This window comes from Hemibagrus wyckioides, linkage group LG06, assembly GCF_019097595.1.
Source record: "Hemibagrus wyckioides isolate EC202008001 linkage group LG06, SWU_Hwy_1.0, whole genome shotgun sequence".
NCBI lineage: Eukaryota > Metazoa > Chordata > Actinopteri > Siluriformes > Bagridae > Hemibagrus > Hemibagrus wyckioides.
The window spans coordinates 16,738,880-16,883,058 of record NC_080715.1 but is presented as its reverse complement, the minus strand read 5'-3'; the positions used below and the strand labels follow the sequence as shown (position 1 = coordinate 16,883,058).

The 144,179-nt window shown below is 38.7% G+C and overlaps 6 protein-coding genes across 9 annotated transcripts in view; 2 read left to right on the top strand and 4 right to left on the bottom strand.

Annotated features, from left to right (window-relative positions):
- Nucleotides 1–10,572, bottom strand: part of itga6a (integrin, alpha 6a) — a 16,913-nt gene extending 6,341 nt beyond the window's left edge. For both annotated transcript variants that reach the window (XM_058391546.1, XM_058391548.1), the window contains exons 1-12: nt 10,287–10,572; nt 5,431–5,558; nt 5,054–5,133; nt 4,665–4,926; nt 4,047–4,178; nt 3,212–3,425; nt 1,680–1,873; nt 1,046–1,140; nt 638–765; nt 462–551; nt 256–317; nt 1–61 (exon numbers count right to left, since the gene is read on the bottom strand). The exon at nt 1–61 is cut by the window's left edge and continues 109 nt beyond it. In XM_058391546.1, coding sequence (XP_058247529.1) covers nt 1–61; nt 256–317; nt 462–551; nt 638–765; nt 1,046–1,140; nt 1,680–1,873; nt 3,212–3,425; nt 4,047–4,178; nt 4,665–4,926; nt 5,054–5,133; nt 5,431–5,558; nt 10,287–10,471 — 1,631 coding nt within the window. In that variant the 5' untranslated portion in view covers nt 10,472–10,572. The remainder of the gene's footprint in view (nt 62–255; nt 318–461; nt 552–637; nt 766–1,045; nt 1,141–1,679; nt 1,874–3,211; nt 3,426–4,046; nt 4,179–4,664; nt 4,927–5,053; nt 5,134–5,430; nt 5,559–10,286) is intronic.
- Nucleotides 10,573–28,302: 17,730 nt separating this feature from the next.
- On the top strand, nt 28,303–29,845 carry dlx2a (distal-less homeobox 2a). The gene is made up of 3 exons (XM_058391086.1): nt 28,303–28,820; nt 28,995–29,179; nt 29,504–29,845. Exons 1-3 carry the CDS (start codon nt 28,502–28,504, stop codon nt 29,831–29,833), a joined length of 834 nt encoding a protein of 277 aa, XP_058247069.1. The 5' UTR covers nt 28,303–28,501; the 3' UTR covers nt 29,834–29,845.
- Nucleotides 29,846–35,262: 5,417 nt separating this feature from the next.
- dlx1a (distal-less homeobox 1a) lies at nt 35,263–38,884 on the bottom strand. The gene is made up of 3 exons (XM_058393026.1): nt 37,917–38,884; nt 37,441–37,640; nt 35,263–36,954 (listed from the first exon to the last, which is right to left on the bottom strand). Exons 1-3 carry the CDS (start codon nt 38,227–38,229, stop codon nt 36,703–36,705), a joined length of 765 nt encoding a protein of 254 aa, XP_058249009.1. The 5' UTR covers nt 38,230–38,884; the 3' UTR covers nt 35,263–36,702.
- Nucleotides 38,885–67,313: 28,429 nt separating this feature from the next.
- On the bottom strand, nt 67,314–83,185 carry hat1 (histone acetyltransferase 1). Its single transcript, XM_058393428.1, has 11 exons — nt 83,108–83,185; nt 81,603–81,674; nt 80,119–80,194; nt 79,806–79,926; nt 76,082–76,261; nt 75,672–75,793; nt 74,571–74,675; nt 73,831–73,937; nt 72,663–72,814; nt 71,614–71,730; nt 67,314–67,805 (listed from the first exon to the last, which is right to left on the bottom strand). The coding sequence occupies exons 1-11, from the start codon at nt 83,112–83,114 to the stop codon at nt 67,638–67,640; spliced, it is 1,227 nt and encodes a 408-aa protein (XP_058249411.1). The 5' UTR covers nt 83,115–83,185; the 3' UTR covers nt 67,314–67,637.
- Nucleotides 83,186–88,735: 5,550 nt separating this feature from the next.
- LOC131353984 (electrogenic aspartate/glutamate antiporter SLC25A12, mitochondrial-like) lies at nt 88,736–111,750 on the top strand. The gene is made up of 18 exons (XM_058391163.1): nt 88,736–88,828; nt 89,591–89,644; nt 92,395–92,540; nt 93,220–93,335; nt 93,575–93,714; nt 94,747–94,893; nt 95,249–95,387; nt 96,445–96,538; nt 97,386–97,470; nt 98,772–98,850; nt 101,181–101,339; nt 103,365–103,417; nt 103,637–103,717; nt 106,964–107,104; nt 110,337–110,475; nt 110,699–110,857; nt 111,001–111,091; nt 111,172–111,750. Exons 1-18 carry the CDS (start codon nt 88,817–88,819, stop codon nt 111,377–111,379), a joined length of 2,043 nt encoding a protein of 680 aa, XP_058247146.1. The 5' UTR covers nt 88,736–88,816; the 3' UTR covers nt 111,380–111,750.
- A 170-nt stretch (nt 111,751–111,920) lies between these two features.
- On the bottom strand, nt 111,921–143,054 carry dync1i2a (dynein, cytoplasmic 1, intermediate chain 2a). Of its 3 annotated transcripts, none has more exons than XM_058392510.1 (17): nt 142,930–143,054; nt 140,605–140,716; nt 138,342–138,456; nt 135,009–135,099; nt 133,611–133,664; nt 133,062–133,177; nt 126,144–126,230; nt 123,891–124,053; nt 123,683–123,782; nt 121,987–122,112; nt 118,986–119,132; nt 118,498–118,611; nt 117,751–117,884; nt 116,045–116,189; nt 115,226–115,366; nt 114,987–115,112; nt 111,921–113,148 (listed from the first exon to the last, which is right to left on the bottom strand). In XM_058392510.1, the coding sequence occupies exons 2-17, from the start codon at nt 140,710–140,712 to the stop codon at nt 113,035–113,037; spliced, it is 1,881 nt and encodes a 626-aa protein (XP_058248493.1). In that variant the 5' UTR covers nt 140,713–140,716; nt 142,930–143,054; the 3' UTR covers nt 111,921–113,034. The 3 variants fall into 3 exon arrangements, with proteins under 3 accessions (XP_058248493.1, XP_058248494.1, XP_058248495.1); XM_058392511.1 differs by lacking the exon at nt 142,930–143,054 and adding an exon at nt 142,822–142,840; XM_058392512.1 differs by lacking the exon at nt 133,611–133,664.
- Between the last annotated feature and the right edge of the window lie 1,125 nt (nt 143,055–144,179).

Sequence of the window (144,179 nt, the reverse complement as noted above, 5' to 3'; positions counted from 1 at the left end):
ACTCTAGAGTGCAACCCCTGCTTTCTGCGTTGCGACTCTGTCTCGAGCATGTACGAAATGGCTGCATGCACATACACATAACATCTGTGCATTAGCATTGCGTCAGCTCATGATGCACTTTAGCAGTGCATGAAATTAAGATATTTGGACATCAATAAACATTTCCAGTTTGTGAAGAATGGTGAATGTTTAATACACTGGTTGAGGATATATCAGCAGTTACACTGGAATTATAAGTAGAAGTCTCTGACTTACTCAGTTTGGGGCTGTAAGTCGCAGGATTTGCTTTATAGGTAAAACAGACTTCAACGTTCAAACTGTAAATAATAAATTATATAAATGCTAATTACAAAGAAACTTAAACAGTAACAGAAATCGCTAAAATGGAATAAGGAAAACGTGTTTCTTCATATTATGTACACTTGTAATCTAATATCATAAGTAACAGTTGAGTATCTCACCAAATACTATTTCCACACGTTTTCTTTGTCAGGTCAATTTCCTTCGGTGTAACCTTGATTTCTTTCTTTATGTTGATGACTGCTTTGGCCCTGAATTAAATCAAATTTGATTCAGTTTCAGTTTTGATAGTGAGAAGAAGTCAGTAAGCAATTATTTGTGAAAAATATAGTCATACCTGTACACAAACACAGCATCAGACAAAGAGCCAACGGCAAGATCTGGATAGGAATTGTAGTCCAAGTCCATGTTCCCAGCCAATGAATAGCCAAACATGTTTATACCATGAGGTTTACCTTCCAGAATCTGTGATGTGTAATAAGACATGTTAGTGCAGTATTAAAACTATATTTACTGTATTTAGATAAAATTGAAAAAAAAAAAATGGTGGTACACATGTTGATACAAAATTTTCCAAAACTGCTCAAGATTGTCCAACTCTCTGTTCTTTATCATAGTAATGATGTTTTGCTCTGATGGGTGATGTTCATTATGAAAGCCCACACACAGCAGAATAGAGAGAGGCAGTAGAATCATGGGGCAGAGATTCAGGGAAGAGAAGCAAGAGAGGAAAATAACTCTTCACCTGAGCTGGTTTGGTGTTAATGCCATAATCTGATCCATGATAGATATACACTCTACCAGAGCCTGCATCTGCATAAGGAGCGCCAACTGCAATATCTGGCAGAGACAAGGGAAAATTAGTTGTGACAAAAAAATAGAGTCAAAACATACACATAGTAACACAGTAGCAACAAAACATGTGTAAACATAATACATAATGATATAATGCAGGGGCATAAATGAAATAACAGCAGTATAGCCACTGTCTTACTTATTTGCTTTTTTGTTAAATGACAGCATATTTTTTATCTGTTCATTAGCCTTAAATTATGTGATGCACATGGTAATTATATTCTAATATAGAATAATAATATATTACAACAAATGCATTAATATAAACCTGTGATTTGCCTTAAAGCAGGCGTTATTGTCAGAACTGTACGGTTTTAGATAATGAATCTGAACCAAACAGTTTCAAGGTCACAAAAATAGCAACTTTCTTAAAATTAAACTTGAACTTTCTAAAACTTTCTTATTTTCTTAATACAAAATCTCTCATGCTTTGCAATACACATGTAAATGCAGCAATACTATATATGTATACATCTACACATGAACATCACCCAAATATATCCATGAGCCTGAAATGCTCCCACCTTCATAGGAATCCAGATTGATGTCACCAATATTCTCCACTGCCAGTCCAAACATTGAGTCTTTAGTTCCATTGAGGCGGGTGGGGACGACAGAGCTCCACTTTCCAGCCTTGTTGATGTAGACATACACGGCTCCTCCCACCTCACCATCTTTCTGAAAGAACTGAGGAGCTCCCACCACAATGTCCTGCCATCTGGAGTAAAATTTACACATAAACATACACACACACACAGGATGACATTACACCAATACACAGCAATTATGTATGAATGTACTAGTGCAACCTGTCATGTCTATGACTGCTTTCACATTTAGCAGTATGTAGTCTATTTGAATTGAATCCTGCTTTGTTTGCTTCTGGCTATATGTTGTTTGGGCAGTTGTGAACACAGTAATCACAGTCATGTGCAGAGAAAAACAAGCTATCTTAGGACACTACTAAGGAAACTGTGGGTTGATTTCAGTAAAAGCATGATTCAACAAAGCTTGAGGATGTGAACCATATGAATCAATCACTGAAAGATTTTTGTGTGTACTAGGTTTCCATATCCTATTTTGATTTTTGCTTTCTGGTTCCGTTAAAGCTAGCTTTGTAGGATTTCTTGCCCGATTTTGCAATCTTCTACCAAAATCGCACATCAAAAAAGAATTCTTTGTTCATGAGGCAGTTTTAGAACACATAATTTAGTGTCAGTGTCAACCACCAAAACTTTCAGAGGTGGAGGAAAGTTTTATTACGCTCTCTGACTGTGTCTAGTGCTGTGTAAATCTTCTAAAATCTATTGAAAGGAGGAAGGCATACTATGAGTAAAAACGCGTGGGTCAGCTGCAAATGATGCAAAACATGGGATTTAACAGAAAAATGTTGTGGTGAATTGTAGCAGCTGGAACACTCTTTCTTTGAATGTTCTTTAAATAACTCCAAATGCTGCTTCTTTTTCTTTCCCTTTTTCTCTAGACATAACATTTCACTGTTGACGTGATTCTGTTTCAGCAAGCTATTTTCTACACAAGCCTGATCACACTGATGGATGATGTAAAAAGAAGATGCTAATTTATTTATCATATATCTTTATCATATAATCTGATGTTATCACACATACTGTTATAGAATTAAGTCAAGATTAGCAGTATAATTGGGAGCATAATGCATAGTGTGACAAGTACTAATCTTGCAGGACTGATGAAATAGCATCGTCTTGAACAAGCTTGAATTTGTGCAATGTGGAAATACTTGCTTCAATAATTTATCCTGGTCAGAATCACTAGCTGTGAGGTGCGAATACACCCTAGATGCAAAATCCTACTCCAGCTCAGGATTATTTTGGAGACCCGGAAGTTGTAAAGTGGTATCTCTACCTGCTGCACCACAATCCACCCAAGGTGAAAACAACTCACCAAATAGAAAACAACCCAAAGATGTCAATAGGTGAGAAAGAGAACATTTCTTTTTAGCAATTTTATTATGTTGCAGTCTTGAACGCATAAGATCTTCTTGTTTTAAACAATTCCATCTGAGTATGGGTCATACCCGTCTCCATTGAGATCCACAACTGCTACATCGTATCCGAATGAAGAAGCAAGTCCAGGTCCTTCTAGCACATACTCAGGAGACAGCATTGTGGACACCTCTCCCTCTTTCCTCAGCAGCACCACTGCCCCACTGTGATTAGCTCTTGGAGCTCCAGACACCACAATCAGTTTGCCCTTCTCAGTAATGTTGTGGCCAGAATCCAAAGAGAAACCTTGGGAGAAAAATTCAAGATATTTCGAAGAACTTCTACAGTACATCTTGTACTTTCTGATAATATAAATAACACAGTACAGAAATTATGAATAACTGCTGGCCTGATAATATCACTGCCTCTTAAAATAGAGCTTCATATAGTATAATGCATAAGAGTGATAGAATGTGCAAAAGTGGCAACATGAAAAAAAGCATCTTTCAGGCTGTTAGAGTACCTGCAATAAAGTTAATTGGTTGAAATAATGAGCGCTCATTCCATGGTGTTCCATAGAACTACCTAATGCTGTATGTAATAATGCAGTACCAGAGAATTTGCAATTTCAGAGAATTAATAACTGCAATATTCACAAATGTAATGATAATAATGGTTAGGATTTCATCTTGGGTGAATGATTACACTCTGGGGTCTGAGGAAGAGTTTCTAACATGAACTTGATGAATTAAATCAAACATACTGTATATGGTTGCAGGATTCGTTTTTGTGAGAAATATCAGAAAATTAATTAATTATAATACATATTTTGGTAGATTTTGAGGACTTAATGCACACTACATAATTAAAGACACAAATATAATGTACTAAGACAAGTAATGCTTAGCAAGCACGGTTCAAACTCACCTAAGTAACTGTTAGCTGGTACAGGCACCAGCTCTGGATCCAAACGGCTTTCATCCCCAACCTCATATGGGCCGTCATCATAAAAGCCCATTTCCAGGAGAGTGTTGTTTTTCTGCTCCACTCGCACAATTCCTGTGAGTATGAGGTATAAACATGAGAGGAAATTAGTTCAGAGCTGGAAGGTGTGAAGACCAAATAAAACCAAAACCTCTGTTCTCAAAAAATGAGGATATGTTCAACCCAATTACTGAACAAACATATGGATGTTTGTCTCACATGCGCTCGTGTTTTAAAATGTATTCAAGGATATTAGCACTTACATTTTGAATTATTTAACTAAAATAATAATAGATTTACTGTAAAACTTAGTGACAGTGGTTAAAATTTTATTTTATTACTTCATAAGTTGAACATAGCATAATATGCAGGCAACCCATCTGGAGTAAATTCTCTTGCCTTGTGCCCAGCGTCATGAGACCTCAGAAAAGAAACTAAGAATGTCACTATGTCGCTCACTCACAAACTGCTCCATGAAAACAGAACCCAAAATTGGAAGATCTAACAGTTCATTTAATCTTCATTTTAAACCGTGCTAACTCCTTCAATAAACACCTATACCTTTCCAGTTATAAGCTCCTGGTGCTCCAAAGATGACGTAGTGATAGTCATTGGTGAACGCTGCAGAAAGACCTTGCTGACAGGCACCAAACCTCTCGTGGCCCCTGGAACGACCTTCACAGAATTTCCAGTTTCCACCATCTTCATCTGACAGGCCATCAATGCTGAAATCCTGACTGAGTACGTAGCAGCGCCCAGTAATATCCCGTGACTCCTGCGGTGTGTTCACAAACAGACGTCGCTGGTACCGGTGAGCGCAGGTCTGTCAAAGAAATGGAGAAGACAAACCTACTTATACCTTATATCTTCCAACATACAACTTACATATGTTTTATTTACAATAGGAACTGGGTGAAATGATATAGTATTATTGTGACAGTGAGGCTTACCACAATCTTTCCCCCTGGTCCCTGACTCTGTACAGTCACCCCCATCCACTGATTCTCTTTACTCTCCACACGAAGATCAGCTAATAACATAATATTAAAAACGTGATTTTTACTGTCAAACAATGTGATGCGTTACACAGAGGTTCCGTTACTTTGTGGTCTGTATGTATATATGGGTGTGTTTTTCCTGTTTCAGCTAGTAGTTTGAAAGATGATAAAATTAGTATGCATAAACAGAATGTAATTTAAAACATCACACCAGCTGTCTTATGTATTAGTTTAATAACCATTTTCATGTAACAGCTTATATTTAAAATTTAAGGGTCACACTGTCATTTTTTTTTGAAAAGGTGTCAATTCAAAATTGCACAACTAACCATCATTGTCGAACTCAATCCGATTGCAGTCATCCGTATGAGTGGTAATGTCACAGCTGTACAAACCCCCAGTGATGTTCGCACCCTGATTCGATAAAGCTTTGGCCCTGGGAGCTCCGATCAGAAGTCTATAAAAATGCATAAAAGATATTAACAAATCATTTGCATTGTGATATTTACTAATATGTTATGAAAAGCATATATGTTAATGCTAAATAGACAATAGATACGTCATATATATATATATATATATATATGTATATATATATATATACTATATATATATATATATATATATACAGATATATGTCCCAGATTTTCTTTTCATGCAAAGCGCTACTCTGCCACTCTGCCTAAAGATTACTATGTGAGCAGTGATCCATGTTTAAACAGTAATATATTTATACCAATATTTGTATTAGGAAAAGCGAAAGGTTACTGTGTGATGATAAGGATGGATGACAGATTACATTAGCACCAGCTGTCTGTCTCCTACCCCCTTCAAGCAGATGGGCAGGGTTAATAATTTATATACTTCCCAGTCATCACACTGGGATAAAACTGGCACAGCACACAAATGAAGTAATGCTTCTCTTCCTCTGTATGCTCTAACTTCCTTGTACAAAGAAAGAACAGATCAGACACACACTTCTTCACACATTCAAAAGGCATCTGTTCAGGCAAACAGGCAAACGGCTCACATCAGCAAGCTCAGCTTGAATGTCAGGCGCAGTGACAACATTTTACCAGTGACCCTCTGGTGTGTAGGCCCACAGTTCAACTTAACACATAACTCATTATAAATACAGAGTGACTTATTCTAACAAAACTTTTCTGGTAAGGCCACTGGCAAGACAGACCTTTATAAAAGCACAGCATGAAGCAAGCAACATAGGGAACAAACAACGAGAGGAAAAGTACCTATAGGCTCACTTTTTCCAGGCGAGTCTCTGTAGACCAGAGCACAGAAAACGAACTCATAAGCAAATGAGACTTGTGGAAAGAAAGAAAGTGTTCAAAATGAGCCCAGAGTTAGAGCTACTGTTAAAAGATATTATACAAGAGACCTTTAGGGTAACTATGGATATTTTTGCACAAGGAAAATAAGACAGTGAAATGTTATTCACTTCACAGAACTTCAGTATATGTATACTGCCTTTGAGAAATATATAAATTTACATTGAGATTCCAAGCTGTTACTTTGAAAACATTACAATACAAGTTTAATTTGTGTTGTATATAACAATGTACATTTTGTTTCGGTTTACTTCTGTTTATTTCCAGGGAAAAAAAGAAAGCTGTTGGTTTCCCAAAAGAGAGAGCATGTACTACTCCAACTCTTAGAAACAGTTGTTGAATTTAGCATGTTACTGAGGGACAACATTGGCATTTACTCGGCAGTTACTCGCAAACTTAGGTCTCAACGCACTGGAAACAGGCCAGTCATTATAGTGGAGGGAAATCTCCTCTTTTTATCTGTGAACTCAGAGCCCCCTAATCTGCTTCTGCAGCATGTGTTCATTCAGATGAGTGGGCAGCTAAGCTGTGGGAACCACAGAATGCTACACAGGATCGTTACTGGGCCACTCAGACTTAAGCATGAATGAGGGACTTCATGCTGCTCAAAGGATTACCGTTATTGTCCACCATTTTCCATATAGACTCTTTCCTTGCCAAGTCTTGGTCTAGTCCATAGACCCTTACTCTCTTATTCTAGGCCTCTCTCTCAACCATAAAAAGGCTGGTTATTAAAGCAATCACTCCACAAATGCACCAACTGATTTTAGAATTTCCATATCATAATTTTAAAAGCTAAAAGTTATATAAATGTACCAATGTAGAGATTTTATTAGACAAGCAAACCACAACCCTACATCCAAACACACCCAGATATTTATGGCCACATGAGCTTTGCTGAGAAATTAATATTTCACTCAGACATGCTTTTTAAAAACATTTAACATGATACCTGAAAGATGCCAATACATCCAAGCACACTGCTCATTTATAACCATTAATTCCTTAGTCTAGTAACTTATAGAGAGCAGCTGAAACATAATGCATACTGGCATCTCTAACCACATAACCCACTGAAACAAATGTCACTGTAATCCTGCTTGAAATTGCATCGTTCTAATGCAGTGATTTACTGCAATATCCAGAATAACTGCCAAAAGACTTTACCTTTGGCTACATTAGATTTATAATAACTATTGTTGTAACAGCTGGGCCATATCGTCCACAGCTGTATCCTCCGTTTTTTGGGTTGGGGGTCTCCACGAATGTCAGAACAAATGATCAACTTTGGCTACAATAGGTTGGTAATATGCATGTGTGCTGGCTACTACGTGAATTGTTATAATGAATTTCTCTGTTGATATCTTATATGTTGAATTGTGTGTTCTTTTGTGTTTGCACTTCTTTTGTTCTTGCACTTCACACTGTACACAGCTGTTTTCTCAAAGCCAGATGGTCTGCAGCAGCTGGTTAAACCATATCACTTTCCCCAATTACAATTCTCTATTACTTTACTAAAACCAACATTTTACCATAAGCACAAGTTCATTGCATTCATTTCCAAAAACAGTTTTTAACTATCTTTAGACTGTAGATGAAATTCATTCTGAATTCCTGTGTTAATAAAAGCCAAAATTATAACAGCTGGCTGATAAACAGCTGTCATCAGTTGTCACTGAGCTCAAGCCAGACAGCTCTTAGTGAAATGAATGAATGCTACATTTATAGTTCACTATTTTGTCACAGAAAGCTTACTGACACTTAATATCTTATAATCGTAAAGGAAGCTGCTTTTGGTCAAGCTAGTTAAGTTTTTTAAAGACTCCTTTATAGCAGTAAACAATCCAACTGTCCAACAGTAAACAGCTGCAGTCCAAGAATGCCAATACAAAAAATAACAGCAGCTGTTCAGGCTTGCAAATTTCAGAAGAATCATCCAAATCACAATATAGGTATATTCCAAAACAAAAAATGTGACCATGTAAAAATTGTACATCTCCTAAGATGTAAGTCCTAGAAAAACCTAGATATGCCTGGAATTTAAAAATAAATCAAATTTCACTCTTGTGTGTCTCTATGCCTCAGATTAGACTGTTCATCTAAAAAATGTGCCATACAACCATACATGACACAGTCATGTATTATTAAGAGCTAATGATGTCACAGTTAATGTGTTAAAAAGCTTGCTTCTGGCTATCTATTGATCCCGTTACACTGGAACCAAGATGTTGGTGAAACATTACCACAGTGTAAGTATACATTCACTCTTAACAAAATACAACCTAAAGAACATATGAGTAAATAGAAAAAAAGGCTAAATGTTCGTTTTTTATGGTGTAGATGGCTGTGTAAAGCTATAGAAAGAAGACAGGCTGTTGGACAAAAGTAGCTGTGAAATCTGGCCCACATTGTGAATGAGACCCAGAGATACAGTTACAGCATGCTTGTTCACACAATGCGCTGATCCTCTAAAGCCTGTGCATTCCACTCCACTGGACTACATATTTCACTCCTACACACAGTACCAACCCAACCTCTACACCCTGCACATCTACAGTAACAAACACACATCCAACTTATTAATTATCAACTGATCAGTATTTTTTGTTGTTTTGTTGACTTTGTTGTTTGTTCCTTGTATCTTTAGTCTTCCTATACATCTTAAAAACATATGTTGTAAGATAAACAAGATGTCAAGATAAATGATGCAAGATAAATGATGTCAAACTAATATTTTCTTTTAATATTTCCCCAAATACTCTGCTGTAGACTCCTTTGCATGTCATCCTTTGCTGTCATGCCTCCCTCCTTGTCTCTATTTTTCATGACTTTGGAAAAATCAGGAGACAGCTGAGGAATTCCATTAAACCAATGAATATAATGAACTCTGCTCGAGAGACAACCATTAAGGAAACCCGATTCCTGGTTCAGTATGACCTGCTGTTCATTCAAAGCCAATCAGTTCAGATATTAAATAGTATACATTTTAGATCGTATATTCACAATTCAGTTGAGAGGAATATCATCATCCATCTTAATAATTCACAAAAAAGAACTCTAATTGATTTGATTTAAAAGTAATATGATGTCTTTCTTAAACACACACACAAACAGGTCCATGATGAATCTCTGTGACCTTCTTAAGTTCAAAGGTTATAGTTAAAGTGTTAATGTATACACGTGGGTGTTTGTCTATTTACCCAAATCCCACCCAAATGCAATATGTCCTGGGTGGCCCTCTGTCCTTTCACATTTGTGTACCAACTCTCACCAAGTCAGTAGATGGACCACCATGCAAGCACCACATCCAGAAGTCTGAACCAACACTAGAGCCTAAACTTGTAAAAGTTGTTTATGAAGTGTGTAGTTAGGATGTAATTGGCTAAGTCTGAATGAAGAACAATAAAAGACACTAAGATTGTGTCATATTTCCCATCACACATTTATCAAGCCTGTTCATCTCTACCATATCATTGCACTCTGCAAAAAAAATGAGGAAAATCAGTGGAGCAGGAGAATGCTGGTTGGACCAGGGTGACTTCTACAGGCTGTTCTCCGTTCATTCATACAACGAGACGTCTTCGAGTCCCCTCCATGGCCTAGTCTAACAAACTACTTTCAATATACAGGAATGCAGTGAATTTTCAGTACATTTCCACGACTTCCAGACTAAGTCAGCCTTAAACACGGCTCAGAAAGCGAGCGTAAAGCAGGTGCATTGATGGCGCGCACTACAGGGATCAGCAGTGTGTCCCTCGCCTCTTGCTTATATATTTTTAAAAAGCTTATTTACACACACCGTGTCTTTAGTTTAATGAATGACTATCATCACTACTCACATTCTCTTATCCACTGGTTGTAGCTGCCGGTGCAGTGCGAGAGAGAAACCAAAGAGGCTGCCGGGGTCCCCGTTCTTCCTCAACACGTTTTTTGTGTCCAAGTTAAATGCGCTTGTACCGGCCCATAGTAGCAAAAGGGGAAAAATCCGCACATTGAGAGAAATCCACAGTCCAGAAATCTCCATGGTGTTCGTATGCGCACAGTGGGGAATTATGTGCGCTCTGTTCCTGTGGAGCGCACTAAGCTTTATGCACCGCTTCTATACTGACAAGTTTAGTGAGAAAGCTCCTCCTCAGTCATGGTCCCAAACCCCCATCCCCCTTCTCTTTATTCACTCAAAACTCTGTACAGCTCCCTGAGCGCAGCCCCTCAAGCTGAATTAACATATGATGTGCTTAGCTGGACTGGACAATTAAAATAACATTTAGGTGTGACTATAACAATTAAACATGCTCTTTGTTTCTATTTTAGTAGACCTCAATAACCATTTTTCTTAAATAAAAACCAACAACAACAAAAAAACATCAGATAAGTTCAGTTCATTCCATAATGTTAAATTTAAACTTAAAGGTTTAACTGGATATTATATTTTGTTAAGACATCATTGCGATTTTAAATTGGACTTTGAACATGTCACATAACATGCTCAGTCAGAATACTAAAAATAACATGCCTACATATTGTCTTTCCCACCTTTCAGTTCTGTCTCTCCTACGTAGACATTTAGGGCAATATCAGCATTAACCTGGGTCACAGATGGCAGGCAGTCAACTGTGAAGCTAATCAACTAGGCACATAAACCACAAACCCCACACACAAAGTGCACTGCAAGCGTATATGGACTCTGGCCACCTGCTTTAAGTCACACCATTGCACTTTAAACAACTTAAAACTGTGGGCTGCCTAAAACTGGACAACAGTCAGGTTGCATTTTAATTGGAACAGATTATAAGTCAAACCAGTTATACTGGTTGAAACCCATGTCTGTGAATTATTGACGCATGTACTTTTAAACATGATGGCTTTACATCACATAGCATTACAGTTATTATTTCCTCATTATAGATACAATGGTTAATCCCTTATAAAAATAAAAGCAGTCCACCGTCATTGATCAATACTTAATCGAATCCTTTATAGATAAAGCATGTCATTATGAATTTAACAGTGAAAAAGTGTAGTCTAATCTATTTCAGTGTTTACAGGCAATTTGGACTGATATATTAGTGATGAAAAAGTCCTTAAGCCTTGAATAAATATGGCATTGCCTACTGGTGGCCAACCAAACCCAGTGGTGCAAAGTTTTTGATGCACTACCTAATAACACACGAATCAAAATGACAACATTATTTATGTATATATTACAAATAAGCTATGATGTCATAGACACAGTACATATGCTGTAATGAAACATTTAAAAATGTGCATCATGTGCACTATGATTTCATCTGTAAAAAGAAATATAAAAACAGATACAACTTTAGTTAATGTATGAAGAAGTCAATATAACACAATACAGATATTGTTCATGGAGGTTACTGCAGTGTTCTCCAACAATGAATATATGGCATATCTTCTAACACTTTATTGCCATGCATTTCAGAGATTGAGAGGTCTTTGTAACTACAGAATGCTGGGTTCATGATTGCTCATCTTCCCTTGCTGCCCACACTCTTATCACATTGTGCATCGGTGAATGACAGTGTTGTGTGCACTCTGCTGACTCAATATGTGGGCACAGAGATGAGAAAAATGGAAGTGACTGAGATGATAAGAGATTAGGCCTACAGTCGCTATCAAATAAGTACATAAAACACTGTAATGTGAGTCTTAGTATGAATCTGAGCCTTGCATGCAGTTAAAGGGCTAAAATTAAACTGGTGATTGTTGGTGGTGAAGTTTAAGTGAAACAGGGCCTTTTTTTTGTTAATGCTAAAAGGGTATGACACATTTGTGTGGCCTTCACTGTCTGCAGCTTCTATACTAGCAGGGTGACAGGCATTACACTTTACAATTACCACAAAGAGCCATTATGTCATTGTGATGGCCATAGCTAAGGCATTTACATTTCTGTAGATAGGAGAAGACAGATGTTTGTTGAGTACAGAGTCTCTAGGTTACTGAATAACAAAAGGTGACAGTGACTGACAAAATGCACACATGACATTTTAGTTCTGACACTAGGGGACTTTGCAGACAATAAAGATACCAACAATCAATAGCTGTCATGCTGTTAGAAATATTGATATTTCTTGGAATAGTTCTTCTAATGTTTTTGTTGTAATTCTAAAGCTAGAGTACATGGCAGGCTATTCGGCTAAATCACATAAAACTTCAAAAGTTATGGCACAGAAGAAACTATTAAAGTTTGTAAGCTACTTCAACTCTACAGCTTCCTGTCATGGTCTAATTTTCATTTGATTTGTTAATTATGTTGTAACTTATGAGCGTTTCTCCAAAGAACCTTTAAATGGTTATAAAAAAAAGACTTTACATCTGGAAAATGATAAATTGCTTAATGCTATATTGGCTCACTTCTATTGATCACGGCCAAGGGACATTTTCCTAGCATGCTTAAACAAGCTCTACTATATATATGATGTAGATGTGTTAACCATTTACCAACAGCAAAAACAAATCCTGGGTGGTGAGGTAATATGAGAAATAAGAGAGACCACTCAGATTCTTTTAAAAGGGAAGTAACTTGAGAGACAGACAGAGAGAAAGAGAAAGGCAGAGAGAGAGAGAGAGAGAGAGAGAGAGATTACAAAAAGACCACTCCAGGTGCAACCCCACAGATGCAAACATGTTTTAAGCTTTGCTAAGCATCTATTCATTCTATTTAACTTACATGCTGCTGCATCATTCCAATAGACTATTAAGAAATTTTATGACGTCATGCTTTTATTTATTACAGTCCAATTAGAATATACATTAAAATCATAGGAGTGAATTTCATACCTGTTTTTCACCCCAATATTATCTGTATGAAATGTATCATATGAGTTTAGTCTTAATGTAAAACAAAAAAAAAAATCAATCAGTGTGTCAACTAGATGAGAAGGAACACATACAGTATACAACACACTAAAGCCATCCAGGCTAAGAATCTGAAAACCTAGTTTAAATATTAATTATTCTACTAGCTAACCATCCACACTGCGGTGTCATAGTAGCCATGAAGTGTTTTTATGACCTCTATGCAAAGGTCATACTTGTAACCAAAAAGGGTCTCCCCTCAGGGACAAGTGAAAAACACTAAAATGCTTCTATCATGTCCGCTCTTGGTTGCTTCAGTACTATATGATGCCTGGAAATCCTGGAATCTAAACTCTCATGTTTTGCATGAGTGGCTGCATAAAAAGTGCTGTTTAAACCCCACCAAGTAGCACATCTGTCCGTGTTGTGACAGGACAGGCTCTTTTGTGCAACACGAAGCGCTGTAAATCTAGCCAGCTCTCTCTTCACAAAAGCCCTGCTCCTTTTTTACGAGTGAGAGTAGGGGGGAGAACTGCCCTGTGAACAATGAGGATGTCAGGCCACTTGGACACCAGTGCATGCTTTCTGACTGAGCTCCTGAACACTATAGTGAAGATGCTAACATGGTGTAGCTATACCTTTAGTAGTATTCCACAGCATTAAGTTTTTGTAATAATAAACAAAGATTAATAGACACAAAGACTTGACCGTTTGTGATACCTGTAATTCTTTCTTAAAAGAGTAAATAAAGTTTTGTCTAATTATGATAAGCTATGGCAACGAAACCCTGAATCTAAGGGGCATTGCTCATGGGGCACAGAGGTAAAGTGACAGTGCTGATAGACCACATATCATGAGGCGTAGGTAATATACTTGCTAAATTAGCAAACATAAATCATAAATTAGAGACATACCACAACACAAAATTTTCCCTGGGAAGAAAAAAACAGGATTTAGGAAATTATATTATGGGTATAGATTATATATAATTAATAAAAAAAATTATATATGATTATTTTGTAAATCCTAATTCATGTAATCATACCTCTGATACATAACTGACCATGTTTCCATAACATTATAACAGAAAATGCTCCTTTCTTGTTGCTATAGCTAATATTTCTTAGCAAGTTTACATGCACTGTTGTTCCTATTTAAGCTGTAAACTTACGCTGCATATAAACATGAGCTCCACTCAGCTGAATCTACACATGGGGTATTCGCATGGAGGTAAACAAACATTAACTCATGTCTTTTTTGATTTGTGCTGCTCTCCCAGGGTCTGTCTGTTTGGCTAGAGTTTTGGGATTACTAACGAGTTTGTACGGAGGAAATGGTAACTCAGGAGGTAAATAGCCCATTACTCACTGTTGCCAATAAATAGTCACTTTGTGATCAATTACATTTAGCTAAATAGACTAGTTGCCAATCACTGTCTAATTAAATTGTAAAAATGTTACACAGTTACTTTTAACCCACTGCGCATGGGTTTCTAAAACATAAATGATGATATTTTATGTGCAAAACATTGCTTCCAGTTCATTTCTACACAAAAGTAAGGCAAGCATTTTAGACTGCTATGTGCAGTGATAGAGGTGGATTTATGGAGCTCTGTGCTGCATGAGTACTTCTGTATAAATGTGAATGTTTAGGGCAGCAGGGGAACAGCACTCCTCAGCAGGGCAGTTCGCAGCTGATTTCAAACACAATAGAAGTAATATCCTTCACTTTCTCTACCTCCACCTCCCCCACATACTCTCCCTACACAATGAATAGACAAAGTGCTAGTGGAACACATCATTAAAAACACAGTTCATTGATGTATTTTTGAGAATCCAGGCATACCATAACACTGTGCTGTTATCACGTGTTTTCAAATGAAGCTATCGGATAGTATCTATTATGGTATACTATTTGAATTACTAATTCAAAGGATAAAATAACATAGAAGTGGTGTACAAGCAAGTGCAAAACTTTATTCTCTGCAGAGAGACATCTGTCACATTCACATTCAGAAATTAGCACAGAGAGAGGCCTCAAGTGGAACAATGATCACATTTATCACACATTCAGTCTCTCTCTCACACACACACACACACACACACACTAATGTTGCCTTGAGCATATAGATCATACACAGAATCATAGAAAAAATTAATTTCCATTGCAGTAGTCACGATTCATTCATTTGCATCAATGTTTAAGGGAATTATAATGCACATTCTTATAAAATATCGTCTCATGATATGACAAATAACCAAACAAAATTTTCTTTCATGTCATACAAAGCAAATACAGCTATTTGAAAAATGTGTATACTGTAATACATATGGCAGCAAAACATTTAGAATGCTAAGTCAGCAGTTAGAGTGACTAGTATCCACAACTACCTGCTCTGATCTGATCTGTTCAATAAAGCAGAGTTCAGAGTTTGTTTGTTTTTTACTGCACTGTCAGCGGGATGAAAACTTACAAATAAGTTTCAAATATACTTGCAAACTTGCAAATATACAAATAACATGTTTTTACTATTTTTTATAGATATACAGCTCTATTTCCAGAGTTGTATATGTATTTCCAGGCAAATATATTTAACATCCAGTTTACCTCTAATCTTTGTACTGTCACTTTATTCTATTATACTGCATATAATTTTGTAATGATTCAATGCAACTGACAAAAGGTCTGAAAAAATGCACTTATGTAACTGGGACATATCAGTTCAACATGCTTTGTATGTTCTGTTACCACATACATATTTTCAGAAATCCATCATGAATGGGAAAAAAGTCACATTCACTGCTTTAGGAGTTCACAGTATCTTCTACTAATGAATGCAATTAGATATGATACATCAGCTAGATGTTGATACTGTAAGTACTCATAGAGTATATAAATACTCTAAGAATCTTGAATGCTATTGGTTTGGACTGACTGCAAACCTTTATTATTAACAATATACAGGATGTACACAGAACAAGACAGACACTGCCTCCCGCCACAGACACACACACACTCACACACACACACTCACACTCACACACACACTCACACACATACACACACACACACACACCTCCTCCACTATACATGAGCAAACCTCATTCATTATGAAGAGAAGCACCACTCAACTGTATACAGTATATATACACATTCATTCATTCATTCATTGTCTCCCGCTTATCCATAGCTGGGGGCAGCAGTCTAAGCACGGATGCCAGACTTCCCTCTCCCTAGCCACTTCCTCCAGCTCTTCCGGGGGAATTCCAAGGCATTCCCAGGTCAGCCGAGAGACATAGTCCCTCTAGCGTGTCCTGAGTCTTCCCCGGGGTCTCTTCCCTGTGGGGCATGCCCAGAACACCTCCCCTGGGAGACGTCCAGGAGGCATCCGAAACAGATGCCCAAGCCACCTCAACTGGCCCCTTTCGATGTGGAGGAGCAGCGACAGAGCTCCTTACCCTATCTCTAAGGGAACGCCCCGCCACCTTACAAAGGAAACTCATTTCGGCCGCCTGTATCCGGGATCTTGTCCTTTCGGTCATGACCCAAAGCTCATGACCATAAGTAAGAGTAGGAATGTAGAGTGACTGGTAAATCACTCTTCACTCTTCACTCTTCAATCAAATCTTCACCACAACAGACCAATACATAGACCGCATTACTGCTGCTGCTTCACTAATCCGTCTGTCAATCTCACACTCCATCCTTCCCTCACTTGTAAACAAAACCTCGAGATGCTTAAACTCCTCCACTTGAGGGAGGAACACTCCTCCAACCTGGAGGGGACAAACCACCTTTTTCCAGTTGAGAACCATGGCCACGGATTTGTAGGTGCTGATCCTCATCCCAGCCGCTTCGCACTCAGGTGCGAACTGCCCCAGTGCACGCTGTAAGTCCTGGCTCGAAGGAGCCAACAGGACAACATCATCTGCAAAGAGCAGAGATGAAATCCTATGGTCCCCAAACCGGACTCCCTCCACCACCTGGCTGCGCCTAGAAATTCTGTCCATAAAAATAATGAACAGAACTGGTAACAAAGGACAGCCCTGCCAGAGTCCAACATGCACTGGGAACAGATCTGAATTACAGCTGGCAATGAGAACCAAGCTCCTGCTCCGGTCATACAGAGACCGAACAGCCCTTAACAGAGGGCCACGGACCCCATACTCCCAGAGCACCTCCCACAGAATGGCACGAGGGACACGGTCGAATGCCTTCTCCAAGTCCACAAAACATATGTGGACTGGTTGGGCAAACTTGTTCCTCCTGAATCCGAGGTTCGACTAAAGGTCGGACTCTCCTCTCCAGTACCCTGGAATAGACTTTCCCTGGGAGGCTGAGGAGTGTGATCCCCCTGTAGTTGGAACACACCCTCCGATCCCCCTTCTTAAAAAGAGGGACTGCCACCCCGGTCGCTCAGTCCAGAGGCACTGTCCTTGACTGCCACGCTATGTTGCAGAGACGTGTTAGCCAAGACAGCCCCACAACATTCAGAGACTTAAGGTACTCAGGGCGAATCTCATCCACTCCCGGCGCCTTGCCACCAAGGAGCTGCTGGACTACCTCAGTGACTTCAGCTTGGGTAACGGATGAATCTACCTCTGAGTTCTCAGCCTCTGCTTCCTCTATGGAAGGCGTGTTAGTAGGATTGAGGAGATCCTCGAAGTATTCCTTCCAGCTTCCGACAATATCCCCAGTCATGGTCAGCAACTCTCCACCCGCACCATACACAGTGTTGGCAGAGAGCTGCTTACCCCTTCTGAGGCACCAGACGGTCTGCCAGAATTTTTGCTTCCACAACCACCCAGGCTGCAGCTCGCTTGGCCTGCCGGTACTCATCAGCTGCTTCCGGGGTCCCACGAGCCAACTTGACACTTGACAGCATCCCTTACTTCCAGTGTCCACCACTGGGTTCGGGAATTGCTGCCATGACAGGCACCAGAGACCTTACGGCCACAGCTCCTGATACCTGCATCAACAATGGAGGAGGAGAACATAGTCCATTCAGACTCAATGTCCCCAACCTCCTTCGGAATCTTGTCGAAACTCTCCTGGAGGAGAGATATGAAAACCTCGCTAACAGAGGGTTCAGCCAGATGTTCCCAACAGACCCCCACAATACGTTTGGGTCTGCCAAGTCTGTCCAGCATCCTCCTCACCACCAGGTGGTGATCAGTTGACAGCTCAGCCCCTCTCTTCACCTGAGTGTCCAAGACATATGGCCGAAGGTCAGATGACACGACCACAAAGTCGATCATCGACCTCCGGCCTAAGGTGTCCTGGTACCACATGTACTGATGGGCACCCTTATGCTTGAACATGGTGTTCGTTATGGACAAACTGAGACTAGCACAGAAGTCCAATAACAGAACACCACATTAGTTCAGATCGGGGGGGCAGTTCCTCCCAGTCATACCCCACCAGGTAACACTGTTGTTGCCCACATGGGCGTTGAAGTCCCCCAGTATAACTATGGAGTCCCCAGTCGGGGCACCTTCCAGCACCCCTCATAGGGTCTCCAAGAAGGTTGGGTACTCCACATTGCTGTTCAGCCCATAAGCTGAAACAACAGTGAGACCCCTATCCCCCACCCGAAGGCACAGGGAAACCACCCTCTCGTTTACTGGGAAAAACTCCAACACATGGCAGCTGAGCTGGGGGGCTATAAGCAAGCCAACCCCAGCCCGCCGCCTCTCATCATGAGGCACTCCAGAGTAGTAGAGGGTCCAACCTCTCTCAAGGAGTTGGGTTCTAGAGCCCAGGCTATGCATGGAGGTGAGCCTGACTATCTCTAGCCGGTACCGCCCAGCCTCCATCACCAGCTCAGGCTCCTTTCCCCCCAGTGAGGTGACATTCCATGTCCCAAGAGCCAGATTCTTTAACCAAGGTTTGGGTCGTCTAGGCCCCTGCCCATGACTGCTACCCAAAACACATCACACCAACCCCTTCCTGTGGAAGGAGAAGGGAAGACGGGCCTACGTCGCTCATTCGGGCTGTGCCCGGCCGAGTCCCATAGGTGAAGACTCGGCCACCAGGCGCTCGCCTGCGTGCCCCAGCCCCAGGCCTGGCTCCAGGTTGGGGCCCCGGTAATGCCAATCCGGGCAACATAATGGTCCTTGCTTTCTTTTTTTCATGAGGGGATTTGAACCGCTCTTAGTCTGACCTGTCACCTAGGACCCATTTGCCTTGGTAGACCCTACTAGGAGCACTTGGCCCCCGACAACATGGCTCCTAGGCTTATTCGGGTACTCAAACCCCTCCAACACAATAAGGTGGCGGTTCAGGGAGGGGATATATGTATATATATATATATATATATATATATATATATATATATATATATATATATATATATATATATATATATATATATATACACTATATTGCCAAAAGTATTCGCTCACCCATCCAAATAATCAGAATCAGGTGTTCCAATCACTTCCATGGCCACAGGTGTATAAAATCAAGCACCTAGGCATGCAGACTGTTTTTACAAACATTTGTGAAAGAATGGGTCGCTCTCAGGAGCTCAGTGAATTCCAGCGTGGAACTGTGATAGGATGCCACCTGTGCAACAAATCCAGTCGTGAAATTTCCTCGCTCCTAAATAGTCCACAGTCAACTGTCAGCTGTATTATAAGAATGTGGAAGTGTTTGGGAACGACAGCAACTCAGCCACGAAGTGGTAGGCCATGTAAACTGACGGAGCGGGGTCAGCGGATGCTGAGGCGCATAGTGCGAAGAGGTCAACAACTTTCTGCAGAGTCAATCGCTACAGACCTCCAAACTTCATGTGGCCTTCAGATTAGCTCAAGAACAGTGCGCAGAGAGCTTCATGGAATGGATTTCCATGGCCGAGCAGCTGCATCCAAGCCATACATCACCAAGTGCAATGCAAAGCATTGGATGCAGTGGTGTAAAGCACGCCGCCACTGGACTCTAGAGCAGTGGAGACGCATTCTCTGGAGTGACGAATTGCGCTTCTCCATCTGGCAATCTGATGGACGAGTCTGGGTTTGGCGGTTGCCAGGAGAACGGTACTTGTCTGACTGCATTGTGCCAAGTGTAAAGTTTGGTGGAGGGGGGATTATGGTGTGGGGTTGTTTTTCAGAAGCTGGGCTTGGCCCCTTAGTTCCAGTGAAAGGAACTCTGAATGCTTCAGCATACCAAGACATTTTGGACAATTCCATGCTCCCAACTTTATGGGAACAGTTTGGAGCTGGCCCCTTCCTCTTCCAACATGACTGTGCACCAGTGCACAAAGCAAGGTCCATAAAGACATGGATGACAGAGTCTGGTGTGGAGGAACTTGACTGGCCTGCACAGAGTCCTGACCTCAACCCAATAGAACACCTTTGGGATGAATTAGAGCGGAGACTGAGAGCCAGGCCTTCTCGTCCAACATCAGTGTGTGACCTCACAAATGTGCTTCTGGAAGAATGGTCAAAAATTCCCATAAACACACTCCTAAACCTTGTGGACAGCCTTCCCTGAAGAGTTGAAGCTGTTATAGCTGCAAAGGGTGGACCGACGTCATTTTGAACCCTATGGATTAGGAATGGGATGTCACTTAAGTTCATATGCGAGTCAAGGCAGGTGAGCAAATACTTTTGGCAATATAGTGTATATATATATATATATATATATATATATAGAGAGAGAGAGAGAGAGAGAGAGAGAGAGAGAGAGAGAGAGAGAAGATGTCTGGGTAGTATGACAATAGTGACTTTAATAGTGACATTAATTAAAGTAGATGTTAAAGTACTGTTTTGCCACCAGGAAAACAAAAATAAGGTTAGTCAGCATTTCACACAGTGGTAAACTTTAATAAAACTGAACAGAAAATTGCTAAACAAAATCTTCATATCCCCATACCAAATAATTGTAATTCCCATTCTATATATGAGTTTATGACTGATACACATATCCATTAAGTGCAAAGCTTTAAATAAAAGCAACATTATTTACTCAAGGAAATTAGGAATTTAAAAAGTACTCAGGTGTAAAAGCTAAAATTGGACTTAAATATTTTTATTAAAAAAAGAAAATCTTGACATTATTATATTATATTCATTATCTATTCTAATGGTACCATTTTCTTAATATGCAAATTTGAAAGAATTATATGTTTTAACTGATTTGAATGCAATCTTCACAATTACTTAAAATATCCAGAGGAGAAGGGAATTGTTGGAGCCTGGTGCTGTCTGTAATATGGTTAGAGTTTACAAAGAATTAAGTTTACAAGAATTACACTTTACCAAGAAATAAACCTCCTGATGTCAAAAGATATATAAGGTATAAAATGGTATAAAGTGTATACCAAAATACAGAATATTTAGAGATAAAGAAAAGGTATACAACATATAAAATCCCCCAAAATATTAAGCAAAGGTGCAAATTAAAATGATACTATAGTAAAGTATTCCATCAGTGGTCCTCTCCAGCCTTGGCTTTCAGCATCATCAAAGCCCATTTCTGCTGACGTAGCAGAATAATAAAACCATAGCTCAATAGCCAAAGTAATTTCATGATTCCTGCCAGCTATACATTAAATATAATTTCTCTTTTATACATTGAAATTCTCTGAACTAAGAGGCCAGGCCTTATGTGGTAGAAAATGGTGCTATAAGTGATTTATAGATCACAGTGAATACTGCAGATCCATTAGTGAAATGTAATTTTCCCTGGTGAAATATTAGCAGTTAGAGTACCTAGGTATTCACTGTTCTTGCTCTGATTGATCCAGGCACAGTTCAGACACAGTTCAGCTCTGAAAGTCTGGAAAGGAATAAATGAAATCTGACGCCAGCATGATGGCAACCAGTACCCATAAACTTAAAAAGGAATTCTCCTGTCTTGCTCTCAGTGTTGCTGGGATAGTCTCTGGGTCCACCGTGACCCTAACCAGAATAAATCAGTTACTGAAAGTGAATGAGTAAGTGAGTGTCATTCACTTGGCACTATGAGAAAAAAAGCTGTTTAGAAATAAATAGCATGCAGACCTTTGAATATGCAGACCTTTTCATTCACATTCACTGGCAGCCTTCTCACAAGCCAACACCATTTATTTCCATTATTAGATGTAACATGTGATACCATTATCACACCTTATCTTCACCTGGATAAATAATACTCGCTGCTTAAACATGGACCACACCTAAAAAAAATTGTTATTTTATTATTTGCTCTTTTTCAGGCTTTCAAAAAAATTCATCAAACATGTCACAGCAAGTTAAATAGCCCATGACATTGTTACAGAAAAGTGTTGGCAATATGGCAGGTGTGTAAACACTGGTGTCCAATTGTCTGAGGATCCCATTTTGTAAACATGAGCTTCAGTTGCTACTGCTATGGGACACATCCTCTTACTCAGTCATGGCAGATGTGGTCCTAGGAAACCTGACTGATGTGGAAAGTATTGAGAAAGAATAAGAACTTAGTTTAGATTTAGGTGTAGATATTTGCAGTAGATAATCAGGATGGTCGGGGCCCCTTTAAATGTGTATTCAGTCTGTCACAATTTGGTCTTCTGTGTGCATGAATGCATGTATCGAAGACACAAGGAAAACATCCAACTGCTTTTACACAACACTGTGCACTGGTGTGTGGAACCTCACAGATGTTGATGAATGACAAGCCTGCTTAATGCAAGATAAACTCTGACAGTGTAAGACAGTTAGTTAGATGGTTACCCCAAGCTATAATCTTTTCATGTAATAATATTTGTAATATAAATAGAAATAATTAGTACCTACATTTATATTTAATATTATGTTTCATGTTACATACAACAGAATTGTTATTATTTTTTAAGTGCAACACTTAACTGGCTGTGCTAGTCTAATACTATTGCTAACATTTTGTACAACCCATTCGTCATTGTATAGGTTTGTGTGTGTGTGTGTGTGTGTAAGAGAGAGACAGAGAGAGAGAGAGAGAGAGAGAGAGAGAGAGAGAGAGAGAAACAGATGAGTGAATAGAGAATAATAGACAAGGTCACTTGTCTTTGTTATTATGGCTACAAAAAATACATGGCACCAGTTACAGTAAATATTTTTCTTCTTAGACTCTAGGAAAAGTGCATGTGAGTTCAGTGACATTAAGTATAACAATAAATTATACATAGCTATTTGAATGAAAAATCAATTATTCAGAATGAGGTTATGCCATTTGGATGATATCCCAGTGTTTATGATGCCGACCTTTCAAACTTTAAAATTCCCAAGAGCCATCAGAAATAGGTTTCTTGAATGCTTCCTCTTCATCATCACGCTTTTACTTTCCTGCTGTGATTTTGCTTTGCTTCATGATGGAAGAAACAGGAGCCATTGGACAGTCGTTAATTTTAATATTTGTCTTTGTGTCTGTAATAATGTTCAGCATGTATATTGCAGTGCTTTCAAATATTTACATCATTCTCACCTCATCAAATCTCTGAAGTATATATTATTGTACTGCATATATATTGTATAGTAACAAATGTCAAAGAAAGGTATAGTATTAGGCCTAAAGATGGTTAGAACATGCATAGTCTTTTGTCGGGTGATTATGAATTTGCAGATGTGAGAGTACCTGCTGCCTGATGTCAAAATGGTGCTAACACAGTTCTACAGTTGTGGCTCCTTTCACCCTCTGGACCTGACTGATTCACCCTGATGCTATGACTCTACACTTGTGACTCACTTTTGACTCACTTTCTGCTCTTGTGACTGGTCCCCCATGAATACCATTGGATTTGCACTTCCCAAAAAACAGTTCATGCAAGACTCACCCATGTTGTATTGGATAATCTAGATACTAAGATTTGCAGCTAGAGTATACATTTGTTGAAATGTAGAAATGTCTTATCCCACTCCAGGTGTCACCAAGAAGAGGATTTCTTTTGAATTTGGGTCTTCTCTAGGTTTCTTCCTCATGTGGTCTAGGGGTTGGGGGCTACTGTTGCCTCTGTAGCAATCGCTAAGCAGATAAATCTCAAAGGCAATTGAATTTGTTATGGTTCCATATAGTAATATCCCAGGTCACCTGTTGAGGACAGAGAGTTTGATTTTTAACAAAAAAAAAGAAACATAAGGACAATCTCCAACAGCAGGCATAATCTAAACATTATAGAGTATGTCGCCAGTGTGTTTATTCACTCGGCCTTCTCTGTTTGAAACTCTCTACCAAAAACCTTCTGTGTGTTTGACTGCAGGGTCATCACTTCAGACATCAAAACCTTTACCCATTTGATTCATATGTAAGACTAAACAACACAAATTAACTTCTTATTTTATTTAATTGCCTCTAGACACCATGGCAAATTACTTCTAGCCACCATGGTTTTTCACAGATTAGGATATTTGGGAAAAGGCAGACAGGCTGCCGCTAAATGAAACAATGCAGCACATGTGGTTGAAACTGACAGCTGTACTTCGGAAAGCAGCTGAACATTTGATGATTAGCACAGCTGAATGGTGGCACACACTGAGTCAGTGGTATTTCATGTCATCTTGCAAATAATGGTAGACTACATTGCTCTCAACAAAACAGGAATGTTCTATCACAACACCCTATCAGTAGTAAAATGCTGAAGGATTTTACCAATTCAGGAAATTCCTCTACTACTTTTAGTGTTCGGTAACCTTGTGTCTTGCCATGCCAAGCTTCTGCACTCCTCTCCATGATCAGAGGCCACAGAACAACAGTGAGCTACAGATGAGTGAAATCTAATTAGAATCAGACTGAGAACAGAAGCCAGAAAAGACATGACAGAAGTGGATAAACATATTTGTTTATACAGTTTATACAGTACTACTAAGAGTTTTAGCTGCAAGCTGCTTGTAAACTATAGAAACTGACTTTGATTGTCCCTCTTACTATTCTATTTCATATGAATAATCATTTCAGATGTTTCAGACAGCGATCCTGCTTCCACCCCATCTAAGGGCAAGACAGATGGCTAAAAGTTCAAGATATGCAGCTACTGACCCCTGTTGGCGTGCTTCTTTTACACAACATCTTTTTGAATAATGGATTTATACAACACCTTAGATTGTAATAAATACATTGCAAAAAAAATCAAGCATTCTATCTGCATCTTGCTTTATTACTGCTGTTTGAATGTGTTTCTGAGCTGTCACGTTCTGTGTGTCAAACAAAATTATTCAGGAAGCATGTAAAATACTCATCTCTTAAGTCCTCAGACATGCATTTTTAAGACTGTCAAATTCATGATTTCCCAGGTCATCTTGAACAATCTGTCACAGTCTCATTCTACCTTAAACACATGCCCACAGGAACTATCTTTTTGCCCCTGTCAGATCGTTTTTCCCTGTCAACACAGATGTTAGTAGACGAAATGTAGCTATACTCCTATCATTCCTGACCTTGGCAAATATATCGTGCACCACAAATATGTCAGGTGATATGTACATCAATATTTTGAGTGATATATGCTTTGCATCACAATATTGCTGGATTAAATAAGGAATAAATCTAAATTAAAATAATAATAATCAATCATGAGGTGGTGTGATGTAATTCAACATGGATGCTTTGTTGACACCCAGTAGAATGAGAATTCCTCTTACACCACAGGATTTTATTGAAAAGTTAATTAATGAAAGTTATGTTTTAACCAATTATAGTTACCTCTCTATTTCCTATAAACGATTGTTATAGCAGCCTTGAAAAATTGTTTCCTTACAAACCATTAATTTTATCTCTTTAATTTAACAAGTTAATAAAGACCAAAAAAAAGCAAGCTGGTCATGTTAGTAACAATTGTATACCACTGAGTTCTCTGTCCAGAAGATTATCTGTGACAAAATACATACTGACATGAACAACTCCCTGATACCCAAAACTTCTTCCATAAATGTCAATTAAACATCTCCTTACTAAGAGCATCATTATAAGGACGATAAGTTTTTCTTTGTTAATTAACACATTTAATTGTCTTATAAGTCAGACTACACAGTCTATTGTGAATGAGAAGTCAGTACAGAAACAGCCTATTAGAATATACATTTGTGGTTTACTTTCCAGCTGCAAGTATTGTCAGAGCTGCTGTTCTAGATAATTAATCAACACTTGCTGACCAGTCAGATTTGAGAATTCAACAGCTATGTGGTATAATATCTTATAAACTTATAGTAAATGCTATGTTTAATTCATTCAACGGTTTGTGACCTGTTCTGAAGTATTGGTCCATCAGCACCCAACACTTCCGTAATGCATGTGCTGCATCGCCCCCTTTCGGTCTGCTGTATTTATTGCGGGTGCCAATTAATCGCAGTAATACCTCTGCACACCAGAGGGGAAGCTAATGTGTCATTTTGACCACCACATGCAATAACTTTTTTTCCCCCTTTTTTATTGAATTCTCTCTCTCTCTCTCTCTCTCTCTCTCTATATATATATATATATATATATATATATATATATATATATATATATTTTTTTTTTTTTTTTTTTTTTTTTTTTTTGAAAATTTTCAATTTACAAAATCGAAAATAATAACTTGCATGAGAAATCATACACTCTAGGAAGTATACACATATACACCTAAATATATCTCCAGTCATATATCTATAGTCACTGGATATGTGCTTAAGCAGGATCAATATAAAAGAAACAATTTTTACAAAATGGAAACAAACAAAAAAACAAAAATTTCAAAATCCTTAGACATGAGGGGATACAAAACAAGCTTTTAAAAATGAATAGCAAGTTACTACAGGTGGTCTAAATAATAGCTATATATACAGGGAGTATGTATGTGTACCATGATTATGGAAGCTATAAATCATACAACATGCAATATAGAGAGAAGGAAAAACATCTGGTTGTATGGAAGAAACGCTCTTACTTGATCTGAAGTGTGAAAATCATACACATATTTATTGGTCTGTAATAAATCTACTGTTGTATAAACACTTCAAAGACATAATAATAAATAATAGAAACTAATAATAATAAATAAAAATAAATGTAAACATTGCATTCAAATAAATGTAAACAAACAAAAGCAAACATTGCATGGATGGATAAATAAATAAATAGATAGTCCAGCTCTTAATCTTCCATTGTATGTCTTTGTGGTTCATGTGTAGTTGGGGTTACAACTTGTGCTGTATCAGGTTACGGAAAAAAGGCTCTATCGTGGTAAATAAATTAACTGGGCTGTATACAGAATTATTAGCAGAATCAATGTTCACTTTACTAATATTCTAACATGTGTACTAACATGATATATCACTTATTCAGCTAAAAAGCTTTCCTTGGCCACCCTTATGATCAACCATTAACCTTAGTCTTAGGGGTGTTTATGCCAACAGATGTCGCAACAGGGCGAGAAGATTCGTGAGACTGAGTACTGACGTGAGGAAGTCCGTCTAAAGCATCTTAAGATCAAGTGAAAACAATGGGTTATCAGAATTTGTGAGTAAATTACAGAGGCATTTCAGTTTACTTGTCTGGGTGTTAAAAAGTAAAATGAAGTAAAAACTGAAAAATCTTAGAAAGTAGTCCAAAATAAATAAATCTTTAAAAATCAATGTTAATGAAAGTAACAAAAATGCCTATGTTTGTGCATTACGTTTGCGCATCTCATTCATTCGTTTATTTTCTTTTTATGTAATTTATCTGGCCTACGTAGGCCACTTATGCATGCATGCATGCGCGCGCACGTGTGTGTGTGTGTGCCCTAATAAAGAAAACTTGGATCAAAGTTGTTTTTTAAGCGTAAACTTGTTGAATTTTTTTCTAATTTTTTATTATGACATATTTTCAGTCAGAAAAATACAAAAAAAAAATAGCAGCAAAAGTTGACGATTTTTTAAGATCTTTAATCTACTGTTTTATTTTTCCGTGTATGGATGATTGCTTGTATACAGATATGTATGTTTGCAAGCATTAAAGCGCTAAAACTTGATTTTTGTGCAGCTCTGTACATCGCTCTGCGTTTTTCTGAAGCCTGCCTTCATTGGCTGTTCGCGGCGCGCAGGTTCGGCCTCCCACGTGACGCGCGATAAATGCCGCCTGCTGCACTCCTGAGCTGCAGACAATCACGCTCCTCGGGCAGGGAATGACAGTCTGTTCTCTAAACCTCACCGGAATGACAGCTACTACGAAAACAAATTAGTAACTGATCGTGAATTTTATTTCTGCTTTTTTTCCCACGCGGTTTCGTAAATAGATGAGTGCCTATCCATTATTTGCACGGTTTTATTTTGTTTGAGCATTAACCATGACTGGGGTGTTTGACAGTCTCAGCACAGATATGCATTCCAACCAGATTACCTCGAGCGGTTACCACAGCTTGCACAAGTCGCAGGAATCCCCGACTTTACCCGTCTCTACCGCCACGGACAGTAGCTACTACAACGGCCAGCAACCGAGTCACTGTGCAGGCTCACCTTATGGCCAGCTCGGCACTTATCCGTACCACAACAACGGTATGAGCAGCGTCCAGTACAACGCCAAGTCTTACGAGTTGGGCTTCAACAGTTCCTTCAGTACGTACAGCACATACGGCTCTAGCGCATCGCCTACTCCTACTGACGCAGGTAAAACGAGCACGAGTGTGTTCTTACACAGCAAACTACAAGCGTAAAATCATTAAAAAACTAATCACAGTCTGTTTTACTGTAGTGATCAGAAGTGGCTTTGCATGTAACCTTTCTTGTTTACCACATTACTAGTGTGTCTTGGTAGTCTAAAAATGCTTTATCTCATTGTAGAAAAAGAGGAGAACGAGCCTGAAATTCGCATGGTGAACGGGAAGCCAAAGAAGGTGCGCAAGCCGAGAACGATTTACTCGAGTTTCCAGCTCGCCGCCCTGCAGAGGCGCTTCCAGAAGACGCAGTATCTGGCGCTGCCGGAGAGAGCCGAGCTCGCCGCTTCTCTGGGCCTCACGCAAACCCAGGTGAGTGTCACTGATCACGACTGAACGAGCAAAGCATACGTGCAATTAAATAAGCATTAATTATGTTCAGTAAGATATTTATTTTTTTACAGTTTTCCTGCAATATATCCTGATATAATCACGTTGTACATGCCATTCAGTTTTACATTTACGTATGATCTTATAATAATAAAATCACGATATATTAAAATCATACTTGTTGATTTATTAAAACCTGTTGATCGTATATAGATACACCCTTACACTACTTATTTTTTTTAGCTATGTGTATTTTATATGCGTTTATTTATTCTGACCGAACCTCATCTCGCTTTATTATTCCAGGTGAAAATCTGGTTTCAGAACCGCCGCTCAAAGTTCAAGAAGTTGTGGAAGAATGGTGAAATCCCGCCCGAGCAACACGTGGCTTCCAGTGAGTCTCCGCCGTGCCATTCTCCTCCTGTTAACAGCGCCTGGGACTTTCCACCAAATCAGAGGATGAACAGTGTGAGCTCGGCTTTAGCCCCGAGCAGTGGCTCTCCCAGCACCACGGCGCCTTCCTTCCTCACCAACTACTCCTGGTACTCATCCACGAACTCAGGCGCGCACCTCCAAGCAAACGCGCTGGCACCGCACCACCACAACACAGCCGTCAGCGCTGGGACGATATTTTGACAACAACGAAAATGACTTTAAAAAAAAAAAAAAAGACTGGAGAATTTTTCGGGGAAATAGAAAAAGAGGAGAAAAACGAGAGCTTGATGTGACTAATAGGCCTCGTTTACTGAGAACTGCCGCGACTGATTATATTGGACAGAGATGTAGGCCTGCCATGTTCCTTGCTGCGTGTAATACTGTTTTTCTTTCTTCTTTTTTTTCATTATACACAATGTCGTCATCAGGCAGACGCGGAAGAATAAAAGACAATGCAATTATTTTTGTATTTATTTATTTTGTTTCTGGAGGCGGAAAATTAAAGGATAACATAATGCATTGCTAATGAACCACTAAGATCCAAAGCTATGCTCGAAAAGGCTCTTCACGCCGGAGTGAACTTTATAGCAGGATGTGTTAACGTCAGATTATGTAGCACAATTTCAAGCTGTATCGTGCCTTCAAAAAAATGACCTCACTTTCGTTTGTCCACCATGATGTATTTTAAATGTGCCCATCGATGTCCCATAATTTTGTTTGCTTTCTAAGTTGTACATAAGGTTAGTAGGAGAAACTTGTCCCTGTACTTGTATGTTTCATCGCGTCCTTCTGAGATGTTGCCATCATTATAGGCTTGTAGGTATAAGGTAGGGTTTTCGTTTTTTTTGTTGGATATATTAATGGAAAACATTATCGTTAAAGACTCAAAAGCTACTGATTTTCCCCCACTCAAAATTCACATGTAACACGTTTCTCGGAAATAGCCTACTTTTGTTTTAATTTATTTTTTATGTCGTATGCTGAATGAACTGTTCTGCCATTCAATGAAATGCGTATTTAAATAAAAATGTTTCATGTGAATTTTACGGGTTTTTTTGTTTTGCGATTTCAACTTTGAACACTGAAGAGGAAGCTGTTTCTTCTTCTGTGAACGCTTTTTGCTATAGGGCTTGTAGCGCACTGCTGAAATGTTTCAGATGTTTTCCCCTCTCTCCGGCCACGCCTCCTCCCGCTGCTCTGGCGCCAGACAAGCCTCTCAGCCTGTAATAAGTCTGGCTGAAGGCGTGATGCTTGTAAACGTTTCAGACAAAACTCACAAATTCACCTTTTGTCCCCCAACATGACAGGTATGACTACGCAGCCTACATAATGTAAAATATGAAAACCTAGATTTAGTGCTGACAAGAGGAGTAGTGAGATGGAGGTGAGGTGGAGATCATGATATGGGTTCAGCAGATGAGAAGGGTTCAAGTCACAGCATAAAACTGGTCTAAACAAAAATGAAAACACTGCACTCAATCTTCACCACCCGCCCATAATATAAGATGTGCACACTCCTTTGTAGGCCACTAAAGAGTAACAGTAACAGCGTTAAAAAAAAATGTTTTTGGTGACATTAATGCACGGTGCGTAATTTTATATTTTATAGACTGTTTAACGGGTTTACTATGATCAAAACATCTCACACGTACTGATTAGCTATATGGTTGATTGGGTATAAAATATTGGCCTAAGAAAAAACACAAAGAATATAGCGTAAGCAAATAGGGAGCGCACGACATATTTTCTCTCTACATGATCTCTTCAGCTGAATGATCAAAGCAGAAGACTCTATGTAATCAGGATGTACTTTGTCAGAGATGGCCGCATTACATATGTTCTATGTCGCCTCGGGGCTTGGAAGTGCACGAGCTCTCTGCAACCTTCTGATGTGCACCCTAGGAAACTCACAAAAGAAATTAGCCAGAAAGTTTACTCAATATGTCCAGCTTTACAAATAACAAAAAGAAGCCAGTTTGAATGGGGGTTTGTATAAGTATAGACCAATGATACTGCATGGGGTTAGGCTTTGCTAATAAAAACATTTTAGTGGGATGTTTTAAAGGGGACTAATAACGTGACATCATGCGCACAGTCACTTGTTTAAAACTATGAAGCGTGGATTTGAAGAGTCAGACGTTTGACCATCGGGACAATGGTTAACACCCATTATTATGTTAGGTTAGACTACAGTGTGCCTCTTGCACCATTCACAGACCACGACAGGAAATTAGAATAGATGATTAGAGAAGTAAAACCAAGATGTTTTAAAACTCAAACAAAGAGGGGGAAATGTCACTGTATTACAAATGAAAACAAATGTGGGCTATAAAGAAGTACCAGAGCCGCGCGTGTTCTGCATGCCGCCCTCTCTCTCCCTAAAAGATTAGTGATGATGCGGTGTTAGACACTTCCGGAATCCTGGAGACAACTTGAAAAATGCCATACCCCTTCCCTAATTTATACTCTGATCTGTAATTTCATCCACAATTGCTCCAGTTTGAGCATTCTGGCTCTCCGATCCGAAAGCCTGCAATTACTGTATAATTCTTCGCAATTTTAGATGTCCTAATATGGACTGTAATTTTTGCGCAAGACAATTTCCAGCTATTTCATGCATCAACATTGTCAAAGTTGCATGTACATAATAAATGGGAATATCAATGCATAGTTTTTAGCATAACATCTTGACTCGGCTATAATTATATCCGTTTGGAGCCTACGCAAAATTAGCCTGAATTGCGTGGTAACTGCTGCTTTAAATTTTTAAAAATTACTCATAATTTTCCCAAAGATTACCAAGATCTCGAGTGCACAATGTCATCAGCGTAATGAGGAGTAAACATTTATGCTAATAATCTGCAATTTTTTCCCCCAACAGCTATAAAGAGGGAAAATAAAGCTGGAATTTTTCAGTCTTGTTCAGTGTGCTGCTGCTAAAGCTCCCAGCCTTGCTGCTTACACCAGGCGCTTGCAGGGACCTGAAGCGTCCAGCCAGCGTAGTGACCACTGGATACTAAACACTGACACATATATGAATATACGCCTGATCTGCATACTCATTTCTCTTACAAAAGGTAAGAATAAAGCTTATCAATTCCTAACGTTTGTTGTCAGAGTTAGTTTTTCTTTATTGCTTTTTTTTTGCTCCTTTCCCAACGAGGATATAATATACAATAACGTAACTTTTTAATAATATATTAAATATTAAAAGAAAACCTGGACTTTTTCAGCCTTTTTCAGAGACTCAATCAGCTTTGAATTTTAATTTGAGACTTGCACAAATGAGAACATCTGGATAAAATATCAGTTACAAATAATTCTGTTTACTGTTGTATTGTATTATTTTAAAGGCTACATAAAACAAATCAACTGAAGTGAATAAAAAAAATTATTGTAATTTTATTTTTCTATTTTTTTTTATTTACGGTTTCTCCTGTTTATTGATTTAAAAAAATTGCGATCACAAAATATTTAATAGAAAGGATACATTACTATAACAAAAACGTGTATATATTTTTTTTCTTATGCTAAAAAAAATAATGCAACTTATTCTTTGTTTAATTTTTAAGCTAGCCTTTCTGTCATTTGTAGGACAAAATAAGGCAGCCCTTGTTCCATAATTTCACTACAGCCTTAATTATTCCAACATTGTGCTATTGCTAATTTTGTGCGCTCTTCCTATTGACAGTCCCTCGGTATACACCTGCAAGCAATTTGCCAGGCTTACTTATAAGCGAGCCGCTGTGAGGGGGGCTGTGGTGCACCTAAGTCGCTCTTTTTTTATCGCACAGCAAATTTTCTTTCAGTGCGCTATCTCCTTTGTTAACAAAAGATTCCACGTGCGAAAAAAAATTGCTCATAATTATCCTGTAGATGGGAAACTGCATTAGAATAAATAAGGGCGCAATGACTGTAATTATGTCTGGTTTGATGGGCTCGGCTCGTAATCAAGAGGAGAATATAGTGAAATAACGCTGACCCTCTCCGCTCCACAGCTGCATACCCCAGCCTCGTGCTTATAAAAAAAGAGGGAGAGGGAGAGAGAGAGAGAGAGAGAGAGAAATAAATACATCTTCCTTTCAATATATTTTATTAGGTTCGTGTCTGGATTTAGAATGTATATTTATATATAGTGTTTAATAATTAAAAAGTGCAATTTTGTTAGACATTGTGTGTCTCATTAATCAGTGAATAAATGACAATGAAAGATATTAGCTTAATCGCCTGCTTTTATATGCGTGCAAATTCGATTAAACGTTTATTCCAAAATTGTATTTCAATTATTTTCAAATATTACATTTTATTCAAAATATTATATTAACCACTAGTCATTAATAAAGCTTAACGTTAGGAAAAACGTTAAGCTTTGGGATCCGTTATCAAACATAGTATAATAATAATAATAATAATAATAATAATAATAATAATAATAATAATAATAATAATAATAATAATAATTGTTATTGTTATTGTTATAAATTATTATTATTATAAGCAAATTACTATATAAGACATACATCTAAAATGATATTATTAACATTAAATAACATTTATTATTATTATTATTATTATTGTTATTATTATTATTATTATTACTATTATTATTATTATTATTATTATTATTATTATTATTATTATTATTATTATTTAATATAACCAAATGACTATATAAAACATACATCTAAAATAATATTATTAACATTACATAACATTATAACATTTATTATTATTATTATTATTATTATTATTATCATCATCATCATCATCAACTGGAAAAGCGTGATTAATGTCTGTAACAATGATGTTGGTGTCGTTGTTGCGGTCTTAAATTTTTATGTTTTTTCCATCTGATTTGATCCTATATTGTTGACACTTAATATCTGAAACAAACATGACGATATAGCAGAGGCCCAAATAGTCTCTCCAAAATCTATCCATAAAAGAGATATAATTATGTAAAACCTCATATTCTAGGTTTTTGGGTCTCCTGAAGCTGCAGCCTGTAACTGCTCTTGACCACTATGGTTGGCCATGTGGAGCACACTGTGGCCTTTTCTGTTCAAGTTATAAAAGGGGAGAGACCATTTTTGCAGACCCCACATGAAGAAAGTCAAAATTTGTCAGAATGATTACTGCACTCTCTAGCGGGCGCGCGCACGCGCACACACACACACACACACACACACACACACCAACAAGACAAGTTTAGAAGAGTCTTAAATTGTGATCATATTCTTTTCTATATATCTTTAGATAAATATATTTCTTTTTAAATAATTAGGTCAATTAAATGATGACAATTTAAAGAAGTTCCACTATAAAATGTATACAAATCACAAACCATCTACAGTCAACATAAAAACACGACTGAACCGTGATGAAGATTTTCTATTTTTCCTAAACGATTATTTAATGTTCTCGGTGTGATACTGACTTTTCAGTAAAAAAAAAAAAAAAAAAGCGCAGTTAAACTATTCGCCACAACCAAGTGGTCTTCGGGGCCTGTCCGTAGACCCCCCCCCCAATCGACCCCCACCGGTCCTCACCGGCCACCACTATGCGCACCATCCCCCTGCTCTTTTCTGCAGGCACCTGTCTCGCGCTCAATTATTCACTTAACACATACGCGTGCTATTCACCCGCGCCCGAGGTTTGTTCCTGCGGCACAAGAGCGGAAAGGAGCTTATAGCGGCTAAACGAAAGAGAAAAGGAACAAGCACCCTTATTGTAGGAGGATTTACTGTGTTATAGAAACCAACACAGGATTAATCGGCGATTCAGTTTGAAATGAAAAGTCTAGCAAAAGACATGAAATCACCCTGATGCGGGAAACCTAGCCTATGTAATGCGACTAATGAAGATGTAGAAAGCATGCCGAATATATATATATATATATATATATTATGACATAGGCCAGTACATTTTCGTGACAAATCATGGTTGCTATGCTTCAATGACGACATTGTAAAATATCTTTTAAAGTGTGAATTTTACTGTCAAGTTTACACATTGTACACGAATTCATAATACAAACAAAAAAACCCAATAAATTAATTTAACCAATATAAAACTATTTTGCCATGTAGAACGCTAAACACATTAATTTGTAATAAACATACTCGGGTCGAAATCCTTTTCACATCATTAACAGCACAATCTAAAAAATGGCTTTTTTTTCTGTACATGATCTCTAAACACTTCTGTAGCTTTGTGTCCGCGGGGGATGCTCTTAGACAGACAAGCACTCAAGGCTTAACAAATTCATCATCTCAAATCAAAGTGAAGTGTTGCTCACTTTTAGTGCAGCCATATCTTTTAAAGAACATTCATTTTAAATAAACATACAAACGGACATAAAGGAAATCTAAATAAGTTACTTTAAATAAACACACAAAGAAGCTCCACACAGCCAAAATGACTTAAGTTAGCCTATAAAGATTTGTTCTTTGGAATCAGGAAAACCAGACTCTTCGCATGATTTTACCTTTTATACTATTCCAAATGCTCAGAGCCTGGTACAGCACAACCCATTCACCCTCCTGGTAGAAAATATAGTCTATGTAAGATATGTGTGTGTGTGTGTGTGTGGTTGGTTATTAACAACTGTCGGCTCTAAAAAGGCAGATAGTTGCTTTTAGGTAAATCATGCCAAATAAAAGCGTTTGTTCCATTTTCCTGGCAAAAAAATGCCATTCAAAAAAATTATAATTTTTTTTACTTGTTACAGCTTTGTATATTGTTTTACACTCAGTAAAATGTCAGGTAAAAAGGAAATATAAGGAGCAGCTTCATTTGACCCAACTGTCTGGGAAATCCGCTCTGAGTGAAGTAAAGGAGAAAAACTTGTTCCTCCGCCGCAGAAGCTTCTTTCTCAGTGTCTCGGCCTCCGGGCTGTTGTTGCCGGTGTGTCGGTGTGCTTGTGCGGTGTGCTCCGGTGTGATCTCAGTGTGTGATCGCAGTCTGTACTGTATGGGCTGAGGGCCGGAGAGCCGGGCGGCAGGGTCGCGTGCTCCCCTCATCCGGGTCCTCCGCGAAGGAAGAGGGGCGGGGTCCGCTAAGCACTGCCTTCACATGAGCTGCGGCTGCTGCATAGAGTCCTGGTGCGTGCTGGGGTACCAAGAGGTGTAGCTCGGGATGTACGAGCTCGGTGTGCCGACGGAGGTTTTTACGCTTGCGGATGAGTTCCATACAGGCGCTACGGAGGGCGAACCGGCGCTCAGTCCGCGGCCATTGGCCAGTGCGCTCGCGTCTATGGTTCCTCCGCCTTGCTTCATCAACTTCTTAAACTTGGATCGTTTGTTCTGAAACCAGATCTTGACCTGTAAAATGAGAGTCGTGTTAGCAAAGCGACGAAGATGTTTAAGACTGGATTTTAATTAAAGATTAAATCATAATAACACAGGACCTGTTGCGTTTTGCGTACAACATACAGGCTCCTAGACAAAAATATAGGCTACTATTAGGTTATGTAAGGCATCGATATACCATAACTGAATTATAGTAGACGTTTGAATTAACTTTTTCTTTAAAAAAACAAAAACAAAAACAAAACAATAGGTAGGCACAACGAAGAGCACTGAAAGTTGAATAAAGGTACATGTGCAAGAGAAAGTTTCAAAATCCATAACGCAACTTGTCCAGATTTGCAGTCATAATAAAGGCCTACTTTTTAAAAGTAACATTTTGACATTGGACAATTAATTTAGCCAAGCTTGAACGTGGAATTAAAATGATTTTTGCCCCTAGAATCAGATAGTCACAATGTTAAATTCTTCAATAAATGATCATGTAAGACGCGTCTTCACCTGGGTTTGTGTGAGCCCCAGAGACGCGGCCAGTTCTGCTCTCTCCGGCAGCGCCAGATACTGCGTCTGCTGAAATCTGCGGTTCAGGGCTTGCAGCTGGAGGCTGGAGTATATAGTCCGAGGTTTGCGAATTTTTTTCCCCTTTCCGTTGAAGCGAACCTCTCCTCCTTCCACCACCGTGCTTTTCTCCGTTTCTGGTGCTGCGTGAGGAAAAAGAAAAAGCGCTCATGATCAGAGTTGGAGACTCAGAGTCGCTTGTAGCGCGGCGCACATCACTGTGCTAGTTTTAGCTCCAGCCTGCAGTTTAGGTATAATTAGCGTTAATTGCATACATTGTTTATAGCATTACGCAATAAATAATTACCAAGCCTAATACCCACACATCTGGGCTACTCCAGTCCAGCATTCTCACAGTGAGCTGAAAAACAAAGGCACGATTAAGTTAGAGATGAAAGGAGGAAAAAAGCATTTCTTACCTGCATCTTCTAACCGCGTCTGCGTTAACGCCGTGCTGTTTTGGTAAGTCTGAACGCTACTGAGATATGGACTTGAGGAATGGCTACCGACTGAGTTGACATATGGATAAGCCAGCGATCTGGGGAAAGACGGAGCGGGACTGTACGAGCTGTCGTGCTGAGGATGACCGGCTGAATGTAAACAGTGCATTGAATAATGTCCGTGAGACATGGATGAAGGCGACATTTGTTGACTTGGTGGCCCAAATTCCATGAAAACGCTCTTTCCTGAGACGGGGCTGTTTAGACTCTCTGGTATTGTGGTCATTGTCATGTCTTCAGTGCGAATCTCCCTTCTCCTGCCTTTTTTGTTTTCTTCTATCTCAGTGAAGGATGGATCCCAATTTAAGCTCAACTGATTTTTTCACTTTCCATTCATAAGAAAATGTAGTTTGTCTCTGTGAAAAGTCTAGGTGTGATGCGGCGGATCTACACAAACTCGCTCAAACGTTTGAATCAGGGAATCATGAATATTTATTCAAGATGCTCTCTGATTGGTCCACCCGCTCCAAGAGTGGAGGGGATTGGAGATCTCGGGGTAGGGTCCGAGGAATATGATAACACAAGAAATAAGACAAACCTGAAAGCCAAATGTTCTATGCTTAAAAGGAAATTCAGGGGTGGGTCACTGAGAAATGTTGTTTTTTTAATCTCTCGTTTATTAAAACAAATCGCCCAAACAGAAACAAATAATTCACACATATAACAAGACATTGGTAATAAGCTGTTGAATAAAACACGTTTAACGTCCGCATTTCCTTGTTTTCTGACTAGATTTACTGAAACTAGATTTAATTAACGGCTAACGGGATGTAATCATAATAATCTATATTTTTTAAACCAAACTAAATAAGAAAGCAGCCACTGATTTAACAAATTAGTAACATAAACAAACCGAAAACATTTAACAATTACGCCTAGGCGTAAATTATTATTATTATTATTATTATTATTATTATTATTATTATTATTATTATTATTGTAGTAGTTGTTGTTGTCGTCGTAATCATCGTCGTCATTGTTGTTTATGCTATTATTTTTTTTATTTTGTAATATCCTCTTCTTCGTATTATTATTATTATTATTATTATTATTAATGTTGTTGTTGCTTTTAGCAATTATTATTAACATTATTATTAATTAAAATTGCAAAGTAACAATAAAAAACACTTGTTTCCGAATTTACTTTTAACATTGTTTTTCAACTCTGAAAGCATTACACAAATATGATTAATAATAAATGGTGTGTCGCTTTTGTCTATGCCCTTATTGTTTCAGGGACAGATGTATTACTAGCTTCATTTGATTAAATGCTAGTCTCAAGTGCTGAAGCCACAGCTGAAACCAGCTGAATTTGCATAACACTGTTGTTTAATTTTCATACGCATAATTAGCCATATATTTAACACTTCCACTGGCATGCAGATTCAAATCAGTCCGAACCCCTTAGCGACCGTGAACGCACCTGGGCTAAATTCTGCATTTCAGTGAAAATATTGCGCCCAAATAATTACAGTTTTTTTTAGTGTAACTGATAAATGATAAATGAATATTCAATAGATTAATTTGTCCTAAGTCTGAGTATTGCATTCATATTTGCACAGCCATTGCTATTCGCAGCAATGAATACTCTTTCTTTAGTGATTTCAAATAAAGAAACATTTCTGAGATTTTTCCTCGCGACCTGCATCACTACCGGCATCATTTTTCACATCAGTGGAAATCTTTTAGCGTTTGGTTTAAACGTGACAGGTTAAATAACTAGGTGCTATTTATATCTGGTGGTGGCCTGGGTCATGACCTGAATACACCAAGACCTCAAGAAAAACGAACTGATAGGAAAAGTGCAAGAAGCAGTTGGTTCCATTTTAAGTGACTATGAATGGATGCAATAAGTGTTTAGCTCCAGTAATAATAGTCATTCTTTGGAAACAGAAATCCAAAAAGCTTACCAATAAAACACTTTTCTTTATGAACAAAAATTTTTAGAGCAATGCAAAAAAAAAAAAAAAACACTGATAAAAATGCAGATATTTTTGTTTTTCAAACATTTAATATACAAGAGTGAAATGAAGGCTCCAAGCACTGTGCACTATAAACTGGTTCATCTCTGGAAAATCCCAAACTGTTTGCTTTAGAATGTTAATTGATTTTATTTTCTTTAGGCTACGAGCTCGGTTTGTCATGTCTAAGACCCAGTTCACAAACAAAGCATATGCATCATTTGGAAAACTTGCAGGAGGTCGGAGTTAGACTGAACCCACTGGGGATTTTAATATGACGCACTCGACAGGGTTAACGCAAACAGATCTCTGCCCATCTGCAGATTTATACAGGCTACCAAACAAAGCTGTAAAAAGTCTGGCAAACGAAAACGAATATATAGACATAGATATTCAATAATATGGGCAACCAACTTTGATCCTAGCCAGGTCTGCTTCTCTTGAATGAGGGTTTTAGAGCAGCTTAACCTAAACAGGTGACAAAGAAAGGCGGTATTACCCGTGCGCTCCTTCCCGATGAAAGCGGATCACAGCTTCATTGTTATAGTTCAGTGTCATTCTCTTGCAGTTGAACTCTCGGGCAGAGCTCCTTCCAAACCTTAAAGCGATATACAAATTAACTGCAGCAAAATTCCGTTACTTTCCCAAATTCCCACCGCGCGAGCAGAGCAAGGCAGTGCAGAGCGACGCACGCGCCACGCACACCAGTCCTCTGTACTGACGGTCACATTCAGCAATTTTTGTGTGATATCCCCCCCAAAATCGGCTCAGAAAATTGTCCAATTTAAAGCAATTTGTATTTGAAATTACATTCACAAACTACCTCACAAAGATTTTTTTTTTATCAATGGCAAAAATAATAACGGCATTACAACCAACAATTATCATCATTCAGAGCTGAGGGAAGATTTTTACATGTAGCGTGGCTCAGACTGATAACTGTGATTATTGCAGTCGGTTATGGGATCTAAGACTGAAATTGAGGTGTAGTCTACATATGCACCCTATTTTATTGTGGGTGACAGATGTCAGCTACAGATAATTTTACAAACAAAAGAGGAAAACATAGATCAGTACTAATATTCTTTGCAAGCAAGCAAAAAAAAGGGAAAAACATTAAAATAATGATCTAAAAAGAAAGCAAGTAAAACAATACAATAACGTGAAAGTAAAATTAGTAAGGTAAAATTCAAACAATGTCAAGGAAAAAGTTCTCGCGCAATTTCAATACACAGCCCTTGATTATGATATAAGGTACATATATTTACATGAGGACGCAGGCTGACATATTACAATCTATTCTTAAATAAAACCGTGTATAAATATACCCACAAACAATGTTTACCAAAATACATAGTCCTTAATGTTGCCCAGTGGTGTGTCTTAAGGCCAATTCAACATGGGCAATCCAGGTGCAGGTCTGTCTAATAAGAAAAAAAACCCCTACATTTAGTAAAGGATTAATCATGACCATCATTAGACTGAAGGGAAAAAATCATGTCCAAAGTTCACTTTGACTGCAAAGCCGTGACATTATCCAAATAATTTCTGCAGAAAATAAACCACTTTTAACGGTGTCTCATTAATTATAACATACAGGGGGAAAATCCCACGTGCTCGATTTTACAACCACACAAATCGGGGTTTTTTTTTTTAAAGACGCTCAAGACAAAATCATGAGGTGGAATACAGTGGAGACGAGGAAACCAGCATTCAGGAAAAGAGAGAGCCTCACGTTATTTTAAACACCTGCTATCCTGTACTTTAGAGCCCGTCGTGTGTGTGTGAGTGTGTGTGTGTGTGTTGGGTGGGTGGGGGGTTCTAGGTTAGAGACAAATACTATCTCCACTCTCAGATGGGGAAATACCTCCCTGACAAAACTCCGTTTCAGCAACAGACAGTTGAGTTATTGCCTCGTCTCCGGCATGAAATCAAGCGCAGACATCCGTCCTTTCAGTATAGAACTCGATCCGACTGTAAAGGGACTTCCGACTTGAGGGCCAGAGTAAATTTAAGTCAAAGTCTCTGATTAGTTTCTGTTATTGGTGGCACAAGATTGTCTGGGAGATTTAATTGCTTCAGTATGAAGCAGACTCACTTCCTCCCATGGCTGATCTGTGAGATGTCCATGTGATAAAGTGCTCTTGACTAATATAGACAGTAAGTCCAAAGTGTCCATTTCAGGAGACGAAGGCCTTTCACTGAGGTGAGACTCTCTACATGTATGTTTTATATCTTTAGCTACAGGAACATAATTGTAGAAGAGTATCATCTGCTCCACCTTGGTACAGAGCCCTTTCGATATTATAAGCTATATATTATTCTGAAAATCCATTAGGTGAAAATAAAATGAATGTCTATTTCAATACTTACATTAAACCAGATGCAAGGATGACTCAATCCGAATTTAGTAGCAATGGATCAGATGCTATATGAATAACTTATTTTGAGCCTGACATAATACACTGGGTTGAAAACCACAGAACAGTATGGACCAGCAAATTATTTAGACACATGGACAAAAAACCTGCTCCAGGAAAGGGGAAAATTCTGTCCTTTACTAGACACACACACAAATTGAGAAGTGAGTATCTGAAATTAGCATAGTCAGCATGGTTCTACGTCACCATTTTTTTTTACAAGCTATAACCACATAAGGACAAGACAACTCTGCTTCGTTTTGTTGGAGACTAATCCACCTATGTTGAACAGATCTCTTGGTGTAATATTCCTGAGCTTTATGTGTTTGGCTAATATAAATCTCATGCTAATATAAATAACTGCTTTTCCTTTTGTTATAATGAAGTTGTTCATTTACACTTAACGTTCTGGTGAGCTTTTAAAAATCACTGTAAACATACACACACACACACACACACACACACGTTTTGCAGGATGATATACACTGGGCATACACACATAACGAATGATAGTGGGTATAAAGAAAAGCTCTCAAATGGATTGTGCTTCTTCACATGTTTGGATTAAACAAATTGCCCATAAGTGTTGCAGTTTAAAAAAGCATTAACTCCACATTAACATAAACAGCTCAGCTGAGTGAATAACAGCCAGTCTGTCCGATTGGACATGTGGCCCGGTATTTAGCCAGAGATTTGCAATTACACCTTATTTACACACTTGCTAATATGGATCCCTTCCTATCTGTATGGCATGAAGCCCAAAAAGAAAAAAACAAAATTTGATCAGATGTAATGATCCAAATTCAGTGTATTTAATCAACCATACAGGACAGAATAGTGCTTTACTGGACCAGGTTTTACTGGATCACTATTGGATGGTTTAAGCAGGGCATACCTTCAATTTTCTGCTCCACTGAGCTCTCATAAACAGAGAGAGGAGGCAGTGTAGATGTGCTCATTCGGATTCAGAACAATTTCTCAGAGAAGGAACAAGACAAGGTGTAGTGCAACAAAACCTGTCAATCGATACAGAATGACTGAGCCTTGTTAAATGCATGTTGCTTGGACTTTGGAGTAATCGATTTAAAAGGATTGATTGTATTGACAGTGATGTAGACTATAACTAAAATTATATAGATCTATGTAAATAAACATAAAACAGTCAACCTGTTTAGAGCAATCAAATGGGATTTCAAAGTGACTAAATGATTGATTATTTCATTATGTGTGTTGTTTTATTTTTAAAATTAATCTATAAATAAATTATTGTAACAGTATAAATATTGTTTGTATTTTTTTTATTTAACCAGTCAACAATCCATATACAGATCTGTTTATGAACGTATGTGCATGCAAACACATTTAAAACAAGTTAACCAGATGTGCCTCACATATCTTCTTTTCAAAATTTTTATTTTGTGATCTATTAATTGTCCATAGCAATAAAAGATACCAACTAAAAGTCTGTTCCCCAGCAAAATACAATTTATGATGACATTCTCTGAACATAAAACATGTTACAGGAAAATGAACTAGCTAATGTGCCTGGCATTAGTGAAATAAAAAAAATTAAATGAATGGTTGCAACATCATTACAAAATGAATCAAATCTCGATAAATAATTACTCAATAAATATTGGTCAATATTTACACAACTGTAGTGTGTGCGTAGGCCATATAAATGGAGATGGATTATTGCACAGCTCTGGGCCTCTTTGGCCCATCACTGCTGTGTTCACCTCCCCAGCTGCACACACTCAGGCCACAGTGGGAGAGAGTTAAAGGGGAGCCCTACCTCATGGGTCCTCTGGGAGAGCAGACAGGAATAATTGTCTCCAGGCCCGGCCAGTGGTTCACACCTGCAAACAGAAACAGATCAGAAACACACACACAAACATAATAGACACTAACATTGACATCTCCCAGTGCTAGACAGACTTTCTGCACCCTCTGAGCTTCTGCTGACGAGTCAAGTCAGCACAGGAGCATAAGCTTTATTATTCTTTAGTTTCTTGCACAACATATTTGTGCCAACAGATATTAAGAAAATGCAAAGTCATAAATGGTCAATGTTGAATATTATATAATTTCATATTAATATAACTAATTAACTAATGTGGTTAAGATTTAGGGGTTTTTGTTTGTTTATACTGTATCCCATTTTCCTAAAGACATCTTAACAAGGACAAATATGTTTGTGAATTTTTTAATGTACAGATTGCTCTTTTATTTTCACTGTTTTTTAAACAGCTATTTATATCCTGTTATCTTATAACAACCATTTGCCAACTCCTGAAATTCTAAAAATACTTATCGTCATAAAGAAAGACTACAAAATGTATATTTGCCAACTTAAAACACTTAAAATTATGTGGAAATTAAGACATGGACAAGGTAAACAATTATTAATAATCACTCTGATGATTTAGTGATGGTTTATATCTGACTGAGCTAAAATAGCAGGTGACAGAGGTGATCAGAATAATCTCCTATCTTGTATAATAATCTCCATTTATCACTTACATGCCTGAACCCTAAATTCAATGCAGACTAGGAAAACCCAGCACGAAGTAAAGAGAGACTGTCCAGCACTACACACATATACACACACACTGTACACACCACAGACATGTCAGTGACAGCCCAGCAGCCTTTACCATTATCATAGCAGCAGGGGTCAGAGGAACCTGCCCAGCCTCCTACCTGCCCCAAAATTGCCCTCCAAAATGAGCAATTACCTGAGTTAGGTGTGACTGGTAGTAAAAAATCTGGCCCAATAGATGGTGGTTACTTAATGCATCAACAACGGCAAAATGGAATGGCTATAAAATTGTCACTTGTCGTATTTCCTTGTTGTGGCCACAGGCTAAAGGGCTGAGACAGGCAGTGATCAAATCTTCACGCTAGGCAGTAAATTAAAATCCATGAAAATCATTCCCTGGTGAAGCGAAACTCTTTTCTGGTATGCAGTGTAGCTGTGGCCTACCCATGATTTTAACCAAACCGGACTGGGGACAGAACCAAGACTGCGTGGGGGAAAAATATGACTGGCTAAACTATTTGTTTTGTCTTCTCTCTGATTCATGTTAAAACAAGGTTTTATTGCATGGCCAAAAAGAAGCATCTCTTTGTCCAATTAATGGGCTCGTAAATGAGGAAACATGCAAATTTTCCAATTAAATAATTTGCTGTGCCTGAGGATGGTGCGAGATCTTCAGCTGCGGGGGCTGCGGTGGCATGGCCTTTTCAGGCTTTGTTAAGAGGTAAAGCCTTGAACAAAGACAGAAAGAGGTCAGTCCTCAGCGACACCTGAATGCTCTCCCTCTTTTCTCTTCCCCTTGATCCCTTCAGCCAGCCTGTCATTAGCCTTAATGATGGAAAATTGTCATGTTGATGTCTCTCTCTCCCTTTCTACCCCTCTCTAGCACACGCTCTCTTCCTCTCTTCTCTCTTTTGTATAAGTAGTAGGTGGAAGCTCCATTTATTACAAAGTTCTTTTTTGCCTAAAAGCCAGGGACAGAGCATTTGTGGCATGAGGGGAAAAAAGGTGCTTGGATGCTCTTTCCATCACTGGGATAATTATCCCCACTGTGACCTTAATGATCCTTCGTGTTCAGCCTGCGTCTCCTGCACGCGCCCAGCCGCTCGGTTCCAGGCCCTCACCGGCTTCTCTCCTCTGCTCTCCTCTCCCGATGCCCTGTGTCAGGGAATATGAAAACCCCTATAATGAAACCATTTTATCTGATGGAAAAAAAAGCCTACTAGAGCTTCACTTGCTACAAAGACGACTCAATTATATGAGTAATTGTGATAATTTTCCTTCCATTCACAGCCCTTTCTGAAAGGGAAGGAAAAGGGGGAAAAACAGAGAAAAGCTGAAAGGGAAATTACATGGACAATATGGAGTGCAAAAAACGGTACACACTAAAAAAATGACTGCAAGAAAAGTGTAAGACTATAAATAAATATGTTAATGTAGGTGGGCCATACTTATGTGAATCCAAACCTCACAAACAGAAGTACGAATAAACACACACAGATGAGATAGATGTCCAGAGAGCAAATAATAATATGATAAAAGTAGATGTGCAGCTGTCTGAAAATTAAACCTCTTTCTCCTTCCTATTGACAAAGCTGAGCTCCTGCAAAAGCACCCCAGTGGTTAGAGATCATTTGGAGCCCTGTGACAGGAAAAAGGATAATTACGTCTCCAAGAGAGGCAGGCGGACTGACGCGCCCTTAAGACGCTGCCGTGAATGCAGGGGCTTGATAGAAGGCAGAAGGAATAATTTTGTGCTTTGCTTTTTCCTTTATTCTGCAGAACATGTTTTGTTGGGCGGAAGACAAGGCAGAGAGCACCTCTGAGTGCATTAAACCCTAGGTGTTCGCAAATATAAGGTTCCTCTGTCTATCAACCGCTACCTAGAAAAAAAAAACTCTTAAATGCATTAAAATGTCTCTTCCATTCTCCCTGCAGACAGCAGTGCCAGTGAGATATGCATTAGTTTCTATTTCGCAGCGGGAGTTGGATTTTCCTCACAACACCAAGGACATTCTGGATTCCTCTTGGCAAAAAAAGGGACTACAAATCTACAAAATTTGGAAATTTATCGTGTTCCAGTACACATACCGAATTTCATGATCATCCCTACCTATGTACTTTATGACATATTTTACATTTCTTTTTGCATGCATATTGTATGTAATAAAATGTATTATGTGTATAATATTCATTTGTAAAAAAAAAAAAAAAAATTCTATTTATCTATACTGTCAGTGTTATAGTGATAAAATCTATTTATGCTAGGGTCTACTAAATTCCTTTGTTTATATTGTTATATGATACAACTGTGAATTGTAGTCATCTTTGGTCTAATAAAATAATCCATTGCTGATACCCAACACAACTGTCTCTTGAATAGCACACACACACACACACACACACACACACACACATATATATATATATATATATATATATATATATATATATATATATATATATATATGAAATAATGCATAATGTTAATATATATGAAATAATGCATAATGTTCAACCATTATTAATTTCTGCTCAGAAAGATAGTAATACAGGATATTATTTATATTGTTACACCAGATATCGGATCATCAATGGCAACTGATTTATTTCTCAGTAGTCTTAACTATGATTGCACCTGGACACATAAGGCTCCAGATTTAAAGGAAAGGAAGAGTGGTTTCAAATGCCACAAACACTTTCTTCATGCCCACTTTTCTTCCTGCTCTGTCTCCCCCCCTCAAACCTTAAACTGTTCCCACATGTATGAGGTGTGACCCCCTCAGAGCACAGCAATCTGGCTAAATCTGTCCAGGCTGAGACAACCATATCACAGCCTGGCAGCACAAATACTCAGATCAGACTCACATGATGGCTCGCTGTTGGCTACCATGTCATCAGTCGCATCCCAGAGTCCCATCTCTTCTGCCCCACTGGACAGACACCCTGAGAACCCCTAAATGCCTGTGACTGGGTATCCTGCTCGAATGTACAAAGTGCCACACAATCTTACCTGCGTTGTAAGTCCAACATGTCTATCAGTCATAAACTCACCAAAAACACAGAGCTGCTGTGATTTTCAAAACAACTCAGAGGCTGAAATGTTTGTGAGGTTGTTGAATGGCACCAGGAATAAAGCTGGATGTGACACAAAAGGTGTAACACCAGAGCCTGAGAAGGAATCAAAGCAAAAATCAGAGCCAGACCTCAAACAAAAATCAGTCACTGACTATTAGCCATCAGGGGATAGGTTGACAGCCTATACAATAAAAGAATGCACCCAACTCTTCATCCAGATGCAACTCGCCAAGAGGTTTAGGTAATTATTAGTTATTTTTTTGGGAATAATTTGTAATGACCGAAACACCACAAAACCCATCAATAGAACTGAAAAAAAAAAGAAAATGAACTGCTTGGAATGAGACACATTCAAATAATAATAATAATAATAATAATAATAATAATAATAATAATAATAATAATAATAATAATAATAATAATAATAATAATAATAATTATGAAGAGACAAAATGTAATCTAAAAAATGCTTAGATGAAGCCCTAAGACACCGTACTTGGCTTAGATTCTGAAGGAGTTACATTCTAAACACATTTACATTCATTTCTGTTACAGTACAATTGAAAATGAATTCTAAATAGAAGCCATAGTGGAGTATTAGTAGCTACGTGTTAATAGTTCTGAAATGCTAACACCACAATCCTCCATGAACAAAAAGCGAGACCATGGACATAAAGTTTTGGTAATTCTGTGATTATAAGCTATTGAGCCATAATTTAATTAATTCGATGTAAAACATAGCAGAAAGTCAGTGGCATTTAAAACATTTCATCAAAAAAAATCATATAGTGCTGTAATGTAACATCCAAACGTAGATGCTAAACATGTAAACACCAGCTTAGTCACAGAGCAACTAGCTTTTAGTCATTTTAATTTCTCACTGATATGTGAACAGCTCTTTTCTACATAAGTATCATACATAAGCAAATCAAGAAAAACCTTTAAAGCAAAGTAATGCTTTGGCTCCGTAACAAGTACCTCTTCAATATGTGTAATATTACAATAACTATATAGATACTACAGAAGCTCTAACATGATATATGGTGATTTTAGCATTAATATATTTGTTTTATCAGTGCTGTGCAAATCATATGGTTCCTAGCAAGGCTTGTATCACTAATGGGAATATGATTTTGTATGAAGAAAGGGGAAAACGTTCTTTAAAAAGATTTTAAATGCAGGTTCAGTCAGCCTTCCCTCTCTGCAACCAACATCCAGTCACTATTTCATATATAAAGGATAACCTGGACCAGCAAGAAAAGGCCATTCTGATGATCTCCAGTGGTGTGAGCATTTCTGTAACCCAGCATCCCCAGCTCCAGTCAGGGGTTAAAGGGTTCCTAATGTGTCTGTGAGGCAGCAGGCTGTCAGTGGCTTTAATAAATACAGGGAGCAGTGTGAGAGAAAAGTGTAGCTGTCTCTGTAGAGTGACACAGGCAGGCCAGCAATGGCGATGGCTCCTCTCTAATGACAGAGCAAGGTAATGACAGAGCCCGCTCCCTAGCAGCGGGAACAGGAAGATCAATCTGCAGCCAGAGACGGAGGGATGGAAGAGGAGGAGGAGAGGAGAGAGGGGGGAAGACATGGCAGTGTGATTTTCTATTACACTCTTGCTCTATGTTAGCTTTGCTCTCTGCCTCTGCGTCATTTCTGTCTCACTGCTGCCACTCTTTTTCAGGCCCATGCAGTGTCTGACCAGCTTTACATTAAAAACACTACAGATCAATAGCCATTACCACTCCATGTTAGAATGATACACTGTGGATCTCTGCTGACATCCTCTCTCTCACTCTCTCTCCACCTCCCTATGTCTGTCTCGGACTCTCTCTGCAACATTGATCTCAGGGCACAATATTCCAGCTCACAGCCTGGATCGAGGGCACCTGGGGTTCAGTAGGAATTGAAAAGCACCAGAGAGCAGGCTGAGGGAACAGAGTTGAAATAAAGTGAGGCAGGGAGTTACTAGCCGGCATCCGGAGCACAAATAAACAGCATTCCACTTTCTCAATCTACTGTTTTTCCTGTGCTACTGGCCATGCAAAAGAGCCTATCAAAGCACATCAAAAAGCTCGCCCGCCAGTCTAGGCAGAATTTACATATACATGGCATCAGAGGGCTTATTTATGAGGTCTGTTTGTGAGAGAAACATTCGTATTGAGATCAGAATCGATAAGATGTCTCTTCTCAAGAGCAACTGCTGTAACTTGAGAGCCATAACAAACAAAAACATTGGTAGCAGTTTGAAAAGAGTGTGTCTAAGAAAGCTTGCCAAAGATAAAAACACAAGAAAAAATAGCAGACAACATAAAATTAGCAGCAATTTGGGCTAATTTCTGTTTAATTGTCCTTTGGGACGAGAGTTAATCTGCAGATCTCTTCATTTACCAGAAGCCTGAGTAAAAAAAATAAGCAGTGCTGAAGCAAACAAGAACCCTTTCAAAAACTAACACAAAGAGCTGATTATTGCTGAACTTACAAAATTATATCTATCAAAATCATATACATTTACAGTAGACTGATGTCAATGTTTACCAGAGGGTGCCAGGAATGCAATATAAATTTATCTAATAGCCCATCCTGGCATTGGTATAAATTGCATCTTTTCTTCTTTTATTTATTCATCTTCAATAAGTACTTGGCACATAGTGTATGGCAAGAATGTACTATGAATGGAACACCAGATTAAATCTGACTAAATCTGGTCTAACTGTTTCTACGTGAAATTCTTTTTTTGCCCCTCTATTTAAAATATCCATATGAAGAGGGCATGTGAAACTGAATTCATATCATTATTAATAATCAAAACTGTGGTGTGTTATAAATGATTTTTCCCAGGCTAAATTTGCTTGGCAGCATTTCATTTGGAAGGAAGAGAACAGAAATAAATGGGTCTTCTAAATAATGATATCCAGGGATCCACTTATAAAAAAAAGGGCATTTACATATGTCTAAATGATGCCTTTACATATATATATATATATATATATATATATATATATATATATATATATATATATATATATATATATATATATATGTGTGTGTGTGTGTGTGTGTGTGTGTGTGTGTGTGTGTATTAATAAATATTAAAATTATTATGAAATTATTATCATCTTTAACTGAGACCTCTATCATTTCTCCACTTTTCTCCAAAATCATGATAGCCTGTGTATCTCGTGCATAACAGAGAAGACCAAACTCACCCAGAGTTTTTTGCATATTGCTTTACTGCACTGAATGGGGTGTTAATCAGGAGGAGAGGGGATTCCCAGAGCCAAGCCTAGGGGAGCAGCAGCTCTGAATACCTGTCAGGTGTACAGTGACATGACATTGTTTAGCCAGGGCGAGATTGATTGTGAAAAGCCAAGGCAGTGTAGATGGGGCTGATGGGTAATGTTTCTGATTGCCTGAACACAGAGCAATGCTGTCTGCTTTATCTGATGTCATGCCAAACTGCAGAGAGATAGGGAGAGATAAAATAAAGAAGACAGCAGAAAGACAGTGTGGAATAAATCCAAGATCCATCAACTCTAGATCTCTCACTACCAAACTTTACAGTAGTCTAAGCACGAATCTTTCTAGAAAGTGGCATAAGCATAATTTGAGCATAATTTGGTGATGTTATGTGTTCAAGCTCTATATGTGAGAAATGTACTGATGACACTGAGATTCGAATGGCCTTTCAGACAATTATCCTCCCACTTCAGCAAATGGACTTGACCATGCATGTGGAATTTCTCCACTGCTGTTTCTGAGAACGTGCTCCTCTGAATGCTAGCTATGTTAAGAGCTCCTATGAATAACTGCTATACATTTAACCGGACACTTAAGTATCATTTCAAAAGAATGAGACATTACAATGACAGTTTATTTTCCATTCCACCTATAAGTATGGCATATCACCTAGAAAATCTTGCATAATATAATTATGTCCATGAGTAGATCATTATATGCAATATATTATTAAGAAGAGTTGATTTACATTAATTTGCAGTTTAAAGAAATGGACTGTCCTAACATTTAACTAAAGTTATCACCTATAGCTGAAATAGTCCATAGAGATAGCAGAGAAAAGGGTAATTTCTCTCTCTTTTTTATTCTGTCTAGCAATCCCTCTGTGGCACCAAAATCTGATTCCAGTCTTTTCCATACAGTGTGCGTGTCTGTCTGTCTCGTCGCAGTGAACACAATGGTTGTCGTCACATAGTCTGGGTCTGTAATGTGCTGAGAGTGGACAGAAAAGGAGATTGTACATGAAGATGAGACCAGGTCGACACTCACAATGCCCTCATTTAGTGAGCTGAGACTTTCAGGCTCAGTGGCCGCTGGCCTGTCTATCTTCCAGTCTTACCCCAGGAAGAAGCTGCTGCCCTGGGGACAATCAGACCATCGACGCCTACTCAGCCCTGCACATCCACTGCACATGAATGACATGGTCGAAAGCACACTATGTCTAGTGATGACTTGTATAGATACCATGAATGGAGTGACTACTATTTTTGTGTGGGCCATTTACAATGTAGCAAATACAGTAGCATAATTCATCAACTAGCTATCAACTGTCAGCTAGATGTAAGCTTCCCAGAGACTTTCTTTTCGTGTCAGCCACCTCTTAGTCTTTAGGGTAATGCCATTTCGCTTCCATAGATTGGAGGCGTTGACTAGCCCCTGTTAGTGTAAAGATATGTTATAACAGTACAGTTGTTGACAGGCCTTAATGTGTAGACAGCTGATATCACTGACTTGAACCACCCACTACTAAAGTTCCCTCCCACAACAGTATAAACACTAGCACAGTACAGCTTTTACAATCTCTTATTATGCACTGTTTTATAAAAAAAAAAACCTGCATTTTCCTTTTTATAAACAGCACCCCACATGGACTAGATCTCTCAGCTGTTTCCCCATATTAAATATTACCATTAAGAGAATAGCTTGTTTGTCAGAACTTGGCTTTGAACTTTTCACCTTACATCATTCAACATTTGACATATGGCTTAGGAATTAAATAAATACATTTACACAAAGTATTGTAGAAATACATAGTATTTATAGTATTGTATTAGTATTGTAGTTTAAAAAAGAAAAAAACATGGACAGGTGTAAGAGAATATTCAACAGCAGAAGAATGTTTTCAACAACCTATCTCTATATAATTTAGCAAATTTAAATAGAGCAGTGAAATTCTGATATAACTCCAGGCTGACGGCTAGAATCTTCATATTAAATCCTGCTCCAGTCTCAGACCTGAGACTTCAGCACCCTAAAGCACACACACACACACACATTCACACATACACACAGGTCTAAAGCACCAGTCCAGGACCTAGCAATTGCTAAGGCGATAATCACTGTAGGTAGGTGTGTGTATGTGAATATCTGTCTATGACAGCAAGAACATTTAGGGAGGGGGATGGGGAGGCAGGGGTCCATGATCTCACAGTGCAATCAGGTCTAGAGAGGAGCCCTGAGGGGCTAAGACTGCCCCACCAAACAAGACCAACAAGTCTTGTGCTTAACTCTTTACTCTCCACATACTCAGCATCTGAAAAGCACATATCAGAGCTCTTCACAGCAGGATTCCTGAATACACTCACACAGATTTTCACAAAGCCATCAAAAGACTCTCTAACAGCACACTCATATTTACACTTCTCTAAGCAGATTCCCTCTCTCCCTCATTCTCTCTCTCTCTCACACACACACACAGGTAACAGCAGGATCTCTCACTTCAGGCTAGCCATAGTGCACTCATATAGGGAGGAAGTCTCTCTTAATACATTCACACACTCGCACAGAGGGATGCCACTTCTCAGATCTCTAGTGGTCTTTACTCACATCAGGCAGCCTACAGAATCGATGATGAGAGGTGCTTTCAGATCAGGGACACAGAATTCCCCTGTCTAGTCGGCAAGGCAGTTCACTGGTGCCCCAGATTTGTGTCTTCACTGATGAGCCACATACAAAATCAAATCACTAATCACAAGAGCAACCTTGGACAAAAGTATGTATTTATTATGTATTTCCACGAATATTTGTAAAGTGATGGCTAAAAAACTCTCAAAAATAGTTCACCAGTGTCTCCTGTGATGGTTTATCAATATTCATCAATATTCCACCATCTGCATATCCCTTCCTTCTCTTTTCTTCTGAAATGAACAGAGATGATGAAACAAGGAAAACTGTTTGGTTCAAACAGGTTTAAGATTGGACACTTGATTACACAGCTGTGCCTATGGAAGAGAAATACAGGGACCACAATATGGGCCTGTGGAAGATAAATAGTGGGACTCCATCCACATATGGAAGGACTTTCCAGTGTCAGAACTTTGTACCAGTCTGAGGCAAAGCTGGTCCTATAAGATTTCTTCCACAGGAAAGGCTAAGGATTAATGATGTCGCCCTTTTTCTTTTTTTTTTTTGGCAAATTTTCAGCAACATGCTGTATATTCTTGTCTCATTAACTTCAAGTGAAAGTCAGGGAACAGTGGATTATAGCTGTAATGTACGTGATAAACAAACCTATAAGTATAAATGCATAAAAAAGTTTAAATCAATTGTTTATAAAAAGTACAATGAGTTGTTAAATTGCTGTGGCATAAGAAGAATAAAACATCAGAATATGTCATTATTAGAAATAATCTTAGACTTTCTTAATGTTTCCTTAATTGTCTACACAACCTAATGTTAGATACTGGTTTAAAACTCACACTGTAAATAACTAACTGGTGAATCAATTAAATTAAATTAAATTTCCAATAAGTCAAATGGTTGAGCGATTTGGTTGTACATTTTTAAAACTCATTTTTTATACATTATTCATTCACAAGACGTTGTTTAATGTGACTATTATTTATTTAATGTAACTATTACAGAACAATTCTTATTCTGGATAAACAATGTGTATATAGTATGTGAAATAATACAGGTGTATAAATACAATCATTCACTCATCCACCATTTTGTCCTGGTAAGGGTTACACTAGATCATGAGCTATATATGCATATACTGTTTATTTTAAAAGAAAAAGTGTAATAAATGTTTAATGATGTCTAACCTGATCTGAATAAGTGTGATTAATACTTGGTTTCAATTTAGAGCAAAGCGAGTGTGTTCATAATTTGAGTTATTACTGTTTAGCCCAGAGTGTGTATGTGGTATACACTGCTGCATTTAAAATGATTAATTTTAACCACTTCCAAAGATTGACCTAAAGTCATAACCACTGAGCCACCACTGGCCTACTTTACATCTAAAAAAAACTTTCTTTAAAGGATATCCTGAGTGTAATAAAAGATACAGTAAGGTCTGGATTCCTCTTTTGTGGTGTATGGCGGTATGATGCCAGACGTGCACAAGATGGGGATACAGCTGTTCAAGAAAGCACTGGGATTTGGTGTTGGGGTTGAGGACCTGGGGCGATCACGGTTAGGGGTGGTGAGAATGCTCAGGGTTCAGGGTTGGGTCCAAGTGCAAGCAGTGCCAGTGGGGGCTGGTGTGCTGGTGTTCTGGTGGGGGTGGTTAGTGCTGGGATATAGTGTTAGTGGTGGGAAACAAAGTTCAGCTGGGTCAGAGCTCTGGGGAAGATGTTGGTTGTGCACAAACCTGTACTATGGCCAGATGTTAAAGAATTAAAGAGGCACATGCAGGTGGGCTGCATATTGATGTTGATTTCAGAATGTTTTAAAAGTTCTAAAAGGCTGGTAGTTGGGATAAAGTTATACCTGAGAAAACATTTCAACATTTAACAACTTAATTTCACTTGCACGGTCAGGAAAAGAGCAGTAGGGTGTGGTGTTAACGGTACAAATGTCGTAACATATGATGTTATCGTGACTCATGGACAAGTCACGTACGCCAGCTAATACATTAATCAATCCCATGTTTAGTCTAGCATCCTAAAAGAAAGGAATACTAGATAATGTTTGTATTTAGTAGTTTCCAAAGAGACAAATATTACAAAATAGACTGCCTTTCATGAATCTTTTGGAGTGTTGCAAGAAAGTCATAGTCACTATGAAAAACCTGAGTATATGAACAGGGAATAGAAGCCCAGAAAGAAACCCAGGCATTGTCCTTGTTATTTTTCCATTGTTGCTGTCATGACTACAGAATTAGCACAATCTTCACAGGCCATTTCATATGGGAATTAAACACTGTATGGAGAGAAGAGGAGAAGCTATTTTGTTCACTGGTTTGCTGACCCCTGGGAACAGTAGGAGAGAATAATATGGGAATAAGAAGGAGGAACTCAACGTTGCTACTCCAGAATAAGCGTCATCTTCACAGGCCATTTCATAAGGCTACACCATCAATCATAGTAGAGCGCGGAACCTCCCCTTTGCACTTCTGAACTGTATTTTGCTTACACCACTGACATCTGATCCCAGACATAATACTCATCATACTGCATGTAGACATGAAATAATATTAGTCTACACTAAAATCCCAGAAAAAATACTACTGGATTGCTGTCTTCCAGTCAGCAACAAAAATGGAAAGAAGACAAATGTTTCAGGCCATTATTTATAATCACTGCTAGAAAGTATTTTTGTTATAATGTACTATAAAGCCATTTCCTTTTCAATGCAATATAAACTGCAGTTCTGCATATAAAATAGCAATCCACAAAGGCCAACGGCAACAAGGTTTAATGCAAAACAGAGAAAAACAGAGGATGTGATCAGGAAAGCACTTCAGCTGAAGATAAAAGGTTCAGGTCGACTAAGGAAGCTTTAGTAGTGTATGAGGAGTGACGTTTTTGCTTTGCCCCTTTGTACGCTAAGAGCATTGTTCTCTCTCACACACACAGTAATGGGAGAGGCAGTCTTGACCCCAGCTGACTGAACGCAAAGCCTTATGGGAATCTCTTTTCACATGGTTCAATTATATCTCCATGGTGCAGCGTTGAATTTGGTACTTCATATGAGGACATCCACTCTCATTCAGCTGAACACAAAATCAAGAAGCAACTCGTTGATTAAGTTGTTGGAGAACAGAGAACAACCGGAGCTGAACAACCTGAGCTGTCTCCAACTGCAGAGAACCAGAGAACAAGAAGCGCTTTGAGGGGTTTTGATGAGACCTGGAGCGGTTTCAGTCAGCCTACAGACATCAGGGGTTAACCTCCCCTTTAGCCAAGCAAAATACTCCAAGAAGCATGCAATTACAGCTTCAGTCAAAGGGCATGCGCAATTTCCAGGCCTATTTACACAGTCGTGAAGGGCCTCCCTTCAACCCCCACCTTACCCTGCCTGCAACAGAATGATCTGAGATAGCATGATTAAAACTGTAAAAAAGCACTGTATAAAAACTAAGTAAAATAAATAAATAAATAAAAGTTTTTCTACACAATTGTGTTTGGAAATTAATAAAAGTTTATACATACCTCTTAATATGTGATGGACATAGACAGATTCTGTCATTCAGAATGCATTAAAAGGTTATCAAGATCTAAGAAATAAGCCCTGAGCATTATACACAGATCAGTGTAGAGGTTCTAGCTCCACCCTGGAAGTGCTATGTGGTGAAGCCCTTCCAGATCTGTAAAGCTGCACAGCTGTTGGCCAGCACCAGGATCCAAAGGCCCTCTGTGCTTCCTCCTCTCACAGGGATGACAGCCTGGCCAGGGGGCACAACACTCTAATAATAACAACATTCAGCATGCAGAAACCAGGTCACTCCTGCCCTCCTCTGACCTCCCATCACAGCACTGATATCTGGACAAGAGCCAGTGCACAGACCCAGAGCAAGGGAATGCATATTTTCATGTGTGTGAAAAATAGAGAGAGAGAGAGAGAGAGAGAGAGAGAGAGCAATATTGTGTGCTGCAGGGAACCAGAATACTGGAGAATAGATCACTTCCTCCAGATCCTGTGGATCATTTTGGTGATTCATCCCTTTACGAATATCTTGTAACTTCTATTAATTATTCAGCAACAACAGTAAAACTAATGTGAAAGGCATGCAGTTACAAGGGTGAGGAATTAAAATTTGGGCCCCCCAACGAGTTCTGGGAGTTTAAGAGGTTAAAGAGCTGTTTATATTTCCTCATTCAGTGATTGCAGGTTTTCCTATGTAAACACAAACGCGAGCCAAAAATGTAATATAGTAAGTGCCTGAGTAAATACAGTAAACCCTGCACTAAGACACAAGATCAGAGGACGAATTGGTGTTCTACTGGCCTAAGCCGACTTACCTGTGGCCAGGATTCTTCAGTACAACTAATGCACTGATTAGACTCACACAATATTGCCAAAATATATGGACCCCTGACCATCACACTCATATGTGGATCTTCCCCAAACTTTTTTTTACAACAAAGCACACAACTGTATAGGATTTCTTTGTATACAGTAGTATTACAATTTCCCTTCACTCAAACTGAAGGTCTCAAACCTGTTACAGCATTACAACACCCCTCTGCACAAAACAACATCTATGAAGACATGGAATGCCAAGGCTGGTGTGGGCGACCTTGAGCCTGCACAGAGCCCTGACCTCAACCCCACTGATTACCTTTGGGATGAGCCAAAATCTGAGGAAAGCCCTCCCAGAAGAGTGGGGGTTATTTAACAGCAAAGGAGGACCAAATCTGGAATGGGATTTTATTTAAAAAAACACACGTGGATGTTATGGTCAGGTGTCCACAAACTTGGCCATATAGTATATGTGGTCCTTCATTTAATTATTCATATTTTTGATTGTCATCTTAGCTTTTGGTTTTAAATGACAAGAAGATGATAAAGGATTTAATAGCCATTATAAGGTATTTAAAAAGCTGACCAGCGTGCTTGAATGTATGTGTTGCTTGAAAATGTAATAAAAATGTTTTATAAAAATTCAATAGCAGTAACAAGTGCTTCAACTAGGGTTAGGTTGGGAAGAGGCATTTTGGGCTGACTCCAATTACAGGCTGTTTAAAATAATTCAAGTATAATTAACTTTATGGTACTGCAGGACATACAGGAAGAAAATAATAATGGACACTACTTTTTAACCGCATGGTGTGTGACATTGTGACATTAAAGGAATAATTCAACATTTTTCCACTTCATGTCTAACCGCTGCACCATGGTCAAGAATTCTGACATATTTCCGTGTACAGAGAAAGAATAAACCCTTAGACTTGAAATTTCACTAATTTAAAAATCACTTATAATAGAAGTACAAGGGCAAAAATATATTTTCTATATAATGCAAATTCAAAACTATAACTAGACTAGGACAATATGGTTGAAAGTAATATGGGTTTATTGCTATCAAGAGCCATTCATCCATATTGGCAAGCCTAACTACAAATTATTCCCTCTTAAACACAGTGCCTCATCTGAGAGGGTGTATTATACAGATTTAGAGATTCATTTTCAAACACATTTGTGAAGTGAGTGAAGAATTCATAAAAACATTCTACAGAAATACATTCCACTTTAATTGTTATTTACAGAATTCAACAGCTGCCCTTATACTAACAAGTTGTGGGTAAATGTTTTTTTCTTTTCTCAGTGTGTGTCATAATGATTTTCTGTAGTAATCAGATGAAAGATGTGGTAGATACAGATCTGTTATAACCTTGAAATGCCAAAACATAAATAAACAAATTGCAATTGAATTACATACCAGCCTAAAAAAAACAGCAAATGACTACATGCATAGTACAAAAAATCCCAGCAGAGAGATGAAGGTTGGGAGAGAGGAAAGGAGAGTTGGAGATAAAGATAAAGAGATGTGTGCCTGTCAAGAGCAGAATGGGCTCTTAATTACAGCACAGAGCACTGTATGGAGAGAAACATCGACAACAGCTATAATGCACTGACTGCAGCAGGAGAAAAAAGTGAACGCACTGAGATAGGCAGGTAAGAAAATGGCAGGTTGAAGACTTCCTGTCAGCAGAGAACCTGAGAATAATCACATGACCTTCTAACAGAAGCACTCAGCCCCACCTGAGAAAAAAGGGAGAACCTAAGGAATGTTGATAAAGACATTTCTAGGCAGTGATATATCTTACACACACTCCAACACACATGAATCAGATCGCAGTTTTAAATCTGTCCATCAGAAAACGAATCTGAAATCAGATCCACTTTTTTTTCGGTCTCTCTGGAATAACACTGTTGGGTTTTATAAACACTGCAGCCCTGCTCCAAGGCAGGTCCAAAAGGTTGAAGCAGTGTGGTGCACTGTTGGTTAGTCTCTCTCTCTCTCTCTCTCTCTCTCTCTCTCACACACACACACACACACACACACACACACAAGCGGGTTCTCACATACACAGTATCAAGGGAATACTCATGGCTAATTAGCTCCCTGCATCTGGGAAATGTCAGGCTGTCTCCTTTCTGCAAAAGCAACATTCTTATTTACTTACTAACCTCAAACCATTTACTGTACATTGAAACCCCTTTTACATCTGGTATTAAACTGTGTACCGGATCAGATTTTGACCAGACATATTTAAATCAGGTCATGATCTATCGGGGCCCTGCTGTGGTATTTGAGGAATCACTGTTAAAATTAGTAGAAAGTATTTGGAGGCCTGTTCCTGATAAAATACTGATATGAAAACACCTACAATGTTTTATGCTTTGTTTAAGCACTAGCTTTTAGTAAAATAACATTCTATACAATTATTATATACTAATTCTTTGACACCGTTGATGTCATTTTAATAATCACAATTTATTTACTATACAATACCACCAACGATGAAATAAAAATGTAAAAAGAAATTCCTAATAGAGGTCTACTGGACTAAAGAAAAAGGTTAGTACAACATCATACACTCATAACCCTCATCAGAGCCACATGGAAGAGATTAGTGCAGTGCATCTGATGCTGGGCTTCTTTCCAAACCAGCAAACTAACATTTTTCTGAGGTCAGTTCACATGTTACCAAAGCCTCTAGGAGTCTGTGCGCTATTTCTCATTCATTTTTTTTAACATGTAATGTCTGCATACGCTTCATAATTGTAACAAATCACAATGCAAACTATCTGTAAAGTGATCCATTGATTGCATAGGCACTGTTTTTAACTCACTGTTGTTTTTATTCTGACAGCTGCTTCATAGCATCATTATATAAAAGTTAATGGATCGGTGAGATTCTAACTATGGCATCTAGAGACATCTTCACAGTGTTATTAGCATATTATTGAATGTGTATGTGACTAAGTATGTGATTCACCATATGGCCCTATGACAAAGCGCTTCAGATTAAGGCTCACCAACAGTGCTAGATAAATCTGATTGATGTTTGGCCTAAATAAGCAGAAGGAAGGCCGGTAGAGATCCTTCACCTGACAACATCAGACAGACATCCTGTCTGCCTGCAGAGATGCTATCACTAGCTAGAAGACGGTCCCTCCTCCTGTCTTCCCAATCATTCTCTTTCTATTGTGGCAAAACTTTAGTTTGACCATGTCATTTCTTCTCTTTAGTCCACATGATTCATTAGACTGATGTTACTGGGTTAATTATGCTGAACCAGACCACTGCATGTCCCCAACCTTAGATGGACTAACAGATTAATGTCTACTTTCTGTCCAACAAACCAGATGCAAATATGCTGTATTTTCATATTTACTTAGAAATACAGAGATGAGTTTAAAAGGTAAGTTCATGGACAAATCCTGCTAGAGTTTCTTATAACACAGTTTCAGCCTATGACTACTCCCAACTATATCATGACCATGTTTGACTATTAGTTTCTTAGAAAAAAACTCATTAGCTTATACTGACTAAAATTTCATGCACTTACATGGCACGAATATACGTAGCCTCTGTCACCATTAGCAATAGCAAATGGAGCTAGAGCTCAGGATGGACTTGTTTGTATTTTCAGCGCTGCATACATACATCACATGTGACAAGAAACAACAAGCACGGCAGTGGAAGTGTTCTATCAGCATCAATCAGTACAACCAGATGCAAAGTGAACAAGTGGTTTTTACAGTACACTCACCATGCGAATCTATTGAAAACACCTCTATTGTTGGCATACAAATTGCAAATTCTGTTCCACTGTTTGTTTAATGAAAGAGAAAAAAAAATAATAAAACTCAATTTAAACTTCTAAATCATTCCTCCCTTTCATAAATGCACACCTTTCATATTTACTAGTATTTGCTGATATTTGGTCACTGTATGAAGAATTTCTTTCTGCATACTTTAGGTTCGAGCTATGAACCCCAGACCCAATTAAAAATAATTGCATTTGGTATTTTTGTGAGCTGTTAAAAATGTGTACATTACATACAGATGATTTCATTATAGAGTCAGTAACAAACAGTAAATGAGATGAAATGTTGAATTATACAGAAAAGCTGGTATTAAAAAAATAAATAAATAAAATACAGCACAAATCTGAAAAGAAATAAAAAGTCCAACGACTTGGCTGTTGTCAAGCTGAATACAAGCTGATACTGATAAGCATCAGCCAGATGAGACTGATAATTAAACAATCTATGGATATATGAGAACTCAAGTTCTTTTTGTCACATCTCACCTCAAAACGTCATTTAAATTTCATTAGAATGAAACATTACAACAAATATGTTGGGTGAACAATCAGTGACACAAAGTGACCACTGTTTTTAGTAAATACAATTCTTCTGCCTGTTTCAGTCTTTAGGCAAAAATAGATTTATGGGTTTCTTAGGTGGAAGAGAAGAAGAAAAATGTTTTGGTAATTGAGCCTTCATCTTTTTATTAACTATCCCATTTATTCCTTTAATGAAAATAGCAGAATAATGAGGCTGATGACTTAACCTAATAATAAGTAGCACACAATGGTCAAAGTCATTACGCATTCCAGTAGTGCAAAGTAACAGGAGATTGCAAAATTTGGAATTAAAAAAAAACAGTTAGAAATAATCTTTTTACATGTTCATTACCACTCGTAAGCTGTTCATATCTCAAGAGTCATTTGAACAGAGTAAAACACCTGGATTAAGTAAAGTGAAATGTGTTTATACACTGTGAAGCATTACCACCAGTCCCCAGAGAGGTCCTTTTCTACTGTCAACACATTCACACTCTCCATACCTCCCCTGCTCAAGTTTACTAGGCCACCCTATCGCTCCACCTGATCTCACCCCATTCCTCCCTCCTGAACCCAGGATCAGTCTTCTGCAATTAAAAGATGTCAAACGTGGTTTCTTTTTACGGTGTTTAGGTTCGGCTTGTCAGCACGTTAAACGGTATCTAAAGGAGGCCTCATTTAAGAGAGAAAAGGAAAGGTCTGGTTAAGTGAGCATGAGGAGGATCAGCAACGTGATAGAGCAGAAAGTGGACAATGCTTTGGGAATCTGATCAGGAGCAGTGCAAGGCCGGGGGGGAAGGGGTGTTGGTGGGGAGCACGGCTTCACTGTCTCTCCCACCCTCCTGGGAATTCTCTAAGACACCGAGATTTCAGGGGAGCTGTATCAGATTCATGGCTCTCCGAACTGTGGTTGGGACACGTTCCAAGAGGTGCCTCTGTCTCAAGGCAGAGCTACAGAGGCGCCAGCAGGTAACGAGAGGCAGAGGATTACAGAGTTTGACGAGTGAAACCAGAGATTTAAAGTTCCAGACTTGAAGCTTCCAGTCACATTCATCACGACAGAGATGAGAGGCAAAACTGTTCCTATCTGGCAGCGGTACAGTATATTCTTTTCCAACAGTATAAAAACCTAATCAATGTACTCACTCATACATATACACAAACACACACACACACACAGCACTATGCAAAACACAACACCCATGCTCACAGAGCCAAACCACAACATAACCCATATGTACCACATACAAACTACATGCATACATAAAATCAACCTCACAAACTTTAGGAATCCTGCCAAAGCTGTGAATTTGAAACCAAATTTAGACTACGGTTTGATTTAAAACCAAAGTTTACTAAAGGAAAACCGAATCTGCTACAGAGAACGAGACAGAATATGTATCATAAGATACTGACAGGTCTTTGTGCACGTATCTTAACACAGAGTTGTAAGTGTTTAGAATAGACAAATGCACCACAGATAAGGGATCATTTACAGTTGTCCCCACTATGACACTGAAACAGAGGCTAAATCTCCTGCCAGTCAGACAGGAAATAAATATACAGAAGACTTTGTAACTTAACCTCCAGCATTTGTACAAAGTTCAGACTTAACATGATGGACAGATGGCAGAGACCGCTGTTCTTTCAGAATGGTAAAGGAAAGGCCCTGAGGCCAGTCTCTGATCTCTGATAAATATTGAGCAGGTCCAGTTATGCCACACTACGCTCCCCCACTTCACTCAAGCTTAGGCGCTCCACTGTCAGAGTGATTGTAGCAGGCGAGAACCCTACAATAGATGACCAGCAATATTACAGTTTACGCAGCGCTCTGAATGAGTCCTCCCCAAAACATGGTTATTTTCCATCCCTCACTCACACCTGCTTTACAATATTTCAGCTGTTAAAAAAAGCCTGTAGAAAAGTACAGGTGTGTAGAGTAAAGATTGTCAGAGTGTACAAAACCCAAAGGGAAACTCAAACACAGATGGTTTGCTCACTTCAGCTTAGCCTCCACAAACCTCACTCTGTTGATAAAAGGAATAGAAAGTCATTCATTAATTTGTGCAGATCGAGTGCAACATTGGTCCATACCAGTGAATCTCCACTACAAAGAAATTCATCAGTAAATCTGTATGAGTTGTAGTATGTGTTATAACATAAGGGATGTCGTTATGCAAAAAAAGAAAAGAAAAAAAGAACGAACGAACAAAAGAAAAAAAGGAAAATCAAAACCATCACCTCTCCAGTTTACATAAGCAAACTCAGAACAGCAGCAAAACTCAGTCTGCAGCCACCACAAAAGCTGCACAAGCTGAGTCGATCCAAGTTATATCTCAATATCAAGATGCCTGGGAGCATTACTTATTACCTGAAGGGGAGGAACAAATGAAAATTAACCCAGTGCTTAATTTTTTTTTTTCTAACTGGAGCAGATGGTTATTCATCAGCATGATCTGCATAAGTGGCAGAACAATGGGTAAGAGGTTTTTAAATTGATAGGCATAACCATCATTAAGGAAACAATACCACATGCAATCAGTTATAAAATTAGGCAGAGATTATGCCATAAATTGATTTGGCTTAACATGCCATGTGGAATAAATGACTTAAGTTAATGATCATTAAAAAGGGAAGATGATATACAAGGTTATACTTTCATAAAGGTAATATCAGAACTGCACTTTCACCTTTGTCCTCTCGTATCATATAGAAAACCGGGAACTTCTCAGACAACCCAATGATCTCATTGTGCAAAAGTTACACAAGTTAATTAAGAGCTAATTTAAAAACGGAAGTTACGACCAGGCGGCACAGTTAGCACGTTTGCCTCACACCTCCAGCGTCCTGGGTTCGAGTCTCACTTCTGCTCACTGTGTGTGTGGAGTTTGCATGTTTGCCCTGTGCTTGGTGGGTTTCCTTCCACAGTCCAAAGACATGCTACCACTGCTGGGTCCTTGATTGAGGCCCTTAACCCTTGTAAGTTGAAAATGCCCCTATAAAGTGCTGTATATGTTCCCTTTAATGGCATTATGACTTTATTTCTAATATTGTCTGTGTGAATAGTATCAGTGCTATTTGTATATCGAATATATGTATTTTCTTAATTTATAAAAAGCTTTAGCTTGGTTTTATTAGCCATTTTTCATTGTTACTATGCGACGGAGGGCCAGACGTAAGGTTGTGTAAAGTGCCATAAATTGGATTTAATTTTTCAATTTAATATTTAAGGATGAGCGACATAAAGTTGGAATCAACGTAAAACGGGGCACTACTGTAATACTTTAAGTTTGCTATATGAACGTCAAAATAAAATACAAAACTCTTTAATGCACTATTAAATAAATACATCTGGCATGTTTGTAACAGCTCCAGGTTCCTCCCACAGTCCAAAGACATGCTTCTAGGCTAATTGGAGTCTCTAAATTGCCCATAGTGTGTGTGTGCCCTGCGATGGGTTGGCACTCCGTCCAGGATGTATCTTGCCTTGATGCCCGATGACGCCTGAGATAGGCACAGGATACCCATGACCTGAGAATAGATCGGATAAGCGGTACAGATAATGAAAGGGAAAAAAATTAAAATGTTTGTAACATGTTGAAGCGTAGTGATTAAATTCAGGTGACTTTATTATAAAGTCAGTAACAAACACTAAAGGAGACGGTTGAATTAGACAGTACAGTACGAATATTATGGTCCAAGCTCATCTAAATGACCAATTATTTCTTTCAATCCATTTTTAAAAAATATATTACAGCAGTCCTTAGAGATTAAACAGGCATAAAAGAAATAAAAGAAACAGCTTGGCTACACAGTCCACTTTTCTTCCTTGACTTTTTTGGGGTTTGGTTCAAAAATAAGTACAAACTGATTCTGAAGTCAGTCTAGGATGATAAGTGACCTAGAAGTGATCTATAGACATGTGAAAGCTCAAGCTCTTTTTGAAACATTTCCGCCCAAAAGTTCAACTGTAATTAATTTAATTAATTTCATTAGTATGAAACATGTTGGGTGGGCAATAATTGGCACAAAATGGCCTACTATCAAATGTGAACTATTTTTGTCAAAAATAATTGTGGCCAGTTTACATCTTTAGGCAAAAATGGATTAATGGGTTTCTTAAATGGAAAGGAACAGCTAAAATGCTTTGTTTAGTTCATTTAGTGCTACACTAAATTAAAAACAGAAGTTAAATCCGTCAACACGGGAATAAAACTGCTAAAAGACATGTATAAAAATTATTTATAATGAACAAATCAGTGTTGCACGAATAATTATTAAACCAGAGTGCCATAATTCCCCCTTATTTGCTGTGACTACACGCCATATACATAGCACATATCGCTCAATCAACTGAAGTCTGTAAGTCTACAGAAAAAAAGAGGACAGTCAACATGAGCAAATCTTTTAAATGACCCAAATGTATGCTAATAGTGAGTTAGTGAGGAACAAATTTGTCCTGAACAATATGTATTGAATATTACAGTCCAAATTACTAAACAAATAGTGACTAAATGAATGCAATAAATAAATGTGTGAATGTAATTACAAGTGAGTACTTGTGATTAACCAGCTGCAGTGCCTGAAAAACCTCAAACCTCCTTCCAATTTATTCCAAAAAACAGTAATCTTTTTCCCAATTGTAAAATTGTGGGAGGAAAAATATATATACATAAATACACACACTGTATATGTAGGTATGTATATGTGGGGGTTTTTTTTATACAAAATGCAATGACACTATTTTTAAAAACATTTAGAACAAAATCAGTACACAGTTGGTCAATATACAAAACATTTATTTCTTTTATAGGAAGTGCTTCAAAACCTGTTTAATTTCACATCTGAGACGGACACTGAAATACAAGGAGAAAAGGAAATTGCTTGGGAAAAAAAAAAAAAAAAAGACTTTCTCTTCTCTGGAACAAGAGAACAAATGTCATTCCAACGAGATCCATTGTTTTGGTGAGGTCTTACACAGTATACAAAGGAAGGTAGGAGTTGGCTTGTTGCCAAATGTGTGTATCCATGTTATAGTTGCGCACTCATCTAGCCCCAACTACAGTAATCTACTCCCTGACACCCCCCTCTGCTGGGCATATTCATGCCTGGGCCAGTCTTTCAAGCACTCTCCGATACTCTCCCAGAACATCCTGGTAGCTCTTCTCCAGTTCCTCATGCTGTAGCTTTGTGTCCATCTGACTGATGTGAGATGCCAGTTCCTCTGGACGCAAACACTTGTGCATCTTTGTTAGCTCACGCTGGTTCTTCTACACAAGAAACAAATGACAGTACAGTCTGGTGTAAGATGACATGACTTCCTGTGTTACCGGAGTATATATATGAGGCATCACACAAGTCAAATCCAATAGTCATTTACTAACAAAGGAAAATACACACCCATATCCACTGTTAATAAATGAAGTTAATAAAAAAAAGTTGTAAACAACCAGAGCTATTAACCAGAATGAATGAGGGCATGAGTATATAAGGATACACCCTTAAGGATACAAAGAATCTTTTGGTAACAATCCAATAAGGAGAAATGGGTATAAATGGCTGAACAGGAAAAATAAAACCTGTATAAGGGTTGGTGAGGATGTTGGGTTGTTCTTCCGTCAAAAGCTATAGGATCATTGTTAGGATACATGACATCATGGACTTCATAAAGTACCAGAATATTAAAAATGAATAAATAAATGCCAAGAAACTTGAACTGGGTCCTCTCTGGATGTTCTGGCAGAAACAATAATCCAAAACACATAAAAATGATTCAGTGAGGACAGAAAAAAGCTATCCCAGTCCCAGGAAAACCTGTGGGTTGAGCTGAAGGAGCTATGATCAAAGACCCTGGTGGATCTGAAGGGATTCTGTATGTATTCTTCTCAATCAATCTCATCAAGTACTGTAAAAAAAGATTCATGTTCTGCAGGCAAAAAGTACTGATTGCATGTTAATTAAACATGTTAATTAAACAGGACTAAAGAATTGTAATTGTCCTAAAATAAATTGACTTTAATTAAAGGTTAAATTTTATTCAGATTTTCCATGTAAGATTAAGATACGTAAACCCATCCTTAGCAAAGGTGCCAATAATTCAAGTAGATGCCTAAAATGTGCCAAAATTAAATAATCACGTTAACACTTAACACCAGTTAAACACTTTTAAAATGGAGGGAGAGAAAATAACGGGATCTATCATTTCAAATATCCCACAGACCCAGAATGATTAAAGCACACAAAAGTACAAGAATGCAGGTAATCATGTACTTTCTCTTAAGAACCCCCCCCCCAAAGTCTTACATGCACAGGCACACAGTACCATGCATTGTAGCACATGCATAACTATACACACCATTCCCACCTGTGTGCAAAATCATATACACACTCCCCTTCTCCCCCTGAGGGAAAGTGTGTGTGTGTGTGAGGAAGGGAGAAAAGGAGAGAAAGCATCTGGTCTCCAGAACCCTCCATTCTCTCGTACTAAGGAATTCCAATTTCCTTTTCAATCTCATGGTTTTTTCACTCTCTTCCATGTCCCTTGTTTTTTTTCTGTCAGAAGACTCTATGCTGGTTAACATCATGGTGAGAGGTTAGGGAGCCGTGATCCAGCAGTCCCCACTGATCCTATATTTCTGGTAAATGTTTAACACAGAGCACAGTCTAAAGATAAAGCTGACAAAAATTCTGCACTGCTGTTCACAGTAGTTACCTAACTGCTAGCTGAAAAGATCAGATCTAGAATAAACATCTCTGGTAGCACTGGGTAAAGCGGATAATCACATTTACACTAATAATATGCTTTCGGATTTAGATTATCCAGTTTCTGTGGATCTTTGTAGGGTTGTGTGTGTAGAACTAAAGCAAGGCTTTTTTTTTCTCCTGTATAACTAATAATTAGTTTTAGATATCTGGGTATGCATGCTGAATATTTTAGGGATCTTTACACAACTCAATAAGATTAATATTAAGGAATTAAGAGTTGAATGAATAATGAATTCATGCCTGGTGTGGACAAATTGTTAGCTCTGGTGCCCAGGACAAGCAAATATTCCCTGCAGCCAACTGGCAACTGCAAAATATATATAAATTAATTAGTATGTATGTTTAAATGATGCACCACAAAGCTGTAATTACAGTACAAACTTCCAAAGCTCACCGTCTGTGATCTGTCTGACTATAGAACAATATATATTACATGCACTTATTTGAATGCATGCATGACAAAAAAAAAAATCATGCAAAAATAAAGACCAGTGCAAAGCCATGATATAACACTCCTGATAGCACAATCTGTCATAAAGACTTGCTGACATTTTGTTGATGTTCTACAGGAGTATGAGGACTAGGGCTACACAGTCAGTCCCTCCCTGGAACTCCATATACTAGTTCCTTCCTGCTATTCTTTATTAATGCCCTAAATTAGGTAACTAGGTTGCTGAATGTTATTACTTTACAGTAGCTACCAATTAGATTAACAAAGCAACTAAAACAGGAGAACTCTGGTACAGCAAGCAGAAATCTATTGTACTAATGCCAGTAGTTGACTGAATTACAGTTTTCACCTTCTGTGGATTATGTGATACAAATGCTGCTAATTGTAACCCTGGAGCTGAAATGATTATCTTACAAGAATCATGGCACCAAACCCAATTTCACACCAAATACACCATGCCTTTTAGAATAAAAGCCAGAATGAATTTTTAAAAAATAGTTTAAAAGAAAAGCGATATTTAGCGACTAATCATAGCTGTTAACCGACTGTTAAATTAGAACTACAACTGGGGTATAAACGTATCAATGCTCATGAAAATATTGACCATGTATCACAATTAAATGTCTGAAGGGTTACACAGTAGGCTCATTAAAATTTAAAAAGCCCTGCTGCAATACAGAAATTGCAGTCTACAAAGAGTGAAAGGCCGGGTGAGCAAGTAACCTTCGTCATGAATAAAGGAGTGTGTGTGTGAGTGGGACAAATGATTTTAAACAGTGACGTGCACCAGGGCTAGGTGACATGACAATTTAATTTTGATATCATGATAAATCATGTCACAGTAACACTTTTCTGAGACTTTGTCATATCTTTCAAGTAAGTTTTACATTTTAAGATTTTAATATTTTTTACTGAATTTTATTTTCTGTCCTTTCATGGTTTGCAGACTTAGATTAGATACAAATCCTTATTGAGGGCCGTAAAGAGGTCATGTATAAAGGGGAGTAAAAATTGAGGAGAAAAATTCTTAGAAATCAGAAAACGCACTCTCATACATACTCCCAAGAATGGCAGCAATGCCCAAAATGGCTTAAAAGTACTATTAAATGGGTGAATTTTTAGAGGTGCTTCAAGATGTTAAGACAGTTGAGAATAAGGAAAGGTGGCAGCGATGAGATCTGAAAATTGTTCGTCCATGATCATTCAAATCCCATTATATGTACAAGGGAACACTGGCCAATGAAGTGCTGGAGGTTTCATGCCTATATTTGCGTGGCCTGGTGGCCAGTCTTCACTGATATCACATTACATAAGTAAGAGTACATAAAATAGTGTAAACCACACAACATAATGGGAGACATATCGGAGTTCAAAAGAGGACAAATTGTTGGTGTGTGTCTCACTGGAGCATCTGTAACCAGGGCAATAAGTCTTCATGGTGTATCGAGAACCATGAGAATATCAGCATACCACCACAAAGGACGAACCACATCCAACAGGAGTAACAAAAACTGTTTGTCAAGAGCTCCACAGGGTCAATATTTATGGTCAAACTGCTATAGACAAACCTTTGGTCATTTGTGCCAATGCCAGACATCAGTTTCAATTATGCCAGCAGTGGAAATATTTGGCTGTGGACAATGTGAAACATGTATTGGTCCACCTTCACTGTTTTGTCAGTGTGGAGATGCCCCAAAGAAACTTACCACCCAGAATCTTCTGTGTGAAGCATGGGGGTGAAACAGTGATGTTTTTGGCTGCAATATCATGGCACTCCTTATAAATGTACCATGGCACACTTATAAATGTTTTGGGATGTATCACAGAAAACCATGTTGTAAGGTGAAGGTGAAGACACCTACCCTGTAAGGCCCAAATAGTCTTTTCTTCACTTCTAGCCGAAACTCTCTGGCCTTCTGCTCGTCACTCATGTCTGTGTTTCTGAGACGCAGGATCTCGTACACCCGTCTGGCATGCTTCTGCATACAAAATGACAAGATGCTTTAAAAATCATGGTGAAAAGTAGTTGTTCTCCCATCCCCCTATTTCATTTGAAGCGAAAAACAAAATCATCACACAGATAGAAAGCTGTAAATTAAAAAAAAATTTGGTCGGTGTGCAGAACTGTGATCAGTTTGCACAAACACACTTAACCTATCAGATTCTTATACTGACACTTGAGCACATATAGGGTACATTCCACTGTAGTAATGGAGAATTGTGCATGAGCAGTAGATAAAACAAACGAACCAATTATGCCCCCCACCCTGTTTAATTTGCACCAAAGATCACCCATTATTTACCCAATTTTGTCAGATTTTAATGGACATTTCAATTCCATTTCATATTGTCCGTCGGTTTCTGGTATATGGGTGTATCACCATTCAAGTAGATGGCAGCCTGGTCTTGTATGACTGAAAATAATTGCCCGGGAGCATTGCCAAAATGGCCGCCGAGTGGACAGACTTTACTAGAAGGACTTCGTCATGGCACAGGCACCAGACTGTGATAATCACTCACAAACAACATGGCCAGAAAGGAAATAAAAGATAGTGGGATGTAATCGGCACAGTTAAATAGTGGCCTAAGTGCAGAGAAAAAGAAGTCATACAGGGGGCACACTGAGGTGAACTCCCACCCATTCACTAATGGCCAGCTTCCAGTGGGGTGTGTGGACGTGGGTGAGGAGAAAGGTCATTAGAAATTACAAATAGGGGGGAAAAAAATACTTTCATGTGGATCAGAAGTGAGATGGAGAGTTAATTATATTACTCAATCATCATAATTCATATTTGTCACTTTTATAGAAAAAATATACAAAGAATATACCAACTGCAGTTTGAGTACTGCATTTCAAGGCTCTGTATAAGCTGCTGTTTCTATTGAACACGAAACACCATGTAGCTCACACCTTGTTGATTTTAAGTTTCTCGCGAGCTTCAGTAGCCATTTCTTCACTGAATCCCAGGGCCAGTTTTTCGTTGGAGAAAGAAGGCAGATCCTTACACAACTTCACCAGAACAAAGTCCCGCAACTTCACATAATTGTCAGATGGGTCTTCCGCTAGAAAAATTCCACACACACAGACAAAGTTAAAATTAAGAGCAACAATTAAGCACAATCAAATGTTAAATGTTTTTCATGTTTACGCTAAGTTGTAGCTAGTTTTCTCTATACATGTCTCTTGACCAAAAACAATATTCTTATATACCCTATATGAAAAGCAGTGCTCCAAGCACAATCATAATTCCTTTTAAAATGTAGCGTGCTGGAGTACAAAGCCAAAACAACAAAAATGCCAATGCTGTGGTATGGGTGTCCCATATAGATTAAATGTTAGCGAGAGAGAGAGAGAGAGAGAGAGTGAGTGAGTTAGAGAGCTATAGAGGCAGGTAAGAGACAATGTTCGCTTTCTAACATGTGGCATAACATTAACAGTACATCGAGACAGAGGGAAACAGTACAAAAAGGAAAAAGAGCACAAAAATAGAAAAAAGAACAAACAAAGGCTCTACGAATGGTGGCTGCAGGTCTGCCGTAGTAGAGTGGAGCAGCGTATTCAGTTTGAATGAAAGCTAATCTCTCTCTCCCCACACAGCTCAATAATTATGCCATTGTGTGAGAGAGCCTGAGCAGCAGCATGTGGCCAGCACATTTCAGCTGCAAACTGCCTGCAATTTACATACATCCCTCCCACCTTGCCACACGTTGGACCAGAGAGCTCCATACACTGCCGTGGCAGAAAGGTATTTAAATTCAGCCAACAGCTACAGTTGATAAGGAGGTTCTGTTCATTCCTCTCTCATACACTTAAAGGAAGTTTTAAGAAACTACCTAAAAAGTACTTTATTCCATTTTCAAAAGGAAGAAAGAAAAAACGTGACATGAATTCTGCAACAATAACTGCACGCTATATGCACTTTTATAAAAGTCCCTGGGTCTACCAGTTATCTACCTATTATAGAAGCAAAACATGCAAACCACAGACACAATCGAGCCTCCAGTGTGCATTAGAAATATCACTCAATGTCACAGTCACACTGTACAGATTCTGTTAAGTAGTTTTCATCCCAGTATACCCGTGATATCCTGAACTTTAGGTAAGTTGCAGTAGAACCGGTGAACCGCCTCTAACAACTGGGCTCCATGACCTTCACCTTGAAATTGTGGCAGGATCAGCATCTGACTGAGATGGAGGAAAAAAAAAAAAAAAAAAAGAGAGAGAAAAATTGAGACGACGAAAAACGAGGCTGAAACACAGACAAAGCACAACCCTTCCTGGATCATACGAAGAAGAACCCAGTTCTACCCACATCAACATACAGGCCAAGATTTTAAAGTGTTCTCTGCTCATCCCATAGTGCCAGCTATTACACAATGCCCTCCCTATATCTCCCAGTGCTATTCAGCTTTCCTTGATACAATGGACATTATGATCATGATGATGACCTGATACAGATATGACAATATGTTTTGTTCAATACACACACTTCATGTCCAGACAGCGTTCTTTTCTCCAGTATAACAACTTGATATAATCTCTACCAAAAGATTATTTTTGTTCATTCACTTGGCCAACATAATGAAATGTTACTATGTTGTGCCAATCAATATATTACGCTGATTTTCAAAATGGGCTTTCTGATGGGTGCTGCTGATTTTGCCATCCTTATAATAAGCAAATGGGGATTGGCTTATAGGATATATAAGCCAGTAATTTGGGGCACTTAGGGACAAGAGAGCCAGAGATGTATAATTTTCTTTTCCCTTTTTTCAAAGAATAAAAGGGAGAGAAGGCACGTGCTTCCCTGGTAATTACCTAACACGTGGTCTGGTTTTGTCTGGGTATACGTAGTAATTATACACTGTCATGTAGCCAACCGTAGCGTAGAGAGTCTCCCCGTCCTTATTGTATTTCTCAAATCTGTACAGAGAGAGAGAGAACACAAAGGCAAGCAGGTCAATCATAGGCACGCTCCCATGCACCGGTTCTTCTAGCACTCTTTCAACTCTTCCCTCTTTCTCTACTTTGACCATCCACCCCCCCACCTTTGCTGCACACTGCTTGTTTTCTCGCTCTGGCCTCCTGTCAGTGTGAGCATGCTGGAGCAGAGAGTAGAGCAGTTGCAGTCTGTGCACCTGCTGTAAAGAGTGAATGCATTATGCACTTAATTGGTGCACTGCAACTTAGAGAACAGAGGAGCGGAGAGAGGGAGGCATCTAGCCTCTTCAAATCTCTCCAGTCCATTTGCCTATTGTCAGCTTTAATAGGTGCCAAACTAAAGAAAACACTAGCAGAGTCTCCTTTACGGCTGCTAGAGATTCCATTCACTGTTTCAAAAGACAACAGCATTCAGTTCAGCCTCTTGCTCTGCCAAAAAATAAGGACAGCAAAGAAAAGAGACAAATAACACAAAAGGAAACTCTTATGAGATGAACAGTTCACCTCTATACAAGGGGGAAATATAATTAAACAGGCTTGGTAATTGGTTGCAAGCACCACAATGAGTGGTAGTTGCCTCCGTTCGAATGTGTGTGTGTGCACGTGTGCATGTGTGTACACATATGCACCTGACCAAGAGAGAAAAGAGCATTTTCCCAACAACATGACTGTGTTCTTTAAACTTAGTAATCCTAAGGGTGTTCTCTCCAGTTCTCTTCTGAGTTCAAACTTGACAAAAAAGGATAATACTTCAAAATGCAGGCTCAAAAATATACTGTGCAAAGTTGTTGCCCTCTTTTCCCCCTTGTACAGTCCAGTCGCCTGCAAAAGACAACACTTATGATATCAAGAAACTTTAGCCACCCATTTAAGAACACATGTGTGCTGTATTGTAACTGGACCCAGGTCCGGACGACCCCACGTTTATGCGGTCAAGTGCATAAAAGTATGAAGACTCAAGAGCAGCTAAGAACTCACACAAGGAAGAAGTCCCAGTGATCATCGTCTACATCAATAAAGCTGGCGGTCTCGATGAACCACATAAGAAATGTCTGAAGTCGCTCATGGTATTCTCTGAATCCTGGACATGAGATATCTGCCTTCAAGGCAACAAAACAAATAGGAGAGATTGATGTGACATTACACAAAGAAAGATTCAACAGCAAGATAGTCATTTGTATATCCCAAGAATTATTCTTAATACTACATAAAGTGTAGTATTTACAGGAAAATATAACCACATTTTTTTTTATTATAACAAAACTGAGCCAGTGTGTACTAACAGACATGTACAAGAAATAATCACTGGCAGCAGATTAAACTGCTTTAAAGACTGTGGAACCAGCCAACTTCCCAAAGGCTTCTTGTGTAACGGCATTTGTCATTACCTTGTGTATCAGGTAAGTGAGATCAATTCCCTCTTCCACATTGTGAACTTTATAGGTGTGCAAGAGGCTGCCAAATGGTTTGAAGTTAGCCTCCTTTTCCAAGAGAGAGATAAAGTCATCTGTGTTGGAGCAAAAGCCTGGAGGAATGATCTCTCTGATCTTCCCTTCCACATCATCAGGCTGAAGACACAAGCAAAGAGATATCAGAAGGACTAGTACATGTTAGTCCTATTTCTATAATGTGTACTTTATGCAGTATATCAGGAATTAAATACTAAATTTATTGCCTAAAGGAAAGAAAATAAAACTGATTTATTCTACAGCAATATAAGCTAAGTGTAATAAATAGAGAAACTAGTATAGTTAAAGGGGCTTATATGCGGGTTTTTTTGGAATCGCATACACCAAGTTAAAAGCAAGCTGATACACAACACTTTATTTCCAGTGCTCTCTGTCCTTACATGTAACCCTACTGGAGCCACAACAGAATAAAGCCCTATTGTTCTGTCATTAGGCTATACTTCAGCCTTGATTGACATAGCACACGTGAAACTAAAAAAGAAAGAATACATATTTTTGTCGAACAAAAAAGAGAACCATTAGGCAATTAGTCCTGTCAGCTGAGTAGGCCTTCAGCCCCCCTCTCTCCAATCCTCTGTGAAAGACCACTTAATTGAATACATTTACTACTTATCTTAAACCATGAATATTTGATGAAGTCCCCCCACAATAATGCATCTCTGCTTCTCACAGGGCAATAAAATTTAATGAATTGATCTCAACCTTAACAAAAAAAAAAAAACAGGCATCTATAATAGGCTCCTCTCCTCTAAGCCTGGTGAGTGAACTCAATCAAACAAGTTTGCCCCTGCCATTCAGTGGCTCCCGGGCAGACAAAAGACCCCCCTTTGCCCTCTTTGGGATTTTTTTACTCAGCAGAATGCGCAGTGGCTTCAGCTGCGATGTTTGCATTGTATCCATTTCCATGCGGATTGACATGAGAACACTTTGTATTAAGTTGCTAAGCAGGGCCTTTGGCACCATTTAGACGCGTGATAGGCATTAGTTCTGTAGCAGGCCTCTCGCTGCTCCACATTCAAAACAGGGAAATGAAGAAGGACAAGGACAAAATGCGCAACAAAAGGCTAATGCAACACGGCGCTAATTCCTGCTCTTTCAGACATCAGCTAATATCAGCCAGGAAGCAATGCACCTGCGTCTGAGAAACACTTCACTATTGTTACCGCTCAACTGCATTTCTGACGAATAAGAGAATCGGGGAATGCACATAAAAGGCAAAGGACAAACAAGTCAGATTGTCCCTGCTCCCTTCTATACAACATTTACAAATTGCACAATCTTCTATATAAAGAGTGCATTGTTAGGTCACTATATTAACTAACTGTGCTTCTTCAGAGCTTTTTGTCTATTCAGGAATACATCATCTTTTCAGCTGAAAGCGCAACAAAGGTAAATGCCAGTGTAGGATCTAATTCTTACATAAAAGGTTTCATTTTAATTAAAGAGCATCTTGTTCTGTACCTAAAAAATAGGAATAAAGTACCTCCATGTGAGCAGCAATTTTGTTTCCCTCTCGTTGACAAACTATGTACATATTTACTGATGAGAATTACTACTATGTGGTCTATGCTATATGTGGTGTGACCTGATTAAGTACATTAGCAGGGTTGTCCCTACCATAGAAAGGCTTACATTTCTAAGTGCACCTCCTAATTGTTTTTGCGGCATGCTTTAAACGAACGAACGCAAAAATGTGTTTGTACGACATGTCAGAATGGATGCAACAACAATGGTGATCTATGCCCTGACAAAATGGAGAGGAGGTTTGATCTCAAATAGAAAGGTAAGCTGCAACAGGAACGACCTGCCAATCAACAATCAGTGTTTGGTCAAACATTTGCGTGATTGGTGTGTGACAGATGCTCATCCCTGAGCTAATCAAATAGCTGATTGTAGTTACAACCATCAAACAGCTACAAGCCATTGATAAGGTAAGCCTCACCATCAACAACAAAAAAGTACTATAATAAATGAATTATAAACTTTTTTTTTTTGTGGATGTTAACAATAGTGAGTGCAAAGAGAGAAATCATATAGCTAGCCGATTTTACAAAAAGGAACCTATTTTACAATTACAGAAATCCCAAAAGAAGCTCGGGGCGTTTTTGGAAAACACTGTCTACTCCAAAGGATTATTATGTAAAACAGGTGCTATCTGCATCAGAAACTGATGTTACATGTGAACACAGCCTCGGGTAGCTTCCTCTCCAAACACTTGGCGGTTGTGCAGCATTTCCCACGACTGTCCCTGACAGAACTAGTTATCGCCACTGTTCCTATAGTGTGAGAACCAGTCACAGACAGTGATGCAACTCCTCATCTAGAGAGTCATGTAGTGTTAGTTGCCTTGTCAGCAAACAAAATTTCCAAAGTGTTTTGTTGCAAATTTTTGCACCATATTTTCTCAGAACTTTTTTATTATTTATTTTTCTATTAATATTGTGTTTGTAGATAGATAGATAGATAGATAGATAGATAGATAGATAGATAGATAGATAGATAGATAGATAGATAGATAGATAGATAGATAGAAATGTTAAAATGTTGAAATAAATCAAGAAATTCTCGAACTATTTGGTGAAAACAAGTAAAATAAGTGCTGCCAACGTTTTCACAATTATTACAATTTCTCTCTAATTTCAAACTCCCCCAACCATTAAAACCCCACCCCTGCACCCCCCGAACCCAGAGAGCACCAAAGCGCTCTGAAACCCCAGGAAAAACCGTGCCTAAGTATTTGCTTATGTATTTTCCTATCTAACTACTACAATAGAATAAGCATTGGCAGAGATGAAACCTGAGAACATTTTTTTACAATGATCTGTAAATATGCAACCAGCATGGAAATTTGCTCATACAGGGGTGAACAGATTAAAGTGTTGTGCTAGAAATAGACACTGTAATTAAAGCAGATACTACTCATTCTGTATCCCAACAACTGCTGCATCTGGGTAACAACTAGGTGCAACTAGGGTTGGGCTATATGATGATATACTATCAATAAAATACATTTTGATCAGCTGATAAATTATGTCAAATGAAGACAATGTTTCTGTCATCAACTGCTGCCGTTTTTCCTGGCTAACCTGTTCGAGATCTCTGAGTAAACCAATGGTTTCTTTCCTTTTTATTTAATTCGATTGGTTATCCATCCATCCATCCATCCATCCGAGAGTATATACATATATACAACCCAGATTTTATAACAAGCCCTGCAAGTTGCAGTGATTATTATTTCTGGGGATTAGGAAATCATCCAGTATAAACACTTAAGACACTTAAGTGTCAAATTGTGAAACACTCTCTTTTTAAATACCCGTAGGGATTTGTGCAGTGCATGTCACAGCATTTATCATTTTTATAAACTTTCATTACCAGTGAATCTCAATTATCAAACTAGTCATAGACAACTCTGTATGAATCCCAAGCCTGATTTCTACACAGGAGATGGTCAGTATAATAATGTAATGTGCAAGAGTGAATTCCTTGCCAATAAGCAGCATTTGCCATGAATAATTTAAAGGAAAAAACTCGGGGGAAAAGTTAGCTTGGGGCTGTACAATAACATTAGCCTTTTGTATCCATACATTACATAAGATAAGAAGTTAAGAAGATAAGAAAACAAGATATATCATCAGCCTACCTCCACACAGTCAAACTGCTCAGTGACTTTGGAAGTGTACTTCACTTTAAACAGTGTGCTCAGGTTGCCAGCAGTGTAGTAAAGCTGAATCTGAAGGCCTTTGTATCCAAATGCCACTTCACTAGTGTGAAATTCAGAAACAAATTGTAAGTCAGTTCACTGTATTTGACAAGCCATAGCACTTCAATCAACAATGCTAAATTGGGTGTGCAGAATTTGATATACATCAGCCTTTGAAAGATATTCATGGCAATTAAATAAATATTTTAATATTAATACAGAAATGATATCTGTACATCTTGCAGGTACTTACTCATCACCATACAGCTGATGGCTGTACTCAGGGTGGAATGTTGTACTTTCCTCATCTATATCCTCTGGAAAACGCACTGTGGGGAAATAAAAAAAAAAAAAAAAAAAGAGAACCACACTTTATACACACACCTCATATGCACATAACTAAAGGAAACAACTTCAATAATATGGTGTACCATTTAAGTCATGGCATATCAACTCCAGGGCCAGAGCTGGTTCTTTAAAAAAAAAAAAAAAAAGTACTATTTTGATGGGATGACTCCCAGATATGCCTAAAGTATTGATGCATCTGTAGTCACTTAACATCTCCATCAATTATGACAAGAGATTTCTGTATAAATCCCCAAGACAGGGGTGTTATCAGGGTGTATTCAAGGCTGCCATAGAAAAAAATCCACATGTTCAAATTCCACCAGCTTCCAAATTTTACACAAACTGATTAGACCTTTATTATAAGCACTAGTGTGGTGCTAGTTTTAGAGTTCCTATGCAATGCAATGAGCCATTGGCACACTATATTGCCAAAAGTTTTGGGATGTCTGCCTTTACATGCACATGAACTTTAATGGCATTCCATTCTTAATCCGTAGGGTTTAATATGGAGTTGGCCTGTCCTTTGCAGCTATAACAGCTTCAACTCTTCTGGGAAGGCTTTTCACAAAGTTTAGGTGTGTTTATGGGAATTTCTGACCATTCCCCCAGAAGCATATTTGTGAGGTCAGGCAATGATGCTGAAGGAGAAGGCTTGGCTCGCAGTCTCTGCTCTAATTCATCCCAAAGGTGTTCTATCGGGTTGAGGACAGGACTGGTGTGCAGTCACATTGGAACATGAAGAGGCCATAAAGCATGAAATTGTACAAAATGTTGTGGTATGCTGAAGCATTAAGAGTTGCTTTCACTGGAACTAAGGGGAAAAGCCCAACCCCTGAAAAACAACCCAACCATAATCCCCAGACAGAGAAGCATGATTCTTCACTCCAGAGAGCACATCTCCATGCTTCCAATGCTTTGCATTGCACTTGGTGATGTAAGGCTTGGATGCAGCTGCTTGGCCATGAAAACCCATTCCATGGTGCTTGATTTTATTTCACAGGTGGCCATGGAAGTGATCGGAAGACCTGAATTCAATGATTTGGAGGGGTGTCCAAAAACTTTTGGCAATATAGTGTATGCTGCATGCTCATAACATGTATGTAGGCTATGAAATCAGAAACTTACAAAAAACTCTCAGACGTTTAACTTCTTTCATAAGGACTTGTAAATATCATCTGTATGTTATTGTTCTCTTTCAGACACTTCCTAGAATGTCTTTATACTGAATAAAAAGGGAATTATTTGCAGGACAATAATTACTCCAATCCAAATAGTGCTTGAGGCTAAAATAACTGGTGAGGTGAATCAGTTGACACTGAGCAGGTCTCCAAAACTGTTCTGAATTCTGAAATGTTCATGGCATTTGAACACAAGAGGTGAGTTATTTACCTAATTTTAAACAAATGGCTTCATTGGTGTTACATTTGTATTCAGCCAGTTTCTTCTCCATTGCATTCATATCTGAAGGACAAGCAAAAAGCAAAAATTAAATTGTCTTATTATTTTAAGGTTAGGAAGGTTAGAAAAACAATGAGCATTACTGTTGCAGGACAGCTGAGAAGTGAATGTTACCACACGCTAGCTGAAACTCTGTTACTGAATGTTACTATGTAATGTTACTATATAATGTTACTATATGTTACTATGTATTGGTACTGAATGTCGCTACGTAATGGTACTGAACGTCGCTACGTAATGGCACTGAATGTCGCTATGTAGTGGTACTGAACGTCGCTATGTAATGGCACTGAACGTCGCTATGTAGTGGTACTGAACGTCGCTATGTAATGGTACTGAACGTCGCTATGTAGTGGTACTGAACGTCGCTATGTAGTGGTACTGAATGTCGCTATGTAGTGGTACTGAATGTCGCTATGTAGTGGTACTGAATGTCGCTATGTAATGGTACTGAATGTCGCTATGTAGTGGTACTGAATGTCGCTATGTAGTGGCACTGAATGTCGCTATGTAGTGGTACTGAATGTCGCTATGTAATGGTACTGAATGTCGCTATGTAATGGTACTGAATGTCGCTATGTAGTGGTACTGAATGTCGCTATGTAGTGGTACTGAATGTCGCTATGTAGTGGTACTGAATGTCGCTATGTAGTGGTACTGAATGTCGCTATGTAATGGTACTGAATGTCGCTATGTAATGGTACTGAATGTCGCTATGTAGTGGTACTGAATGTCGCTATGTAATGGTACTGAATGTCGCTATGTAATGGTACTGAATGTCGCTATGTAATGGTACTGAATGTCGCTATGTAATGGTACTGAATGTCGCTATGTAATGGTACTGAATGTCGCTATGTAATGGTACTATGTAGTATTACTGAATGTTACTATTTATTACTATGCAATGTTACTGAATGTTAGCTAGCAACGTAACAACAGTTTACTTTGACTGCTAATAACTATCTAGCAAAGCTGTATCCCTGACACGAACTAAAGGACACTGCGCGAGCGCTGTTATAGTTCTTTAACTAAAGCAGCTAATCAGGGCAGCTATAGGAGTATGTTTTAATGCTAACCTTCAACAGTTACCTGGCTAACTAGTTAAAACAGACCACGGTGTTTAGCATTCTCTCTCTTTCCTGTTATCCTTTCCCCCTGATTCATTACATATCATTAACATATTCTACAAAAGCGAGTTCGCTACTATTTACTGTTAGATAACGAATACTGACTTAGAGCTAACCAAGTTAGTCAGCTGCGTAGCTAGCTGTCAGGTAGCTAACTAGCTAGCTCAGTGACGGTTGTTTATCATGCTAGCCAGTAAACTCGCTAAAGATTGCTTCTAACTACATCAATATCGCCAGTGTATTGGTGATACATCTAACAGAATCTATTGATTTTGACAGAAACCATGCAGTATAAAAATACACTCTTACCCGCCATTTCCGTGCACGCTTTATCACATAACCCGCGAAATGCAAAAGTACTTCCTGTTTACTCACGTGCTTCCGCCGTCAAGCGTGATTGGATATTGCTGTTTTGACGTCATTTTTTCCCGGTACGTGTGAAGCATAACGGTACTGTTTCTACAATCCGGTGCTTTTTGTGTTCCCAGTACAGATCATAGTATTCATTAAGTATAATTTTAAAAAGTATTGTTTGTAAAAGACTTATTAATTGAATACATTTAACAGTTTTTACTTTACCAGATTCTAGAGGTTTTCTCATCTCTCAGGTTATGCGTTATGTTTGAGGTATATTCATGTATAATATATACACCGAGCAGGCATAACATTATGGCCACCTGCTTATTGGTCCTCCTTTGGCTGCCAAAACTTCCCTGACCCATCATGCACTGTGTATTCTGACACCTTTCTATCAGAACCAGCATTAACTTCTTCAGTAATTTGAGCAACAGTAGCTCGTCTGTTGGATTGGATCACACGGACCAGCCTTCACTCCCCACGTGCATCAATAAGCCTTGGCCGTCCATGACCACTGTTCCTTCCTGGGACATCTTTTGATAGATACTGACCACTGCAGACCAGGGACACCCCACAATAGCTGCAGTTTTGGAGATGCTCTGATCCAGTTGTCTAGCCCTCACAATTTGGCCCTCGTCAAACTCACTCAAATCCTTACGCTTGCCCATTTTTCCTGCTTCAAACACATCAACTTTAAGGACAAAATGTGACAAAACAGGTGCCATGATGAGGAGATTAGTGTTATTTACTTCACCTGTCAGTGCTCATAAGGTTATGGCTGATCAGTGTATAATATATATTTTTTTCCTCAGTGGAATTTATTTTATCAATTGTTATAAGGGTTTTCACATGGCCTTAAACTAGTGTCAAACCAATTATGTCTGACTACTGTCACTTAAAATAAAGCGCCATCTTGTGTACTGACATCTTTCCCCTTTTTTCCCCATTTTTCTTTATTGAAAATCAGACAAGTATACAACAGGTGAACAACTTGTGGACAACTTTTAGATAAAAATAGCACCTAAAGGCAACCAAAGAATTTGATTTGTGAATGTAAAATTTGGTTAAAATAATGATCAATTTAATCAAATAAAATTGAGAGCTCACCTTTCTGTCATAGTCAGTGAAACTAAATAATGCATTTCTCCAGAGTAACAAAAATGTAGGGTTTATATGCTCAGCAATAAGCCAGTTTAATTTACTTCAGAGAGAGAGAGAGAGAGAGAGAGATGGTAAATTGTCCTACCTCTACAAGTGCGCACACACAAAAAGGGTTATGATCTGCATTATGACTATTTAAGTTGTAGTAAAGCTCATAGTTTTTTGCCTTGGGTGCCCTCTTTATCAGCTATAAAGGGAAACTTGAAGAAGTAATAACCATCATTCAAGGCCAAATTAAATATTAGAACCTCAGATATGCATGCAAAATCAAAGCAGGCATAATGGATTGTCCCTGTTCTGACCTTATAGAAGGCATGATCATCACGGCTGCAACACTTTCCAAACCTGAAGATCACACCAAATGGAGACCAGAGGTCATCACATCCACTGATATAGACCAATGGTGTGTGGTATATTACGATTAGGAAGCATACCCTATCATTTCAGATGTTAAGGGCATCAGTGTCATAGTAAAATCCATGCACTTTAATGGATATACTACTTCTGGCCAAGTCCATGAGAGGATATCAGCTGGTATAATGATAAGCAAATGCAGAAGACAAAGGTCCGAACAAACATTTGTTCCAAATTAATTAATTCCCATGGTATTATGTAGAAGACCTGTTAGTAAATGACAAGTTTTTGTTTTTTCATTTCTAAGGTGCTATAAGTTACTGTTTTTTACATGATGTAACAATTGCTAATAAATATTGTTCATATCTTAAAATCTGCTTTTTAGCTGTTCTAGTCACATTTTTTCATTATTTTTTAAATCTAATATCTTAAGTGCTGTTTTACTATGTGTCAACCATCATTATTATAAATGTGTTAATATTATTTTACTTCATAAGCTGTTTTTAACTGCTGTTTTTTACATGAAGAAATTCAAAAGTCACAATGGTTTGTTTATGCAGTGCCTTAGACTATTTTTTCTTTCTCTCAGTCTTTAACATTTATTGCATTTCATTGTATTTCAGCTCTCATAAGACAATTTCATGAATAAATATTATGCTATCAGAAAATTTAATTAATAAATAAAATCTTAAAACAACTGGTCTTTAACCTAATAGAAGTAATTCATGTTCTTGTTGTAAATGATTGCATAATATGAGGCCCATATAGCCTTAAAAATACTAAATAAATGATTTTTTTACAACTAAAATGGGATTAATAATAATAATAATAATAATAATAATAATACAATTTTAATTAAATATTAATTAATGCCTGAGAAAATACTATTCTACACAAGTCAGGTTATTTCTATACTGTGAATTGGTTTCTTTTTTTCTTTCCTACTTTTCTTTAACTCTGGTTTCTAAGCATCTATTTAATGCAGTTAATAAAGTCTTAATTTTTTTTTTTTTTTTCCAGTTTCATAGCATAATATGAGCTGCTGCTGTTCTCGGGTTAGAAAATGTAAACATTTCACCAATTACTGTACTATTAGAAATACCTGCCTGGTTTCTCTCAACCTTAGTTAGACCTTTGCTGCCATGACTCATTATACATACTGTTATAGAAAACCCACTGCTGTATTACTTATAGAGACACTATGAAGTATCTAATAATAAATGTTCGATTAAATGGTTAAATAATTAAGTAAACATTGGCCAGTGTCTTAGATATGCATTTTGCATGGATTATTTGAAGAAGAATCAAATGCTTTTTATAAAACTTAGCATGTACTCTAAAGCGAGTTCTTTGTGTTCTTTGAGGGGAATTAGGCTACATTTTTCCTATAACTCTTCTGAGGAACAGGCAAAATAAGGTCTAATGACACATTTCCTAAACCTTCAGAAACAGAATATACATATTTGTGAACAACAGCTTCCTCAAAAACCCTGTGCTGTCTGAAGAAAACTAAAAGCAGCTTTTCTTTACACTTACATCATTAATGATCAAGACAAAAGCTTTGTGCTGTATTATTTGCCCAACAATGTGAAAAGGAATAAAAGTGTCCCTATGGGATTCTAAAATACAGACCAATCTATATGCAAAAACAAAACAAAATCCATAAAGATTTCATTTTTATTATATATTACATTTTAATATACTATTATTTAGCCACAAAATTACACCATTGACCAAGCTTTTTTTTTTTTTACTTTATTTAAGTAATATGGTCTATGTTATATGCTACAAACAAAAAACCTGGGGGAAAGCTATACACATTCTAATAAATAAAAGAAATGGCCTTATGGATTTGTGTCGGCTGTTCTTATTGGTACATTCTAGAGATTTCGTGCATTACCGCTCAATATTAAATCAACAGTAAATCAACTAAGCATCAACATCAGCTGAAATTCAATGTATTATTTCTTGATTGTAAAGTCTTTTTTGTTTAATCAATGCCCGTTCACATCAAAGCAATCAGTGTGTAACAACACGTGTGCTTTCTGTGGACTCTGATGTCGGTGCTTGATGCTGAATCAATGCTTTTGATGACGAACACAAGAATGTAGATTCAGCATTCATTTTTGGATCCTCATAAGTCTGGGTGTAGAGGAAAATGCCACTGTGGATTATAGTGATGGCTGCCATGAATGAACAATGAAGCCAAGAGAAGAAGGTCAGCCCAGTCAACTGTGGTATGTCTCAGTTCAGACATGGCAGGAGACCACCTAGATATTTGAGTTGTTTCTCATATAATAACACAACACTGGCAATATTACAATTATATAACTGTAAATGACATAAATTATATAAATTAACCAGAGCCAGATATAATTCATAAAGTCTGACTGAACTGCATGAGTAATAGGTATCTCAGAGATGTTATTTAAGGTCAGAGTTGGGGATGGCAATTGGGGTAGCAAAACCTGCCACCCCTGTGGCCACACTGCTGCCAATCAGTCAACACTCAATTAGCGTCTGTTGAGATGTGAATAACAGCCTGTCAGGTACCCCAAACCCCATAATAAAAAAAGTATATGATAACCTTGTACCATAAATGACACCTAAAGTCATTACAAGAAAAAAAGACTTCTTAGAAAAAACATTTCAAAGTTGAAATAAATACCCTGGTTTGGTTGCCTTAACAATTTACCTTCACTGAAACTCACAATGACACTGGGAAGTTAATTTGACAACAACCTAAATGTTCTGTGTTATAGTGGCATAAAATATCCTACAATCTTAAAGGGTCCCTTAGTTTGCCATGAACTCTAACTTTCAGAAACATGTCAAAATCGCAACTATTTAGAAAGCTAGAAATGTTAATCATCCATGGAATTATCTAAAACAAAATTGCCATGAATGTTTTACAAATTTTCACTTAGACGACAAGATCTTTGAAATGTGTAATCATGGGTACAGTCACATAACCATGGTTTTCATGGTTTGCACAGTAACAACGGCAAATCCTTAGTGGAAATCATGGTCATACCATAGTAATCATATGAAATACAATTGTTTTGCAATGGCAAAAACACCTGTTGAACATGTAGACTATTTAAAATCTTAAATGGATATACATTTTTTCAAAACTTAATATGGATCAGCCATGGAAAGATTAAATAGATAGATAGATAGATAGATAGATAGATAGATAGATAGATAGATAGATAGATAGATAGATAGATAGAGCAACAGACAGACAGACAGACAGACAGACAGATAGATAGATAGATAGATAGATAGATAGATAGATAGATAGATAGATAGATAGATAGATAGATAGATAGATAGATAGAGCAATGGACAGACAGACAGACAGACAGACAGATAGATAGACAGACAGACAGACAGATAGATAGATAGATAGATAGATAGATAGATAGATAGATAGATAGATAGATAGATAGATAGATAGATAGATAGATAGATAGATAGAGCAACAGATAGACAGACAGACAGACAGACAGACAGATAGATAGATAGATAGATAGATAGATAGATAGACAGACAGACAGACAGACAGACAGACAGATAGATAGATAGATAGATAGATAGATAGATAGATAGATAGATAGATAGATAGATAGATAGATAGATAGATAGATAGATAGAGCAACAGATAGACAGACAGACAGACAGATAGATAGATAGATAGATAGATAGATAGATAGATAGATAGATAGATAGATAGATATGCTTTATTGATGAGGAAAATTCTTGTGTTAGACAATTACAAGACACAACACGCACAAATATAAAATGTAAAATTATATAATTAGTAGAAAGAAGAAAAAAATTTTAATTTAATGATTATCTTGCCAGGTAAAGTGTAGCTACAGTGGAGTTAGACCAGCAAACATGCTGACTCAAGATTACTTTCATTAAGGATTTAAGTTATTTATTCGCTACTGACACGTGCATCTATATTATTTTCTCTACCTAAATCTAACACGTCTTTTCACCTTCACTAAACACACGTTTTTATATCAGCTGCACACTAAACGACATCCCAGTGGAGGAATATCCCTCTCTTCAGCACACAGCCGGAGAGGTGTTGTACTCCAAGAAGCGTGCGCGAGGAAAAGTGACGTCACACCCAGCATGGCGGCCAAGGTGACTCTATCAATATTTATGCTTGTGAAAAATACTAACTATTAAAACCTGGTTTGTTCGGTTTGTGAGTTTCTAACCTTGTATATTAATACTCACGCATGTGACTTGTCTCTGTGCCGGCTGTCGAGTGTCCTCCTGTTGTTGAGCCTCTTTCAGGCTGTCCCTTTCCTAGAAGAAGAGCATGTATGTTTCATTTGTATTGGGAAATAAATCAATAAATAAACAACGTTGCATGTAAAGTGTTACTTCTTATCGCTTTCAGTGATCCAGGCTGTTTGGGCTGGAGTTTACTTCTCACATTAACATTATTTTCATGCCCAGAAGAGACACAAACTGGCTGTTTATACTCCTATAGTAATAAACCCACCGGGATACACACAGATCGACTTTTTATTTTTAACTCTTGTTTTATTTCATGTGCTGAATATCGTGTAAAGATGAACATGGGTAATAATCTGATCTGGTGTCGTATCTGGTGAAACATGACACTTGTTGCTATTGTAAAACGTCTCTAAACGTGTTTAGGGATTAATACAAATGATATTAAATATAAGTCTAATATTAATCTTGAGCTTTTGTTCTATGTTTCTTTATGTTCTGTAAAGCTGCTTTGAGACAGTGTCCACTGTTAAAAGTGCTATACAAATAAAATGAAATTGAATTGAATTGCAGGATATGATTATATACGTTATATACAACACGTATGACATAATAGTGCAAAGATCTTAATGTAGGTCTCAGTGATTTAAAATGTGTTTGCAGGTGCAGTCCACTAAACGTGCCAACCCAAATGAACTTAAAGAAATTTTCCTGAAGGTAAGAGTTTCATTCTGAATTGAGAAGTCACACAATGTATCTCATATTTTGAAAACACACATTATCATACACGTGCATGAGCTGTGCAGTTTTTAGCTGATTCGGTGATTAAAAAGAAAAGGTATCATGAAACTGCATGTTCGTCTGAGCAGCTCTGCGTACCGTTCCTGATAAATGAATCTCTGCTAGATGTTATAGGTTTGTGACAAATTAAAGGGAAATCTAACATAAAGTGGGTGGTATAGTGGGTAGCACTGCAAGTTCACAGCCCCTAGGTGTGAAAGGTGTGTGTGTGTGTTTATGTGAGTGTGTATGCGTATGTGCATGGTGTCCGGTGATCATTGTGTACAGATCTGCTGACTGTACAGTTCATAATAGATGATTTACATGATTTTCATACTCATCAGCCCATGCACTGAACCTTCATACCCTGTCTATGGAGGTATTATCACCCTGGAGAGAACAAATAGGAATGTTTTTTTTCCTTTCGGATAAAGGTGATCTGTTAGAAAAACATTGTATTGGTTTGCGGTGGACCTGAGTCGTGCCAGCAAAATGCATGTCCTGCTCAGGTGGTCATACCCTCTGGATGGGACGCCAGTCTGTCACAGGGCATAGTTGTTACATTTACATGTTTTGGCCAGGCATGCTTTTATTTAAAGTGTGTCCTAAATCATTTTCATATAAGCTTCCAACAATTGATCAAAAATAAGTGAAGGAACTTAGATAGCCACGAGTATATTTTTTACTAATGATAGCCCTAATATAAGCCCTTGTTTGAATAAACTAGTTTTAAAAACAAAAATTGCCCATTTGGAATTTGCACACTGATCTATACCTCTGTGTGTGCAAACTAGTCTTCGAGGATGTGTGCCAAAAGTTGGCTGAGGTCCAAGACCTTACAGAAAAGGTCACACACATGCTTGGACTAATTCTGTCTCTTCTCTTCACCCTGGTATCTGCCCTTTCTGGACTCCTCCCAACCTCTGACATTTATTTCAGCCTCATGTAGTCTCAGCAAGCAGTTTATTCAATGTGCATGCAAACTTCAACACAGGGTGTTTTCGCACAAGACCCTGAGCACTAAGTTTCTTGTAATTCCGTGCCTGGGCTGGTTGTGAATCTGTGATGGCACAGTAAAGCAGTTATGGGCAGCTGATGTTACTTTACACTGTCAGTAGCTAGTTATTGAAAGCACTTCGACAACTCTCAAAAAGAGTGGCTCCCGTTTTAACCTAGCAACATTTTAAAAGCCGCTCACTCTCTCACCACACATCACTGCACAGTTAACCTTGCTCGACAGTGATCAAATCTATAATTGACGGAGCTATGATTTTAATACCACCCTCGTCGCATGAAATAATTAAGTAGCTCTCAGAAATGAAGTCCGCTATAATGTGTAAAGGAGCCACTGAAAGCAAGAGTACTATTTCACTCAGTGCTGACTACGTGCTTGATTTGATGATGAAGTACTCTAGGCTTACCATGGCTGAACTTGCGCTCAATTATATGGTGAAGCTGTTAATAAATTGATTGGAATTAATGCTTTCTCCACAAGCATTAGCTGTAGAGTGTGTTTGTGTGCATGTGTGTGTGTGTGTGTGAGGGAGGGAGAAAGAGACAGAAAGAGAGAGTGTGTATATTGCTTCAAAGGGGTATCTTTTGCTATTTCCCTTTATCTTTTACCGGTATGTACTATAAAACTTTAAAACGAAAATAAGAAAGTTTCATGTATAGTTAGTTTAGTGTATGTATCACAATTTCCTGCTGCTGACATGTTCCAGTTGTGTAAATATAGCTGTCTTTTGATCTTCTTCTTGAGTAATCTATTTTGTAATGATATAAGCGCTTCATGTGTTTACTTGATCGTTACACCAAGTTCACCAAGTTCTCTGGGATTTCTTGTAATAATATTGCAGAAATCATCATCCCTTTGCACACCTAACAGGTTGTAAGACTTTCTTTCTTTCTTTCTTTCTTTCTTTCTTTCTTTCTTTCTTTCTTTCTTTCTTTCTTTCTTTCTTTCTTTCTTTCTTTCTTGCTTTCTTGCTTTCTTGCTTTCTTGCTTTCTTGCTTTCTTTCTTGCTTTCTTTCCTCCTTTCCTTCTTTCTTTCTTTTTGATTGTGTACTTTGAACTCATCAGCTTTCAATGGAATCTATGAATAAGGTGAAATTATCGATGTATTTCAGACAGAGTATACACTGGGTTTGCAAAGGCAACCATAAATCAATGACATTGACGTTCTCACAGAGAGAGAGAAACACTGTTGAAAAGCAGTTTCAGCTTAGAGCAATTACTGTTGTAATGAGGAATAAAGTGGTCATATAATAGCAGTGAGAACAGTGATACAAAGGACAGATTGCTGCTGATTTTACATCATCTTTCACTGAAGCATTTATAGAGAGAGTAAACAAATGTTGGTCTGTAGATCATTTAATTTCCTACTACTGTCAGTGCACAGGATGTATTATTATTTTAGGAGATGAAAAATGCTTGTACTTCTTTACTTTTAAACGTTCAACAAGCAACAGTTTCACCGAGTAACTTTTAACAGAGAAAGCAGGAAACTGCTCAGGTGAATGGTTTTGCAAAAAATTGTCAGGAGGAATATTAAAAAATATGCTCAAACCCGAGATTGGAGCTTTGGTTAGAAGACCTACCTCGCTAATTTGACAGCTTTATGTAACGCTTAAAGGACCTTGCACAGTCGAGTTTTCTATATATTTGTTATTATTATTTTTTCCCACAGCATGCAAGTGTGGTGGATAAGGATGGGGAGCATTACATGACTCCTGAAGACTTTGTTCAGAATTATCTAGGTCTCCATACTCAACCTAACCACAATCCCAAAACTGTGCAACTCATTGCTGGGGTTGCAGACACCACTAAGGATGGGTAAGAGTTAACGAAGTAACTCAACTTTAAGACTGATATTGATGCTTGCAGAAATAAGATTCAAAACTCTTCAGCAAATTAGCAAGTGAAATTTTGAATATCTTTTGTTTTCTTTTAGAAAAATCACATGGTGTTTAAGGAAGATTAATAATGATTTATCTCTCCTTTCAATTTTTTTTTTCCAGTGCATTTGAGGTTCCAACTCTCCTGCCAGGGTTTAATGCTTTATGACACTTTAATAGCTTATTGGAACAGCAGCAGTAGTTGGTCCAGCTATTCTCCTAGGCATAAATCCTCAGTACAAGTGTCCAGTCTGTGTGAAATGTTAGGGTTTTTTTTAAATTTTGTTTCTTGAAAACGGAAATAAATTGAAAAATGATTTAGAGCTACCTGAAGTCTCCATCATGTCTTTGCTTATATAGCTGTACAAGTTGATGTCAAAGCTGATGTAAATGACTTTCTTTTAAATAACTGCATTGAGTGGGTGATACACCATTTTATTGAATAGATGTCATGTAGTAAAAAAATTCATAGGATTTAGCAACAGTTCTGTTAGATTGTAGTATATTGTAAGTTAATATCTGATATTGATATTAATAATATTGTATGACACTTAATATTAATATTGTAAGTTGTATCTGTGTGTTTCAGCTATCTCTTTTTTTTCTCGTCCAAACAGACTGATCTCTTTCCAGGAGTTTCTGGCCTTTGAATCAGTGCTATGTGTGCCTGATTCCCTTTTCCTAGTTGCCTTTCAGTTATTTGACAAGACCGGAACTGGGGATGTATCTTTTGGTATGTAGCTGCTAGCAAATTCTGAACTTGTTAGTTCAAAGTGCCTTTATTATTCCTTATTATTCATGCACTTTATAACTGATTTTAATGACTGTTAAATCTATAACCCACTGTCCCTCTGAAAAGAAATAATAAATTCTGAATAAAATATGAAATGTCTATCACAACATAAAAACCTGGCTAATATCACTAATAGTGAAATTGAATTAACAGGAGCTGGGTGTGTTTTTGTTTTGTAGAAAATGTACAAGACATCTTCAGCCAGACTACTGTTCACGATCATATCCCCTTTAAGTGGAACTGTGAATTTATCCACCTGCACTTTGGACAGGACCTCAAAAAGCACCTCAGCTACTTAGAGTTCACCCAGTTCCTACAGGTGGGGAACACCCACCTTCCAGCCCTCACCAACATGGTCCTAGGAGTTTGTTTTCACTCTGCCATCTTGTGGCTGAAATATCTCCACATGCAATTTGTGAAGAACACAAAACCTTTAATGTATCAGTTATTTTTTTATTTTATAGACCCACACACAGGAAAACATGAGCATGTTTCTGGTACAGTGTATTTCCTTGTATCTTTGCTTGGTTCAAAGCACTTTAGATAAGCTAGGATAGCAAGCCTGTTCTAGTTGTACCTCATTAATAGGAATGTGAGAAGTCAAGCAAAAAGTGCACTTTGTTTGGAAATTTAAATTTAGGACACAGGTGATCCTTCTGTCCGTCAGACACACTGTGTTCCTGAGAGATGAAAGCAGTTAGAGATGGCTGCCGTTTTAGTTGATGGCATGTTGAGTTATGGAAATCAGAGGGGCTGGTAGTATCTGATCAGTTTTGACAGCAGTGCTGACTCCTGGTGCAACCCCCTCCTCCCGCTCTCTCTCTCCTCCAGCTCATGTGTCTGATTGCAGGCCTGTCCGGCTAAATCACAGCCCCCTGCTCCGGAAACACCTGCCTCCTCTCCAGGGCAGGCAGCACAGGATCAGACTACACCTGATGTGGTTTTCATTAAGCTCACGCACACACACATGTGCACATACACACACACACACACACACACATAGAATGTGGATGCACAGAAACGCACAGGCATGCACGCAAAGCACAAAGCTTGTTGTAATCGTCAGACAAACTACAGGTTCTGTGGTTCACAAAATGACTGAGAAACCCTGACTCATTCTGACATCATGCCACAGGCTCACGATTCCACTGGATTTATTAGTGCGAAAGATAGTAACTCTTTTTTGTCTTTTTTTGTCTATTGATGAACTTATGTAAAAGGAACATCTATCAGTTAGAAAACAGGGTCTTGACTGACATGGTTTTCTTCACCGTCATTAGTATTTGTGTAAAACCACAAAATGAAAAATATTCTCATTTTCACATATTTCTGCATTTTTTCCCTGCTGTAGGAGCTGCAGTTGGAGCATGCCCGGCAGGCCTTCGCTGTGAAAGACAAGGGGAAGAGTGGAATGATATCAGCCTTAGACTTCAGTGACATCATGTCCACCATCCGCCATCATGTGCTTACCCCATTTGTTGAGGAAAACCTTGTCTCAGTGAGTAATCAGTGTGAGCCACGGTGCATGTGATACCAAATTCTGGTCTAAAACATTAAATAACTGACTGTATTGATTGTTAATTCATTTATCTCTTTAACCTATGTCTGGGAATCAACCCCCTGGACATGTCCACAATCAGATTAATTAGTGTGTGACCGAGTACAATAAGTGAACGATTATATGTTCAGAAAAGCATTTGATATTGTAAGCAGTTTTTAAAAAAATAAGTAAGCCTTAAAAACACTTTTGTCCCGTTTGTGTAGAAAGATCTGGCTGATTCATCGTATCATTCATTATAATATATTAACATTACTGCACTTAATAAATGCTATATTGGCTCCCTGATTTGCAGGTCGTGGGAGGAGGCACTACTCACATGGTTAGCTTCTCTTTCTTTAATGCTTTCAACTCTCTCCTCAACAATATGGAGATCATTCGGAAAATCTACAGCACAATAGCCGGCACGCGCAAGGACACCCTCGTTACCAAAGGTATCTCACTGAGCTCTTTTATATTTTCCAGGAAGTTCAGAATGAGTGAGAGATAACAGATTAGAACTCTGAGACGCCATTTCCTGTTTTGTTTGTGTACTGCAGAGTTGGTGCTGGTCACAAGACAAGCCTCAAAACAGGAATGAAATGTTATTTCAGAATGATAAACGCCATACAAAAGCTTAATGCCAGTGTGTACTATTCTGTACCTGGTCTTCCCAAACTTCATGTAGCCCGTGACCCTTATTAACTGTGAAATAAATTCCAGAGACCCTTTCAGCATTGATATACAGTAATTCAGCATATATTTCAATATTATTTAAATATGTACAATAATGTTTATCTATTTATTGCCATCATTAGGTCTTATTATTCCTGGAAGTGTTATTTTTGTTTCTACTTCAGTTTGAGATTTTGAGGTTTGGATTAAATCCATTCAAGTCTAGTGTCCAGTCATTGAGACTAATAATGATAAGAATGCTAAAATAACGTTGATAACGGTTTAATGAGCTTTTTACTGCTGTAACTCAATTCCTGGCTGAGCTTCATGGGCTCTACTTTAAGTGTCACTGATTTACATTGATAAATAATGTTGTTAAATTTAACATGCTTTTATATTTTATATATAAACTCCAAAATGGCAGAAGGATATATACTCAACTGTAGACTTTACTCGACTGTGCGTACAGCTATTTGTGTAGACACAGTAATTAGGATGCGCTTGATTCTCCTCTTGTCATACTGCAAGATCTGCGTAACTCATCCATTACACATTCTTGTGTCTGACATATCAGTTTGTAAAAGGATTTGCTCTTACCAAGCACAGATTCTCTCGCCGCTAGCAGACTAGCTATGCAGACTAGGGCAGTTATACTGTTATTTTGAGCTTCCTACCTTAAAGTGTGTTTTATTGATTGTATTCTGTAATATTTATAGTAATTATTATTATATCTACCTTATCATTTTATACCAGTGTTATCAGTGGTAGCAGCACTAGCAGCAGTGGTATTAGTAGTATTAGTGTCATTTACGTGACTCTCCATCGCTCTTTCCCCAGAGGAATTTGTTAATGCTGCCAATAGATTTGGTCAGATCACTCCGATGGAGATAGACATCCTGTACCAGCTCTCTGGCCTCCACACTCATTCAGGGTAACCAAAGCTAAACATCTTTCTATGAACAAATTCAAAACATGGTAATTTTTATTATGGTAGCCACATTCATTTATCTTTTTTTTTTAAAACACTTATCATATCCCCATATTGTGTTTTTTATGCTTAATCACTATATGAAAAGAGATTTTGGTTCATTTTGTCTCTCAGATCTTCTGTATCAGATTTATTTGCCCTGAATGCAACCTGCGCAGTCGATATGGTGTTTTACATGAACGTTTGCAGTATAGTGTGCCCTGTTGGTCTTACCTATCTAACGCATTTCACAAAAACAGCCTCTGTTGAATGAATCTATAAATGCCATTAAAACATTACAGCATGGTTTATAGCTTGTAAATTTAGTGTTATTGCCTGTTTTCTGTAACAACAGTGGCTCCAGCCAGTTGATTTATTGGGAAAGAGAGCATGAGGGAGCCATAAGAATGCCTGCAGCATGTAGTGGAGAGCACTGCGTGTGTCTCTTTGGCTCTCTGAAGGAGTCTCACTCTACGTGTGTGTGTATCTGTGTGTGTTGCAGGCTCGTGTCCAGCTTTGTTTACCTGTCTGCGTGTATAAGCACGCAGTAACTTGGTGTTACGGCACTGTAAAAAGCTTATGGAAAATGTGACTTCATGCTGCTGGGAGGGATACAGCGCGTTTGGTGTTCTGGCTTCAGTGAAGTGAAGCTTTCCTGGCATCCCAATCTAACCCTTGCTGCTGTGTGTCTTTGTTTCTCTTCTGTTATCTTTCTCCTTTCCTCTCTCTTTCTTTCTGCATATATGTCTCTTTATAGCCTCTCTCACACACGTGTATGCACATTTGTCTCTCCTTGTTGTGTTGTGTGTAGAAGGCTGAGCCTGGCTGATATTGAGAGGATAGCTCCTCTGGAAGAAGGCGCTCTGCCTTATCACCTAGCTGAAGTGCAGAGGCAGGTAAGGTCCCTAGACACCTCCTCGGTTTTCTCACTTTTCTCTCTCTGGATGCAGATTGAGAGCACACTTTAATCTCTGAGCCTTTTTGCTGGGTAATAACATAACCACGTTCTTATTACACTGAAATTACACATGCTCTCTCCATAATAGAATTAGTAGGGCGATGGTTTCTTCTTTGTGATCCTGCATTATGTAAAACTAATTGGATAGAACATTATCCACAATTTCCCCCCCAGTAAAAGCTTGTCACCTCTGCACAGATACATGCATCACAAACATACCCCTCCGCACACACACACACACACAGAGACACACGCACACTGACATCTGAGAGTCTTTAATAGGTGCCTTTCTGCAGCCTGGGCTTTCTGAAGCCTCATTGTGTGAAGATCCCGAAGCAAGGTCTGTTTTGTCTAAAAGTTTGGGAAAGAGAGAGTGATGGAGAAAGCAAACGAGGCAGACAAAACATAATCAGAGAATCAGTGAAAAGACAAGAAAAAGAAGCAGTGAGATGGAGAGCATTAGTGACATGGTGGGAGTTTACCTGAGGGTGTGTCTGGAGGCCTAATCTAGTCAGTGCTGTGGTCTCTGCCTTCACTGCTGGAGGTCTGGAACAGCATACTGGGAACATGCACACTTACATGCACACACACACACACACACACACACACACATTTGTGGCGTTCTCAGGCCTCCTCGGGTGGAAGTTGGGGTAATTGCACAAGCTCCTTTGATCAGAGTGCAGCCTCATTAGCATTCTGCCCTACAGTAAAAACAGCTGTGCAGAGACACAGAGAGAGAGAGAGAGAGAGAGAGTACATAGGACAGAGAGACATAGACTCCTCATAAGTATGCAAACACACTTTTGCAACTCATGTAGATGCTTATCAGTGCCCTGAACGTTTCACAGGAATAATCATCTCCTTTGCATCATGGTGGAGAAAGCGAGACCGCCTGATAACTAGAAAGTCCTGCTTTGGGTGATAAGTTAAAGATCAGCTAATCGCCGTACTGTAAGCAATTTTATTACTTCAGAATTTTTGGAAGTAATCTTAACCATCTACAGACAGGACTCCATCTTCACATAAATAAGAGTGGGAAAAGAGGAGGGTAAGATGCAAGGCGCCTACAGCACATTCCACATCTTTCCTCTCCTGTCAACTGCTCTATAGCACTCTTCTGTCCGCACAGTATCTGGTTGGCGATAGTTTTATAAAGCTCAATTCATTCATCCCCTCCCGCCAGTCTTGCTCAGTGTTTTATTCTCCCTCTTCTACTATCCTTCTGTCTTTTTGCTGTAGCATACAGACATCTCGAGGCCGGTCTGGCTCCAGGCTGCTGAGTCTGCGTACCGCTTCACTCTGGGTTCCATCGCGGGAGGTGAGTGACGTCCAAGCTCCGCTGGCTGAGGAGTAACTTGAGATGGCCAGACTGACATATAGGGAGGCCCCAGGGCTTGTTATTGTCCCATGGATAGAGAGAGAGAGAGAGAGAGAGAGACTGATCCATGGCTCCAGGCTGTCTTTGGAGGCCTGAGTTCCGGAATGACACAAATCTTCCGGTATTGTGGTGGAATCTCAGAATAATTACCAAGAAGGAACTGATACAAGGAGACCACTGACAAAATGACACGCACACACACACGCACGCACACACAATCCCACACACATGCACGTATGCCTACACACACTCATACACACGAACACAATGGAGTTCACATGCAGGCTTGTGAGGGTTTTGAAAGGATCACACTGTCTGTTGGCAGAAATTAAGTCAGTTGGTTGCACTTATGCTGCTAATGCTTTAGATCAACAGCTTATAAAGTTAACATTATGATGGAGATAACTGTTAAACTGTGACATCAATTAGAATAAGTGATCATAACTCCTTCTCTGAAATGTCACTTCCAAATCTGACAAGTGTGTCTCTTAAGGTTACGGTGGATGAGTGCCTAAATATTATACTTCAGTTATGCAAAAAAATACAGTGAGAATAACACAGTCAAATTTTATGTTGTGTAATATGCTTTAAAAAAAAAATCTACAATAACAGTGAAGGACCGGAAACAATATTTGGTATGATCATTATTTGTCATTTTTAATGCTAGTATTTCTACACAGTTCTGCGGTTTTATGAGGAAATCAGCAGGCAGGATTTCCTACACATTTTGTAGAATGATTTGTACACAAATTTCTATCTTTTACCTGCTTCTCAAACCTCAACAAACCTTGATTTTCCTTACAGAATCAGTGCTCTATTAATGAATATGTTCTGTGTTAACCAGGGACGTTTATATTTCTTGAATATATAATGTTTTTCAACCTGTTTCCTGTGAAGCAGCCCTGTGAGAACCTGTTAGAATGTTTAACATTTCTTTCGCATTAGAAACAAATTGAATTGAGGCTCAGTTATAATTGAAGTAAAAGTGAATTTGTCGTTGAGCGGTCGATAAACATTGATGTGAAAACTGCTTTTATCAATCATTCAGCCAAAAGCATCCGTAAATTAAGCATTTAAAAATGCATATGCCTCTTGTCATTTCGGCGATGGATTTTTTCAGATGGAAGAATTTGGGTGTGTGTGGATAAAATGAAACAAACTAAGGTTCTGTAACATTCTCTAATGTTAGGTTCATCATTGAGTTTGTCGTTCTGAATGTGTGTGTTACACTTGCACATTTGTATTAACAGAAATTTTTTTTATGCTCCTACATTTTCATTCATACGCGAGGGTAGAATAAGCACAAAAAAGGTTACAAATACGGTAGATGAAATGGAGTTCTACGAACATTGTGGTGGGGTTAACTGCAAAAGGGCAGATTTCTGTAGCAGCTACCTGTCTACAGGTAGGAAGGGTAAGAAAACCTTTTCTCTCCGGGTGTTTTTTCTCTCTCACACTCCCTCTGCATATTTTAGAGACGCAGACGTTACACATGCTTTGAAGTCGAGACAAGACATGACAAGCTTTTGAGGCTGAGAGAGGCATTTATGGCAACCTGCTGCTGAGCTGACACCGCACACACAGATACACACACACACACACACATACAGCATAATGCATGCACGCAGCACATTTTCACAGCCTCCAAGCTCTCACACATGCACATATGTCAGACACAGATCCTGACCAACGCAGCCTCATACATCCTCTGACATGCGTACACATACATATCCTTCTCCCACACACGCTTTCTAATGCTCACAAGATTGAATAAACACACAGATACAAAAAGGCTGTGTGGGAACTGGAAGTTCCCACAGGCACACAGCATAGTGTATGGACTCAGTCTGAGCCTAATGACTGTTTTCTGCATGTACAGTTTATTCAGGCATCTTTAGCATGGAGAAAGGAAACACAAAACCAGGGTGGATAAATTGGAAAGTAAAAGGTCAATGCAGGTAGATTTTTTTTTTTTTTTTCATTTGCTTCATGTTTATGTGGTTTAGGATTGAACGCCAAGGATTTCATACATTGTTTGTGTTTGTACTGTGTTTTACTTGACGTTGGGACAAAATTGTTAGGAGAATATGAAAAGTGTGACATCTTGGGGACTTGATGTTCACAGAGATGTTGACAATATGCAGACCTAAACGTAAATACCAAAAGCTCTGATGTATATTTTTTTGTCTGAGTTTCATTCATACATTAATATTAAATGTTTTTCAAATTAAAAATGAGGTTGGATAGTTTCATGTGCCTTATGTTTACAGCCACGGGTGCCACGGCGGTGTACCCCATCGATCTGGTGAAGACACGAATGCAGAACCAGAGATCCACTGGCTCCTTTGTGGGAGAGCTCATGTATAAGAACAGCTTCGATTGTGCCAAAAAGGTGCTCCGGTATGAGGGATTCTTCGGTTTCTACAGAGGTACAACTTTCCACCATGATAAGACATCTTCAAAAGAGAGTATAAATGATATGCTTGTGATAATAGTCACCTGATTCAGTGTGTTAGCCGATAAACCCATTGTACCAGGGCAGAAGGTGGAGTGAAGTTTATCTCGGTTTATACTGGATTATCATGAACTGTGTACTGCGTCACTGACATGTGTGGCCCTACACAAGTTAATACCAAAGCACATAGCTTTAGTGCTTTAGTGGTTGATACAACATTGAATGGTTACTAAATAAAGAAAAGACTTGCCAAACAACTCAAATAATGCACCAGGATTATATACCAATTCAGCCAGTGCAGACACGGTTTTTTCAGAACACTGTACTGTCAAATATTGACATCTAGATTGGGATGAATCTCTGAAATAGCCATTAAAAATGTCAGACCTCAGAATCGAGTCTGTTCCCAGCTAAAGGCTTTAAAACCTGAACTCAGAGATTCATTTTAGCTAGTTAAATGTGCAGTTCTAACACAGAAAATGGGTGCCACTGGGTTGTGGAATAAAGGTCTGTCCTGTAGTGACTGCTTTGTAATGGAATTAAACCCCTGAGGCCTGTGTGTCTGGAGAAGTCAGACAGCAAAAGAGATTTGCCAGAACTAGTGCAGCAGCTTCCCACAGTCGACTAATCCAATGTAGATGTTGCTTGTCCACACCTTGAGCAAAAAAAAAAATGGCATCATAGACAGCGAGGGAGTCCAAGACTGCCATCTGCTGCTGCTTTTGACATTGCAACCTTTATTTTTCTGCTTCTGCTTCTCTACCTCCTGGTCTCTCTGCTGGCATCATGTCCTATCTGTTCACACTCTTATTTTTTCCTCCCCCCCACCATCCTTCCTGCTGTTCTCTCTCTCTCTCTGTCTATTGTTATACAGCATAGAGATAGCTAGACTGGCTGGTTGTACATGTTGGCAGTGTGCCACGTCGTCCACTCAGTCAGCATTGCCCTCAGACTGTATCATACTGGCTGACAGAGGGTTACACACACACACACTGAAGGACCTGAACAGATACATTCACAAAGTCGGCAGAGTTTTATCAGAGCAGCTGACTGAGATCTACTGAAACGGCTCTCTCAAGCCCGTCTCCGTCTTTTGCACGCACACAGACACACAGACAGTTTGCTTCTGTTCTCGGTTCTGCACACTGCTGTCATCAGCCAACAGCTGTCAAACGCTCCAAAATGTTTCCTCAAATTTTATCTTGTTTGTTTGAATGGTCGCTTGTTAGCTGTTTTATTCAGAGCAGATCTATGAATAGATGTGCAGAAGATGTTTTTAGTCTTGCTAGCTGTAATGTTTAGTTACGAGCATGGTTCTTATTTCGTATTTGTAGCACAGTGCCAAATTGAAGTCTCGAATCTGTTTGGTCAGAAAGTGTTGATTAATTTACTGTAACAGCAGCAAGGCAAGCTGCTTTATATTTCTGCTTTCTTTTTTTTTATAACATTATTGTTTCTATAGTAACAGCTTAAATAAGTGTGATATTGTGGAGGCTCCACATTTTTTATTTATTTATTTATTTGTTTGTTTATTGGCCTGCCACTACCATCGTCATTTCAGTGGACAATTGAGAATTTGTTAGTTGGTCAGTGTGATGTAATTGTTCACATGGTGAAGTGTTTCTACAGGAAAGTAGGCTTCAGGACAGAAGGCTTTGCAGTTTTTTGCTAAAATGACATTGTAATTTTTGGAGAGAAAATACGAGGGACTGACCGCTTGTTGTTTTAAGTGATAACAAGATCTAACTTGCTTCACTGATAGCTGTAAGAATAACCAGATAAAAATCTGACTTCTTGTTCTTTAATAAATTAAAACTTGTTAGCTTTGGCAAATTGCTGCTGGTGAAAGAGAAATACAAAGTCATTATTTTCATATAACAGCATGCTCTTTCGTGTTTTATTCCATGCAGGTTGTGAATGATGTAATGCATTTCTGTCAGCTGTATTTAAATCCAGCATGTAACATATTACATTTCTGTGTGTGTTCTCTCCCCTGCAGGTCTGTTACCACAGCTGATCGGAGTGGCTCCTGAGAAGGCTATCAAACTCACTGCAAGTCATTAAAGTGTCCACATCTAATCATTCTTAAGCCTTGTCTGTTCCTATGCACAGTTGTAGCACACCCAAGGTTTAATTTTATGAAGTGTAAATGAAACACACGTCCTGGTGTTTTTATTACAGCGATTATGAATAGTTTTGTATAAAGCAACAGCAGAAAGATGTACTTGTCTCTTACGCTAGCCATCACATGACTGACTGCCTGTTTTGCAGGTCAATGACTTTGTGAGGGATAAATTCACTGATAAAGATGACACCATTCCACTGGCTGCAGAAGTGCTGGCAGGAGGCTGTGTGAGTACACGAGTGTTTGTACACACCTCCTGTTGTATATCTGTTTGTCTGTAGATCACTGTGAGGGTGTGTGTTTGGAGAATGTAAGTATGGCGTTTATAAGTGTGTGTGGTGATGGTGCCTGACTGCGTGTGTGTGTGTGTGGTGCCAGTACTCAGCTGAAAGAGCTCTTGTCCCTCATGTTAAGCAGGTCTGAGTGAGGCAGCTGCTCTCCTCTCTGCACTCGGCTTATAATTGATTCTGATGTGGTGGACGTCAAAAGCGCTGTTTCTTCAACTCAAGCGTTATGCCTGATTTTCCTGTTCCATTTTACTGAATATTTACGCTTGTAAATGAATAAATGGTGAGCTTCAAACAAGGACGAAAAGAGCGAAAGAAAAAACACCCGGGAGCTAATTGAAAACTCTAGGGGTTTGTGATTTCTTTCTCCTTCAAGGAAACTTTCTGACAGATGTGAAGCTACAATTATACGCTTACAAATGATAATATCCTAAGTGATTTTTTTTTTTTAAACTCTCCATAATTTGCCTCTCGGAGAGTGAGTGACTTGTGGCTGTTATTGAACCATCATCAGGGCTTGTACAGAGCCTCTGGCCTATTCTAGCCACTCTTCTTCTGCACCCTGAACCCACTAATTGACCACAATCTGAAAAATGATGCTTGAGTGTGAGCACACTATTTTTACCCAGTGCTATAATTTAGCACACACTGGCATTACCAGTGGGATTTAGAGGATGTGGATACGGCAATGCCTGATCTGGGTAATGAGTCCTGGTGACAGAGACCAGGCCAGCCGGATAGAGGAGAGAAGTGAAGGCTGGAGCTGGACAAAGAGGGTCAGGTCTGGAAGGTTGCAACCTCTGTCAGGGACTAATTGGGGGAAGATGCCCTGGAGGGCTGTGGCTAAAACTGTGTGGAGCTCGATCTTATTGAGTTTGACAGCAGCATACATACCTGTGGCCTTCTCAGCCTCAGGCTTGGCCGAACAGCCAACATGCAGACGAGACGAGCACGCGTTTATGACGTCTCACCAAGTACGATGGAAACCTCTGCTTTGGACCACTGCAAGACTTATGCATGAGCACAAAATTCTTGCAGTGTAGAATTAGTTGAATGAATTGTCAGGGCATCATTGTTTTATTATTATTATTTAATTTTCAGTCAAAACACCAAATTATATTATCTGTCAAATTATCTCACGTGAGCATGTATTTATTTTATGACTTCCATAGCAAATATGTACAGAACTATATCTTCTGTGAGTGTTAAAATGTTTTATGCTAAAAAAAAAAAATAACTAGGGTTTTAATGCAAAAACAAAATGGTGTCTTATCACACGAAACCTAGAACCTGAAAGCTAGTTGAATTACTAATTTTGAGACCAAACAAATATAAGACTAAATTAAGACAAAAGTGTGATACTGGTTCTACTTATAATTTAGCATTAATTAATTAAAAATATACAAAGCAAAATTGTCTAAGCCAATGGACAAACACAATTTCAAGCATGGAATTAGAAATAAATGATCTTGTAATGAGAGATGTTAAACAAATGTAAGAAATATTAGATTAATCTTTTGACACTTGATTAACAAGAGCCTAAAAAGCTCAATATCTGTAATCGTATAAATTAGAAAATATGATAATGTAATACCTGTAATTCTACTGCAATATAATTTCAAATGATGATATTTTTATAGAATTCTCAAATCCTAATATATGTATTAATTTTCTATTACATAATTTACAAAATTTTCTATAACAGCAAGCATGACAGTATTTCCAGCTGTAATTGAACTACTAGTTTTATATTAATACACTTGTTCTAAATTATCATTCCTATCATAGCAGCTCATACACAGAACTCTCCGTGTAATCTAATGCTGATAAAAAAAAATGTAATTTAACAAAGAAAGGTGTATATAATCATTAAAATAGTGAAAGATTTTTTTTTTGACATTTATGGATGGAGTCTCGAGTGTCAGCACTTTGTAATATATAATCAGTAAGTTTTCTGACACAGCAGAGTGTTCAGGGCTCCTCACAGTTTCTCGGTAAAATGACAAGATGTGTTTTTTAAAACTTCAATAGAGAGAGAGAGGAAAAGAGAATCCAGTGAGGGAACTACAATATAACTTATAGCAGGAAATTGTGGATGTTCCAAAACATTAACTGTTGAAACATAACATTACACTAAAAACTGGTTAAAAAGCAAGTCGTGTTTCTTAATAAATTCAATAATGGTTGGCATATTGCTTTGCTTTGCTTTACACCAGGCAAAGAGTAGTTTCTTATAACAGCATGCGCTGACATGTTTTATTCCTGACTTAAGGACCTGTGGACAGCTGGTTATAAATAAAATGGCTGTTATGCCTGAAAGACAACTCAGGGAATTATTTGGAATTAAGATGAATGCAAATACTACATTATATACCTATATAATGGTTAGATTAATTAGAGAGAAAGAGCGAGAAGCAGATGTCTTTACTGTTTTGATCATGATGAACCATCTCTGTGCTTTTAAAAGAAGCTTTTCGGATGTTTATAGAATCGACTTCGACCCCGGGTGTCACCCCCGGCCCTGATTAGGCTCCAGAGGGGTGATAGATGCTCCAGAGTCAGAGGCCGTAAAGCCTGAGGCTGTCCCCACTCAGAACAAATTGTCCCCTGGGAGGAGAAGGGGAGGCTGAGGAGTGTGTGTGTGGAGAGTGATGGAGACAGGGATGAGGAGGACGAGGGGGTGGTACTGCAGCCTTGAGGCTAGGCCAGAGAGGGTAGACAGCACTGGTGCTAGGGTCATGGCTGCTAGGCTCCGTCTAACACCAACGCTGCTCTGACATGACCCCCAGATTTCTACTGTGAATGGACACCAGTGTGTTTGTGCCGACATGGAGACTACACTCACTTAAAGAAAGCCTTGTTTTAGAGTTTATGTAGCTAATTTAGAAGTGCTTACTGGGAGGAGAATGCTGATGTGACAAAAATTGGAGGCCAGACCATCAACCTCAAGTGGCGTCGTATCTGATCACCTCATAGGACCCCAGATTCCTTAAAAAATAAACTTCCTAGCTGCAGCTCTCAGCATGCCTTTATAAACTTATTATATCACATCAGGCAGAAGTAATAATCTTAATTATTAGCCACACAGCTGGTAGATATATCACATTAATAAGTGGAGCTCTGAGGACACTGAGAATTTATATGTTTGTATATTGAATGATGTTCATGTGTATTTATCTTTTACAGGCTGGAGGCTCTCAGGTGATCTTCACCAACCCTCTGGAGATAGTGAAGATCCGTCTGCAGGTTGCGGGTGAGATCACCACCGGACCACGTGTCAGTGCTCTTACTGTGATGAGAGATCTCGGATTCTTTGGACTCTACAAGGTGAGCTGTATAGTAACAGTGAGCCATTTTATGAACGTTATTAGACACATCATATTACACCACACATGGCCATCAGTGTTTCATAAAAATAAAATAATAAAAATTTTAAAAAAAGATATCTCGTGGGTTTATAATTATTTCTACAAATGAAATGAACCTTAATGTGCTGTCTTTCACCAGATAGCTGAACCCTGCTAACCACAAAGAAACGGTTTTTCACTCTGCATTAAAAAACATATATATATGTTATTTAATAAATAAATAAAATAAAATAAAATAATTTTGTTGTTAAGACTTGCTAGTCCTGACAAGGAAGGCATATCCCTGGCTACTTCTGTTTTTTTTTTGTCAGGACATTTTAGTCATGTCATGTACAAATACGCACATATACACACGCTATCATATAATTGTTTGCTATCGCTATTTCTAAGCATTTCTACGAAAATTTCCAAATGCAGGAGAACTTGTTTTTAAGTACTTCCTACCTGCGTCTGTTTATTAATCTCAATCAGTTGTGAATAAACACATTAACTCCGCTTAGATCCACCCTCAAATATCCTTATATGGTAAAATCAGTATTCATGGTGATTTTCTGTTAAAAAGACTTGAGCTCTCAGTAGCCATAAACAACTCTTGAGTCACGCATCATTATGATTGGAAAGATCTAATTGATTTTGGAAAGCATGCACTGTGTGTGTAATACGGAGTGAATGAGGTGCTCTACTTCTTCTTCCAGTAGAATCATGACTTACTCATTCATTGCTTGGTTATCTGCTTTCTCACTTTCTTATTTACTAGTTGAACCACCAGTATTACATTTTTAATGGCTGTTGTCTGTTTTGCTTACATTTTAATCATCAGTATTGGATAGGACAATTTTTGGATCTTCCTTTACATTTGTGTGTTTAAGAACCTTATGTCAGTTTCAGGTTTTATAACTCATCATTTTTGTGGCTCATTTTTAATGTGAGATAATATCCATGGACATTACAATCAAATCTAGCAACACAAACATTCATAAATAATGCTCCAAGACCTGATTTGCTAGAAACACCAGAGCGGTTGCAGTGATTGGTGTGGTTCATCTGGACACACACCGCAGGAAGGGAGATGTTGTGTGTTTGCATAATCAGTGGCTAATGATGACCAGCTGTAAACATGCTAGAGCTGGTCATAGAGCCAATCATATTATTTCTATTAGAATGTTAAGAGTCTCCAGTGTCTTTGTCACCCACGCATACAGAGACACTTGGATGTAGACAAGAACACACATACAGGTTTTTTCTTGTAGCCAGTATTCAACACTAAAGGAGGTGGAAAGATTGTGCTGCTGGTGCTCTCCAAGTTCCTGTGGCTTTTGCCTTAGATCTCCAGGAGCGTTCTCATATGCCATATTCTAATGAGGAGCAGACAATGTGCAGCTTTGTAAAATGTGAACACGCCTACTTCGGCTTCTCTGCATGAAAAGACGCAAACACAAGCTATTTGTGCTCAAACTGTGCCTGAGTCAGAGTGCCTCCAGCTTGTGGATGTGATGGCGCATGAGAGATGTCTATTGTGCTTTATGTGGGTGGGTGTTGGAGACTGAGACTGTGTTTACCTGTGTTAAGTGCTTTTGCATTTTGTCTCATGTCCCTGTTTTTCTTTTATTTTTCATCAGCAGCTCGGTTTTGGTTTGCTCTGCATCTCACTTGTTCCTAAGTGGCATTTCATTCAGTTCAACATAAAATGATTCTTAATGGTGAGCGAAGCCGAAGCCGAAGCCAGCTTGATGTCTTAAGCTCATTTGCAGTGTTTTTAGACTGTAGAATTCAAAATGCACAAAGACGAAGGCTAAAATGATACATGTGCTTCGTTTCTCACATTTATTTAGCCAATGAAATATTAGTAACTAACCCACAGTCTCTTTTTGAATGGGAATAAAACTTTGTCACATAAATGGAAATTGGATTATTTTCAATTCTAGATTAAAACTAAATGAAATTGCTTTCGTCTGCAGTCTCGGCTATAAGAAGCAGAGACATGGATTTTACCGTCAATGTGCCGTAAAATTAAAAAATTTAAACACATCATAGGGGATGTGTATAATTTTCCCCCTTTGTTTCTTTTTTGTAAAACATGCACTAGAGTCAATCCAAACTGCCAGTTAGCCAACTTCAACTAATCCTTATTTTTACCCAAATAATAAAGCTATCTGTGCGGTCCCCTCTCAGACCTTGTCAGAGCGATGTTTCTCACATCTGTACTGTTGAATAACACATTGCAATGTTTTTCCTGTTTCATCCCGTCTGACTTTACTCAGCATTTACTTACAAACCATTCAGCTTCAGTTTCGCACTATTTCTGTGTGTTTATACCACAGTGCTGTTGAATTCTCCATTTCTGATTGTTAAGCAGTCGTTGATTAATCCTCTGTAATGCCAGCCCTGACAGTAGTACCATCTGCAAGATGCACCACAGATTTTATTAATACACTTATTCTACCTGATCATTTCTATATTAACAGGGATTTGTATGCTGGATGCTCACATAAAAGGGTTAAAAAAATGTACAGAATATATGAGATGTGGACTTTTACTGTCAGAATTTGTTTATGGAATATTTGGGGAAGGAGTCTCTAGTGTCAGAGATTTGTAGCAGTCAGAAGTCAAGTTTTTATTTATTGATTGATTTAAATACAAATTGTACTACAAATCTGAACTGATTTCTATAACAGAGTGAGCAATACCATATTCTCTCCATCTAATCATTCTTGGTGATGATCCTCCAATGATACAAATACTGTGTGATTAAAGAAAATTACTATGTTGTGCTTCCATTATCAGTGAGCGCAGTGTGGGTCTGTGCAGGTCGCATAAGCAGAACCATTCTTTAAGTGCGCTAGAGATTAAGAGAATATTTATTCTCTCCATTAGCATCCTTTATTTCATATATTTCAGCATTGCCACTACCTATACCTGCAGCTGTCCTATAGCTTTCACATCATCTTATGCTGTCTTCCAAATGGATGCTTTTAGATGAGCATTGGAACAGCAGACACACCAAAAAAACAAATATCTGTCAGGCTGCAAGAGCTTTATCACTGGTTGTCCTTGGTCACTACATCAGCTGACTAAAGAGATATATTATGGGCGATTTTTGTCTGAGATTAAAATGAATAAATAAATAGTACTGTAGAATATCATCCATACTGCTGCTCTTAACCAGAATCACTCTGAATGTTTGGTTGTAGGGAGCAAAAGCCTGCTTCCTGAGAGACATTCCTTTCTCTGCCATCTACTTCCCTGTGTACGCTCATACCAAGGCACAGCTAGCTGATGAGGACGGCAGACTGGGGGCAATTCAGCTCCTCATCGCAGGAGCCATCGCAGGTACATAGTATCATCATTGTAAATTCTAGTGGGTTAGTGACTGGTAAAATTGAAGGAAATGCTCAAACAGTTCAGGTTTCTCAAGCTATACATTTGAAGTGTTGTGCTAGTTCTGAATGTTTTCTTGTACTGTTGCAGGGTAAGAAATTCAGATCAGGTACCCCACCTTTGTATTATGGTACATTTTCCGTGTATTGTGGATAACTGAACATGTCTTGTTTAGGTGTCCCTGCTGCTTCTCTGGTGACTCCTGCTGATGTGATCAAAACACGTCTGCAGGTGGCAGCCCGCGCAGGCCAGACCACATACAGCGGCGTGATCGACTGCTTTAGGAAAATTTACAGAGAAGAGGGCTTCAGAGCATTTTGGAAGGGAGCAGGAGGTACAGAACACACATGGACCATGCATGTGGCACTGAAATGAGAGGGTTCATGACTGTAGAATGAGGCACACACTGACTCCTATAAATGCACTTTTGAAGTCAGGTACCTGTGTGTAGTCATGCAGCTCTCATTCTCCTTTCAGCGCGTGTGTTTAGGTCCTCCCCTCAGTTTGGTGTTACACTGGTCACTTATGAGCTCCTGCAGAGATGGTTTTACGTCGACTTCGGAGGACAGTAAGTGCTACGTTCACTTTTATTTAATAATAATTGTTCGATTTACGTTTATTAATTGTACCCTACTTGTTCCCATGCAGCCGTCCTACAGGATCAGAACCGACGCCGAAGTCCCGCATCTCCGAGCTTCCTCCCCTGAATGCGGAGCACATTGGAGGTTACAGATTGGCTGCTGCTACGTTTGCAGGTGTAGAAAGCAAGTTTGGTTTGCACCTCCCCAAGTTCAAGTCATCAGACACTGTTACAGTAAAGGCAGCTCCGACATCTCTCCCAGCTGTGACCTCGTAGAGCTCTATTCAGCATCCAGCAGAGGCAACATCAACCAGCAGGTGCCTTTATGACATTCAGTTTGTATCTGTGGCCTCTTCACCCAAACTCCATGTAGACACAGTGACACTCCTCTATATTTCTTTAACAAAAGTTGTGATTTTCCATCTTCCTGCATGAATATTTATTACTCTATTTATTTATTACTCCCCGTGTGGCTTGCATAAGTGTTCAGGCATGCAACACAGCCAGTGATAAAGTGTGTAACTTGGAACCGCTGCTGTAATCAAAGTGGAGGGATGTACTTACTACTCACTGGAAATTCTGACAGAGTGTATTTTAGTTCATATGGAAATCAAGAACAGTGTTTGGGGGGGGGGCAATGCATTTGATGTATTTTACTGAAATAAAATGTAATGGTTTATTTAAAGCTTTTACGTTGCTTTGATATTAATTGGAGACGCTTTAACATTTAAAGACGAACACATTTCTATCTGATTAAAACGAACGCGTAAGATTTCACTAGATCTGATTTATCAAGAAACACATGAAACAGTTTGGGTTTCAGAAAGAGGAATTTATAGAGATGTACAAAGACATTCAAAGATCAGCTGAAGAAAAGCTACAGTTATACAGATTTATAAATGGAACTGCAATACTGGAAGAAGAGGAGCCAGCTTTGAAAAAACAATGGCTTAAAATGCTCAGCATGTCGACGGGGATCATACAGCATCTCACTGCGTAATAAATATGTGATATTTCTGTGATCAAGAAGACAAAGTGTTTAATGAATAATCAGAATTCGTAGAGTCAGACATGGAGTAAGAGCTTAGCAAGTTGACATCTTGATCTTAGCTGCCCCACAATACTGTGCAAATCAGGAGTGCGTTCATAAATTCATCAGTCCTCACATGCTAAACAACTTCAATGAGAAGACAACAAATGGCTTAATTTCTGGAAGACAGAATGACAAATGCACAAAAATACCTGGTTCATTTTGTGGAGTTAATTATTCCAAACGTTTCTTAATATAGGTGATGAGTGTTACTGTCCTAAAAATAAAATCTTTGGTTTCTTGTGCGAGTGTTATAATGCCCAGCGTTTGAAACTGTAGCACTTGGACAACTTTGAAAACAGGAAATAAGAACAATGAGCGTTTTTAATTTTACGAAATTGTATCACAATAATACTTTTTTTTTTCTTTTTCCAAATTACAGGAGTGAATTTATGAATGCACTCAGACTCCAGACAGCAGGAGAAATGAAAAGAACAGGCTCTGTGCAGTGCTTTACAATTGATTGAAGTTTTAGATCCCTCCAAAAGGGATAAAGAGCTCAGGTGTAAATACCAGCAGGAGTGAAACTATAAACTGTGTTTCTGATGGATTTCTACCTGACAATTTTAAGGCTCCCGGTACTGGAAGAGAATCGAAAACTGCTGGTTGCTGAACTTCATTGTCATTCCTATCACTTGTACTACATTCTTTACTCAACTAAAAAAAAAAAAAAAAGGCAAACGTTGTAAATCATACAAAGTTTTTGGATAAAGGCGGCTTCCTAATTATTAGCACTGTCATCATGCCTTGTGTAGATGCACATGCTTTTTAATATTTTTTATTTTTTTGTTGCATTGGAAACCTGTAGCTTGTTTGTGGAATGGCACTGGAGATGTAGTGATTAGGACGGGATGCGCTGGGCAATGAGCTCCTCTGCGTCCTCACGGTTTTCATTAATCTCTGTGAGCGTCCTGACGAAGCGTGTCCATTCGTCAGTCCGAGGCACGGCGATCTGCTGTAGAGGGAAAGACCCAGTAAAGCGGAGACAAACGTTCTGTTATCTGTCCTGAGCGAGTTCTACAGCACTGATTTCACACAGGAGGAGTGCAGTAACTAAAGCTGCTTTCCACTTCACCTCCTCTCTCATACAGTCTCTCACACACACACACATCTCTAGCTGTCTTTCTGTCTTTACTCGCTGTAGTCACTCTCTGCTTTCTCTTAAGAAACCTTCTAGTCTACCCATTTTCCACATGTACGAGTGTCTCATCAACAGAATGAGAACACATGCATACATTAGCATTTTTTTTTTTAACTGGTTTTCCCCCACCGTTGTGTTTTACACAAGAAGAACATCTATAAAACCAGTACATTACATAAAATCACAGGTGAACTGATGAACCTAGAAAAAACAGATGCAATATTTGCTCTCTGAGAATTGTTCAAATTAATACAATACAATTACTCTTCTGAGAAATTTTATTTGAACAAAAACACACTTCCACCACACTTTACAACGCCATGATGCTAATAGTTAATAGTGTTATACAGTGTGGCCAAATCTATATGGACACCTGTCCGTCTCACATACACGTGAATCTTCCCCAAAAATTAAGAAGAATGTAGGATACCTTTGTATGCCATAGCATTCAGAAGAGGGAAAAAAAAAAAAGAAGAGATTTCCCTTCACTGGAACTAAGAGACTTAAACCTGTTGCAGCATGTCAAAGCGCCTGTGCACAAACCAAGCTCCATGAAGACATGGTTTGCAAGCTTGTAGTAGAAAAACTCGAGCAGCCTGCACAGAGCCTTGACTTAAACCCTTCTGAACACTGATGGAATGAATTAAAATGCCAAATGCACATCAGACCTCCTCGCCTCGATATCATTAATGCACAAGTTCCCACAGCCACACTCTGGGATGGGATGTTCAACCAGAATATATGTTTGTGATGGTTAGGTGTCCACAAACTTTTGCGTATATTTCACAAATTTTTCTTAAAGGTGCTAAATTTTCATTCTGGGCATTTTGTATTGCTCCTGAATGTCAGTGAAATATTTCAAATTGATGTCCTGTTTATATATTTATTTGGATTTTCTGAAGAGTCAGTGCAGTTTTGCTAATGCCCGTTAGTCATAAACACTATGATGTTCATCAGTTAACATTAGTTTTGAAATACAGCTGGTTTAAATAAACTGAACACATACGCAAGAGTGAACTATTCAGCTGTGCAGAGTTTATAGTGCTGTATTTCAGTGGTAGTGGACTGAGCATTAAGAGTCAGGTAACGTAATGTTAGTTTACAGCCTGCTGATGCACACATAATCTATGGTGTTGTGATGTTTAATTAAGAAATGTGCTCTGAGGAGGATGAATTTAAGGAGAAAGAGGGGAACAGAAATATCACAGGAAAAAAAACCCCACTGCTTATGGAGTGTTTGTTTGAGAAACAAACAAAGGGAGCAAGAATTACACAATTCTGAGGCTCTTTTAACTCCTGTTGAATTAGTGTGGCTTTGGCTGTTTAGCAAACTGTGGTCATGTCCCGAATCACATTATACATTACTAAATAATACGGCAATATAGTGGGCCACGCTTTGCTATTATAGACTGGAGGAATATTTAGAATGGTAGTTTTTGCAGTGGCCTGCTTTTTCTTTTGTAATGTATGCTAACTCCAGCCATGGGTCATTCACATGATGTGGATAAAGACGCCATGTAATGATAGGGAGAGTTTTTGTTACTACTAAGTGCAGAAACTGGACTAGATAAAACTCTTAGCTTTACCTCAATGCTACTCTGACCCCTTATAGATAAAGTACAGAAACAAATCCAGTTTTTTAAGATTCTCACCTCTCCAACATCGTAAATGAGAACCTGTCCATCAGAGTCTCCCACAGCAATCTCCCGGCCTGTCTGTGCCCACCTTAGCCTATTGAGAGCAGGAGACCCGTGCACTGTAACACTGGCAGTGGGAACCTACAGAGTAAAACAAAAATGTTTAGCAATACTGACGCATATACAAAAGTTAATAACCAAATCTGGGTCTGCAAATGTGTGTGCACAGGTATGTGTGTGTGAGTTCCAGAGACCTCGGTGTCATTGTTGAGGTTCCACAGGTCTAAATGGCCAACTCCATCCACGCAAGCAAAGAGGGCAGGGTGAACAGGCGACCACATCACATCATAAACGTAGTCCGAGTTATCCTCAAACGAGTAGAGCGGCTTATTATTCTACGGGACACAAAAATAGCAGGGAGCCAGAGTCACTGGCTTGCACAAACACAACACTAATCACAATGTGAATGGAACCAAAAGCACTTTTCCACTGCTGCTATTACTCTCCATGTTTCCAGGCATTCACAGAGACTAAACTTAGGCTGCTTTCACGTGGCATTTTTTAACAGAACAATCACTAGCTGGAGAGCTTTTTGTGTTTATATGAGAAAAAGTGGGCCACACTGTGATGCAGACTATAACCATAACAACACTCATACCAGTCTTCACTAGTATCAGCTAACTTGTCTAGCTTACTCCCTATATTAGCTTTATTATTTTAATGAATAAAATTAGTTCTAATGAGGAGGCTGTTTGCCCTTTATTGTAACTTTGGATGCAGAAAATTAGAGAAGCTGAGCTGCTTGTGTAAAGTGTTATTTGTGTCAAATCGTTATATTAAACATTATATTAGCTCACTAATAAGACTGATTTTTACTGCCACTGTCCTACATAGTTCATCCCAAGCTGTGACCAATTGTTCAGGAGACAAAAAGCCCTTCATGGCCAAATAAAACCCCCAAAAAACAAAACCACTGTCAATTCTGAAAAATACTTAGCTGAAAAGAAGTGTAATTGAACTTTCATGCTATCAACATTCTGCTTCCAGATCAAGGTTATAGTTGGTTGTGGTACCTTAGTGCTCCAGAGTTTGACGGTCCAGTCAAAGGAAGAAGTGAGAAAGAGATGGGAGAAGTCGACAGCACCGGCCGCTGTGTGGCAATGGATTCCTGTAATTGGACCGTGGTGGCCCTCAAACATCTCGCTGATACCGGCCTTACTGCTCCCAAACAAACACACACACACACAAGAGAGAAAGAACACATCACAATTCCTCCATCATCTGGATTATGTTTGCTAACATAAAATGACTATTAGAAGGAATGGACTACTGGACGTTAAAGGATCCCTAAAATGAACGGAAAATGCACATCGGCCCGTTGTACTTGTGGCGTGATCACCTGGTCATGATTACTCTAGCCAAGTATGATTATTTGGCAGTTGCACCGTTGTTAAATTCCACAATCATATGTTCCTGATGCACGACGAGGAATGTGAATTAGGTGTGTTTCCATCATTGAGGATGAGGCAAATAAACACCCAAACACAAGGTTCCAATGTGAGGAGTAAACATGGAAAAAAGCCTGGCTGTCTAGACTTACTATTGGGCAGGTTTCTTTGTGTCAGGTCATATAAAACCGTATTTCTGACAGAAAGATGCCAATAGGAGATACTGACGCATGAATCCACTAGTCTGTTCTAAAGAGAGAGAGAGAGAGAGAGAGTCTTCCCTATGCGTGCAGTAGTGTGTTCAACAGCTCTGGAGATCGTTATACTGGGGGGGAACATACAGTTCCTAATTTCAGCATGTTTAAAATCATTATTGAATGCGATCTTACTCAACAGCGGATCTGTTATTTTCAATATCTAACAATATTTGTAAAACTTTTCTCTGGTCCCTAATCTCTACTTTTATATAAACATATATATATATATATATATATATATATATATATATATAGAGAGAGAGAGAGAGAGAGAGAGAGAGAGAGAGAGAAGCAGAACTTTAAAAGAAAATTAAAATAAAACTAGAAAATTAAATAAAAAATAAAATAAAAAAAAACCCATCATTTACATTAAACTTTTAAAAATCTTTGATTCTGTTAAGTAAAATAAAATAAAACAAAAAAAATATTTTATAAAATTACCTATCAGCTATCTTATAATCAAACACTTTTCCACATATTAAGGGTATGAGCTAATTCTGCACAAAAAAGCTCCAGTACACAAAAAGCTTTCACATAGTGCTCCGTGTGTGTGTGTGTATGTACTCATTACTCTGAGAGGTAAATAGCCAGTGTGAGAGGTGCTTCTGTCTTATTAGCTGGGTTGAGATGGGAATATCATAATCATAGCATCATAAATGAAGTGGAAACACTGCAGCTCTCTCAATCACTGCTGAGCACAAACACAGATGAACATCTCACTGACTGACTAAACTGCTCTCACTGGCTCCAAATACGATTCCATTTACGCACAAGAAACCTTAGCCACTCACCATACGGATAACTTCAAGAAATCCCTGTCAACAGAAACGCTACTGCTTTTCCTCTTCTGTTCTAACGACTTGTTAATTCCTCCATGAATTATGATGCTGTGTTTTCCACAAATGTTTCACACTTCAACCAAAAACCCACAAGAAATATAGAAGGGGGATTAGTTGTTTCCACTAGGTGTGTGTGAGAGTGTGTGGCCATTTCCATTGTAACCATTCCATTAGAAAAAGAGGATAATTAGACATACACTCTTATTGCACAAGATTTTGGAAGCGTGTGATTTACCTGCCGTGCCTACAGGACGTGTAGACCGATCCATCCTCGCTGCCTACCACAAAGTTATTGACGTCACCCAAGGGGAAAGACATGGAAGTGACTGCTACAGACTTGGACTGCTTAAACACCAACTCCATACTGTCCTGTAAGAAAGAGAAAGAGAGAGAGAGAGAGAGAGAGAGAGAGAGAGAGAGAGAGAGAGAGAGAGAGAGAGAGAGAGAGAGAGAGAGAGAGAGAGAGAGAGAGAGAGTGACATCAGCACACAAACATACAGCACACACGTCCCATAGCACAGTAAATAACCTCCAGTAAATAACCTCTCTTGGCACTTTATTTGTGGATGATGTCAATACAGCTTACACTCCATAAATGCTTCACGTCTGACCTTGTGGTTTGGCAAACTTTAAGGAATGATGAAGGTAATGTTATTCACACTTTAAATATATAAGACATGGGAACAGCCATTTAGCCCAAAAAAGTGCTGAGTTTTTAAAGTGCTGAGCAAACTGCCTGCCAAATCCAGATGCATTTCCAAACCACTTCCCCTTGAGTGCATCCCTTAGACCCTGATTCTACACTAAGGCTCTTTCCTAAGCAATTACCACGCTCTCTGACTCAAACCTACAAAAATGATTTACATGACCATATTCAGTAATAACCGATAGGAGAGTGGCTTCTGGAAGAAATGTATGTCTTTTTATTTTTATTTTTTGAGCTATGAGTAATGTTGTGGGAAGAGAAGAGGACTTCAGGTACCTGAGGCTGGGACAACATGTCCAGACTCCAGGAGCACATTTTCCCATCAGTGGAGATGCTGATCAGGTTGTGAGCATTTTGAGTGCCTACGACATTCACGCAGTAAACAGGATGCTAGAAAAGGGAAATTGGAGGATATACACAAAAACAAAAATGGTATAAATCATAAATCTGCTGTATGAATACATCACATTGAATTGTTTAAATATAGGACATGAGTTAGCTGTGGAACTCTTGCAGTGCGTCAGGAAAAAAAATTATTCTGCATTGAAGGTGAAATTTATTCTGTCTAAATGATTCTACTTAATATACCACATACATGTTACCGAAATTCGAGCTTTTTTATAGTCTAATGACTTGTATGGCTCAGTGACTGATTACATGGAACATATGGTTTAGTGTGATTTATGTTTCAGCTACTGTTGCAATCAACATGAATACAGACCCCTCCTGCTTCATGGGACTCTAGATGACGTGGGTAGTGTTACCGTGTGAGCAGCGGCTGAAAGCGGAGTCCTCTGCACTGGAGTTCGCTTGTTGCTCCTGTTGTCCCATAGCACGATCTGTCCTGAATACGTACCACCTACCACCAGGTTAGGGTGGAACTTAACAAACGCAGCTGACATCACTGCAGACTAAAGAGAGAGAGAGAGAGAGAGACAGAAAGAGAGAGAGAAAGAGGAAATGGTCCATGTGTTAAAATAGTAAAGATGGATAGAATCAAACTACAGCCATGTTTTAGTGCATTCGATTTATGTGAATGTAAAATTCAGTTCAAACTTGATTAGGAATACATTTAGTCTTCCACTAATGGTTTACCTCAGCTAAGATTATTTACAGCATTAATTATTGTGAACAGACTTCAGCAGGAGGAAATTATATGTAATGTTTAGGGGGGAAAAAAGGAACAAAAAAAGATATGATATACAGCATGCTTTTTAAGGAAAATAATCCTTGAGGGCTGGGGTGATGTGACCTGCCACAAAGTGAAGATACTGTTACCAATCATAAAGCAGTATTACTTTCTTATAACAGAACATCCAAAAGACTTTTAATCCCTTTTATATCACAATGATACTATTACTACTACTACTGTATTATAATTATATAATTATAATACAATATTTTATTTATTAATGATCATGTTTTTTAATCATCTGTTTAATGTTATGGACCATCCACAAGACGATCGCATACTACTCCACTACACTATAGCAGCTATAAACAGCCTCTTTCTCTCTATCATGTACAAAGCCATATACATTCAGCTTTAAATGTTTTTTTGCCTCTATTATCAGCCTTAGATTTAGTACCGAGTCTGCCAAATAAGCCCTTGATAACGTAGTAAATGTAAAGCTATCCTTTGAATTATAGCCAGAATTACTGTGTAAGTGCCTCAAGACCTTCTGACCAGAATAGAATTACAGCAAGTTACATGCATTCATTGACATTTCTTTAAACATTTCTTCTAAACTCTATTCAACACAGTCTGAATAAAATACCAACATTGATACTGCAGCATGTTACTAAAATGTTATCTTATGGAACTCTGTCATTATGTAGCCCCAGGGTCCTCGAGGAATGTTGTTTCATTCAGCTGATGTACTACATCAGATATATATGGTTGAAATGACAATAAAACCTTCTTGACTTAATAAATGACTGAAATCTGATGTATTTTTTTTTTTTTTTCGCTTCTGAATTTAGCCGGTTAAATACAAACGTGTTGAGGTGTTCACTCGACTTACTCACTGATGGAATAAATAGTTCAATGGAGATTTGTGCTTGATAGAATGTTCGATTTTTATCTATTTGGTTTATTATTCAAGAAAAAAAAAAAATCAATTAATACAAGTGTTTTGGTATGTAATGTTACTTAGGGTGTGAGACACATGGTGTGTTCATGAGAACTAATGCAATACATAATGTCCATTAACACAAGCGTAATGGAAAGTGTTGCATTTCCACTAAAGGTGAATGGGGAGCTGTCATATTTCCTCCTGCTGAAACTCAATCACGCGGAATATATTCTAATTCTGAATGTGTGAAACGTTACGCTGTTCTATACATGGATGTGAAGAGCATCATTTGCATCTGAGGCGCACACATTTTCCTGAGTGAATGGATGAGTGGCTGGGTAAGTGCATGCATGAGTGAATAAGAGATAGAGCTGTTCTTTAAACTGGAAATGGTCCACCAGCACCACTGAGTTTTCAGTTACTGACTGGTTTCAGCCAAATCTAACCCCCTACTGTATCCAATATAATCCAGCAGCATCTAATCAAACGCTGCCTTTCAATCCTTTGAGGAATTTTCCCCCAAACTGGAAGGGGAAAATGTTCCTCTTCAGCTTTCAGGCAATGGCGAAAAATTCATTTTTGTACTCTTTCTGTCAGCCGCATTCTAGCTCTTGCTCGCTCTCACACACACACACACACAGGTGGAGAAAAACAAGTTCACACTTATGTATGTATGGAGTTTCCTGAGTGTGTGTAGTGTGTGTGAGCCATGTATCCGCTCTGAAGGCCAGCACATGTGGTTCTACTCAGTCTGTCCACAGAACACTACCTCAGGGTGTACACACACACACACACCTAAAACTAGAAGTAAAGCATGCATGCTAGAGTCAGTGGAAATTTCAGCTGGAGTACTATAGCTCTCTAAATTTCAAACATGGAGCACGTTAACACAATCTCGTCTAATTATGTTCTTATTTTAAAATAAAGTCTTTTGCATTACTCAGTTAATCGCTCAGCTTCCCTTGCTGTTCTAGGTATCTACATTGTGACTTTTTTATTAACTTTGTTTCTTAGTAGTTTAGTTTATTTGAAACTGAACTCTCTGTTTCATTACAGTGTATAGTTTAGCTCTTCTTCAGCTCAATGCCTGTGTGTGTGTGTGTGTGTGTGAGTGTTTTATTTTTAGGTCTGAACAATATCTCTGATTAGTTTAGCAAAAAGAGCACTAACTTAACACATTCTCTGAAATATGCAAGCGTTCTAACAATACAGATTGGAGATACATTCTCTCTCTCTCTCTGTTTTCATTTGTTTTTTGTATCAAATGGCAATGTTTTATGTTGATATTAATGTAAGACATTAATCATCAACTGACACATCACAAGCATAGGAGTTTGTTTTAATTAACTGCAAGACATATTGCAATCATATTGCAATCATAATCAATGTTGGTGCAATATGCTGTTTTTGCGGGTGTGGGTGTATTGTGTGTGAGTGAGAGAGAGAGAGAGAGAGAATACCAGCATGATGAAATCACAGAGGGATGAGAGAAGAGGAAGAACGGATGCCAGGAAAATTGGCAGCAGATAATGTTGGTCAGAGAAATGGCTACCTGTGTGTATGTGGTTTGATTGGGGGGGGTCAGAGGGTGTGTTCGTATATGAGTGTGTCAGATGTTATTTCAGTCAGGTTGTTTGTATGTGGATATTTGTGGGGTGCTGATTTGAGCGGGTGGTACTTCCTCTCTTACCTGGCAGTGAAAGACGTACTCGGGCGTAGTTTTCTTATACTTCATGTTCCAGACCAGCGCCACTCCATCAGGCTCATGCGGTGCCTCCTCGTTGTTGTTATAGGAGGCAACGAGCAGCTCAGGATACTGCACACACAGAAAAAAATGCAACTTGTAGCACACACACTCATTCCCTCAGGCACTTTTCCTCTTCCCTCCTGCTGTGCTGTGTTGTGTGTGTGTGTGTGTGTGTGTGTTTGAGTGTGTGGATGCCAGCCAGAACGCGTCAGAGCTTCAACAAGATTTATTACAGGGAAACTTTTCCTCAGCAGCAGTGACGGTAAATAAAGACTAACATGCACCAGCAGCAGACTGCAGACTACTAAACGAGCTGCTCCAGAGATGCACTGCCTCTGGCTATGGCTGAGACCTGCTTCACACTGAAATCTCAGTGAGACTTGTAATACCCTGCGGAACTAAATCTTTTACCACAGATGAAACGGCTATGAACATAAAGGAAAAGATTCGGTTATGTCCAGAATACATTAGCACAGAAAAACGACAACACCAAACTGTGCGGCGAGAAATGGTTTTGGGTACACAACTAGTGCCAGAAGTCATTTACACCATACATATCACACAGCAGAGCGGCACATGGAGGAACTTAATCATGCCACCTCGACCATGATTTGCCGAAACACAGATTTAGGCCTCTGGAGAAACCGCAGCAGCTAAAACAATAATCCATGTCTGTTTAGATTGTACACATTTGCTAGAGGAAGTGAAATTGAGAAAGCAGGAGAGCACACATTGAGCCGATTACTCATAACTAGATGCAATGCCTCCAAACTTCTGATCAAGCTTTTCACTCTGACAGTCTACTCGGACTGAAAAGGAAACTCTGATATGACCGACTAATCCTTTGGGTCACCGTGAATCCAAAACCACACATTAAGCTTCATGCAATGTGGTGAAGAGGAACTGGTGATGCACGCATAATCTTGGTCAAATCTTTGTATTAGATTTGATTTGATATAGATTTGTAGTAGATTTGTACAATTAATGTATTGATCATTCTTGTTTGGGGGAAACATTTCTATTTTCTGCTTTAAAAGTGTAGTTGTTGTTGATCTTTCAGCTGCTCCCTCATGTGTGAGGGGTCGCCACAGCAGATCAACTGGTTCACACAACAACTTGGCACAGGTTTTACACCGGATGCCCTTCCTGACACAACCCTCCCATTTTATCTGGGCTTGGGACCAGCACTGCATCCAGTGGCTGGGGTTTGAGCACTGGCTGGGAATCGAACCCGGGCCTTCCGCATGGTAGGTGAGAGAGAGAGAGAGAGAGAGAGAGAGAGAGAGAGAGAGAGGAGTTGACAGTGTTGAAACACTCGTGTATGTCCCAATGCTTTTCCATAGGAATGAGTTTTCAGCTGAAGGTGCTTTGAAGAGCCCCATGTTTCTCTCCTGATCAAGGTACATCACTGTAAATATTTTCAAACAGACTTTCAGCCCCTGTGCAAGACTATCACAGAAAAGCGGCCACTTCACTGCTTGTTCAAATACAATTTTGGACTAAATACTATACAATAAGCATTAGTTAGGACAAGCAAATTAAACAGACTTTTATATGAAGTGGATCAAATTGAACAGGTAGTATTTCATTTGTCACCAGTAAATTCAGGCCCTATGGCTCTGTGACTGGGTTTAATTACCTGTGGGGACCAATCCAGACAGGTGACCACCCTGTGTTTGGACCAGTGCTCATCTGTGAACTGTCTGTTTAGAGACAGCTTTGCTCCGGCCTGCGTCTCACTGCAATACACACAGAAACACACAACACACATGTATGTAAGTAGTATGCATGCACGCAAATTTTATCATTCAAACAACTGTCTAAAATGTAGACATTCTGTTTGTTACCCCTCCTTGTCCTCAAGGTCACGGCCACTGTAGTCAAAGAAAACATCCACATGTTCAGACAAAGCTCTCTCAATGATGCGTGTGCTGTGGTCAAAGAAGTCCATAAATTCCTCAGAGTGCAGAATCTGTAGCTTCTCCTCCTCAGTCAGCTCATGAGGGGGCACTAGGGATAAAGGGATTAAAACAGATAAAGCACTTCCTCCTTTACTGGCTATAAGCCAAACTATTCAATACATCCCATGCATCCAGTTGAAATGTACATTTTTTATAATGCCAGCTACGGCAAACTAGGAATAAGACACACTGGACACACCAGGAATAAGACCACTGACACACAAATACTAACAGTATGTAAAAAGCAATGATAATTCTTTTTCATGACAAAAACATAAGACAGGAAATTCACATAATTAATTTACAGTCAGTTGGACACCCAGCTACGTTGAGACCAATACAATAATTTTTACACTTGTCAGTTATTAATCTGTAGAACAATATCAAATGGTTGTAACTCCAAGCTTATACCTGTGTAGGAATCACAATCATTATATCTTTCATTCAGGGTTTAAGTCATATAAGTACTGAAAAATAAATTGGTTAAAGTAGTAAATAACCTGCTACAAATATCCTGCTCTAATTAAGATTGTACATGCTTATGTGTGTTGCTTTGTTTCAGTGGAGCTTTTGATACCATAGATCGCTTCTTTTAGACTACATTTTTTGCTGGAGTTAAGTGAGCCTATTTTCTGATTCAGGTGTTTGTAGGTTGTAAATGTTAACAGTAATTCCAATATTAGTATGAATTGCTCTGCTGATGACAACTTCTCTAACTATACATATACAGCTCTGGAAAAAAATAAGAGACCACTGCCCAATCTCCAGATTTGAACCCTATTGAAAGCCTCTGGTATGTCATCAAGAGGAAGATGGATGGTCACCAACCATCAAGCAAAGCTGAGCTGTTTGCTTTTTTGCAAAAAGAGTGGTATAAAGTTCCCCAACAGCAATGTGAGAAACTGGTGGAGAGCATGGAGCCAAAACGCCTGCAAATCGGGGTTATTCCACCAAATACTGATTTCTTAATGTTATTTAGCCAAAGCATTAACACAATTTGTTTACAAATTATTTGCATTTTGTTTCATTTGAGTTATTAAAGCTCTGCAAATACTGCATGATCTTGGGTTATTTTGATGTGTTGTCATTTCCTTTAAATATACACTCTAAATAACAATAGTTATATTTTCAATTTAGGAGAAATATCGTCAGCAGTTCATAAAAAATGAAACAAAACTGTTCATCTCACCAATACATGAACCTGTAAGAAAAAAACATAAGAAACTGATTAGTTTGCAGGTGGCTCTTATTTTTTCCCAGAGCTGTATATATACACACACAGCTGTATATTCTGTTTGGTCAAAAAAATATAGAGAAACCAGTACATCATAACCCTATATATTTGATTCCAAAACGAATGATCCATTTGCTGATATAACAGCCTCCAATCTTCTGGGAAGGCTTTCCACTAGATTTTGGAGTGTGGCTGTGAGGATTTGTGCTCCTTCATCCACAGGAGCTTTAGTGAGGTCAGGCACACAATTGGTGTTCCAATTAATCCCAAAGTTGATAATTGGATTTGAAGTCAGGCCACTAGAGTTCTTCCACACTAGCTATGGCTATATCCATGTCTTTATGGACCTCACTTTGTGCACAGGGGCAGTGTCATGCTGGAACAGGTTTGGACTCAGCCTCTATATTCCACTGAAGGTAAATGCTACAGCATACAAAGACATTCTAGACAATTGCATGCTTTTAAGTTTTAGGCAACAGTTTGAGGGAAGGCTCACATATGGTGATGGCATGGTGTCTACAAACTCCATCAGATACATATACATAAATATACATGAAATACTATAGTGCATCTCAGTAAAGTGGTAACTTGTGAGCCACTGGAAATTTCAGATGCATTTTTATAGGTCTCTAATTTCCAAACACCACTAACAAAAGAAAGACTGGTCTAATTATGTTCTTATTTTAAAACATTCAGTTATTCTTTCAGTTACATAATATGAAGCAGAAAGATTTCAGAGGTATACTAGGAAAACCTCCAGTTACTCCAAAACGCAAAATCCTTACTAGAATTGTGATCATATTGCCCTCCATTTTATCCACACTATAGTGGCTACCGGTTTTGAGGAGTTTGTCCTTGCCACTCTTGTCTTCCTTCCTTCTTTCTTCATATCCTTTTAGACCTACCTTCCACCTCTTGTTCCAGCACTGATGTCTCCTTTTCCACCTCTGTCACTGCTTCTGCAGGAGCCATCTCTTCCTCCTCCTCTTCCTCTGTTGAGGAAAGAGTTCTACCATGAGACATCGGGCCTTTAAATCACACAACACTTACAAGAGAACGGCCAAAAAATCACCATAAATTAGTCTTTAAAAAAACAACTTCCAAAACATAATAAATCATGTTCCAAACATTTTAAATAAGATGCTTTTTATGACAAAAAGGATTAAATATCATATATTTAATTGCACATGTGTAAGTAGGAATCAAAATCTTGCCAAGACAAACACATAATAATATGCCTGCCATTTAAGTGGGTGAGGAATATTGATGCTAGTAACTGGGCAGTATGGTCACACTGGGAATAAACTAGACGAAAACCATTCACAAGAGCAAAGGCAAGCAGAGAGAGAATAAAAATGAATCAAAACGGTCACAAATATCCACAGTTTCTTCAAATGTGTTGGTAAATGACACTCATCACCAAACATAGACTTGGCTCTAACATACTGAGAAATGTCAACACAGGCCACAACTTAGAAAATACTGTATGGGTGGACCGTTCATATGAAACACGCAACCCTGTTTGAATAACACCAAAGCTCCTTTTTGACACTGTTTCCAAGACGTTACTGTGAAAACACTAGCACAGAAATGGAACAAAGCCTAGACAAATGCCTTGGTTAACCACCCTTTCATCACACTGTCACCTCTCCCATAGTTGCTCCTCTTTTCATTAGTAGCAAGACCATGTTAGAACACAGTCAGGGTCCTTCTTCCCCCACAGCCCCTTAGTTAACGAGATACACTGTTGTACAGGGAGTACACTTGTTAGCACTGTTATCCTCTCTGGCTTTCGAATACATAGACAGACACAGTAACACATGCATACACACATCCCACACACGCAAAGCAGGAGGGCGGGCAAGCAGGTGCCCTAAACCTCTCCCATTGGCCACGCCAGCTGACGGGTGGAGTGCGTGAGGCAGATGGCTCTACTGGGATTGTGTGTGTGAGAGAGGTGGCATAGAGATGGCACTGAGTTTTTTTCTGCCTGACTGCCCCTTCTCAAGACTCTCTCCGGAACCACAAGCCTGTGCAATTACCAACACGACAGGGGGTCCGACAACTCCTATTCAAACAGCGAGGATGTGCAACAAAATACAGCTTGTGGCCCTGACCAGCTGGCAAGCCACACACTGCTCAAACAAAAGGTCAAGCTTTTCTCAAACACACAAATGCACATACACACACATTCTAATCATCTGAAACAAATCCATTGCTTATTGTAAACTTAGGGAGGGGGGAATGTTAACATATGCTGAATGCAGCAAAACTGGAGAGAAGGATAAATTATAAACATACCATTTTGCAGAAATTAGCCATATTTTGTGCGAGTTATTATAAAGACTGCAGCAGAGGGTAAGATTGCCCTTTTCTGAGAAAATCAAATTCATAATGTCATCTGTCAGGTCTTCCATTAGAGATGTCTTCATCCCTCTCTTTCAAACAGGGCTCTGAGTGAAGGGAGAGAAAAAAAAAGAGGGAGGGAGACCAGGAATGAGGAAAAAGGGGAGGGGAGGAAGGGGATTGTTCTGATGAGTTTACAGAGTCACGCTGATGACACAGGCCATCTCAATGCATTGGGCCCTTAGTCAGGCAAGGATAGAGCACAGAAGGGTAAAATCTTTCCTTTCAAGGGCCTCAATCAGGCTCAGACGAAAACAGTAATCAGTGTCTTTCAGTCCAGGGCCCAAGCGCATGCCGCAGCCCTTTCTCTGCCAGCCAGGCCCAAGCAATCAACCTGCCAGGCATTAGCAACGTTAAGACAATCTGGAAATAAAAAGTATAATGCACCTGCCAGCCAAAATGGCCATTTGGAGAAAAGCTAGTGATCCTGGTGACCCCACACGGGTAAGAGGGAGAGTAGTGGTACAAAGAAAACGAGAGATTGGGGATAGGAAGGCGGGGGAAAGAGAACCGTTTAACAGAATTCACCCTGATGGCAGATCCCCTTCCCCATCGACACCTCATCTCAAAGCAACCCAATTATCGCTTTTGTATCATTTAAGGAATAAAAGCTTTTGGGAGGAGCGGAGGGGGAAGGCAGAGGGACAGGGGGAGTAATCACCAGCTTTTGTGAATGGACAATATATTAATGCAAACGCACCATGGGTCCAGAGGTTGTTCGAGTACAAGACTAATGCCCTTTGATCTGCAGTGCAGGTGCATGGGGTCTGAGTGAAACACAGACACAGAGAGGACCCTATAAACCTGACTTCCACATTTCTATATACCAAAGAGGACTGAGCAAACAAACCTCCGCTCTCTATACTTGGCTTCCTGAATCAGACTTTCAGGGTTCTGATTATAGTGGGATGATAAATTGCTCAGGGTTCATGCGGAATGGGTTTTACTATTGAACAACAGCACAAAGAAGTGGGCTGTAAGCACTTCTGGACCATTGTATGTCATAAACACACAGTTCCTCACAAATATTGTCCAGTAAAAAAAAAATCTCTAGGAAGATTTACTTACCATGGGATATATACTTTGACTTTTACAACACCTTTGCAAAAAATGTCCAGTATAAAAATAAGACTACAGTACATAAAACATATGGGTATTTACACATGTTGCTTTATATAGCAAGTTACACATATACGCATACATACAGTTGGTACATAAGAATTTGGAGTGTGACTCTTGTGAATTTTCGTAATTTTACCTCAGTACACCACAACAGTGGATTCGAAATTAAGCAATCAAGATGTAATCAAAGACTTTCAGGTTTAATTCGAAGGACTTGTAGGAACATTCGTTGACATAGTCCCTCCATTATCACAGTCTCAAAAGTAACTGACTTGGCCAGGACTGATAAGCAGTGTCATGGCACAAATTAAAAAGGTCTGGGGTTGATTTCATGCGTTGAATTCGTAGTTTCGTGAACTGTCAAAAAGCCGTCCAAGGAGGTGTCGATGCAAGTGAAGGAGGCCATCATTAGAGTAGCCAAATCAACAATTCTGAAATAGAAGGAATGCACTGGCAAGCTCAGCACCACTAAAAGGCCTGGAAAAACAAAGAAGACAACTAAAATGAACCATCTTGCCAGGTCAAGAACTCTCTTGAGGAGGTAGGTTTGTCATTGTCAAAATCTACAATCAAGAGACAACTTCATGAATGTAAATACAGATGTTTTACCTCAAGATGCAAAACACTTGTAACACTCAAGTAAAGACTTCGTGTAAAACATATTTATTTAAAAAAATAAATAAATAAAGCCTGGCCAGTTCTGGATCAAGATACAAATGAAGCTAAGATTGATTCATGCCAGAATGATGAGAAGAGAGGTCTATGGGGAAAGAAAGGAAATGCTCCTGCTCCAAAGCACACCACATCATCTGTCAAACATGGTGGAGGCAGTGTTATGACATGGATGTGTACAGCCGCCAACAGAGCTGGATCACTGGTGTTTATTGATGATCTGAATACTTATAGCTGATCTTTAATGGCTGGGTCAGTCAACTGACCTCAACCTAACTGAGCAGGCTTTTCACTTATTGAAGATCGAACTGAAGGCAGAAAGACCCACAGACAAGCAGCAACTAAAGGAAGCTGCAGTTAAGACCTGGCAAAGTATCTCAAGGGAAGAAACTCAGCATTCGGCAATATCCATAAGCTCCAGACTTCAGGCAGTCGCTGACTGCAAAGGGATTATGTCCAAGTGTTAAAATAATCCTTTTACTAATAATTATGTTCCAATCATTTTGAGTCAGTGAAAATAGAGAAACTATGTAAAAATATTTTTGTTAAACCCCTACAATTAAAGCTGAAAGTCTACACTTCAATCCCATCATGATTGCTTCATATCAAATCCATCGTGGTGGTGTACAGAGGCAACATTACAAAAATTGGGCCACTGTCCAAATACTTATGTATAAGAAGAAAAGACTGAATCTTCAACCTGAACTCTGACAATATAGATACCTACAGCATGTATATAACAATGTGCATATGAATTCAGGTTCAATCCTAGCATACTTATGAATTTAGTCTCTAAAACTTTCATGTCAGTTTCACACACTGACAAAAAGATTGGCACTTATTAGTCATGATTTCTTATGTACCTAGATATTATGCGCCTAAGGGTGCATCCCACACATTATTCATTTTTTCATGATTGATTAAATACATGTCTTTAAGGAGTATAATGCTCATGTAAATGATAAATTCAAGCTCAGACAATAAGTTTAATTTTGAAAAGCAGGCAGTTTTGTGGTTGGCAGTGGAGTGCTGGGTTAAGGGTGCCTGAGTTTTAAGTGAGGCCCTCGATAAGAGAGGCCTCTCACATGCCCCAGTGATTAAAATAGAGTAGTACTCCTCCTGCAGAGAGAGCATGATTAAAACAATCACCTTTAATTAAAGTTCACATTCACAGAGAAAACGTTTCACAACCTCAGACGGTTGCAAAGCCTTGTGAAACATACAGCACTCTCATCCTGGAACAGAGCTCTGTCTCGCAATTGGACTGTGATATCCCATGAGACTCAGCAGCTACTGTCTCGATTCACCTCACTGCTGAGAAACCTGATTTAGAACGACAGTCACTGAACGACTTTATACGTCATGATCGTTTGTTTGCTTCGAAAAAAAGCCATGAAAATGGACGGAATTTCCATTTGAAGCATGTATTTTCTTAGGAAAAGTGGATTCCATGAAGAAAATGTCCATACATATACTGGCATTTTGGAAAAGCCGTGTCTCTTAGTACGGCTGTTTCTCTTAAATCAAACAATTGCTCGTTCTCAAAAACGACGAGAAGTACAGTCGGATCTCACACAGAGAGGGAATTTAAAATAAGGACACTGAATATGAACTGAATGCTGCAAATCAAGAGCCTTAATCAGCACGTGTGTGTCAACCTAAGCTTCAAGCAGCCGAGTCTGTGTGTGCAGCGCAGTGGATTCTGTGTCCTCTGCTTCTGTGGTGTACCACCCGCTGACCTTCAGAGAGCAGACCTTCACTACCTCTACAGCCCAAGACAAATCACTCAATCAGCCAGAGAGAAAGACAGAGAGAGAGAGAGAGAGAGAGAGAGAGAGAGAGAGAGAGAGAGAGAGAGAGAAGAGAGAGAGAGAGCAAGCCATCTCTCTGAGTGGCAGGGACAAGAGGCGTGAAAGCCTCTCAATGTCACCCAATGCGTTTAGTTACGTGCCTGCACGGGAAAGCAAAAGAGTTGATGAAATGATTACATAGTACAGGAGGAAAAGATGGAAGCAGAGGTGGAGGGGGATTTTGGTGTGGTGTTGTCTGCAGATATTGGCACTGTTAAACACACTTTTACGATGCCATGGAAAGACTCCATACACTTTAACAAGGATAAAGGAGAAAGAGAATAGAAAGGGGGGGGGTGTTGGAACAGAGCAGCAGAAAATTCATGAACATCATTTTCAGAAATTTACCAATGGTCTTTTGACCATATTATACTAACAGGGTTTTCTGCAAACACAATTAATCTCTCATATACACACAATATTCAGAACATATTTACACACTGAGAAGACGACAATATCATCCGCCTTATAACTTCTGTGACTTAGACCTCTGTTCAAAACATATATATTATTTGGGCTAAATCATATCCTCGCATAAGTCAAAATGTCTACAGCAGAAATAACACAGACCATAACAAAAACCCTGTAAGGCAAAACCCTGTTAACACACACACAGCAATTATTATCGCTGCACCTCCACCTTCCAGCATGTGCATGACACAAGGACCAACCTGAAGATCATGACAAGCCTGACACGAAATGGAGCGCTTTTTTTTTTTTTTGAAGACTTGTGCACAACCCCCATAAAAGCTACAAGCTGCAATTACATCCATATTGACATTCATCAGATGCTTTAGCAAGCCCTGGCACACTTCATCATATCATCCTTCAGTCTCCTGCTCGCCTTCTCCCACCCCCTCACTCTTTCTGTATCACTCTCCTTCATGCCATGCCTGTTTTTCCCATCCAAAATGCAAATTGGCCTTGTGTTCAGTAAGACAGACATAAAGCAAGCATAAGGATAGTGTGTGTGTGTGTGTGAGAGAGAGAGAGATGCATCAGGGAGTTTAATCTTTCTTTGGCTTCTTATGTTTCTCGAGACTCTGCAATTTTCCCTTAGCTTTCATCTCCATGCTCGCTCATCTCAGATCATTTCCAAAGAAAGTTCTCTCTCACAGAAACACAAAAAAACATGCAGACACGCACACAGACACACATGCAGACACGCATGCAGACACATACAGCAACACATTCAAACACATACACCGACCGAAAGACTCAATCAAACACACAGTCAGACACACACAGGAAGAGAGACACACACACACACACACAGATACAGATACAGACATATACAGGCAGACTCTTTTTGACACATTTCATCAGATCAGAGAGGTTTGGTGTCCTGCAGTCAGATCACACATCACCAGTGACTGGCATGTCATCACATGTTACTTCTGCAACTACCAGCATGCTGAATTTACCTGAACACAAGCTGGGTAGAGAAAAAAGTATGTGGAACACATATGGTGCTGAAGTTTGCAGTTTTCTGAGCAAAACAGGTCATTAGTTTTTGCTTCGAGTTGTGTGTGTGTGTGTGTGTTTGATTATTAGGGTATAGAACACTGGAGGTTCTGATTGTAAAATCAGTATGGAAATTTTAAGGGGATATGAGTAATTACAAAAAGCAGCTGTTGGTGAAGAGAATCAACAACAACAAAATGTTGGGCAACAACATAGCGCTAAATACGAAGAAAACGCAATGTCCTAACAGCAGACATGTGGGCAGCAAGGACACATCTGCCTGTGAGTGTTTTCATGGTCAAAACTCACCCTCTTTCTGCTCACTCATGGTGGGGGTCTGAGTCTCCTTGCTGTAAGACACCACCTCTTTGGGAGGGAAGTCCACCTGAGTCACCTTCGCAATGCTCAGCTTTGCCGGGCCTCGCCTGGGGGTGGGAATAAACGTGGACAGAGAAACAAACAAACAAACAGACAAACCCAAATCAACAAATGAGAAAGCAGCCAGTCATAAATGAGTAAGAGCACAGCGCCAAAGCCAAACATTCACACAACCATCACGAAACGGCACTACTGCCTCACTTGTTCTTTCGGGAAACATCTCTTATGTTTTATCAGCAACACATGGGAATACCGAGAAACACATGTGCTCAAAGTATTACTTGGTCCCTCAACTAAACAAGACTAGAATTAGAAACTAATCAAGTGGCCTATTCAATACAAGATGATGTAGGAAATGATCGACCATGGGACCAAATGGTTTGCTTTGTGCTAATACAAGCTATCTGAATTAGTTTGATTAGTAAAAGCGAGTAGAAAGTAGGCAAAGAAGTAAAACATAGAATAAGGAGAATGCGGTACCCCAGCTCGGAGTGAAGCAGTAATGTAGAAGGATCAGAGTCCCAGTGGAGAGTCCTGTTAGTATCACAGCGACAGCTCAGTGTTAATACAAGAGAGAATATTTAAAAGAGGTTTATTAGCATGGTTAGAACAACATTTTGTAGCAAATTATTAAAACGCACTCTATACAACAACAATTTGAACAAAGCTTTACATTCATTTAAACAGAACCTACAAAAACACATAATATTACCTACAGCAAAAAAATTCTCTGTCATAATGTATTAATAATGTTGTGTATGCATCATGATACGAAAACAGAATATCCAACTCTAAAGACTTTTTTTGCGTGAATCATGTCTAACAAGACTCTGAAGCAACATGTCTATCGGCTAGCTGTGTCACAGACCCGGCCATGACTCACAAGTGAGTAGCAGATCTACCTATGAGTGTGTGTGTGTGGGGGGTAGTGTGTGGCAGCGTGTGGCCCAGGAGGATGTACATGAGTCCTTGTGGATGTGCGAGTGTGTATATGTGGTTAGAAAAATGACCTCCATGTGTGTAGGAAGCGGCAGTGTAGCAGAGGGAAATGAGTGGACACGGAGGGCCTCGGGCTGGTAAGTACCCCCTCCAAGGGCTGCGTTCAAACACACGTGTGTGTGTGTGTGAGAGAGAGAGAGAGAGAGAGAGAGAGAGACAGAGACAGAGAAGGGCTAGAGTTTCAAAACTTCGGTTTAGAGTCCCAAACTTTAATCAGGGGTTAAAGAGTCCCCCAGGCAGCTCACAAGCTATCAGATTGTTACTTGAGCATTTTGTACTTTAACTAAAAATGGCACATTCTATTTCTGATCGTCACAAATAAACATTATTGCTCCGTTGTACCAGTATCACCCAGTAAATTAGTTTTTGCTCCACTGGAATTTAATTATACTGTATGTGAATTGGGATTGTATTTTGAATGTATAAACAACGGTAATAAAAACCTCCTAAAATAAACTCCAACGCTATGAAAATCAAATTAACTAAACGCACAAACACTTAGTATGTAACAATCCGTGAAACTGACTTGAGAAACAGATTAAATTAGATACTATACCGGACATGTGAACAAAAACAAATATTTAATCTCTCCCCCAAAGGTTTTTCTACGTGGCACAATTACATTTTGAGGCATAAGCAAAAGCAGGTAATAGCACGAAACAGTGAAAACAAACGTTCTGCCTGTTCAAACCTGTACACTAAACCACACACAAAGCCTTTAAACAACATAAACATTTGACTGTGCCTTTGGTGTACAGACAGACTGTCTGTCGCTCATACAATCCCACAATCATCAACGTCTTCAGCACTATCAATTACAAAAAAAAAAAGAGAGAGAAAGTGAGAAAGAGAGAAGGAGAATGCTGCTGGTGATTATACCTGGGTCCTGTGGTGCCGTCGCCTGAATCCTGGCTACCTGCTTCACTTGGGGTGCCTGCAGATTTGGCCGTGGGAGACAAGGGCCCGGAAACTGAGGGACAAATCAGACAACACAGAGGCAAATGTAGCCTGAATGCAAACAAAGGCAATTTATAAATACAAAAAAATACAAAAGAAAAAAAGTTAGATATTATGGATTAAATAAGATATTGCTGAATCATATGAGGGGGAAAAACAATATATCAATATATAATACAAATAAATAGGCCATCACATACAGATCATATATATATATATATATATATATATATATATATATATATATATATATATATATATATATATATATATATATATATATATATATATAGCAACACAATACATCTTAAATGTTTAAAAACACTTTCAATGAATTTATATATAAATTTGTTTTGTGCTTGTGTGCAATAATACAATATATTTCAAATGTATAGCACAGCATTTTTTCCCCATTTATGCTTGTATGCTTAACTGAATTGTGAATACATTCTTTATAATTACAAATGTGTACATAAACCATTAGAACTATTTCTAATACAAGTCAGATATAAATAAGCATTTATTTCTACCCTTCAGTTCATACTATCTGTTGATATTTGCACACAAAATCAAACATACAGAACCGGACAGAGTGAAGTGAATAAATAAATTATATTATTATAGGTTTCTGAATCATATAAGAAATAAATGTGCTTTACTGCTTAAAATTCATGAAGTGATATTAAATAATGAAATGTCAGTGTATACTGCAGTCACTAACAGCAGGTCAGCAGCTTTGACTGCTGATAAATGGACATCTAACACCGAGGCTTCACCGTGTAAGTGTACCCTGGAGTACTTCTGCCCCCTTGTGTCTGTTGTGTAAAATTCAGCGAATAATAACTACATGGTTGAACTAATCACCATCAGAAAATGGAAACGGTTTTAATTGGACTACTGCTGACCATTTTTAAAGGTTCCTATTCTCTGTATTCTCTCATGGGGCTGGACTGCTTTTGCTTTGTTTGCAACAATGAAGATTTTAAAGACACAATGTAATAGCTCTTTCAAAAAAGAGAAAATCTGGAAATCTAAATATTTGAAGCTTCTGAATTTATAAGACACACTACTGAGCCCAAGGGAAAATCGTGCTGCATGTACACTGATCAGGCATAACATTATGACCACCTGCCTAAAATTCTGTTGCTCCCCCCTTTGCCAGATTGCCTTCATCCCATAGTGCATCCTGGTGCCATGTGTTCCCCAGGTAAGCAAAGCACACGCACCCGGCCAGCCACGTGATGTAAAAGAAAACGTGATTCATCAGACCAAGCCACCTTCTTCCATTGCTCCGTTGTCCAGTTCTGTTGCCGCTTTCAGCTGTGCGCATGGGTCAGTGTGGGCACCCTGACTTGCCTGCAGCTATGCAGCCTCATACACAACAAATTGAGATGTACTGTGTATACGGACACCTTTCTATCAGAACCAGCATTAACTTCTTCAGCAATTTGTTCAACAGTAGCTCGTCTGTCTGGCCTTCGTTCCCCACATGCATCAATGAGCCTTGGCCGCCCATGACCCTGTCGCCGGTTCACCACTGTTCCTTCCTTGGACGACTTTTGATACATACTGACCACTGCAGACCGGGAACACCCCACAAGAGCTGCAGTTTTGGAGATGCTCTGATCCAGTCGTCTAGCCATCACATTTGGCCCTTCATCAAACTCGCTCAAATCCTTACGCTTGTCCATTTTTCCTGCTTCTAACACATCAACTTTGAGGACAAAATGTTCACTTGCTGCCTAATATATCCCACCCACTAACAGGTGCCATGATGAGGAGATCATCAGTGTTATTCACTTCACCTCTCACTGCTCATAATGTTATGCCTGATCAGTGTATGACTTTAGATAAACCCCTAGTTTACTGATTTATCCATGGACATCTCCAGCATTCGGAGTGTTTATGTGGAACATGTACAGGGCTGTGTCCTTCATACATCACTTAACAAATACAAGCTAAGTTGATGTAAGCCTGATCTGTTGGTGAGTGTTCCAAAACAGGTTAATATAAACAGAATGCACGTGTGTAGTTGATTAAAATGGCAGAGTTTAAACAAATTGGGATAATTGCACGCTGCCGTGTTGATTGGAAGGGGCCGATGTGCTAACATTTAAAATCATGATCCACAAAACAACAAGTGACTACTGAAATGCTGAAATTTCTTTTCACTCAGTTTTGTTCACTGGCTGACTCACGCATCTCACCCAGGTTTATTTCACTTCATTTCTTCAATGGTAATGTCATAGCCAGCAGTGAAATGAAGAGAACATGAAAAACAAACTATAAGAAGATTTTAAATGTCCTATTTCAAGTAATTAAATACAGTTACAAATAGAACTGGGTAAGCTTGTGAGATTGTTCCCACTAATTATGGCCAATTGTCGATAGAATCTCCTGTGGCTTTCAGGAGGGAAAGATTAATGTTTTGTTGCTCTGCTCAAAGTCAGCTTGCAAGGGATTACCTTTGTACAGGAAAAAAAGGGAACACACATTTTTATCATCTGATTTAGCAGATAGCGGGATAGAATTTATATGCGATTCCTGATACTATCGTCAATCGTCCTAAACCTATAACTAGGTAATTGTGTCATGGCCAAAATCTATGCTGAACTGCACTACCCATCATCCACAGCATGTCACATGATCATGTCAGATGCCCCACTGATTTTTACTTTTTTTATGTTACTCCTTATTAACACCCATAATTTTTTTTGGCAAGCTTTTCTTGCTGTCGTTTTCATAGATTTTGTTTGTGTATTCTCACAGGTACCATAGTTTATTTTATAGTCTGGAGGTTTTTGAATAGTGTGATCTGTTCTGCACTTGCATCTGCCACCTCTACAATCCCTGACCTATGGATAATAGCTTGTGTTCTGTATTGCTCTTCTGCTTGGTCCCCCAGAAGCAGAAAAGCAATACATATTATCTATGAAAATAACACACTGTTATCGTCAAACAAAAGATTTTGTTTTTATTAATACTGTGACTATTTCAATGGGTTGCTCACAAATGAACAGAGTAATCACACCCTTGTTTCATCTGATATTGTTTGTGCTGCGAAAGCCCGCTCCTGTGCAAGTTTATGCTTATAGCCTTGTTTCCATGACGACAAGTCCAACAGCATCTTAGAAAAATGGAATCCATATCCAACTGCACCAAGAACGAGTCTCAGGCGATCAACAACTCCAGAGAACCGCGGCCATGGATTTACAGCACTGATCACATATGAAGAGGGTGTGAAGTGCGACTTACCTGTTGGCACATCTGGTGCAATTCCCATGCTCTGAAGCAGTGCTTCAGCCTCTCTCCTCTTCTTCTCCAGATCAGAGTCATCCTGCACCACAACAGGTTCTTTCAGCTGCTCCGCCTGACAGAGGGACACAGAAAAATGCTCATATTTATTTAAAAAAGAAAAACATGTTCCAGTCTCCAAGGAGCTTGAGATTGGCATGGAGGTTCACTTTGCAACAACCCTAAACAATACAGAGTGGTTCAAAGCTGAGAGCCTGAATGTGCTACAATGTCCTAGCCACAGCCCAAACCTCAAACAGGACTGTGTATCTGAGAGAAATTTTAAATATTGCTGTTCATCAAATTAGAGCTTGAGCAATGTTGGTATGAAGAATGGGCAAAAATATGATTCAGATGTGCAAAGCTGACAGACATAGCCCAGAAAATATGCATCTGTAAATGTAGACAAAATCCAAATACTTGTGCAAGCAGAAAAAGTCTAGTTATATTTTAATGAACATTTTAGTATTATAATTAGTTGTTTGTTTTTCTATATTAAAAAATGCTCCAGCTTTTAAACATCAGACATATCGTTTAAATCACATAATAAAAAAATCAGTATCTTTCCTGGTAGTAACATGGCATGATGTGGATAAGTTCATTGGGGTGAATACTAAGCAATGCAAGGAACATGTAACGCTAAAACAGCTGAAGGTACCAATTTTAGAAGGTTGCCGAATAGATCGATATGAAAGAAAACACCATATACGATTTCATTACCCTCTCGACCAGAGAAGCCGGACTAAGGTACGGTAGTTAGGTTCAGCTTCATATATGTACAAAAACCAAGGTATACACCGATCAGACGTAACATAATGACCACCTGCCTAGTGTTGTATTGGTCGCCCTTTTGCTGCCAAAACAGCCCTGATCAGTCAAGCCATGGACTCCACTAGATCCATGAAGTTGTTCTATGCCTCCATAGGCCCCACCTCGCAACTTACAGGACTTAAATGAACTAAAAGATAACTTAGATAGATAATGACCACTGAACAACCCACAAGAGCTGCAGTTTTGGAGATGCTCTGATCCAGTCAACCATCACAATTCAGCCCTTATCAAACTCGCTCAAATCCTTACACTTGCTCATGTTTCCTGCTTCTAACACATCAACAAAATTTTCAGGAAATAATCAGTGTTCTTCACTTCACCTGCAAGTGCTCATAATGTTATGGCTGATCAGTGTATAATAGCAGTATGTTTAAATGCATCCTTCTATAAACAGGAATGTCTTTAGTTACAAAAGTTAGTTTATTTATTTACTCATCTTCAGTTTCTGGTCAGGATCATAGAGAATCCCAGAAACATGAAGACACAAGGCAGGAATACAACCTGGATGGAGGCCAGTCCACTGCAGGAAACCATGTACATACACGTTCACACACACTTTCACAACTAGGGGCAATTTAGTATAGCCAGTCAGCATGTTTTCGGGAACTGGAAGAAAACCAGGGAAGCCAGAAGAAACACAGGCTCAGGATTGAACTGAGGATCAGTGTCTGGTGTTACACACTGCACTACTGTGTCACCCCAAAATATACAGCTAGTGGGTGAATTGTGTTTATAACTCATCAATTACACTTAAATCATTGCTTATTTCATACACTGAACAGTTTGTACAGAACTTTAACAAGCAACAGGCTCAAGATGTAAAAGCGCATGTTTACTCTTAGAGCTAGACAATATGCTCCTGATATCCACATTGTTCTGAGAATGGACACATCTCATCTACACATCTAACTGAGTGACATTATGACTTACAATTACAAGCACCAATTATTCATTAAAATCTATTTCTGAACCGTGTGTCATTTCTCCCCTTTTTCGTGATTAATTCAAAATGATTTGTTATTGCACAAAGGATTTTTCCATGTGACACAAACATGAGGTTTTACTGGCTTTTTGTCAGTATTAAAATGTCTTATGGCCTTAGTGATATATTTGTGTCCCACATTTACTATTTAAAGCTCTCTGGTCATTAAAAACAATTATATACCAAAATGAAAACTAAGACTGTTAAGTACACTGTTACTTTCCTATTACACACAATTTGTTATTATAGATTTGCTTTGCTTTCAGTTATTGCACATAACATGTGTGACGTGATCTAGTTAACTGTAAATGTCCACATAAGCAAAAGTAGAGAAACAATTAAAAATGACTTGCTTTTTGTGTATGCTAATACCAACAATGTATAAACAATGTGTTGGCTGTATGTTCTCACCTCTTTTTTCTTGCGTTCTTCCTCTTTTCTCTTCTTTTCTTCCCTTATTTGAGCAAGGCGCTGCTTCTTTCTCTCCAACTCTGCCTTCAGCTCACTCTTATCCGACATGATGCTGTAGAACAGAAAACAACCACAAATCATAATGTGCACTGAACATTCACCAAGCATTTCTGCACAAGTGTGTGAAAAGCAAAAATGCTCACACATCTCCTTCTGCACATAGATGGCATAATCTATATGTAGAAAGATAATTTTCATGTCATTCAAAGAGCGATATTTAGGAACAACTACACATTAAAGTCTTATTATCCAGAAAGAAATAGAGATCACGCTGTATAGACAACAAAAGACAAACAACCTGACTATTTTTCTTCTCTACTTACAATTCAGTGGATTAGAAAATAGCTCAATATTTCCCTTGTGAACTGCACTAGAACCCTAAAACCCCACTAAGAAGGGTAAATCTGCACTTACCCTATATTGCCAAAAGTTTTGGGACACCACTCCAAATCATTCAATTCTGGTGTTGTTTTTCAGGGGTTGGGCTTGGCCCCTTATTTCCAGTGAATGGAACTCTTAATGCTTCAGCTTACCAAGACATGTTGGACAATTTCATGCTCCCAACTTTGTGAGAACAGTTTGGGGATGGCCCCTGCCCACCAGTGCAAAAAAGGCCTGCACAGAGTTCTGACCTCAACCCGAGAGAACATCTTTGGGATGAATTAGAGCGGAGACTGCGAGCAAGACCTTCTTGTCCAACATCAGTGCCTGACCTCACAAATGTGCTTCTAGTAGAATGGTCAAAAATTCCCATAAATACACTCCTAAACCTTGTGGAAAACCTTCCCAGAAGAGTTATTTTCCCAGAAGAGCTTTTATAGCTGCAAAGGGCGGGCCAACTCCATATTACATTCATGTGCACGTAAAGGCAGACATCCCAGTTTTGGCCTGGCTCACAGTCTCTGCTCTAATTCATCCCAAAGGTGTTCTATCGGGTTGAGGTCAGGACTCTGTGCAGGCCAGTCAAGTTCCTCCACACCAAACTCCCTCATCCATGTCTTTTCATCCATGGACCTTGCTTTGTGCACTGGAGCGCAGTCATGTTGGAACAGGAAGGGGTCATCCCTAAACTGTTGTCCAAAATGTCAATGAAAGTTCCTTTCACTGGAACTAAAGAGGCCAAGCTCAACCCCTGAAAAACAACGATTTGGTGGGGTATCTCAAAACATATGGCAAAAAGTGTAAGTGCCCCAGGTGGAATAAATTCCCTTTTTCATTTCTACACAAAACACTACAATCAAATGATAAAATTCCTTACAAAACGAAGGCGAACTGATGGGGTTATATTCCTATATTTTTGACTTTGTACAACAACAGCCTGGTTGTTTATTCTCTTCAGATCACACTACAACTCGTGATTTTATGGGAGATTAGGAACAGAAAGAAAGCACTGTTCTTCAGGCACTATGAGGTAGAAGTTTAGACGCAGATTTATAGACGCAGATTTATAGACACAGCCTGACCCTTTAACTGGGTTGTGATTTGTTTCCAAACACATTTATTCCCAACAACGACAAAGCAGATTTCTTTCTGTTTATCCAAATACATCATGGCGAATATTACTAATTACTAATAATACAATCACTAACCAAATAATAATAATAAACTGAACGTAATCAGAAAGGTAGCATCGCAAAACAAATCTATAATAATTTGACCACATATGATCCAGTCCCAGCTCTCACCCCTCTCAGTGCCTCCAGCACTTTATCATAAAGCTAACTAGCTAGCTTCAGTGTCTGAAGCTGTAGCACGTACTGTATTGGCTAACACTTCATATTTGCTCATTAATAAACAACAAGCATGTTTGTGGCATCATTTCTATGCAGTTCTTCCTGAGAAACCTCGATCTTCAGATCGCTGTATATGAAACACCACAGCTCCCGGACTAGCTTGGGCGGCGACGATTTAGCAAAGTCAAGTGACCACTAGAGGTTTGTGCATGAGCAGGAGCACACCTGCAGGCGGAGGGCAGATCAGAGATTATTGGATTATTACAAATCTAAAACACAGCTTGATCGTGAAATCGCGCATTATCTAACAAATCACACCTCATCGTTAGTCTCAGCGCTCACTACTGCCTACGTTGCTGATGGGTTAGCTAAACGTTAGCTTACAAACCTGTCATTCATCGTGGATGGTACACATCAAACTTACTTAAACAGCAGCGATATACAAAACGCCCTGGGGGGGGAAAGGTGCCACTGGTGTCAAGATAAACTGCTGGATATTTTTACTATGAAGTTAAAATGGACAGAGACTGACCCGTTATCTGAGCTTCTTCGATTAATCTCCAGAAACCGTTGTTTTTGTTGGCAGCGTCCAAAGAACAGCTTCCGGATATTAGAGGAGCGATGATGAAAAACGGATGCCGGGAAGGTTCAAAATCATATTACGGTAACGCGTTACAGTACTGCGCGTGCGTAAATATTACTATCTCGCGCAGTTCCTACTCGATAGATAGATAGATAGATAGATAGATAGATAGATAGATAGATAGATAGATAGATAGATAGATAGACTATCTATCTATAAGATAGTAGAAGAAGAAGAAGAAGAAGAAGAAGAAGAAGAAGAAACATGATGATGGAATACTACTACTAATAATATAATACACGCAATTAAAAGAAATTAAAGTAAAAAATAAAAATATAAAACAAATATCATAAAGACGAATTATTACACAGCACAAGAATTGCAAATTGCCATCTTCTGCAGGTTCTAACACAAGTTACAGGAGTGTAATACAACTAATTGCCAAGTCTGTTTATTATACTCATTCATTTTTTAAAACTATTTATTTAATAAAAAAAATGTTGCTTTAATTTAATTTAATTTAATTTAATTTAATTTAATTTAATTTAATTTAATTTAATTTAATTTAATTTAATTTAATTTAATTTAATTTAATTTAATTTTATTTTATTGAAGTTGGGGCTTATTTTTTGCACGAAGCAAGGTCCATAAAAACATGCATGAGCGAGTTTGGTGTAGTGGAACTTTACTGGCCTGCACACAGTCCTGACCTCAACCTGATAGAACACCTTTGGGGTAAATTAGAGCAGAGACTGCGAACCAGACCAAATCTGGGATGCCTGCCTTTACATGCACATGAATGTAATATGGAGTTGGCCTGCCCTTTGCGGATATAACAGCTTCAACTCTTCTGTGAAGGCTTTCCATAAGGTTTAGGAGTGTGTTTATGGGAATTTTTGACCATTCCACTAGAAGTGCATTTGTGTGGTCCGGCACTGATGCTGAATGAGAAGGTCTGACTTGCAGTCTCCGCTCTAATTCATCCCAAAGGTGTTCTGTCAGGTTGAGGTCAGGACTCCACACCAAACTCACTCATCAATGTCTTTATGGACCTTGCTTTGTGCACTGGTGTGCAGTCATGTTGGAACAGGAAGGGGTCATCCTCAAACTGTTCCCACAAAGTTGGGAACATGAAATTGTCCAAAATGTCTTGATATGCTGAATCATTAAGAGTTCCTTTCACTGGAACTAAAGAGGCC

What these genes read in the sequence shown, in the direction of transcription:
- hat1 (XM_058393428.1), bottom strand. An exon ending in CATCAGCTGTATGGTGATGA is followed by an intron (nt 79,927 to 80,118) that starts GTAAGTACCTGC and finishes ATTTCACACTAG; the next exon opens with TGAAGTGGCATTTGGATACA. An exon ending in CACTGGGACTTCTTCCTTGT is followed by an intron (nt 74,676 to 75,671) that starts GTGAGTTCTTAG and finishes CTCTCTGTACAG; the next exon opens with ATTTGAGAAATACAATAAGG.
- dync1i2a (XM_058392510.1), bottom strand. Translation starts at nt 140,712, where the DNA reads ATGTCGGATAAGAGTGAGCTGAAGGCAGAGTTGGAGAGAAAGAAGCAG. An exon ending in TCAAACTCTGGAGCACTAAG is followed by an intron (nt 115,367 to 116,044) that starts GTACCACAACCA and finishes TGTGTCCCGTAG; the next exon opens with AATAATAAGCCGCTCTACTC. An exon ending in TCATTTACGATGTTGGAGAG is followed by an intron (nt 113,149 to 114,986) that starts GTGAGAATCTTA and finishes TTCCCTCTACAG; the next exon opens with CAGATCGCCGTGCCTCGGAC.
- LOC131353984 (XM_058391163.1), top strand. An exon ending in TAGCTGAAGTGCAGAGGCAG is followed by an intron (nt 97,471 to 98,771) that starts GTAAGGTCCCTA and finishes TTTTTGCTGTAG; the next exon opens with CATACAGACATCTCGAGGCC. An exon ending in TCTGGGTTCCATCGCGGGAG is followed by an intron (nt 98,851 to 101,180) that starts GTGAGTGACGTC and finishes TTATGTTTACAG; the next exon opens with CCACGGGTGCCACGGCGGTG.
- dlx2a (XM_058391086.1), top strand. Translation starts at nt 28,502, where the DNA reads ATGACTGGGGTGTTTGACAGTCTCAGCACAGATATGCATTCCAACCAG. An exon ending in GCCTACTCCTACTGACGCAG is followed by an intron (nt 28,821 to 28,994) that starts GTAAAACGAGCA and finishes ATCTCATTGTAG; the next exon opens with AAAAAGAGGAGAACGAGCCT. An exon ending in TGGGCCTCACGCAAACCCAG is followed by an intron (nt 29,180 to 29,503) that starts GTGAGTGTCACT and finishes TTATTATTCCAG; the next exon opens with GTGAAAATCTGGTTTCAGAA.
- dlx1a (XM_058393026.1), bottom strand. Translation starts at nt 38,229, where the DNA reads ATGACAATGACCACAATACCAGAGAGTCTAAACAGCCCCGTCTCAGGA. An exon ending in GACGCGGTTAGAAGATGCAG is followed by an intron (nt 37,641 to 37,916) that starts GTAAGAAATGCT and finishes TTCCTCACGCAG; the next exon opens with CACCAGAAACGGAGAAAAGC. An exon ending in TGGGGCTCACACAAACCCAG is followed by an intron (nt 36,955 to 37,440) that starts GTGAAGACGCGT and finishes CTCATTTTACAG; the next exon opens with GTCAAGATCTGGTTTCAGAA.